A 144,179-nucleotide genomic window follows, 5' to 3' on the forward strand; every position below is an offset into this window, starting at 1 on the left:
CTGTGCTTAATTTCAAAATGAGTGTTGTCATTAGTGCCAAACGATTTGCTCTTTCAGGAAAGTACACTCAAAACAACGGGTTTCAGGTCTCAATCAAACGCCTTGGCTGTTGCCTCCAGCTGTAGAGTTCTGCAGCCGAGCACACACCTGCCCAGTACCTTTCTTCTCCAGCTTTATTTCAGACGTTAAAATCCAGCTGGCCAACGGTAGGCATGCTGGCCCTCTTGGAAATCAGAATATCCCTTTGTCCCTTTATCCTTTTTAGCAAGTTTCCCTCAAAGCGAGCTAAAACCAGAGAGGAGCAGGTGGGCTCCACGGTCGAAAAGTAAATATGCTTCTCTCCTCCGGTTCCTTTGCTGTCCAAAGTTTGGGAAGAGGGGGGGGGGTGACAGATGGCTTCTGCAAACTAATCACCGATAACATCGTCTTTTTGGTGTAGTACATGAATTTCCAGGCAAATAATGAACTGCTTTCATTTAATATTCTCGCAGCGAGAAGCTGGACACTTTAATGGAATGTGGCGGGCTCTAAGGAATTGCGTCGCAGACCCCAAATTACATTAAGACGTGATTAATCACAGGGCTCTGAGGAGTAATGCGGAAAAGACAACAGTCACTTGCTGGTTTGGAATCAGGAGTTGTGAGCTTTGCGAAATGTTTGTGGTGATGTGGGTCACAAAGGCGAGGGGGGGAGACATCATTCTTTCTGAGACACAGTTAGCAGGAAGAGATTTAAGACTCTGACCCTGCAGTTTGTTTGTGCCACATGTCGAGAGTGACTCATGTGCTACTGTGCGCTTCTCAGTAGGAGAAGCCAGTGTTTCGGAACCGGTTTGCTGGTGAAGTGTATAAAGTGTTCCTCAAAAGGGGCGTAGACTTGCCAGGCTCCTGCCAGGGGCAGAGGAATCCCCCGTTCTGCGTCTCCTCCCCCAGAGTTGATCAGCTGGCCTGACTGGCAGCAAATGAGGCTTCTACCATAAGGTTGCCACTTGCCAGGTCCCTCTTCACCACTGGTGGGAGGTTTTGGGGGCAGAGCTACAGGTAGGGTTGCCAGGTCCCTCTTCACCACTGGTGGGAGGTTTTTGGGGTGGAGCCTGAGGAGGACAGGGTTTGGGGAGGGGAGGGACTTAAGTGCCATAGAGTCCAGTTGCCAAAGTGGCCATTTTCTCCAGGTGAACTGATCTCTATCGGCTGGAGATCAGTTGTAATAGCAGGAGATCTGCTAGTACCTGGAGGCTGGCAACCCTAGCCTCAGGAGAGTGGGGTTTGGGGAGAGGAAGGACTTCAATGCCACAGAATCAAATTGCCAAAGCAGCCTTTTTCTCCAGGTGAACTGATCTTTATCGGCTGGAGATCAGTTGTAATAGCAGGAGATCTCCAGCTATTACTTGGAGGTTGGCAGTACCTAGTGTAGACTGACCTTCCTCCACAACATTTCCAAAAGCCTGCACACTAGCTTCAGCTGCCAAAAACATGGGTCTGTTCATTTGAGGACAGAGCTGCCAGCTCTCAACCCAAGTGAAGCCTATATAGTCTGTTCAGGGGTGGAGCTAACCTTACATCTGGTTACTTAGGTCTTTTATGCATTACATCTGGTTACTTAGGTCTTTTATGCATTACGTCTGGTTACTTAGGTCTTTTACGCATTACGTCTGGTTACTTAGGTCTTTTATGCATCACCCCTCCGATGACTTCAGGTCTTTGTGTTGATGATGCATTCTGTTTCCGACCATCAGAGGTTGCCTGGCTCTCCCCCCATCTTTCCCTGCATTTTGCCCGCGTTTTCAGAGACCTGTTTTATCTCGAATTTGAAACCGCAGACACAACATGGGGAAAGGCAGGCAGGCGACCTCTAACAGTCGGAAACGTAATCCACACAAAGACCCGAAGTTGTCAGAGGTGTGACTGCAAGTGAAACAGCCATGCATAAAACACCTTTGTGTTCCCAAAGCTATCATCAGTGATCGTCACACAATTTCACCCCAATGTACCCCCCAAGAGAATCAGCAACAGGTGACTTCTCCACAGTGGCCCTGTAGCCACGTGGCTCTGCCCATCGACCTTGCTTTTGGGTGCTATTATTGGATTTTCTTAATGTGTTATCTAGAACAAGTCAATTAAGAATTACCAGTTTCCACATAAACTGTTCATCTCTCTTATTTTTTATTTATAAACACAGGTTCAGCAACATGCCGCCAAATCATCTTTAATACCGAGTGGGATAAACACTGCAAAGAATGGCAGAGAATGAAGAAGTGCTGTCAGTATGGATATGGTGATGCCGAGGCAGTAAACGAGATTTGTAAACCATAAACAGGAAACAGAACTTCTTAAGTTAGGTAAGTTGTTTTGAAAGGTTTTTGGGGATATCTAATTCGTCCAGCAACAAGGCAACATACTTCAGGTGTCACCAAAATCGTATTTTATACGTATTAACATGCGCAATAAGATGAACATTTAGTCATTATATATGCATCTATATTCTGTGCATAGTTTTTTGAGTATTTTAAACACCTCACTGGGGATTTTTTGATGTGTTGTTTACCTCTTGACAAATTGTCCTGGTCTCCTAAAGCTGGTGTGGAGCAATGCTGCTGCTTCCTAGAATTGAACTGAAGTCAGGTTAATATTTATCCACCAAGGTATGGCAGATGCTTCAGGAATCAGCAGTGCAGAGAGGGAGAGAAGGGCCCCAAAGTCTCAGGGCCCCCCAATTTACTGATTCACATTGCCTAAGGCTACCGGACAAACAAGCTTGCACCTGTCCAGCTTTTGACCTTCAGGGTAGTGGCTCGTCGAGTGAAATAGACTCTGTTTGCCTAACAGATGTATCTGCATTTGTGGTTATTAATTTAGGGTTGCCAGGCTGTGGCCAGCAACCACCAGGAGAAATGGGAGTGGGGCCTTGAATGCTAGCATCATGCTGGAAGTAATGTCATTAGACAGTCTAGAATTTACAAAAACTCGATGGTTTAAATTCTAGAGCATTCACCATGTCCACCCCATTCCCCCCCTCCATTTCCTCCTGCTAGCACCTGAGGCACTGAGATACCAGAAAGTCACCTGCTATACCAGGAGACCTGGCACTCTATTATTAACAAACTGTTTACTAAATGCTACATGCCAAACTCTAGAAGACATCTGTCAGTTTTCCACATACTTAAATATGCACTATTGTCTATTGATAGCATTGGAGGGGGAGTTGTGAGAAGAGGATCCCAATCCTGTTTTCTTTCCTTGGGTCAAAAATCACTTCTCTGCAACTCTGCCAGGATTGTGTGTATGAAGGAATCAGAGCCAGCAGGAGAAAGGGTGACATTTGGGTGCAGAGAAGTACTTCATACTCGTGTTTCGGAATGATTTGGAATCACGCCACGAGGAAGTGGTTTTCACTTTGCTGCAGGTAATTGTGAATATCCCTAAGATCTGGTCACAGCTACTAACCACTCTTCAGGATTCTGAGAAGGGTTGTTTCTTCACGAGTCAATGCAAAATGTAGCTTTTCAGACTCGCCTTCTGGTGGTTTTCTTTTGACTGCCTTCTCATGTGGGTTATTTCCAGTAGGGGGTGGGAAATCTTCTGAAATTAATTCCTTGGCTGTGCCAGAAAGAGCCAGTGCATTGTAGTGGGCAGTGCAGCCCTAAGCAGAATTACACATTTGTTAGAAGTTTGTATTTCTGCTTAGAATTGTGCTGTACATCAACTGCTCTTTCAAGTACTGGACCCAGGAAGCTCATGTTGTCGCTCATGGACCTGGTTCTGAACTGTAGAGTAGCCTTTTGGCATCTTATCAACTTTAGCACAGTCTTGGAGATTTATTTTCTTTCATCAGGAACACGCCCATGGTGCAGGTAAAAAGGGATTAGTCTGCAAAGGTGCAGTTAATTATCCGTAGGCAATGTTTCAGCTGGGATCAAGGGTTATGAAATTAAGACAAAGTCATCATGGGAATGGAAGAAGAAGAGGAGGAGGAGGAGGAGGGGAGGGTTTTTATATGCTGACTTTCTCTGCCATTTAAGGAAAATCAAACCGGCTTACAATCGCCTTCCCTTCCCCTGCCCACGACAGACACCCTGTGAGGTAGGTGGAACTGAGAGAGCTCTAAGAGAGCTGTGACTAGCCCAAGGTCACCCAGCTGGCTCCATGTGGAGGAGTGGGGAAACCAACCCGGTTCACCAGATTAGCGTCCGCCACTCCTGTGGAGGAGTGGGGAATCAAACCCGGTTCTCCTATTAGAGTCCACCACTCCTAACCACTGCTCTTAACCACTACACCACACTAGTAGGATAGGAGAAGGGATCTGAAGGAGAAGGAAGAGGTAGTTCCGTGTAAGTGTTGTGGGGTGCACTTTAGATAATGAAGATGATGAGTGGAGTTGTAGAGTGTGCTGGGTAATGCAGCTGGAGGAGCAAACATTGTAGATAGGGGTATAATGTGAATTAAAGGCAGAAAGACATGCTCAGTTGTGCTCTAGTGATTTCAGAACTGCCATCCTTCTGCGCACTTGCCTCCTACTCAGAATTCAGAAGCAGGCTTCTACGAGGATGCCTGTAGAGTATGAAAAAGAGAAGCCATCGCTCGGTTAGGCAAGTCAGTAATCATCAGCTACAAACTGCACGGAACTGTGGTTGATCCCATTTACCATCTGGCATGATATTACTTATTATTTCCTCTGGGAATGCACTAAGGATGAAAAGAGAAGTGAACATTTCAAGGTGTACAGAATGATAATCCAAAGTTGCATCATTGTTGATAATATCAATGAGATGTATAATTGAGATATGAACGGGGTAGGGAGTAAACCGCTAAACATTGCAGAACGCTGGTGTGCTACTTTCAAGACGCAGCACTGAACAGACAATGTAATCCTATTAGGGACATCAGAACAGGAAGAAATCTCCCACTATTTTATTTAAAAGCCCCTCAGACAAATCAAAAGTAATCAAAGCTGAGAAATCCCAGGCTTTTCAACAATTGCAACACAACTGTGCATCAGATTTTCGAGGGTAATCTCCCAAAAATGTTAATCCAATAATCTCCAAAGGAGATTCTCCATATGCAAAGCTATAGTAAATACATCTACAGGCTGCATGGAATTAACTTTGACCAAAAAAAATTCATTTACTAAAAGGGATTAAAGAAAATGATTCTTAAATTATTTCAAAACCAGGACAAGTGAGAAGGATTTAGTGAGGGAGGAGACAGGACAGGTTCTTTCCCTCTCTATACCTATCTCTATCTCTATCTCTATCTCTATCTATCTATCTGTCTGTCTGTCTGTCTGTCTGTCTGTCTGTCTGTCTGTCTGTCTGTCTATCTATCTATCATCTGAAAATATTGCAGATCTAATTAAAATTTGCATATAGCTTTTAAATGAAACAGTCGCATTAAAGTTAACTACCAGTGAGTGATGTGAGTGTATACTTGTTATAGTTTTGCCTGTGCATTTCTCCTGGTGTACCAAAACACCAGGTCACATGAACACATGAAGCTGCCTTATACTGAATCAGACCCTTGGTCCATCAAAGTCAGTACTGTCTACTCAGACCGGCAGTGGCTCTCCAGGGACCCAGGCAGGGATCTTTCACATCACCTACCTGCCTAGTCCCTTGAACTGGAGATGCCAGGGATTGAACCTGGGACCTTCTGCGTGCCAAGCAGATGCTCTACCACTGAGCCACGGCCCCTCCCCTGGTCATGGCTGCTTAGAAATTGTGCCTTTAAAAAAGTGTTTTCCCACCAACATAGGGTTGCCAACCTCCAGGTACTAGCTGGAGATCTCCCGCTAGTACAACTGATCTCCAGCCTATAGAGACCGGTTCATCTGGAGAAAACGGCTTCTTTGGCATTTGGACTCTATGGTATTGTAGTCCCTCCTCTCCCCAAACCCCACCCTCTCCAGGCTCCACCCCGAAAATCTCCAGGTATTTCCCATCCTGGAGCTGGCAACCCTACACCAACAACGTTATCCCATTTTATTATTATTTCCAGTTCTGTCCTTATCAACTTTGCTGCCTTCCACAGCCATGTTAAGGATGCTAAGTTGGCACACCTGCCAGAACCTGAACTCTGAGCATGCCAACATGCTGTTGGTCCAGAGAGCTGTGATATACACAAGCAGGCTTCTCTGTATAGTTCAACTCAGGGGAAATCTGTCTGTCCCAGGCCCAGTTCCATAAAGAGTTCTAGCCTAGTAAGTGTAGATGGATTGAGACCCCAGCTATTCCCATCTAGGCAGTGTGATGTAGAGGTTAGAGTGTCAGACCAAGATCTAGGAAACCCAGGTTCCAATCTCCACACGGCCATGGATGCTTGCAGGGTGACACTGGCTCAGTCACACACTCACAGCCTAACTTACCTCACAGTGTTTTTCTGAGAATAAAATGGAGGAGAGAGGAATGAAGTAATAAATAAGTTTTAAGAGTAGAGATGTGAAGGCTGGGCAAGAAAAAATGGAAATTTTTATTATATTATATTTTAAACATTTATTAGCTACCTTTCTACCTTACAAGCATGCAAGGTGGCTTATAATGTAAACAACAATAAAACATAATAAAAATAACTAAACCCACTAATTTAACATCAATAATTTTAAACTGCCAGTAGGCAGAAGAACTAAAATTAATCAAATGCCATCCTTAATTAAATTGTCTTCAGCCTCCTCCTGAATTTGTAGAGGAGGAGGGTTCCCCCCCGTTTCCCCCCCTGAGGATACCTCCCCACACATAGGCCTTTTATGCAGGGACCTTTCCCCATGGTCACCCTGTCAACTGCTTCGGGGCTTCCTTTTCATTATGCATGCTTTATCTGCCCCTCAGAGGTTGCCTCACTCTCCCCGCCTGTTTTTCCCATGTTTTCCAAATGCTGCTTTAGCCAGAATCTGGAATTTTCCCATTTTTTCCAACTGAATAATTGCGAAACTTGGAGGAGCACTCAAACCAAACTTTGGAATGGACGAAGAAATATTTTCAAGGTAACATTTTACTCAGTCAGTATGTGTAGCATGATTATTTTTATATAAGATTATATAAGATGCCCCGTGGCGCAGAATGGTAAGCTGCAGTACTGCAGTCCAAGCTCTGCTCACGACCTGAGTTCAATCCCGACAGAAGTCGGTTTCAGGTAGCCGGCTCAAGGTTGACTCAGCCCTCCATCCTTCCGAGGTCGGTCAAATGAGTACCCAGCTTGCTGGGGGTAAAGGGAAGATGACTGGGGAAGGCACTGGCAAACCACCCCATAAACAAAGTCTGCCTAGGAAACGTCGGGATGTGACGTCACCCCATGGGTCAGGAATGACCCCGTGCTTGCACATGGGACCTTTACCTTTACAACATTAAACAATAATTCCTATTTGCACCATAGATATACACAACATACTTTCAAGCATATGGTTATGAAAGGAAATAACTTAGCAATAATATATTTGATTATACATTGTTGAGGAGTTTGGTGTTTTCAGTGCCTATAAAGTTTACCTCGACATCCAAGGATGCTGCTTGTGACCTGACCGTATGAGACTGTTTCTGTCCAAATAATACAGTTTCTTTTGTTTACTACTGAATTTATTTTCAACTTTTATTTTTCCTGAGTCTCAGATGGCAAAAATTATTATCAATGTCCTAAGGTTACAAACAATCAAAGAAGGGGATCTATGCTGAATGAAACCAACATAACATAAGCAACAGCATAGGTGGATAGAAAAACTGTGAACAATTTTACTAGTAGCTAATATTGTATATTAGTACCTACTTCTGAGTATTTTGACTTGCTGTTGTTACCTTGCAAAGTAAGGTTTTTGTTGGTCTGAGCATACAAATATTAGCTACTGGTAAAATTGTTCACAATGTCCTAAGGTAGCACAGGGTGCAGCAGTTTGCAGCTGCCTCTCACATGTGGAGTATATTTCTAATTTTGCTCCACCACCAAAGCATTTATATTTTTAAATTCCATAAATATCCCAAGTAGTATAATTTAATATACAAAGTTATAAATGGTATGGTTAGTGTTGATAAAGCAGTTAAATAATTTAGGTTTTATAGGAAAATAACAGCCCATTCCTGAGAATAGGGCTGAAAGTCTATAGGAGGCAGCGTGAGCTGGCCGCTGGCATAAATGCGTGTAATCACGCAATCACGCATTTAAATGCGTGTAATCACGTAATCACGCATTTACACGCATTCACGCCGGTGGTGAGGCCAGGAGAGGCGAAGCCAGGAGAGGCCATGCCGGTGCAGGGGGGCGTTCCGGGAGCGGGGTGGGAGGAGGAGCCGCCGCTTCGGCAGCTTCCTACCCACTTTCGGCCACTTGTGCCAGCGGCCAGAACAGCACTGCTGTGCCTGCTAATTAGCAGGTGCAGCCTCGCTGTTTTCAATGGGGTGAAAAGCCCCAGTTAAATTTTAAAAAGCCGCAAAACAGCTTTTTTTTGCTTAAAGGCATCGGGAAAACTGCTTAGGAAGAGGCTCCGCTGCCCCTCTTCCCCACCGTCCCCGTACGCCTCAGCTCAGGATGGGCTGTTAGTGTTGTATATGCTTATCCCACCCCTCAATTTCCTTTTTTTCTGGGAAAAATAGGCTCCGTCCCCATCATGGCTTCAAATTTTCCAGAATGTTTATATCTCTAGTCCAGAAACAGCTCCATGTTCCTCTAACAGCTGAAGGCCCAAGAAAAGCAGAGCCTGTTTCCAGCCTGGGGCTTCCAGCCAATGGCTGTTGCCCAGCGGGAGATGAGGAGGAGACATGGGGAGCGCCAGAGTTGAATGCAGCATGATGTCACTTCCCAGGAAAAACAGAAGTGATGTCATGTTGTTCAAAGAATCGCCAGAAATACAATTCCTAGAGCAACATGACATCACTTCTAGGTTCTCCCCAGAAGTGACAATCATGTTGCACACAACATAAGTGTTTTTAAAAAATAATTGTCCCACTACCAAATGAGTGGCTGCAGGAAGATAGGGTTGTTGGTGGAAAGTCTTCTGCCATAGTGGGAGACCTAGCAATCCTGTTTCATCCATCCGTGAAAATGAAACTTTTTCTTAGTGAATTTTTGCAATACTGGTATAACACTGTTCCCTCCCAGGATAGATTTAAGTAAATGAAACAGAAGTGGGATGGTTTCACATTCACCAGAGAAGAACTGGAATGGCATCCCACCCCACCTATCCCACTTCAAGCACAGGGATATACAGATGTCCATCCGAGTTCAGATGGTGATCATCCCCACTTCACCACGGAGCTCAGTGGGTGACCTTGGGCCAGTCAGCTCTCACAGCCTGACCTACCCCTTAGTGCTATTATGAGAATATGATGGGGAGGAGCGAACAACATACACTGCGCTGAGCTCCTTGAAGAAAGGGTGGGATAAAAAAGTTTGAGAGAGAACTATCTTCTACAGAACCAAAGTCAGAACGCACCTGTCTAGCCAGAATATGTCAAACTGTTTTGACATTCAGCAAATGTCAACAATTACATTGAAAGGGTCTTATTGTAAGAAATGAAATTCCTGTGATTAACATCCTCTAATTCCATAATTGGAGGATGTTTTACTGCTAGGCAAAGGGGAAGGAATAACCAAGCTATGGGGAAGAAATTCTATTGGCAGCAGTTGTTGCGTGGGAAAGTCTTACAGGCCCAAGGTCAGGGCTCAAGAGCATCAGAGTGAGGGTCATAAGGTCAAGCAGGACAATATCTCAAGGATCTGGTGCACAGGGGAAAATGGCAGTGCTATTTTCATTCTTTAATGCAAAACCCAGGGTGCTGAATGGCTGGCCCATGGTTTAGGAATGATTTTTGCTTCGGATGTCAGACAAGCTTTTCATAACTAGGTAGAGAGATTTTACTTTTTGTGGAAGGCAGTGGCTGGGGAGGGCACTTATTTTTGCATGCAGAAGGTCCCAGATTTAATTGTCAGTGTCTCTAGGTAAAATATTTGAGGTGGTAGAGCACACAACCATGATAATAATGTCATAGTTCACAGGCATCAGCCCATCAAACCCTTCCATTCCCTGTACTACAAGCAGCAGAATCCATGGAAAATCCATTTGCCTAGGTGAATTTTGCCTGGTCCTGTTTACAAGGCCGTCCCTTCAATACTGTCTGTTGATTGCATCAAGGGTACATGTGTGTTGTGCCTGTAGCAGGTACCAAGAAAGAAGAAGGAGAAACAAGGGGTGAGATGGTACTGGGTCAAACAATGTATATAAAGCTCCCAAAAGTTTGGGGAACCCCAGGCAAGGGTACCTGCTGGCTGCCCATCTTGTGGACAACCTAAAAACTAATCTGCCTGTGCAGGATTTGTGGGCGGAAGAGGGACTTGAGACAATTGAGGTGGACCTTTGGGGCCATCTGTCACAACCAACCCTGGGTTGCATAGGGGTTGCCAACTCTGGCTTGGGCAATACCTGGAGTTTCTTGGGCAGTGCCTGGGAGGGCTGAATTTGGGGAGGGGAGGCAGCGTGTTGTAGTGCTTAAGAGCTGTGGACTCTAATCTGGAGAACTGGGTTGGTTTCCCCACTTCTCCACATGAAGCCAGCTGGGTGACCTTGGGCTAGTCACAGTTCTCCTAGAGCTCTCTCAGCCCCACCTACCTCATAAGGTGTCTCTTGTGGGGAGAGGAAGGGAAGGAGATTGTAAACCGGTTTGATTCTCCTTAAAAGGTAGAGGAAGTCAGCATATAAAAACCAACTCTTCTTCTCCTTCTCCTTCTCCTTCTTCTTCTTCTTCTTCTTCTTCTTCTTCTTCTTCTTCTTCTTCTTCTTCGCAAGGACATGATGCCATAGAATCTGCCCTCTGAAGCTGCCATTTTCTCCAAGGAAGAGAACTAGAACTATTCTCTGTAGTCTGGATATTAGTTCTGGGAGAACTCCAGGTCCCACCTGAAGGTTGGCAGCCCAGTGCATGGCCCACATCCCATTCCTAATCAAGCATGCATGTGCCACGACTTTTGTAGTCTTCAGGTAGTATTATTTGGATTTATAAAGGTAACCACAGAGAGTCTGATTTGTCCCCATTCAATCAGTCAGATTGTATACATTTCATTTGGGTATACCTTCACCATGGATTTTGTAGTCTTAAAGCTGCATTTTACCTTAAGATCTGCAAAAGTTACTTCAGAGCTTGATTTGTCCTCATTCAATCAATTGAAGTTAGGTTGAAGGATTATAAAATATTTAGAAATAATGTACTGGAACAAATTTATTGGATTTGTTCCACAGATGCTATATTGCTTCATTCTCAGAGATTGAATTATTCAGTCTAGTTTTTTATGCTTTGAATTCATATCATACTGTTGCACAATAACAGAGCTGGTGGGCTATAGCAGAGGCAGCTATCTTCTCCACGATTGGACTGAATTCTTCACATTCTACGTGAAGACTATTTGGATCTGAAACACTCCAGTGCATTGCGAGGGCAGCTCGCTGCATACATTATTTAAATGTTCACTCACAGAAATGAGAGGCTGTGTTTTCTATAGAAGGGTTTGACAATGAGCCATTAGATGGGATGCGGGAAAGTCTGGCCCATTAGGGTAAACTGTCCCACTTCCCCACCTGGCTTAGGTGCCTACGTAATGTGGCCAGCGTGGTGTAGTGCTTAAGAGCAGTGAGAAGGGATACAAGAGAAGGAATAGAAGGGATGGATAGAAAGATAGTTTAAGATGTACATAATAAAATGGATTAAAACACTGGACCAGGAATACAGGCTACATATAAAACCACCAGAATAAACTGTTACAAAAATAATCGACACCGTTAGAGTTGCCAGGTCCCTCTTTGCCGCCGGTGGGAGGTTTTTGGGGCGGAGCCTGAGGAGGGCGGGGTTTGGGGAGGGGAGGGACTTCAATGCCATAGAGGCCAATTGCCAAAGCGGCCATTTTCTCCAGGGGAACTGATCTCTATCCACTGGAGATCAATTGTAATAGCAGGAGAACGCCAGCTAGTACCTGGAGGTTGGCCCCCTTCCTTGCTCCACAAGCCCTGGCATTGTGGCCGACCCGGCCGCAAGCCCTGCACTCGGCGTCATGGAACTGGCACGTGCAGCGGTCGTGCAAGTCTCCGCAGCTAGCGCACGGCCTGCCCACCGGACCCCGCTGCTTGAACCCTCTGGCGGACATCTTGTGGGCTTCCTCTTCCTCGTCCCCATCGCAGGCGTCCTCGTAATGGTCGGGGACTGCAGCATGAGATGGTAGAGCGGTCCCCCGGTCCCCGATGCGGTCCGCCCTTGCCGACGCCTCAGCTGCCGTGGCCTCCTCAACAGCCGCCGCAAGCGAGATATCCTTATTTGCCACGAGGCGGCTGCACACCTTCTCGTTCCGCAGGCCGAAAATGAGCCGGTTCCGGAGGGTGCCGTCGAGGTCCGGAAAGTTGCAAAACCTCGCGGCCTGTTGGAGAGCTGCGACATAAGCGGAGATGGACTCCCCGGGCTCCTGGTCCCTCAAGTGGAAGTCCAGACGCCAGGCGAGTTGCGTGGGCTGAGGGGAGCGCACAGCGCTGCCATGATTTTGGCGAACAGAGTCTCACCTAACTTCGCGGGGGCAATCAGGTTTTGCGTCAGCTGGAAGGTCCGAGGGCCACAAACGCTGAAGAAAAGCAAGCATTTCTTGCTGGCGTCGGTGACGTCATTTGCATCCAAGAAGAAGCTGAGGCGGTCGGCATAGCTCTCCCACTCGCTTGGGTGAGCCGGATCAAACGCCTCCATGGAGCCCTTGGTGGCCATTGTGCGACGTGTTGCGTCTCCCTCGTGTGTCGCAGTGATTCAGCAAGGCAAACCGGGCTGCCTACCGGTCACAGAGATTTCAGCAGTAGTCCTGAGTGATTTCAGCAGGGCAGCCGGACTGCCTACCAGCCTTCGTAGTCTGCTTGGGGGAAACACACGAGGTCAGAGATGGAGTTCCAACAGCAACCGCTTTATTAGGTGAACAGGAACAGAACTAACTACAATGTCCAGATCCCTGCTTATGTGCCCGCTTGGCCGCCTGCGGCCACTCCCCTCACAACCTTGATTGGGGGGGGGGGAAACCCAATAGCCAATTGGAACACACCGGTCAGGAGCCTCGGGAACTCCAAGCTGCCCAGGGTTTCCCCTGATGCAATTACACGGAGTTCCTTCCCTTGATTCAATGACCCACACCCATATGCATACATAACATCCAGTATTAGAAATGCCCAAGTGTTGGGCAGGGGGAGGGAGTGACTTACCTTGATATCAAAACTAAAATAAAAGAAGAAGAAATACTAAAGGTGAATACTCAGCAGAGATGCTCCAAGTTGTATATTGGAATAATGTATGAAATAGTGGTAATTATAGAAAAAATAAAGATTAAGATAGAGATGATGAAGAAAGCCCATACACCAGTGAAATGGAAATGGAAATGACTGTAGCCCAATTACCTTTCCCCTTTTTCCCATTTTTCTGTACCCTGTAATAATTTTTTTTTAAAAAAAGTTAAAAAAGAAAATTCATATTTAAATAGTTCTTATAGATCCAGAATGGAGTTCAGTATGTAATAAAGGTGCCCAGAGTATGAAGTATAGTTCAGAACGGATTCAAAGGTACCCGCTCCTTTGATTATAGGCCGTTTGCTATCTTTTATCATTGAACTCATTCCTAAAAATCCCAGATCATACCCAAATCCCTCTCCCCCCCCCCCACAAAAAACCCAAGGACCTTTAACTCTTGGGCTTTTCTCCATATTTCCCCTCCTAAATGCTTTGAAGCTGAGGTCACACTGGCAAGTCGGCTTAACGTAATCACAGCCGAACCATTGCCATTACTGATTACATATCAGTTGTGTAATAGGCTTTTCTTTTTTTAAAGGTCTTTCATTTTGGTCCAAAATCAGTGTTAAGAGATCAGAAAGGGGCCCTGAATCACAGCCAAAAATTCGAGTGTATTTAGCTGAGGGTGGGATGGGAGGGTATCACAATACAGTATGATTTTGTCTAATACTAGAAGCAATTAAATAACCCGGAGCTACAGGCATGATTATAATGTCCTGATAATGGAATTTTAAGCAGCATCGGATCCAAAGAGCTGACCCATTTACATATCATGTTCCGTATTCAAAGGACCCCGGCCGGCATAACTGTTGAGAGGGAGGACTAGACACGGCCGTAGACTGCAATCCCATGAACTACTCGATGGCACTTACTTCTGAGTAAGCATGCATAGGAGCCTACGCTCAAGCTTCCTCCCAGGCAGGTAAGGATCTGAAAGAGCTGGAACAAAACCAGGATTAAGCAATCAGATAAGCCTACCGGGTATCATATTAACAGAGAGAGCAGGGCCGTAACCAGCCTAGGTGGGACTTCCATGTTCCCAGGTGGGGTTTCAAAGAAATGAATGGGAAAACAGTATTGCATTATGACCCACAGAACATTGTATTAATATCTGATAGTATGTAAGCTACTTGGGGGGTATATATGGGACCCACGGCAGGATACAAGTGTTCTAAATTAATCAACAAATTTGTATCCCTGTCACCAAGCCCAAGTTATGTGTGCGTTCTTTCTATATGTGAATGGCTAGTGTGTAAATAAGAAGTAAATTTTGAAGATCAGAGATGTTCCCCTCTTTATAATGAGCACCTTCCTTAAAGAAATAACCCTTAACCCTAAACACCCTGACATGCTCACCACCATGGTGGATAAAGGGGAATTATTTTGGGGGGGTCCCCTAAGTATAGTTACAGTGATACTGTAATACTCTGGAAAAATCTGCTCAAAGTCTAGAGGAGTCTTGAGTGGTTGCATCAGGTGGTTGGAGTGTGAACGCTAATAATTTGTGGGGTACCAGTTGCTGCTGATTGGGGGGAGGCAATAATTTTCCTCAATCTTTCCTAAAAACAAGTTTAAAATCTTTACGTAGAAGCTGTTGTGTCACAAAATGTACATGTTTGTTTTTTTGAATCTTTGATGGGATGAATCAGTGATGCAGGCAGAACTCTACACCCAATGGCCTAAGGAAAGGCATATAAGAACTGAGAGATAATCGCAATTAACTTGATAACCAAACAACAGAAAGTGTTTTAGAAATATTTCAAAATTGGGGGTGGGGGTAAAGGAACAGTAAAAAAACAAAAAAAAACCCTGTTATATAATTTCCCCCCTGTAGTGGGATTGTAAAAAAAAAAAAAAAACATTCTGGAAAAGATATAAATTCATTTTTCTTGATTTGGAGCACAGAATAGTTTTGACTCCCCATACAGTGGTGTGAAATGTGCTGCTTAACTTTTACCGCTGTACTGGAGATTATTGTTTTGCCTACTGTATTGATTCGCTGGGAAACTCTGTTGCCGATACAGAAAGCTATAACATATTCCATGAATCTCTGAATAGTTAAGAAAAAACTGAGATCTTGTTGAAGAGAAGGAATTAACTGAAATCATCTGGAGATGAAATGAAGGACGTTTATTGCTGGAAGTGGCAAGCAAATATGGTTATTTATTTTTTTTAATTACTGGAACGTATGTTGTAAAGAGATTCCAACGGAGCAACATTTTATTGCTATTTCTTAAGCGCACAAATGTTTTATTTCGGAGGCTGTCTTGGACTTTACAGAGCAATAAAACCAGCTTGGCTTTTGGTCACTTGGCCTACGAAAGCCTAACTATCTGTGCATGGAAAGTAGTGTTGGGGGAGGTGTCAGTGAACGGGGGGGGGGGGGACACTTCCCAGAAAACTTTACGAGTTTCATTGAAGGTTTTTGACTTGCAAGGTGTTTTGCATTCTTGATTACCGTTGTTCTCCCACAATACCTGTGAGGTAAATCCCTATTATCCTGATAATATAACTGGAGGAGAACTCAGAGAGAAATCCTAAGTGGGTCTACTCAGAATGCTACTCGGGTCTATTCAGTGGGGTTTCCTCCCAGGAAAGCTTTCTTAGGATTGCACCGTAAGGTTGGAAATCTGTCTGAACATAAACTCATCAGATGCCACGCAGAGACTTTGTGGCAGAGGAAAAACCCCAGCCCTCATCTTGAACACACATGAAGCTGCCTTATACTGAATCAGATCCTTGGTCCATCAAAGTCAGTATTGTCTACTCTGAGTGGCAGCGACTCTCCAGGGTCTCAGGCAGGGGTCTTTCACATCACCTACCTGCCTAGTCCCTTTAACTGGAGATGTTGGGGATTGAACCTGGGACCTTCTGCATGCCAAGCAGATGCTCTACCACTGAGCCACAGCCCCTCCCCCTAGGTTCAAATCCACTTATTCCTGTATGTCAGTGAGGATTAAATCTATCTTCCTTTCTTCCAGACTCCTTGTTTGCTAACAGCAGTTTGCAAATATTTATCTCCATGCTCTGGGCATAAATCAGCATAAATCTGCCGATTTATGCCCAGCTATTTCAAAGCAGAAGAGCAAGATAAGCTTCTTCTGGTCGCTTGGCAACCTTATTGAATGGGGAGGTGTATCAAAGCATGGGACATTGTCAAAGCCAGGCAAGTTGGCATACAAAAATGGGGTGGATTCTATTATTTTATCACCTCTTTTCAGCTATTTTGGCAACTACCCGAGGCTTGCAATCCTTTATCTAATCCCAAGATTCTTAAATGCTAGATCAGATGTGCCAAGACTGCCAAAAGTGGGTGATGTTAAGCACTGTGCAGAGATGAACAGTGCAGTCCTAAAGAGTCCTAAATAGCCGACTTTGAAGGTTGTAGCTCTGCACTATAACAGCACCATCTTATGCAGGTCTAAGAAATAAGTCCCACCATGTTCAGTGGTGCTTGCTTCCAGGTTAGTGTGATTAGGATTGCACCCTTAGTTTCTGCATCAATAGTTGGAGCAAATTGGGTGGATCCTAAACAAACCCATTGGCAATTATTTTTATGAAATATTTGTGAATCACATAATTTAGCATAACTTTATACTATATTGGTGTTTTCGACTCGCTGGTATTATAAATCTTCAAGGGGTGAAAACGCATGGTCGCTTTATCCTCCTTTAATCCCTGTTTCAGCCAGGATTCAGCCAGGATCGAACGCATGCGTTTCGCCTAATGTGCGTTCGATCCTGGCTAAAACAGGGATTAAAGGAAGAAAAAGCGACCATGCGTTTTCGCCCAAGAAGAGGTTTGTTGGATACCTTCACCAGATGTTGCATCTGTAAAACAACAGTTCACCAACTCATGTTAAGAGTGTATTGCTTGAATGGAATCGAGAACAAATACAACAGTGATTGATCAATAATAAGAAAATGTCAGTACTTATTACCTTATTTATTTATTTATTTATTTATTATTTATTTATTTTAAAAATTGTGCGGCTTCACCACCCAAATGGGGTCCCCAAGGTGGGAAACTTCAAACCATTAAAACATTTCGACATTAAAACATTTAAGACATTATTTAGCATGTACGCTGGATCACAGTCCTGCATACTTAGAAGTAAAATTAATAATTCTTACTTCTAGATGCATATGCATTGACCTGGCATATTCTGTAAATGTTTGATAAATATTCTTTTGAAACGGTGTCACTTCGGTATGTATACTTAACATTAAATTTGGTTTAATTTTGGGTCCATCATCTCTGCGCCCATATCCTTTAGAACTCTCAGCCCTTCCAAAGATTATTCTCAACAGTGACTGGGTTGAAGTAAGTTTTGTGTTCAGTCCCACTGTCCTTGTTGAAGCAATTTATAGTCGACCAGACTTGCATGCATTGCACACACATATATAAGACTAAATAAACATGTTTAATTATTCTGGCTAGTAAAAAAGGAAGCCAGAGGCACCTAATTTTCTAATTTTCAGGAGGCTGATCTGCCAGATGATCTCCACCATTAAAATATGCAACTCAGTGGTTGGATCCTGCCAGCTTTTCTGCTCTGTCTCCTCCAATTCCCCTCCTCATTGTATCCTCCATCCCATATAGCTTTTGTCCACCTGGGTCCCCGCATCCCCAACATATCTTTTTGGTTGTCAAAAGGGGCCCCTCCTCCCTCCTTCGCCAATAGGAAAAGTACTTAGGATACAGCCTATAATTCCTGTCTGCAAAGTGTTGAGTCTTGCTCCAGAAAAAAGAGTTTTGCTCTCAAAAAAGGAAGTTTCCACCATCAGAGAAAGGTTTCTGCCATGCCTCCTACTATGACTCCAAGTGGCAGTGGGAGATTTATTTATTTTTAATGGTGGCTGCATCGTCAATTCTGTGGAAAACCATAGAGCTTCTGGTGATTCACATGAAGCTGCCTGCTACTGAATCAGACCCTTGGTCCATCAAAGTCAGTATTGTCTACTCAGACCAGCAGCGGCTCTCCAGGGTCTCAGGCAGAGGTCTTTCACATCACCTACTTGCCTAGTCCCTTTAACTGGATTGAACCTGGGACCTTCTGCATGCCAAGCAGATGCTCTACCACTGAGCCACAGCCCCTCCCTAAGTGGGAACACAGGCAGGGCAATGCTGCTGTAGTCGTCTTGTTTGTGGGATTTGTAGAGGCCCCTGGTTGGCCACTGTGTGAACAGACTGCTGGACTTGATGTGCCTTGGTCTGATCCAGCATGGCTTTTCTTATGTTCTTATGTTCTAATGTTCTTATGGTCTTTACAGCCCATTCCTGAGCTGGCGGCGCGCAAGGACGACGGGGAGGAAGTGCTGCCGCGGTGCCTCCTAAGCAGTTCTTTGAACGCCGAAAATATTTTAAAAACCTTTTTGCGGTTTTTTAAATTTTAAATGGGGCATTTCGCCCCATAGAGAATAGTGAGGCTGCGTGGCAGCTCCTGCCCCTGGAATGCCCCAGGAACACCTCCCGGGATGCCGGAACGCCCCCCGGAACGCCAGTGCGGGCCTTTACTCCGGTGGGACACTGGCAGAAGGCCCCACTGGCGTCCCTGGGTGGCGCTGCAGTGGCAGTGGCTGGAGACTGGTGTCTGGGCCTCCCCGCTGGTATTGGGGCCATTAACGCTGGCGTACGTAGCCCAGACACTGGTGCAGGGGGCCCCAACGCTGGCGCAGCCCGTTCCTGGCCTCCTGAGGGCTTTCATCCTCAGAAGGCAGGAATGCGCTGTAAGTCTTTTTCTTGTGTCATAGAAAGTAGCTTCTTCAATGGCCCATTATGTTAATTCACTGCACCCCCTTGCAACTCTTGGCAACCTATCTCTAGGGCCAGTGTGATATATAGCAGTTAGAGGGTTGGTCTGGGGCAGCCCAGATGCAAATTTATTGTGAAATTCACTGTATGATCTTGGGCTGTCATTCTTTTTCAGCCTGACCTACTTCACTGGTTGTTGCGAGGATAAAAAAAGTGGGGAGAATCATGCACGCAGCCTTGAACTCCTTGGAGGAAAGGTGGAATGAAAATGTACTAAATAATTTTTTTTAAGATCCCCACAACATTGGTAAAGAGAAGGCAACATTACTCCAGAAATATTGCAGAAGTATTTAGAATCAGAAAGGATCATAGTCCTGTTCGTTAGAAAAGATTTCTACTCATGACATCAATAGAAATTCAGCGTTAAAATCTTAAACAGGGAGATTAAGGTCCTGTAGACTTATTTTTATTATCTGTATATATGTCTGTATATATCTGTCATTAAACAAAGCTTGCCTTTGATTATACCATGACAGTATGAAAGTAAATCCTTAATCAGTCTAAGGCAGATGAAAATATAAACACATGGGATACAACAAAAAGTGAAACTTCCTATTAATGTGGGAAATAACATGTTTTTTAAATGACATGATTTCACCAACAAAAGACCCTCTGATTTGTATGAATCGCATTCAGCCACAAGAGGTATAAATTTCTTTTTTTCTTTAGTGTTTAGAACTTTATTGAATTTTGTTTGACACCACAGATGACAGTAAAAGTGATTAATTGCTGCTCATAATTGGAGTTTCATTCCAGTGGTTATTGCTTGTCAGTATCAATTAATAGCTCCACGAAAACCTCATTCATTTCACAATATTAAAGAATGATGGCTTGTGGGAATTATGCTAAACTAGCATTTTCAATTAGGTTTTGGATTTTATAGTGTAATGAATAATAGTTTACTGTTTTATAATAGTTAGCAGTGATGGGTTATTGTCGTATTGTAATCACCCTAATCACATATATATGTTTCTTGGCAAAAATGCCATTATTGAGGGATCATATGAAAAAAAAGAGGATATTGTATGTAATGTGTTGCTTTTAAAATAAAGTTTCTTTTGGGTACATATGAGAGAGATTTTGGCTTTCTCAATTATAGAGCTTTGTTTCAGTAATTAGGAAATAAGTATTGTTTTGAGGTAATGATCCAGACCTTGTCTAATGAGAAAAATTGTTTTGTAACATCTTCGAAATGTAGGTTGCAGCTCACTGTGTTAAAAATGGCATTCTTATCATGGACCATGGACCATGAAGCCTCTTACGGTGCAATTGTAAGCGAAGTTACACGCTTCTAAGCCCGTTGACTTCATTGGATTCAGAAGCATGTAACTGTTTAGGATGGCACTGCCAGACTGCTATAGGTAGAAGAGTTGGTTTTCATATGCTGACTTTCTCTACCACTTAAGGGAAACTCAAACCGGCTTACAATCACCTTCCCTTCCCCTCCCCACAACGGACACCCTGTGAGGTACGTGGGGCTGAGAGAGTGTGACTAGCCCAAGGTCACCCAGCTGGCTTCATGTGTAGGAGTGGGGAAACCAATTCAGTTCACCAGATTAGCCTCCGCCACTCATGTGGAGGAGTGGAGAATCAAACTTTGTTCTCCAGATCAGAATCCACCGCTCTAAACCACTGCTCTTAACCACTACACCACGCTGGCTCTCTCTCTCTCATGAGGCTTCTCCCATGCCTGGAGCAGGCTGATAGGCTAGAGATGGCCAGCAAAAGGTAATCAGTTCACCTGACTGCTTGATAGTAATTAGATTTTGTACTCATGAAGACTTGCATTTGCAGATGCAATTACCTTGATAGACCACTTTGGCTTCCATAATATTCATTATTTATTATTATTATTATTTATTACATTGATAGCCCGCCCTCATTCCCAGCAAGGCCAGGCTCAGAGCAGGTAACAACATTTAAAGCCATAAAACATAAGCTAAAATCACAACATCCTAATATAGTAAAAGCAGAAATAAAATAGAATAACAGGATGGCATTCCTCTATTAAGGGGATAACAACCACTGAAGACCCGGTCAGGCAGTGTTACCCCCCACAAAATCACAGAATGGGGGGAGGATGGGAAGGGCAGCAATGATGTAAACCTAACTACTAAAACTACTAAGGAGTAGTTAGAGAACTGCTGTAGGATTAATAAGGGCAGATTAGTTTATTGTAAGTTTTTGCTGGATGATGTCTTCCCAGAGACTCATTTATGTGTTGCTGTACCAGTCTTCTTCCCCACCTCCTTGTGTTCCAAGGGACCCTCCTTGAGGCTGGCTTCAGCTGTCTTGTGGCTATTTATTTTTCGCTACATTCATGCCCATTTTCTTCTGCAGCATTTCTTTGCCCAAGCTCATAAAACATGAGAATGTGTTGCTGATAAAAGCCAACTCTTTGAAAAGCTGAGTCCAGGAGGAGTACTCTGATACAGCATGAATGCGAGTGGGACAGCTTACAGTTTCGAGCTCGAATTAGATAAAAATGGGCTACAGCCTTACGAACTGAGGTCGAATTCTAATGCTAGAGTTGCATCTACTAGTCCACGCAGATCAGTCCCAGTATAGGACTGACCACAACACATCTAGAAATCTGCCGGGAGCCTATGTTTGCATCCTGCAGTTCTGTATGTAGGATGGGACTTGTGTTCTGGTCCAGCAGAGTTTTTCACATATCCTTATGTTCATATATTAAAGTATCCTGTTTTTTTCAACATGGCCACCGCTACCATAAGAGCCCCGTGACGCAGAGTGGTAAGCTGCAAAACTGCAGTCCAAGCTCTGCTCAGGACCTGAGTTCGATCCCGATGGAAGTTGGTTTCAGGTAGCCGGCTCAAGGTTGACTCAGCCTTCCATCCTTCTGAGGTTGGTAAAATGAGTACCCAGCTTGCTGGGGGTAAAGGGAAGATGACTGGGGAAGGCACTGGAAAACCACCCGGTAACCAAAGTCTGCCTAGTAAACGTCGGGATGTGACGTCACCCCATGGGTCAGGAATGACCTGGTGATTGCACAGGGGACCTTTACCTTTTTTACCACTACCATAACATCTTAAGTAAAAAGCCCTAGGTAATAATAACTCTGATAAGAGTTCATTGGACACCTTGAAAACTTTTGCCTGCCTTGATATGAGAACGTTTTAGATATCCCCTTCAAGCAATCAACTGAGTCAGAGCATTTGTGCCATTGTTTTGATGAGATGGTAGATTCCATTCATATCTTAGGAGTAGTTACTATGAAACACTGAGATAGATCTAGATGAAATTGGCAATTTACATCAATTCCTCCCTTCCTGCTGCAGAACCCCCTCACATTGTTCCTCAGGAGTCCCCTGTCCCTCAGGAGCAGCATTTTGTAGAGATGAATGGGGTGCTCTGAGAAGGGGAGGCAGAAAAGTCCCATTCCGCCACTGGAAAGTTTAATTATTGTTAATGATATTGCAGTGTATTTCAGTTATTATGTTGCATTCATTTCAACAATTTTTGATACGATTGCCCATGCTACCTGTATATGAGCACAAGTTACCATTTCTCATTATTTATTGTCTCAATTCCTGTCAACAGCTCCGGGGAAACATTTCTTAAGGTGGAGGGGTCAACAGGTCAGCTATATTTTGTTCTGCTAGATGATGCGAAACTATCCATGCCTCACTGACTTTTTGAGTGACAGTTGTTCGTTAGGAGGCACTGAGGTTGTTTTTTTAAAAAAAATCAGTATCAACTGAATTGTTTTTTCTGTATCTTACAGTTCTCTGCTTTGAAAACAAGCATGGAGGCAGCCATTTGTAATTCCGCAGGATTAGTGAGTAAGTTAGGTTTTGAAGACGCTCTGGCTGATTGCTTTAGCATGTTGCTAAACCTTCATACCATCTGGCCTGTGATCCGAAGGGGCGTGTACGTGCAAGTCCATATGTGCACCTGAATTTTTTTCTTTCTTTTTTTCCTTTTTTTTTTTTTTTTGCAATTTCCTAGTGAAAATCTGTCTCTGCAGAATTCACAAACTGGCTTAAAAAAAAACTCTTCAAGGGAAAAGGGGCAGTGTTAGGACTGTGTATGAGAACTTTGCGGAGGGGAAGTAATAGGGCCGTGCATAGGAACTTCACATTCCACTTGTTTTGATCACTCAACATTTCCTTCAGACGCTTCCATTTTTGTGATGGCATATGTTTGGAGACATTGCATTCAGATGATGTTTATGCTGGTTTCAACAGAAATCAGTTACCATGAGTAACTTTCTAATCTGCCATCCGAATTGCCCCCCATTTCTCCATGCAGTTTTACCCCATTGCCCAGTTGAGGGATGGCAGGTAGGCCTGGCAGGGGCAGGAGGTATACCACTGGAGCAGGATGCCTGACCTCCCTGGTGGTAGGGGACGTTGGGAACATCATACCTTCCACATTATTATTTATGTTTGTATCCTACTAGGGTGGAATTCAGTGCAGGTCAGGCCTACCAAGTCATTTTAAAGGGTGGGCCCAGCCTACCTAGTGGTTACCTTGGGGTATTATTGAACATTTTACTTGACTTTGGTACTTGGTACCTTTTTCTTAACTTGAACTTGCCTTATCTCCTAATGTAGCAGTATTGTTATCTCTTGTCAATCTCTCTCTCTCTCTCCCCACCCCTCAACTTGTCCAACATAATGTTCAAATGCTGAGAAAATATAAGCATGTTTCCTTCAATGACAACTCTGAGAAGTCCCTAACTATAGGAAGTTGATCACTATGCCAATTAAATCATAGGTTGACCATCTGGACACAGACACTTTGTGACATCGTACCAAGTGCCAGCACATGGGCTCATGACTAAGTATGCTTTCTGTTGGAAACCTTGGGTTATCCTATAGTGTTCACGAGAACAAGAATACTCAAAGGGCAATCCTAAACATAATTACACCCATCTAAGCCCATTGACTTTAATAGACTTAGAAGGGTATAATTCCGCTTAGGAATGCACTGTCAGTCCTCTGTCTGCGTTTTTAGATCTTTAAAAATAATAGCACAAAAAGAGTCTCATGGGTGACTCAGAAATTCCATTTCTTCCAGCTTTTTGGCTGTTGCTTCCTAGGCACATCAGAATTTCAGTACCATCTAGCAGAGGAAACAAGAAACTTTCAGAAACATCTGTGATTCTTACTAGCAGAAGCAACTTTTTCCCTTTAAAAATACCGTGGTTTCCCCTTGAGAGCCTTCATTCTGCATGATCCAAGTAGTGATGTATTCTAGCTATCTTGAAAAGAGCAAACTGACAATCAGAACACCACCTTACTAGCCTTCAGTAAAAAGGAGATCTCAGCAGTGTGGGAAATGACTAATTGTTCACCAGTGAATATCTGTTCTCGTGGGATGGCTATTGCTGTCAAGCACATCGGTTGTGGTGAACAGAAGGATACAATAACAACACAAAAATGTATTGTTAAAAGCCTAATTACTATACATTGCTACTAACAGAAAACAAACTATTATACACAAGACTTTCCCTTTAGATCTATTGATTGATCGGTTGATACAACACAGAAAATGGTCCCCTAGTTCCACTACCTCCCAAAATTGCAGGACTCTTGGGATGATTTATTATTTATATGCTTAGAAAATGTATATGACCCCTCTCAAGAGACCTGCTCAAGGCCACTCACAAAATAAAATAATACAATATCATTAAAATGCATACAGAATAATAGTAAGGCATAAAACCTAGTCCAAGCATAAAAAGAGCATAAAACAACAATTAGCAGCCTAAATTATTTTGGACTTGGTTGAAAGGCCAAAAAGTATGTAAGGCGCAGCAGCCTTATACATGTAGAAAGAAAGCAAAGGCGTAAGACCAGGAATCAGAGACGAGCCAAAGCGAGCCACTTACAAACACCTTTGTTTTAAATTGCATTAAGTAACCATGCCTTTGTTGGTGCTTGCAAGCAAGCAGTCTCTAAAATCTCCAAAGGCTGCCTTTTCTAACTTTTTCTTCCTTCCATCTGTAACTTATATCTAAAATGCAGCAGAATGCTCCTGGCAGCTTTATAAGCAGAAAATAATTGTTCCCTGCTCTTTGCAGTACCTTCTCCAGCATCATAGCACACATCAGTGGTAATGGTTAATTACTTGATGCTCTTTTCTTTCAGTATCCTGAGAAGTAAATTAAATTTCCTTTATTTTTCCTGGGAGATTTTCATGAATACGTTAAGTTTATTCTGAGTGCCAGAAGCAATGGTATCTTACAGCGGGGTGATTGTGTGTGTGTACTGTGTGTGTGTGTACTGTGTGTGTACTATGTGTGTGTATGTGTACTATGGCATGCACCTGGATTCGAGTAAAGTATACCCTGAAGTCAGCTATTGGTGTCTGTTTTCAACACAGCCTTTTATGTACAGTACCATTTCCACCCAATTTCACACGGCTGAATGTGGTGGCAGAAAATGCCATCCAGTCACAGCTGGCTTATGATGACCCCATAGGATTTTCAAGCCAAGAGATGAACAGAATTCGTTTGCCATTGCATATCGACCCTGAACTTCCTTGGTGGCCTTCCATCCAAGCAGTAACCAGGGCCGACCCTGCTTAGCTTCTGAGATCTGATGAGATCAGGTTAGCCTGGGCCATCCAGGTCAGGGAGGGCTAAATATAGCTGTTGAGAGTTCCTGTTCATGCCCTATGTACACATGGCAACTATGCAGAACATTCCAAGTAGGTTATCAGTCAGGTTTGTGGTGGGAAGAATCTGCTTTGGCATTGCAAAATGAAAAAAGGAAAGTGGGTGAAGTGTGGTACTGGTATTGAGGGTAACTATTAAGACTGAACCAGCCATGATACCTGTGCATTGGAACCCACTATACCGGACAGCATGGCGCAGTGGTTAGAGTGTCAGACTAGGACCCGGGAGAGAGATGGGTTCAAATCCCAACTCTGCTATGGAAGCTAGCTGGGTGACCTTGGACCTCAGCACAACACCAATGTTGGCATCAGCAGCTTGGTCAAACTGTATGTCTCCAATTGTGAGTTATTACCAAAGAGGAGAAACATGAGAAAGGGTCCTTTTTTTTAACACTTCTATATATATTTTTTATTTATGAGGCTAATAAAAACCGCAATTTCTACACATCTGAAGAAATACTCAGCTGTTACAAGAAGATTGTAGCTATTTCCTTCCCTGCTCCCTCAGAAACCAATGGAATCTGTTCTTCCGCAGGGGTTATTGCATGATTATATCAATAAGATAGTCTTTCTGATTTATCTCTTCCTGCTATTGTCCAAGAGTTTCATGATGGCTCCTTGGATTTTATGCAGTGGGGTTTTTGCTCCTTTTTATTGCTTGGCTACACTCCAGTGTTCAGGACAATAAATGTCCTGTGGTGATATTCCATAGACAGTATGACAAGAGTTACATTGACAGGTTTAATTATTTTGCCACTAAAAAGAACTGCCGGGTCACGAAGGCATCTTTTCCTTCCTGAATCCCGTGTCTTATTCCCTTTTTTGCAACACCTAAATATGACAAAACTGGAGTTACAAAATGGTGAAACCTTTTACTAGTAGGGAAGCTGGGATACTGAACAGGCTGCTACTGCAGTTTTTTTCTCTGTCTTTTAAGGGTGCTTGGTTAGAATGTGTGTTTGTGCAACTGAATTGGCTGGTCCATCAATTTAAGATGACCATCTCAATTTAGTGCATTTTATCTTACTTTTACTCCAAGGAACTCAGGGCAACACATATCGCTCTCCCCCACTGAATCCTTCCAACAATTATGTGAGGTAAGTTAGGTTGAAAGAGAGCGACTGACCCAAAGCCACCCAATGAGCTTAAAGGCAGAGTGAGCAGGGAGTTGAACGTAATTCTCCCAGTTCCTAGTCTAACACCATTACTACTAGACTATACCACACATAAGGAGCAATCACAAGCAGGTGTGCTAAAGGTAAGTCCAATTTCATTCAGTGGAGCTTACTCCCAGGAAGGCATTCTTAGGATTGTGGCCTACATAGTTTCAGAGGATAGCTATATTGGTCACTAGTAAAAGTCCAGTAGCTCCTTAGAGACCAACAAGATTTTTGAGGTATAAATGTTTGACAAAGGGAGCTTTGACTCTTGAAAGCTTATACTCTGAAAATCTTGATGGTCTCTAAGGTGCTATTGGACCTAATCTAGTTACCTACATATAGCACAACAGGGGAGACTAAAAACACTCATTAGTGGGAAAAGTAGTAATGTGAATTGAATGTGAAATCTCTCTACCTAGTGTGTTTTCACATTTAATCTCTGGCTTTGTTGTTATGTTGTCTAGTTATTCACCATCTTGCTTTTAAGTTTCATTTAAAGAAAGCATCTCTGGGGTTTTAGACATTATGTGATTACTTCTCACCTGTACATCTACCAGCTTTCTGGTTTTACATTCTGAGTAGCTATGGTTATAGTGAATTGAATGGTCCAGCAGGTTCTGTACACATGTCAAAAGCACAGATCCACTTGCCAAAGGGTGGGTGGACAGCTGCTTAACCTGTTGTATTAGCATTTCCATACGTACTATGAAATCTAAAAGGTTAGCTGCAATAAATGATCTTAAGCTATGCTTTGGGGGGTAGGGGAGGTGCTTAGGTTTTATTTATTTATCTTGCAATTTAATCTTAAATATATGCAGAGGCAGTAGGGTTGCCAACTCTGGATTGGGAAAATTCCTGGAAATTTGGGGTAGGGTGTATAAATTTTTACAAAGTATATACTGCCTTTCTGCACTGAGAGCCAGAATGGTATGGTGGTTAAGAGTGGTGGATTCTAATCTGGAGAACCAGGTTTGATTCCCCACTCTTCCACATGAAGCCAGCTGGGAAGAGAAGGTGATTGTATATAATTTTGTTTTGCTGAACATAATTTTTTTCTGAATATGTCTCAACTTAAGATCCATAAAGAAAGCAGATAAACTTTAATGCCGTATCCTGTTGCTCTGGCAAAACAGAGCAGTCTAGTTCCTTATTCCATTCATTCCTGAGGCTCTGCGTGTCATATTTATTATTTGACCTCAGATATTTATAAACAAATATTGCGGGTTCTGTTTCCTGCCTCTATTCAGTTAGAGTTTCCAGGAGCAAAGGGGACTCTGAGACACTTTGAGCCCATTCCTGAGGAGGGGGCTACCACTGCGGCTGGGATGGTGCAGCTGAGAAGCCTCCTCAAAGGCTTCCCGGCGGCCGTGGAGGAAGAAACCAGGAAAAAATGCTACTCCCCCCATAGGGGAAAGTGGGCCTGCACCAACTAAAAAGGTGGTGCAGGATCACTGGCATTCCGGGAAGTGTGCCCGGGGTGAAAGGGGCCCCCCAGAATGCCCCGGGAACGCCTCCTGGGACACCAGCCCAGGGATTTATGCCAGGAGAACATGGCAGAAGGCCCCGCTGGTGCCTGAGCCCCGTGCTGCGGCGTGGCATCCCAGGGCCAGTGGGGAGGCTCTCCGCAACAGCGTAAGTGCCTGTTATCCCGGGATAACTGCGGGGTCACGTTGGCTCCTCAGATGACTTGCCCTCTCCTTCAGGATTGCTTTGTAAATGCTGCAGAGCCATATTTAGATAGCAACAAATGTTCCATCTTTAAGTATTGTCATTCTACATAAGGTGGCAAGTCATGTCTAGACTTCAGCTCAGAAAATGACAAAAACTCATCATCGTAACCTATTAATTGGTCCATTGTAAAAAAAAATCCCCCTATATCAGTCCAAGCTTTCCATAAAAAAAGATTTCTTCTCAATTTTTAGATATGGATTGGCCCATAATAGGGTTGCCAGGTCTCCCCTGGCCACCAGCAGAAGATGAGACAGCTGGGTTGCCACATTCAGGTTGGGAAACTCCTGGAGATTTGGGGGTGGAGCCTGGGTAGTACAGGGATCTCAGTGGGGTAGAATTCCATACAGTCCAACCTCCAAAGTATCCAGTTTCTCCAGGAGAACTGATCTCTGTAGTCTGGAGATGATTGTCAGGATCAGGCGTTTACCCCTAGCCTCCCTTCAAAGCAAATTCATCCAGGCAAGTGGTCCTGAAGCAATAATACTTTATTAAGAGCAAAAAGGTAAATAAAATAACTGACTGTCTACAAACAGAAGAAGGCTGCTAATGGCATGACATGGGTAGAATACATGGTTAAAAGCACTCCAGCCAGAGAAAGTGAAACAAAGTGAAACGATTCCGAGATAACAGTTTCCAGGGCAAGGTAGACAACACAACAGCTGTGGATAGCAGGCTGAGCGAATAACAGGCTAACAGGATGAGAAACTATACACAGAGTTTGTGGCATGTGAACCAAGAACTTGAACTGAAGCCAGAGCCTGCCCTGTTCCTGCGAAGAGCCCTTCTTCAGGTGACTTTAGTCAGGACCTGACAATGAGCTCTAATTCTTGGGGATCCCCAGGCCCCACCTGGAGGCTGGCATCCCTAACCCATAATGAGAATTTAGCATGTGAAAATGGATCAAATTGATATTGTCATGCCATTATACACCATTGTTCTCTAGTTGCAGAGGAATGGGGATCCACTCTAGAATAAGTAGACCCTAATGCATTCCACTTAGAGAAGGGCACCAGACAAGAGGCCTCCAAATGACCCCAAGATGGATACTTCAAATGCAAGGAGTGATCTCAATAGTACAAGTTAACATGTATGCCTGATGGCATAAACTAAGATCAGGGAAACTGAATCCTCCTTCACTTAATAAAAGTTACATCCTCTTTAAAGAAATCCACGGCGGTGAGGAACCCCACTTAAATTTCTGAAACAAAGTATTAATTTCATGAATATATCTGAAAGGTATATAGAACAGAATTGCACGTAAAATATAAATAACCCTAGGTATAATATTCATTTTGAGTGTATTTACTTTGTCCCATAAACACAAGTTTAAAGTTTCCCATCTCCCTAAATCCAAAGATACATCAGCAATTAGCTTGTTACAATTTAGCATAATCATGTGCGTAGTATCTCTAGGAATCCATATTCCAAGATAAGTAATAACATCTGGGCACCGCAGAAAATGTCCATCGGCAAATGCAGTCTGTGATATATTGTCTCCCAGTGGCATCGACACAGATTCTGCCCAATTAATTGAATATCCCGACAAGTCTCCAAAGTTATTAATCGTATTCATTAATGCAAGAATGGAAGATCGAGGTTCCAAAATAAATAATAAAAGATCATCTGCATAAAGAATAATTCTAAATACCAAATAGTTATGTACAAAGCCATTAATGTTATTTTGTCTAATGGCACGAGCCAGAGGTGCCAGACATAAATTAAAAATAAGAGGAGAAAGAGGGCAACCCTGTATAGTACCCGTCTCAAGAGGGAATGGCATGGAAAATTGCCTGAGATGAAGAAATGAAGCAATTGCTGCACTTACAGGCCAATCATCCTCAAATGGAACAAATTATAGCTGATTATACGGTGGTTGCCTACATGCATTCCTTTCTAGATATTTCTCCTGGCGGTTTCTACCTAGTATCCGTGTCTTGTGTTCACCCTGATTCCACACAGAAGAGGAGAAGAATTGTAATGTTTGACTATTTAAAAAAGGATAAAATCCTTATATTGAAAAGAGGACATTTTTAAAAAGATACCTTTCAAAAGATGTTGTTTCAGAACCTTTGGTAATCCAGTAGGGTTGCCAACCTCCAGGTACTAGCTAGAGATCTCCTGCTATTACAACTAATCTCCAGCTGATAGAGATCAGTTCATCTGGAGAAAATGGCCGCTTCGGCAATTGGACTCTTTGACATTGAAGTCCTTCCCCTCCCCAAACCCTGCCCTCCTCAGGCTCCACCCCCAAACCCTCCTGCCTGTGGTGAAGAGGGACCCCGCAACCCTATAATCCAGCTATGGGTAAACATGTAGCAACCTGAAGCATATGCTACATGGGCTGGATGGGAAGCCATATTCACAAGCAGATCATCACATTCCCTCCCCTATCCAACACCCTGCACTGTTGCACTGGTTTGAACCTCTTTGTTGGTTGTTCAGGACAGGAGGCAAAGGGAGTTTCTTCCATTTTCCAGCCCATGGTGAGGATTTTCCTTTAAAAACAACAACAGGGCTTTATGCTTTTTGTTTATTTGTTTTATTGAAAACATTTATTATCTGCCTTTCTCCTTTGCACAACTCAAGCTTACAATATGTGTATGTTAAGTGCCATCAAGTCGCTTCCGACTCATGGCGACCCTATGAATCCATGTATTCCAAAACTTCACAATTATAAAAAACACACCATGAGAACAATATAAATAAAACAACAATCACAAAAACACACAAAATATCACAATTTAAATTTAAAAACTCCAGTTAGGAATGCCAGTAAATAAAAACGGTATCAGTCAAATAAAGTCCTCAATAAAACTGTCTTCAACTTTGCTTCCTCCACTATTCTGTATCTGGTATCTTGGTTTAGATCCTAGAAGTGTAAAAGACTTTGTATATTTTCATTTTATGTATGTGTTCTGTTTATATATTATCCCTTCCTCCATGGAATGTAGGGTGGGGTACATGGGCTGTATCTCCTCTTTTATTTTTACAACAATCCTATAAGGCTGGTTAGGCAGACTGACAGTGACCACCTGTGTCCTTCATGACAGAGTTTGGGCTTGAACAAAAATCCACATCCTAGCCCTTCACCACACTGACTTCAACTGAACAGCTTGCAAACTCATCCTAGTAGCAAGTGTGATACAGGCCGTAGTCCATGTATTATTGCTTTGCAGTTAATATAAAGGAGACAGAGATGAAGTACCTGTTCTACTCTTGGTCAGTGTACCAGGTTGGGCTCCCAGCCCCCTAGTAGGGGAGGGGATCCCCCACCCCACCCCCATTCTGAGCAGCAACAGGAGAAATATTAACCTGTGACATTGGCTGCAGCACCACATCACTTCTGGTTAAAAAAAAACAGCAGAAGTGGCATAGGGCAGCTCTAGGAATTGTCAGGAACTGTGTGACTTATGGTGACCCCTTAAGGTTTTCAAGGCAAGAGATGTTCGGAGGTGATGCTGCAGTCAGTATCCTCCCCCTGCCCATATTCCTGCCCACAGCCCTTCTATTAGTGGTCCCCTAGGACTAGACCATTCTGCAGAAGAGCTAGTTACCTTGCTGGGGGAAATGTGCATGTGACTGAAAGAGTGGCTTTTAAAAATGTAGCCATTGAGACTAGACCTTGAACTCAGAAAGACCTTTGTTAACCAGAGCTGTACAAGTAGTCTGTTGACTATATAATAAAGATTCTTCTGCCCATTTAGTACTGGGTGGGGGGGAAAGGGATGAGGTCTATCAAAACAAACAAGAATATTCTGGCTGTAGTCCAAGTAACAGCTGCTGAGTGTGTTTATTCATAAGTGTGTCCCACTAAATTCAGTGGAACTAATTCCCTGGTAAGCATGCATACAATTGTAGACTTAGTCAGGGATATATAAGCTTAACTTGACTTTTGGCCAGGTTATCTAATTTGGGGCCAACTAAAGGTGCTATTTACAGCCAGAGGAGTCTATTACCCACAAGAGTTAGAAGATTCTGCAGACATTTGCACAATATCCTAAGTATCAAAAGTTGCAGCAATTGTCCAGATCAGCGTTTCTCAACCAGGGTTCCCTGGAACCCTAGGGTTCCATGAGAAATTGCTACGGGTTCCATGAGAAATAGTGATTAATAGGCCAATCATATGTAAATCATGAATATTATTTCAAGAGTTCCGCAAGGATAAAAAGGTTGAGAAACACTGCTCTAGATAAAAATGTGTACTCCCGGCTCACAGCTTACGTTGTGTGTGCAAATGGAGAGTTTGCATGAATGAAGAAAGCCGCAGAAAAAAAAAGAAGGGTTGCATTGGTTCTGTGAGATTTAGGAGGAGAAGACTATTTAGCTTGAAACACAGGTGAGGTGTCATGCATTAAAGCACTCTTATGAAAGCTCACAATGGGTAGCCGTGTTAGTCTGTCAATAGCAGTAGAAAAGAGCAAGAATCCAGTAGCACCTTAAAGACTAACAAAATTTCGGGTAGGGTATGAGCTTTCGTGAGCCACAGTTCACTTCTTCAGATGTTATGAAAGCTGTCATTCTCAAGGGGAAAACGCCATTGTCTCATGCAATGGGAATGAAGAAGCTAGTCCATCAGCAAATCCACAGCAAAACCCTAGCTGAAGCAAAAATGCCATCCAAGCTTTTTCCTTTCCCAAACTCTCAAGGAAAGGATGGAGGTTCCATGAAATATGCTCAGATTGTACTTAATGAATTTTTCATGGAAAGCACTCGAACACTTTGGTGACGGCTGGCTATAAGAACCCTGAGAGAAAGATGAATGGGTACATTTAATTGCAAACAGTATAGAGGGTAATGTGTGTGTGTAAAGTGCCTTCAAGTCGCTGCCGACTTATGGCGACCCCTTTTGGGGTTTTCATGGCAAGAGACTAACAGAGGTGGTTCGCCAGAGCCTTCCTCTGCACAGCAACCCTGGTATTCCTTGGTGGTCTCCCATCCAAATACTAACCAGGGCTGACCCTGCTTAGCTTCTGAGATCTGACGAGATCAGGCTAGCCTGGGCCATCCAGGTCAGGGCATAGAGGGTAATACATTATGTCAGTTTGGTTCTGTAAAGTTCAGGGTGGGAATTCCTCCTCCCCCCCTTTGGTCTCTTGTACACAAAGGTAGATTGGAAGGACAAGCAGGGGGTAAAAAGCTTTGTTTGAAACCGTTTCTCGAGCTTACTTTGCAGTGACTGACTTGACACTATGGTATTACAGATCAAGCATCTGGGCATTTTGTATTCTGCAAATCATATGCTTTTTGAATAAATGCCTAATTCTGTCACAGGCCCCCTTCTGTTTGACGTTCCACTCGCAAATCAAATTTCTCTGCATATTCTTCATGTCTGTGCTCCGGAGTGAAATGGTATAATTTCTTTCTTAGCAGCTGCCAACCATTTCTGAGAGAGCCGGGCCTTTCCGTAACATATTTCAATACTCCTACCGATTAATAACACAGCAGCAGGGAAAGACGTGTTGAGCTGAGTTCAATTATCCTTCCATCCCAATTATACTATGACATTAAATCTTGTGACATTTAATAAGAAAGGGCATTTCACCCATGGCTACCTTGAATACTGACAATTTATGCAACAATGTTCCCTCAGAAGAGTTTTTTTTAGAAGGCATTTTTTTTAAAAAAAAGAAGGCATTCTGACATGCTGCTATATCTACCGCTCTGTGTTAATTAAATAAGATGTAGTGAAGTTGTTAATATTACAGTTACTTGATACCTTAGACAAAGGGAAACAAATGAATTAACTATACTGGGCTTTGTAAGCATCTAAGAAAAATGAAAAAAACAAACCAGTGAATCAAACAGAGACTGAGGAGAGATATACCATTATCTTTCTTTGGCTTATTCTCACACTTCTTCCAAGAAATTCAGGCTGGCAGAGGTGGTTCTTTCCCCCATCTTATCTTCCTAACAATACTGTGAGGTGGGTTAGGCTGAGAGAGAGCATGTGACTGGCCCAAAGTAACCAGAAAGCTCATGGATAAGCATGGAGTGTCCTGAGTCTGACACACTTGTTACTATACCATAGTTGTTTCTAAGACTTTAGGAACACAGGACCATTTTATGTTTATCTGCTGCTTCCCCATTAAATTAGCAGTCTTTGCACTAACAACCGGCAGCACTATCTTTTTTTGTTCAAAACTCTGGAGAATATTCAAAATATCTGGGGGTGGGGGGAACAGATATTTTCACACGTTGTGTGTTTTAGATCTACATAAGGATATTTTACATGTACCTCAAAAAAGATAAAGACATGTATTGTCTACATACATTTGTTAGAGAACAAAGATTGGCTATTGCATGATTGTAATGAGTGAAATGGCCATTAGATAAATAGAATGTTACTTACCTGGCGCCCTAACGTTATTACCCAAAGATATTGAACACTAGCGGCAACTCATCTCAGTTGGAGAGTCTCCCCCCCACTTTTTTACTTGTGAAAATCTGGAAGCTCATTCTGCCTCGGTTGCCCAGAAGATTAGGCTTACCAGGTCCTGTCGGTCAATCGGCGGGAGGTTTTCAGGGGGCGTGCGGTGTGGACGCGCACCTAGCTCAATGCCCCCACGTGCCAACGCGCCTACATCATTTCAGGTTTACTCGGAAGTGATGGGGACGCTCTCTCAATCTCGGCCGAAGCTCTATGGAAACCATAGAGTTTCAGCTGAATTTACTAGAGTGTCCACGTCGCTTCAGGGTAAACCCTAAATTGATGTAGGTGCGTCACACGTGCGCGCATGCACGGTGTGGCCGCCAGCCCTCAGCTGGTCGGCGGGCAGCCCGGTGGATTGGCGGTAGTTTACCAACCACCACCTGGCACTTGGCAACCCTACAGAAGATGCTTATTCTATGCATTCAGGGCTTGGGGGAAAAGCAAATTGCTGGATGCTTTCTTCTTTAGATACTTATACTCTTTTCTCCATGATGGGGACCAACATGGTCTGTGATATCTTTTTTCCCACCTCCACTGCATCTTCACAACAACTCTGTGTGGTATATTATAGTCTGAGAGAGAATGACTAGTCCAATGTTATCGAGTGAGGTTCCATGGCAGTGTGGGGATATCATAGAATCACAGAGTTGGAAGGGACCATTGCCTACTGTGTGATTCTATGGAACAATTTCTGTTCCCTGACCAAGTGACAAGACAAGTAATGTATTGTCTGCTCCAAATGTAGACAAAATAACCTTTCCTTCATAAGAAAAAAAGGCATTATGCAGCCTTCACTGATTTGGATAAAGATTTGACTGGAATTTACGTATAACATGATGAATAAAGACTGCATCATGGGGCCCAGATAAAAACTAGACAGAACAGTTCATGAAACTGACAGTTTGATCAAAATCTTCAGCCTACATGAGGAATTACATTTGCCCTGGAAACTCTTACTTTTTTTGATATGACTTCCTTTTACTTCTAAGCAACAACTTCATTTTCAGTAGCAAATGGAAGTAGAATTGTGTTTCCTTTAAAAAATCTATAGGGGAAAGTTTATGTTGTCAAAGTTTACATTGCAAGGGCTAACACAGAAGTGGAAAGGCATTCCAAAATGTTTACCTGCCATTCCAGGATATTTTTCATCCTCTCCCAATCAGTCATGGGACGGATTCATCAAGTGTGATTTGTGCCACATGGTCATGTCTTGTGTGGGTTAGATGCATATCTCACTTTCCTAGGATTGTTGACTAATACCTGACTCCTATTACAATCTGTTGGAAGCTGTGTGGCGAATTCAGTGTACATTTTTGGAGGGAGACTTGGATTTTTCCTAGTCTTTGTAATATGATAAATAACCCAAATATCTAAGAATATGTGTGAGATGGAAAATTAACAACATGTGAGGTGGTGAGTAAGGGTGACACCACCAGCAATGACACCGCCATTGGGTTTTATAGCTCAGTACAAATTTGAGCATTCAGTGCACAACCAGCATTTTACTATCCAATACAAGTGAGAAAGTGAAACAACCACTCAAAATGGATGCAACTGAATTTGTTTGGACCTATTGAAACAGCTCCCTGAACAATCAGCTCTCTGCTCCCAACTGATGAGCAGGAGCCAGCGTGGTGTAGGGGTTAAGAGCAGCGGTTTGGAGCGGTGGACTCTAATCTGGAGAACCTAATCTAGTCAAACCTTGGTTTGATTTCTTTTAAGTGGAACAAGGACTTGGGGTGAATTGTTTGGGTTAGAAATCTTGACCTTGTCTCATTTTGCAGCATCATTTGACTAGAAGTGTTTCAAGGCAGAATAGCTAAAATAGAAATGAGTGCACTTGGTTGTTTTCTTTCTGGGAACTAGATGTTCCAGCGCTTACGTGACTGCTGCCAAGAAAGGATCCCTGTGTCTTCTCTCCCTCATAATGTGGTAGTAATAAAAAGCACATGGAATGCTGTAATTATAAGTACTGACTGCCTTTGTATCCTGCTTTTTCTCCATCATGGGCCAAGGCCATCGCAAAGTTTCTTAGGCCTTCTCCCATCTAGACTCTGACCAGGCAGAGGCCTGCCTAGGTTCAGTGCTGCTGTGTCATAACATATATCCTCTAGCTATAACTGGGGATCCATCTGCTGCTGCACTTCATTGGTTGCCACTAGCAGGAATGGGAAAACTAAAATCCCCTGAAGTCACATTACACATAAGGCTGCCATCTCTAGGTTGGGAAATTCCTGGAGATTTGGGGGTGGAGACTGGGGAGGGCAGAATTTGGGAAGGGAAGGGGAGGGGAGGGACTTCAGTGAGGTATAATACCATAGAGCCCGCCTTCTGAAACTGCTATTTTCTCCAAGCAAAACATCCTCTTGCTATCAGGGCACCCATTTTCCAAATGGGCATTCCCTGTAGATCAAAGGATAATGTCTCCTGAAGTGCGTCCTGCTCCAGTGAGGTGAAGGAAAACCAAGACTGGCTCTTTGCTTTAGGAAAGAGGTACTTTAAGGAAGAAGTGAGTGTGTACCATCAATAGGCATCTTGGTACCCTTTAGGCCCTACACAGAGGGTCACAGATCTTGCCTTTACATCAGGAAAATATTTGGTTTGCTCTTTCCCCTGCTTATGTCATCCTGAATGCTGCAGCTTGGGAGATTCAGAAATCATTTGCGATCTTCGTACATACTACAATTTATCCTGCTTTGCATGGAAAGGGCTGTTTAACAGATTGCTTAATGTGCATGTAGAATGCTGATGGATTGCCTTAACTTGCAACATTACTTGGAGACAGCTGATAAAAATGTCTTCATATATAATCATTACCAGTGTAACTTTCCAAAAAGCTGAGGGGGGCAGCTTCTGAAGAAGTGAGGAGGGGAAAAAATTAAACCATCGTAATTTATCAATATGCACATACATCATTTGCATTCATTGACTTATTTAGGATTGTAAAAATGGCCAGTGTCACGAATGAAAAATCAGGACCGCTCTCTAGAAGAATGCCATAAAAGCTCATTCTAAGAGCAAAGAGTACATTTCATACAATCATAGAATCACAGAGCTGGAAAGGGTTGTGCAGGCCATCTAGTCCAACCCCCTACTCAATGCGAGATCAACCCTGACAAGTGTTCCTCCAGCCGCTGCTTGAAGACTGCCAGAGAGGGGGAGCTCACCACCTCCCTGGGCATCTGGTTCCACTGCTTAACTACACTTACTGTAAAAAAAAACCTTAATATCCAGCCAGTACCTTTCCACTCGTAATTTATACCCATGATCGTGAGTCCTATCCTCTGTTGCCAACAGGAACAGCACCCTGCTGTCCTCTAAGTGACAGCCTTTCCAATAAGTAAAGAGAGCAATCATGTCTCCCTCAACCTCCTCTTCTGCAGACTGAACATTTCATGTTGTTGTTGAGCTCCTTAGTATAAATCCAATGGCCAGGGCATCTGTATCTGGCAGTAGTGTATCTATAGGGCATGCCTCTCATGAAATACGTGGACAGCACACAGGCACCAGTGCTGTAGAGTTCCCTTACCTTTCACGTTAATGTGTGCTTTTTTCCAGAATAATACTTGCACAATGGTTCAGACTAAAGTTACTTTACCAAACACATACAACCCTCTATACCGGTAAAATTATGGCCCACCGCCTTGAATTTTGCCTATATCTATCCATTCTATCCATCACTTCATTCCTATATTCTATAGCAGTTAGTGACAGAAACAAGAAAATGGGCGTATACTAGGCAACTTTAATCAACAGCCAGTGTTGAGTAGTTGTTTTAGTGTTGTACATTTCACTATTACATTACTATAGTTACAGTGAGGAGACCTGGGGCTGCAATCTCTACTTGCCATGAAAAACTCATTAGGTAATCTTGAGCTAGTTACTCTCATTCAGCTTTACTTACCTATCACAGCTAATGTGAAGATAAAATGGCATCTGGGAGAGCCATATAGGCTGCCTCAAGTTCCATTTGAAGAACAGTGGGACAAATATGTAACAAATAGGTCCAGTTTGAAGAGATAGTGGCCTTTTATTCATGGCTGTTCCCCTCACCGTCACCCCTCCAACAATTTGGGGTCTTTGTTTTGATTATGCATGCCGTTTCTGATCGATCGCCTTGTTCTCCCCCTATGTTTTCCCGCATTTTGAGGGACGCTTTTATCTCGAATTAGAAAACACGGGCAAAACATGGGGAAATGCAGGGGGAGAGCGAGGTGACCTCTGACAGTCAGAAACAGCACCCATAGTTATAACAAAGACCCAAAGTCATTGGAGGGGTGACTGCGAGGGAAACAGCCATGCATAAAAGGCCATTGTATATATTAAAACATGGATCCTCCCACATTATCTTACAAGCATAGTTTTTTTTTTTAATGCTTCTGAAACTTACCAGTATTCTGGCCTTAATATTTGTCTACACCAGGGGTACCCAGTCTTTTTGACCCATGGGCATCTTTGAAACTTTGAGAAGGGAAGGCGAGCACCATCCCACAATGGCTATTGGCGGGAGGCAGAACCAAACCCAATACCTCTCTCTCCTCACTTGGCAAAAAGAATCACAAAAGGGGAATAAAAAGAAATGAAGAAAATCCTATGGGGAGGATGGAGGGAGAAAAGGAAATAAAAAGAAAGGAAGGAAAGCCTGATGGTAGGAGGGGGAGGGAGAAAGAGATTGGGGAAGAAAAAGAAATAAAGGAAAGAGCCAGCATGGTGTAGTGGACTCTGATCTGGTGAACTGGGTTTGTTTTCCCACTCCTACACACGAAGCCAGCTGGGTGACCTTGGGCAAGTTACAGCTCTGTTAGAGCTCTCTAAGCCCCACCTACCTCACAGGGTATCTATTGTGGGGAAGGGATTGTAAGCCGGTTTGATTCTCCCTTAAGTGGTAGAGAAAATTGGCATATAAAAACCAACTCTTCTTCTGGGCACAGGGAGGAAAGGTGAAACAGCAAATGGCACAAAAAGAAGGAAAACCTAAAGGGGAATGGAACCACAGACTGACAAAAGCATAGGCCAGGCGCTTACCAATCCTCCTGATCTTCGAGTGGCTTGGCAAACCCTGTAATTTGAATGAGGGCAGCCAGCAACAAGCCCCGCCTTGCAGTGGTTCCACCCACTTTCTGAACAGTTCAGCAGGCACCAGGAGAAGTCCTGGCAGGCACCGTAGCAACCGGGTGCTGCTTTGGGGGACCCTTTTCTACACACACTGCTACCCCAGATCACTTGCATTCCTCCTGTGAAAATAAAAAGTTTGGAAGGGGGCATAGCTCAGTGACAGAGCTCTTGCTTCGCATGCTGGTTCAGTCCCTGACATCTCTAGATAAAAAGATGGCAGATAGTAGCACAGGGGGAGATATCTGCCTGAGACCTTGGAAAGCAGCTGACCATTAAGAGAGAATCGGCTGAATGGACCAGTGGTCTGTTGATCTAACATAAAGCAACAAAAAACCAATCTTCCATCTTTAGGCAGGAACAAGTAGTGGATAGAAATAACAATTTTCCAAGCAGTAACTTAGCTATCATAGACATACATCCCCAGGGGAATCCATTTCATCAGTAACTTCCAGCTACATGCTGAGGGGAATTTATCACTCTCCGGCTTTCCCAGATACCTGATCACAAGTATGGAAACATTCTCCTCGCACATGGACAAGTGATACAGAGAACTGTTTCCCTGCGTGGTTCCATGGTTCAATAAATTTCCCCTTGATAGCAGTCATTTGTATTCACGGAGCACCCTGTGCCAGTATTGCTGATTCCGATAGAGCAGACCGCATTGGCACCGTGAGTGTGATGCCAATGGAAGCCAGAATAAGTCGGGGTGTCGGGCAGGCTGCCAGGGTCAGATATACTGCAGGCTGCATCAGGATGAAAAGAGACAGCCAGTCTCTTCCTTTTTGGCAGAAAGAAATCCACAGTGCTTCTCCTTCTGACACTTCCTGAGGTGGGTGATCATAGAGTGTAGGACTCCCTGCTGCGAATTGCCTTAAAGGATTGATGGTTGTTTGTTGCAGAACACCGTGGTGCTGCAGAACAAGCACCGCGCTTCTGCTGGCAGCTTCACTTCTTTGAAACGTTACCGAGGGGTAGTGCAAGCAGGCTGGAGAAAAAAGGATTGCTGCGTCAAGGGACCCAAGCGAAAGCAATAAAAAGACCTTTGAGAGCTGGCGTTCTAGCATATGTACATTTCATCCTCAAATCTTAGGATCCCATGTGTTGGCTTTTTGTCTTTAAAAATTCCAGCCACCAGGTAGACTTCTAACATGCATTCAGACGTCACTCAGGAACGATGACCTCCAGGGCTGATTTATGCAACACTGCTGATACGGGAAGGGGCATGACTCAGTGGCAGGGCATCTAATTTGCATGCAGAAGGTCCCAGGTTCAATCCCCAGCACTTCCAGTTAAAAGGATCAGGTAGAAGGTGGTGTGAAAGAACTCTGCCTGAGGCCCTGGAGAGCCCATGCAAGCCCGAAAAGGCAGTACTGGGGTCTCATTCAGGATAAGGCAGCTTCATAAGGCAGCCTGGAGAGGAGACGACTGAGAGGTGATATGATAACCATCTTCAACTAGAAGGGCTGTCAAAGAGAGGCTGGTGCAGAGTTGTTTTCTGTTGCCCCAGAAGGTCGGACCAGAACCAATGGGTTGAAAGCAGATCAAAAGAGTTTTCTGCTAAACATTAGGAAGAACTTTCTCACAGTTAGAGCAGTTCCTCAATGGAACAGGATTCCTTGGGAGGTGGTGGGATCTCCTTCTTTGGAGGTTTTTAAGCAGAGGCTAGATGAACTTAGGTAGCTCATGAGAGGGAGGGCAGGAAGGGTTGGCTCTCATGGCCCTTTCTTACATGCCCAGGGTAATGCTGGTCACCACTTTGGGGTCAGGAAGCAATTTTCCTCCAGGCCAGATAGGCCTGGGATCCTGGAGGGTTTTTTCCCATCTTCTGGGCATGAGTAGGGGTCACTGGGGGTGTGGGGGGAGGTAGTTGTGAACTCCCTGCATTGTACAGGGGGTTGGACTAGATGACCGTTGTGGTTCCTTCCAACTCTGTGATTCTATGTCATTGGATGTGTCCTTTACAAGAGAGGTAATTCACATTGTTCAGATGTAAACAATCAAATTGATGGTGCCTTGTGAGATGCATCTCTATGTGGGCATCAGCTCTATACCTTCTTGTTATTCCTTTAATGGCATGAAGTACATTTGTACATTGAATAACATTACTAGTTCCTTTGATACAGCCTGGGATTACCTCTTATCAGGAAGGAAGCTTGAAAAATATATACATTTCACATGCCTTCTGAGGGCTTGCAGCTTCTTGAGCGTATTCGTACGAAATCGTTTCAGCTGTTACACAGGCCTGAGCTGCCTGCCAATTGTGGTTGTGGTTTAGTAATTACAAAACTTCTCTTCCACATCACTGTGTGAAGCCAACACCTACATGCAAGGAAATGAGGGACTGGCAGTAACACCAGGGAATCAGTGCTGACTAACTAGGTGGAGAGTAAACAAAATCAGAAGGAATGACATTTGACTCTGTAGCGCAATATTTCTTACTCCCAGTGGCATGCACAAAAGACCAAAATAAGGGCAGGGAAGCAATATATTTCTTACCCAAAGATATGCCATTTCAACATTCGTTCTTAGTGGTAAAGATCATTATTTGGTAAGGGGAAAAGACATCTCATACTGTGAAAGAGAAGTCCTAAGCAGGTCTACTCAGAATCCTAATCGGATCTATTCAGTGGGGCTTACTCCCAGGAAATTGTTCTTATGATTGCACTGTGAACCTTTGAATCTAAATATACATATTAGAAGATGTAGGAATCAACTAAGGTCCTAATTATGCTCAAAACCCCTATGGAGGCATTCAAGTCCTATTCACTAGTTATGAGCAGGAAGCCAGGTGTTCAGCAGGCTGTTTGGATGCATCCCAATTAGGGTTGCCAGCTCCCTGTTGGGAAATACCTGGAGATTTGTGGGGTTTGGGGACGGACTTGAATGCCATAGAGTCCAATTGTTGAAGCTGCCATTTTCTCCAGGTGAACTGATCTCTATTGGATGGAGATCAGATGTAATAACAGCAGATCTCCAGCCACTGCCTGGAGGTTGGAAACCCTAATCCCAATGAATATGTGGTGGAAAGTACCATCACTTATGGTAACCCCTGGTGTGGTTTTCAAGGCAAGAGACGTTCAGAGGTGGTTTGCCTACCTCTGTATAGAGACTCTGGTACTATTATTTTATCATTATTTGTTATATTTCTAGCCCGCCCTCCCCAGCCGAAACCAGGCTCAGGGCGGGGAACAACAATAAAATCACAAGCATACGTATAAATACCAGTTAAAATACCAATTAAAACATCTAATAATAAATACAACTCACAGATGATTAACCAATTATTAAAATAGATGGTGCACAACTTACTGTAGTACCCCCTGGAGCAAAAGATGTCATAGCCAAGCAGGCAGGCCACCTCCCTATAAAAAGGCCAATTATATATAACTTAAAAAAGGGGGAGAAGGATAGGGAGACCAGCATTGATAAACAGGGTTGCCAGGCCCCTCTTCGCCACCAGCGGGAGGTTTTTGGGGCAGAGCCTGAGGAGGACGGGGTTTGGGGAGGAACTTCAGTGCCATACAGTCCAATTGCCATAGCGTCCATTTTCTACAGGGGAATGGATCTCTGTCGGCTGGAGATCTGTTGTAATAGCCGGAGATCTCCAGCTAGTACTTGGAGGTTGGCAACCCTATTGATAAACCTGCTGCGGCAACCCTCAGTTATAGGCCTACTGGAAAAGTTCTGTCTTACAGGCCCTACGGATCTCTTTCAGGTCCTACAGGGCCCTGATGTTACCAGGCAGACCATTCCACCAGGCTAGAGCCAGGGCCAAAAGCCTTGCTCCTCTGGCTACACCTCAGCTTTTATACCTGCAAACAGGAAGGGAGAGAAGTTCACCTTAGCTGTTCCTATCCCTTGCTATGTTTTTTTTCATTCCTTCCCCCCTCCCTATAATGTTGTCATTGTGAGATGTGTTCTTTTCTCAGGTTCACCTGTTTCTAATTTATTTGTTTTCCGCCATTTTATACCAATTATATGCAAAAAGGGACTATTAAAAATGGCTTAATTTGATGAGAAAATTTTGGGAGGAGGAATCAGAAAATGGCACAAAAATTAAGTTAACTAGGTTTGATTCTCACAAGGCAGATATGAGATCAGACCAAACATTTTCAAGTCACAATGGTGGGAATGGGGGTCAAAATTTGGTAGTATTGTAGAATGAGGGTGTCACTAGGGCTGTTGATTCAGTAAAAACTGAAACAGAAAAATACTGAATAAATGCAAATTCAGTAAAATTCAGCTTCGGGTTTACTGAGTCCTCAAAATCCAGGAGGTTGGCAAGGTCAAATTTGCCATTCCTCAAAAAGCCAGATAAAAATCCGGCTTTTTGGGGAATGTCTTTCCGCAGCTCCTGGGGGGGGGGGGCATTTTTGCAGGTAGAGGTCCCAAATTTTCAGGGTAGCTATAAAGGACTCTCCTTGCAAGAACCCCCACGTTTGGTAAAGATTGGGTCAGGGGGTCCGGAGTTATGGGGTCTGGAAGGGGTCACCCCATCCTCCTCCATTGAAATGCATTGGCAAAGTGGCTGTGTTCAAATGCTTTAGCGTGATCTTTGCAATGTATCTCAATGGAGAAGCCAGGGTTTAAACGGTGGGAAAATTCACCCCGTGCCTCCATAGAGATACAATGTATCCAGCAGTAAAAGGAGTGAGAGATTATCATCTATAACTTCCCCCATACACACACACACACACAAACCATTCAAGAGAAATTTCATAAAGCTGTTTCTCAAACTCTTCCATTCGTTTTTAATCTTTCAAAAGGTTGTGAACTATAACGCTTCTTCCAAAAAAAACCTCCCAGCTTTAAGAAATAATGTAATGTTCCAAAAAAGAAATGTACTATTAATATTTTGATAACGTATTACGTCTGTCTTAAGGGGAATGAGAATTTGGGAATAAGAAATGCCAAGAAAACGGTGAGTTATTAAAATATAAAAAACCCCATAAAAATGCTATCCTCGGCCACAGCTCTATAATGTTTAATATTGCATGATAATGCTGAATATTGCATTCTACTTCTTGTATTCTACTTGTTAAGGAAAAGATCTATGTACTGCTAATGCTTACGCCTGACAGTAAAACTAAGTGATTCTCTATTACTCAATTTGTCAGTTTCCTAAATGATGAAATTACTTACAGTCACATTACAGTGGATAGGTTACCTGGCCATGATATAGAAATGGCTTTTGGAGAGAGCTTTCTGAAGGAACATAACTACCCTGATCCACCCGTTAGTACCTGGCTTAGATCATAGAATCCCCCAAATCCACAAGAACTTCCTTATTCGCTGTAAGCAAGGGCACCTGATCTTCATGTAAGGCAGTGATCCCAAATATGTTGCCTGCCAGCGTGTTTTCTGGTGAACATTTGCTTCTTGCCCAAAGCAAAGAGCCAATCCCAGCTTTTCTTCACTTTACTGAAGCAGGAGGTTCTTCAGAGAAGTACCCTTAAGACTGAGGCCTGTGGGAGGCTATGCGGCACTCCCTGCTGATGAGGGCCCACCCAGCTCAGGTAGAATTTGTACAGTTATCTGTATTTGGAAATTTTGGCCATGACACAGCCACTCCAGAAAGATAAGGTAAAATACGAGAGGTTTCCCTAGCCATAATAAAACCCTTCTCTCTCCCTCCCCTGTGCATGTTGCATTTCCATGGCATGTAGCAATGGTCCTTCCTGTTTAACATAGGTAATCCTGTGAAATGAAACTGTTGGATTTGCTAAGCGAAAGACAAGTTCCTGCCTCAAGGAGCTTCCAATTGATGGGTTGGATCCTGTGGAAGAATTCAAGAAAAGAAGTTGATGGGGCAGGTCTTTCCCTGAATGACCTAAGTAACCCGAACTTTCTCTCTGAGGATTAGGAGACAAACAAAATGCACAGCAAGATTAGCTTCTACAGTGATGAACGGGCATTGGGCAATGTTGCTTCTTTCTCTTCCACTTTAGGCTTGCAAAGGAAGGAAAAAGGCGATTTTACCGTATTCCTCCTCATGGTTGCTGCATCCTGTTCTGCAGTAGCGTTTGCTTGTGAGGCTCTCCCAATCCTCAGAGGAGCTTTGGTATCATTGACAGGATGCTTGGGGAAGGTTGGGACAGATCCACTCTGCCATACTGTTCTGCTGGATCCAACCCTATATTTTGACAGAGTAGGGCAGAAGGACCCTGACCTGTATGGCCCAGGCGAGCCCAATCTCCTTAGATATTGGAAGCTACACAGGGTTTGGCTCTGGTTAGTACTTGGATGGGAGAACACCAACGAAGTCCAGGGTCATGATGCAGAGGCAGACAATGGTCATTTATGCATGGTAGCTTTAACCTCCTTTATTCCCTGTTTCAGCCAGGATCAAATTTTTCAGTATGCACACTATCTCGTTCCTTGGAAGCTCGACGCTGTTTCGACACAAAATGAATTCGGCTTTTCCTGTTCCTCTTCTGGCCCAAATTAAACTGTTGATTCTGGCTCATTCGAGTCACAGAGCATGCATACTGCATTAGGGGGAAACACAGAAGATTGGCTTCTCTCACAGCCCATCACGAAGCAGTGTGTAAAGAGGCGGGGATTCAAGTGCTTCCTGCTACCTCAGAGCTCTTTCTGAGCAAAATAAAGGCTTTTTAAAAACGAGGCTTGGATCCCCCCGCCTTTCAGATTACTCTGTTTTTTGTTTTTTTGTTCTTAAAATGCTTTTTTATGTGGCAGCTAGGTTTGGGGGGAAGGAAATCTGCTCTCACGATAAGCCAATTACAGAGCAGCATTAAAAGGGTGGGACTTGATTTCAGCTTGGGAGACTGTTTTCCTGTATTCATGGTTCGATTAGCACACAGTTTCGTCCCTGATCATTCAAGCCAATGCACACAGTTTCCCCCAACCCGGGTTACTTTAATGTGCGATGAACCCAGGTCCAAGCAGGGAGTTCCAACCCCTGCATAAAAGACTTATGGCAAACCCCCTCTAAATGTTCCTTGCCTTGAAAACCCTACAGGGTTGCCATAAGTCGACTGACTTGACAGCACTTTCCACCACCGGGGGAGAGGGAAAGGAAAGCAGAGAAACCAGAACCTGAGAAGTATTGAGGCAATCAGAATTTGTTGTGCCTTAAAGGTCATGTTGGTAGTGAAATGCACTCTGTAGATGTATGTTTGATATAAACAGATGCATTTATATATTACACATCCACACAGTCAGCATAGTAACAGCATATGTATGTGTTGTTTTGTTGAAATTCTACTTCTGAAATAAGACTTTTTATACTTCCTGGCATTGGGAATTCTCTCCCCCCCCCCCATACGCTATTAAATATATAACTTGCAGATCTTCACTTGGGAACTCTAAAGGCAAAACGTCAAACTGGCTTAAGCGAATTTCAAAGTCTACGATGATATATATTAATCTGATGCATGTGAGAGAATCACATGGTATGAACTCATATTCCTCAGACATTATGAAAGGTAAATGGGCTATTAGATCATACACTCTTCTTCCTGGCAATATTACATTTTCGAGGATCTGTCAATAGGACAAATATACTTACTAAATTATATTGCTTAAACAGCCAAAAGGCCACAAGCAGCATCACACTAATATAATCCCCCAAATTAACCCTTTTTACATTTAATTACCGCCCGCAAAAATTTAGCCGCTAATAACGAAATTCCTTTATCTGTGCCAAATAGCAACCATCGAATTAAGCTTTGCGGGGAAAGATAAAATTTATAAAATAAAAGTTGCCCTAAATATTTCCACCTCGAATCATCCCAACGAAAGCAGTACAGCTAAATATGTCCCAGGGTCTCTATGGGGACCCACATAAGCAGCTTCTATCTGAACAGGGAATGCCTGCAAAGCATCCTTTGGTAACCATAGATGGGAACACATCCAGCCTAGCCAACAGAAATGCTTTTCTATATTGATATACTGTTAAATTAAAGACATATTGTGGAATGGACTTAGAGGGGATTAAACCATGAGTGGCCACAGAGCAGACTCACCGAGCTCTCTCCTGCATACTACTAAGATCAAGAGATGTCACCCTAGATTTATTTTCCTTCATCTAGTTCGCCTCATTAGGGTTAAGACCCAGCCGCTGAAACCTATTGGCAGTAACCTTTTTCCAAGAGGACACAAATCTTTTCCAATAAGGCTTATAAACCCCTGCTTAGACACAAGCGTCTTATGATCTAATAGAAAGGCTCTTTGCCACGCAAGGGTCTCCAGGGATTTCTGGCCCAATTCAGCTCTAAGAGCTACCCCGGAAACACAGTTTGGCATCCCCGCAGTGGAACGGAGAAATTGCGTTAGTGATTGATCGATGCCTTCATCAACCACATCAATCAAGACTCCAATACCGTACAATAATTGGGGAGTCACCTTGGCATTAAAAGCTTTAATTGCTCCAGGTATATAGTTCCCACCTCTAGAACAGAAAAAAAAACTGAATCAAGGCATTGCTCGAAACTTTCGCCTTGAATTTGATAGTTTTAAGATGTAGTTTCCAATTTAAATTATCTTGGAATGTAATACCAAAATACATAAATGGTCTGACCTGGTCGACTTTACTTCCATTAACATACCAGCTATAAACAGGGACTGAGAAATATATTTTATATGGAAGAAGCTGCATCAGGATATTGGTGCTGTAATAACATGTAATAATGGCTGGCTACTGACAATAAAATGTTGGTTTATTTAAAGCCTACCAGAAGGATTGAGTGGACATGGTAGGAGTGGGGGACATTGTATATTTTCTGATGTCAGACAGATAGTAGCATGACAAGGGATGCAGCCAGTATTTTATGGAGAGCTTTGAAGGTGGCATCAAAGAGGAACTGCGTAAGATCCTAACAGTGCAATCCTAAACAGAGTTACAGCATTCTAAATCCATTCAAGTCAATGGGATTAGAAGAATGTAACTGAGTTTAAGATTGCAGCATAGAGACTTTCTGACTTGCCTACTCCAGCTGCGCTTGCCAAAACTTCCAAAATCCTTTGCTCATGGATTGGTGGTCTTCTGGGATGGCATTCAGTAGAGTGGGGGTCTGCAGCAAGAAAGGGGGTGCCAAAATCACTCATCCTCAGCAGTCAGAAGTGCTTTCTGTGACCAGAAAAGGGAGGTAAGGATCTAAAGCAATGTCTATACCACTACTGCCTCTAAACAGGTTTTGCAGGTTTTCCTGTTGTTTGCAGTGAGGGAACAAAAGAAATATGTCAACACACTACGGGAAGTCATGGTTTTCTCAGACTGCTTTCAACTCTCCTCACTATAATCCATCTCCAGAGGTGAGGGTGGAAATGGAGCTAGCACTCCAGAATAGGCAGATTGCTCGGGAGGATTGCTTTAATGGAGGAGGCTGCAGAAGAAAATGATTCGCCAGGCCGCAAGCGAGATGCTTCTATCCAGAGACCATCATTAAGCAATGATGTCAGTGTGATACCATATAGCAAATGAAGAGAGTGTGAGGACAAAAAGCTTCAATAGCCTTGAAACAGCTTTAAGCCTGCCCATAAAATTAAGCCCACTAGGAAAGAATTGGTCCTTTCCCCTATGTGTGAAAAGCAGAAAGTTATGGAAGGCACTGAGGACTTTCTCTGACCATGGTTTTGAGACAGACCTACTGAGAACTTGTTTACACAGGAATGCCCATTCCTTGATTTCTCAACTTGATTGCTGGCGTGGGCTGGTGTGACATAGGTCCCCCACCAGGGAGAAAAGCGGGGTATAAATAAAAAAATAAGCATAAGTAAAAATAAAATAAACTTCTTGACTTGCAGCTGCGCTTGTAAACTGATTTAATAGAAATGCGTAAATTTTGAATTGATATGAAGGGATTTGAGAATTCCCATGAACTTTTCTCTCACTGTCTTTCTGTCTAGCTGCCTCATTGCATTCATGAACTTTTCTACTTTGAAATAAAACAAATCTTGCTCACATTTTCTCAGTTGTCAACCACTTTCCCCTTTCCCTTCCTTCTCAGCCATTCCGATTTTTTTTGCTGTCAAGTCACAGCTGACTCATGGCGACCTGTTACAGTGCCATCCTAAGAAGAGTTACAGCTTTCTAAGTCAGTAGACTAAGGTATGACTTGGCTACAGTCCACAGCAGTATTTACAAGATCATATGGGGAAAAGCGGTATATTCAAGCCTTTATGCCAAACTGGAAATCATTGTTTTATGTTATGAAAGAGATTCTCTTTGACCTCTTCCACAATTTATCCGCTGACACACAATTTAAGAATGTTGTTTTCAATGCTCATTGTGTCCATAGAACGATATTGATATTCAATAGAAAGATACAAATGACAAACCGTGGCCTAGAGGGATATTACTGAAAATGGCCCATAATTGCTCCTTTTTTTATATATATATAAAAAAAATCTGACTGAATCATTGTCCTAAGGATTGGACAATCCCAGATGATCAGCCAAGCAATGATTTTCCATCATATTAAAGGATTTACTGTCCTTCAAGCCAAATTATTTTCTGTAAAGAAAAAAGGTCTAAGCAAAGAGGAAATCCCATAAATGAATTGTGAAAGCAATGCAGTTTACCTACCCTTCAGTTCTTACAAATGCCTTGTGAAGAAGATCTTAATTTCAGAAGCTTTTCAATTAGATGGTGAATAAGGACATGTAAATGGCTCTGTCGTTCCATTTCAGGTTAGGCCTTTTTGTCTGCTGTGATGGTACAGACCCTTTGTTGCTTACAAAAGGCCACAAAATGCCATTGATATAAAAAATTAGATATGTTAACCTTTCCGGTGGTATTAACTGCTCTGCCATTATTGTGACATTTGTGCTCTTTCTATGGGTCCGTTCATTCATTTAGCATAACTTATTTCCCATTATTTCCCATTATTAGTTTAACAGAGAAGGAATCATTGCTTTCATCAATACATCAAGTACGAGTTGCCTTTAGAAAGGTAGTTTGTGCAGAATAGCTTCACTAATTTGCCAGACTGGAATAGAATCCTGTGTGATGGAGAAAGTATATGAACATCTTTGGGGGAAAAGGTTTGCTTCTATTAGTAAGATAGATATGCATCTCATATGACAACATATGTTCTGTGGCTTTGGAATTCAACCCATCCATTCTAAAGTTCTCGTAGGTTATCCGGGCTGTGTAACCGTGGTCTTGGTATTTTCTTTCCTGACGTTTCACCAGCAGCTGTGAGAGACACTGTCCTTCTGTGTTATTCCTCTGAAGATGCCGGCCACAGCTGCTGGCGAAACGTCAGGAAAGAAAATACCAAGACCACGGTTACACAGCCCGGATAACCTACGAGAACCAATGAACTCTGACCATGAAAGCCTTCGACAATATTTTCATCCATTCTAAAGTTCCCTACAATCAAAAGAACAGTATTTAGCTCCCCTTCATTTTAAGCTAACCTCTGTGTCTTGGTGTATTTCACCATACTTTCAGTGTTCTGTATACTTTGTGCCTTAGGCTGTCCATCTTCCCTAAATGGTAAATCTGAATTTGTGCAGACACAGAAGTTCTGTACTTTTAACACTTACAGAAATTCAGGAGAAGCAGCTTCCCCTTGGCCCAAGTTACAGCAACAGGGGCTCTACACATTGAATTTCTCACAGTCCCCCTATTTTTTGGGTGCTGTCAAGTCACAGCTGACTTATGGTGACCCTGTGGGCTTTTCAAGGCAAGAGATGTTCAGAGGTGGTTTGCCATTGCCTGCCTCTGCGTAGCAACCCTGGACTTCCTTGGAGGTCTCCCATCCAAATACTAGCCAGGGCTGACCCTGCTTAGCTTCTGAGATCTGACAAGATCAGCTAGCCTGGGGCTATCCAGGTGGGGGCAACAGTCCCCTAGCGATGAAATAATTAAATACAAAATGATTGACATTGGGTTAGATGCGATGAACACTCAGTGGGTTTCTCATATATACTCCTTTTCCCATCAGCCTCTTGTGATTCCTCCAAAGCCAACGCTTTAGGGCAGCCTTGAGGACAAAATGGCATTTGGGAACTTTAGTGATGATGTGGAGTTAGGGCAAAATCAGTTTGCACAACTAGAAAGGTGGTTCTGCCGAGTGTGGGAGGAAGTGAGGGCAATGTAGCCTGAAGGTGAGAAAGATCCACCATGAAGTCTGCCCCTTTTAATTTGTAGAATTCAACCCTTAGTTGAAGAAGAAGAAGAAGAAGAAGAAGAAGAAGAAGAAGAAGAAGAAGAGTTGGTTTTTATATGCCGACTTTTTCTACCACTTAAGGAAGAATCAAGCCGACTTACAATCACCTTCCCTTTTCCTCCCAATGACAAGACACCCTGTGAGGTATGTAGAGCCGAGAGAGCTCTAAGAGAGCTGTGACTAGCCCAAGGTCACCCAGCTGGCTGTATGTGGAGGAGTGGGGAAAGCAAGTTCTATGAGAAAAGATTGAAGGAGCTGGGTATGTTTAGCCTGAAGAGGAGAAGACTGAGAGGGGATATGATAACTATCTTCAAGTACTTGAAGGGGTGTCATATAGAGGATGGTGCCAAGTTGTTTTCTGTTGCCCCAGAAGGTTGGGCAAGAACCAACAGGTTGAAATGAAATCAAAAGAGTTTCCGTCTAGACATTAGGAACAATTTTCTAACAGAGTGGTTCCTCAGTGGAACAGGCTTCCTCGGGAGGTGGTAAGCTCTCCTTCCCTGAAGGTTTTTAAGCAGAGGCTAGATGGCCATCTGTCAGCAATACTGATTCTATGAGCTTAGGCAGATCATGAGAGGGAGGGCATCTAGGCCATCTTCTGGGCATGGAGTAGGGGTCACTGGGGTGTGGGGGGGAGGTAGTTGTGAATTTCCTGCATTGTGCAGGGGGTTGGACTAAATGACCCTGGTGGTCCCTTCCAACTCTATGATTCTATGATTCCCTACTTTCACCTTATCAACCAGTTCAACCCTGTTGGTGAGAATCAAGCCCTTGAGCTCTCACCCTTCAGCTTGCACCTCCTGTGAGGAGGAGACTTAAAATTCAAAGGCTCTCAGCCCCAACCTCTCAGTAGCCACAGCCACAGCAGAAGGTGGGGCCAGCAGTCAACCCAAGGCAAACAGGCCCTCCTCACTCAACAACAAACTCACCAGCAGCTCTGTCCTCAGCTCTGTCTCACAGCCCAGCTGACTCAGTTCAGGTGGTGGGCTCTTCTTCTTTGGCCATCTGACAGCAATGCTGATTCTGTGAACTTAGCCAGGTCATGAGAGGAAGGGCAGGAAGGGTTGAGTCAGTGCTTGGCTCTCATAGCCCTTTCTTACATGCCCAAGGAAATGCCAATCACCACTTTGGGGTCAGGAAGCAATTTTCCTCCAAGCCATATTGGCCAGGGGTCTTGGAGGAGGTTTTTTTTGCCAGCGTCTGGCCATGGAGTAGGGGCCACTGGGGCTGTGGGTGGGGGAGTTAGTTGTGTATTTCCTGTATTGCATAGCGGGTTGGACTAGATGACTCTGGTGGACCTGTCCAACTCTATGATTCAGCATCCTGTTTCACACAGTGGCCAAAGAAGCAAAAGTCTCCCCATGAGGTTTCCTTCTAGCACTTGATGTTAGAGGCTTACTATTTCTGAATGTGGGGATTCCCTTTATTCACCATAGCTAGTAGCTATTGATGGACTCATCTTCCATGAATCTGTCTAATCCCCTTTTAAATCTGTCGATGCTGGCAGTCATACCCCGGTGTAATGCTTACAGACCATTCCTATGTGGGTAGATCTCATTTTGGGGGGGATATTCATATTGTCAGATATTTATACCCCTGCTTTGCTTCCCGATGGGAATCCAAAGCAGCTTACAACATCATTCTCTCCTATTCTACTGTCCCTTTACAACAAGCAGTGGATTTTAGAGGCTTACTGTCTCTTAATGTAGAGGTTCCCTTTCTTACTGCGAGAGCCAGTGCAATGTAGTGGTTCAGAGTGTCAGACTAGTATCTAGGAGACCCAGGTTTGAATCCCCACTTGTGCCATGGAAGCTCACTGCTAAATATGCTACATCTCAGCAAGTCTGGAATGCTGCAAAGTTCCCAGGATGGGAGCTCAGAAGAACCTTATTTCCAGTTGATTGCATGAGAGTTGGTTCTTGATCAGATAAAAGACATTTGCTTAGTACAGAACAAAATTCCTCTAGGAAGAGATCAGAAATATGATGTTTCTGCATATAGACTCAAATAGGTTGCAAACAGCTCTACATTGATTAATTGGCTGCCTGATCACCACTGGTGAACAGGAAGTAAGCCACACTGGCCAGTGTTGGAACATCCATGCCTTCAACAACCCTGAATTCACAAATGGTTTTACAAGTGCAAAAGTTCTTGTGCATGTATAAAACTACCATATCCACAACAGTGGACAACTGGCATAGGTTTCAGTACCATGGACAGCTCACCGGGTCCAGGTAGCTGATTCATTTCCAGACCAATCAGCCTGAAAATAAGGGCTTGTTCCAAGTTACACCTCCTTCTCAAGCAGTGACCTGGTTCTGTGAGACTTCTAAGGCCATACTTTTAGTCAGTGGTTCCCAAAGTGGTTCACAACTGCACCTTTCTGCGGCTCCGGGGGGGGGCATTTTTGGGGGTAGAGGTCCCAAACTTTCAGCGTAGCTTCAAAGGACCCTTCTTGCCATAACCCCCAAGTTTTGTAAAGATTGGATCAGCGGGGGCTGAGATATGGGCCCTGAAAGAGGTTCCCCCTCCTTAATGGGCATTTGCAATTAGCAACTGCCCGTTTTCCTGCCTTTTTTGAGTTCAGTTCCATCCGAACTAAAAACCACCGAATCAGGGGAAATTCGGCTGTTTTTTGATTTGGGACGAACCGAATCGACAGCCCTAATCCCACCAAAAGTAAAGTACCTGTAGAATGTGGGATGTATTGTTACTGGGAGTCCCTATGCTTATAGTACTCCATATGCACATCACGTTATTATACATGACATCATTGATATTGTGCACATAGTACCTGGATGATTACCAAGCAATATGGAAAATTACCAGGGTGAAATGGCTGTCATGTCACTACCTGTAATATAAATATAAATACTTCCTGTAATATAAGAATTAGCCCACCATGCCACAATTTGCGGTTTATACCTTTTGCCTGAAGGGGAATATGCTATGTTTGGTAATGCTCCAGTCTGATACATACCTTAAAGCTCCCAAAATCCCATTTAAAGATAAATGCATGTTTGAAAACTACCAGCTTGCTTCTTGCAAACCCAGGGAGCCAATCATGGAAAGATAAGTACATGTATTGATAGCATAAATCACTCAAAGCCCATGGTCCTCAAGCCATCCTAAAGAACACATCCATCAAACCTTGCTCTCTGGCCCTACTTTCAGGTAACTATGTTTAGGGTGAGTAGGCAGTGGGATTACTCTAATGACTATAACAGCATGTCAAAAATGCCGAAACTACTTATTTTATAGCATTCATCAGACTTCAAAAAGACAAGAGCTGGATCTTTAGTTTCAGGTTGGCAGCCTGAGACTGACAGTCTTGCATATTCTTGTCAAGAGTTCATCTTCAGTACTTTCCATTAGAAGTTCCTTGGACTTGTTATATGCTCAAATATGGGTTAAGGTATGTCGGTTCAGGAAACATGCTTCTAGAGTGGGCTTTTGTCAACATTTCTTTGGAAATATTTGGAATCTTTGGAAACATTTCTTTTGGTAATCTTTCCTGCTCATGTCATAAGCCCTTTTCAGGTACTAGAAGAAGAAGAGTTGGTTTTTATATGCCGACTTTCTCTACCACTTAAGGGAGACTCAAACCGGCTTACAATTACCTTCCCCTCCCCACAACAGACACCCTGTGAGGTAGGTGGGGCAGAGAGAGCTCTATGAGAGCTGTAACTTGCCCAAGGTCACCGAACTGGCTTCGTGTACAGGAGCTGGGAAACAAATCCAGTTCACCAGATTAACCTCCGCTGCAAATTAGCCATTTGCATTTGTTTAAATTGTAGTTTTATGCAGGGTCGTTTCCCCGCGGTCCCCTGCGCCAACTGCTTCGGGAATTCTGTTTGATTATGCATGCCTTTTGCACCCATCAAAGGTCACCTCACACTCCCTGCATGGTTTGCCTGCATTTTCCAGATTCTGGCTAAAACAGCATCTGGAAAACATGGGTAAAATGTGTGGGGAGAATGAGGCAAGCTCTGATGGGCAGAAAAGGCATGCATAATCAAAAGAAAGCCCCGAAGCAGTCAGCCGGGGTGACTGTGGGGAAACGTCCCTGCATAAAAGACCATGATGACAAGCATCTATGTTGTTGGATCTATTCACAAGTTTGGATTTCAGCCATGAGGGCTATCATAAAATTGCTGAATGGAAGCAGATGGTGGTTGTATAAATCAAGCTAAGATTATATATATAATCTTTGCTTTAAAAGACCCCCCCAACATTTAGACCTTTTAGTCTTTGCAAAATGTGCTCAACAGCAAATTTTACAGATGAATAACTTTGTAAATAATCCATTTCACGAATGTGCTGTTTCTCTTTTAATGAACTGTGCCTAAGCAAATAATGATTTCCCCCTTCCATATTTATTGTTTTATTTGACAAATGAATCTTGGCTCATAGCTCCCTAAGCAGTTTGCTGTGACTTTTTCAAAACGTGATGTCCATTTGTTTCCCTGTACCTTTTGGGGTAAATTGCATGTTTACTTCATGTTCCTCAACAACAGCATAGGTGCTAAAACGATGCTGTACCAAAAGACAGCATCCAATGAATGGTTAACTATGAGCAATTTACTGAAGACTACAAATTGCATGCTCAAACACACACACAAAACACTCTAAAGAGTAGAAATACAGACAAGATACTCAAAAACAATTATTGTTCAATAGAAACTATAGTCAAATACATTTCCATCTCAACTGGTTCAATAAACAAACCATCAATGTCCATATAGTAAACAGACGAAAGCAACATCAATAGAATTACATGAAGAGATATGTAGTTGCAAGGCAGGGACAGGGTGTCTAGATCATTCTGCCGTTTCATGTGAAGATTTCATCAGCCTTTTCTTTAAATAATATTACTACAAATGCAAAATGAGAGTATACATAGAGAAAAGCTAACATATAAATGCAAAAATACAATCATAGTACCAAAGCGAATGGATCTTACCAGTAGTAGGGAGATGTATGTCTACAATCTTCCCAACAGAAATCCCGTAGGTAATGGTGCGAATGGTACCTATAGAATTTCTGTTGGGAAGATTGTAGACACATATCTCACTCCTACTGGTAAGATCCATTCTCTTTGGTACTATGATGGTATTTTTGCTTTTATATATTAGCTTTTCTCTATGTATGCTCTCATTTTGCAATCTTAGCAACATTGTTTAAAGAAAAGGCTAATGAAATCTTCACATGAAACAGCACAATGATCTAGACATCCTGCCTTGCAACTACATATCTCTTCATGTGATTCTATTGATGTTGCTTTCATCTGTTTACTATATGGACATTGATGGTTTGTTTATTGAACTAGTTGAGATGGAAATGTATTTGACTACAGTTTCTACTGAACAATAATTGTTTTTGAGTATCTTGCCTGTATTTCTACTCTTTTTGTGTGTGTGTTTGAGCATGCAATTAGCTTTCATCTGTTTACTATATGGACATTGCAGGTTTGTTTATTGAACCAGTTGAGATGGAAATGTATTTGACTACAGTATCTACTAAACAATACTTGTTTTTGAGTATCTTGTCTGTATTTCTACTCTTTGGAGTGTGTTTGTTTGTTTTTTTGTATGTTTGAGCATACAATTAGTAGTTTTCAGTAAATTGCTCATAGCTAACCATTCATTGGATGTTGCCTTTTGGTACAGCATCTTTTTAGCCACCTATGCTGTTGTTTATGTTACACTGGCTTTATTCAGCATAGATCCTCCTTTTTTTGATAGTTTACTTCATGTTCCTGGCATGTGCAGAATTGTGCTGTGCAATGTGCCATCACAGAAAATATTGGCAAGTATTTGGCGTAATTTCATTAATGACACATATGCCTGCTACTAGCCTCACATAATTGCTAAAAAGACATTTTTGAACAGGTACACTGAATGAATGGGTGATGTCAGTACTGGGCAATGTAGTTTTCTCATAAGGTATATATATTCTGCCTACAAGCATTTTTCATATGCAGAATTTGTCCATGGATAAATGCTTTTAATCATGTATGCACACAATCTATTGGCATAAGTAGTGTAATATCTGAAAGAGGAGGTTGTGCAGTGGCACAGATAGTCTTTCCTGAGCAGGGTATGCTCAAAAGGTAGACTTCCCTGCTCATAAAAATCTATTGGAATTACTGCATGGGTTTCCTCTTCATACAATACATTGCTCTTGTTGGAGGATCACTCACATGAGCTGTTAATTCTGTCCTTCACTGGCTGAGTACGACATCAGAATCAGCCCTTAGAATCACACTTTAACAGGAATGTGGCATTCCAAACAGCATGCTCCACCACCCACAAAATGTCTGTCATTTTCGTCTGTTCAGTTTTTTAAAATTTCGGTCAATCTGATCCTATCCCTTCCAAAATTTCTGCTTCCAGAATGCTTAGGAGCAACATTGCTTTTCAGGTTTAAGGTGCTGCTGTAGCTGCAATCACACAAAGATACTACTGGATGGTTGCTAGATATTTAGAACATTGGTATGCTGCCTCTTCAGAACCTGTACTAAAACAATAAAAACATGCCAAGCCAATAAAAACAAGTCAATAAAAACCCACCAAGCCAATATAGAGTGGGTCAATAAAACTATGCCAAGCCAATAAAAATACATCAATAAAAGCATGCCAATCCAGTTTTTAAAAGGTCAGTAAAAACATGCCAGGGCATATAAGCAGCATAAAACCAACAGATCCATCTAAAATGATTTCAGCCCATTAAAAAGCTGAAAAGGTGGATCCCCTTATGTAAAAGCCTGGGTAAAGAGAAGTGTTTTGGCCTGGTTGATGCCTAAAGGTTTGTAAGGTACACATAGGGTTGCCAGGTCTCTCTTCGCCATCTGCGGGAGGTTTCTGGGGCAGAGCCTGAGGAGGGTGGGGTTTGGGGAGGGGAGGGACTTCTATGTCATAGAGTCCAATTGCCAAAGCGGCCATTTTCTCCAGATGAACTAATCTCTATTGGCTGGAGATCAGTTGTAATAGTAGGAGATCTCCTGCTAGTTGTTGGCAACCCTAGGTAGACACCAGGTGAGATTCAAGGGGGAGGGCATGCCACTGGTAAGGCTGTTACACCAAGCACAGAGGGGGTCTCCTTTTATTTGGGGAAATTAGCTGGAGAAAAAATAGAGCTTTGCAAGAGGCTGGCGTGGGATCTTTCTAAACCAATTCTGCCCATAGGTGGGCAGACAGATGGAGAGCAACCCAATAATGAGGAGGCTTTTATGAATTTTAAGAGTTTTATTAAAAGTAATCAAATAGGGTAAAAACACACACACACAAACAAACAATTCCCAACACACAGAGAGCTAAGAAAGTAAAGGGTTGAGATTCCCAAGCAGTTCATAGTCACCTTTCCTGCAGAACAAGGTTCCAGAATAGCAGCTGCAAGAGGAAGGGGGAAAAGGACTACACGCCAGGTGTAGGACTCACATCTTGTGTTCTGGATCAAAAATGAGAAGCTACTGACATGTGCCAGGTCTCTCTGTTTTATAGTCAAATTCTGCCCCTGGGGCAGACTGATTCACAGGGCATGTAAGCAGTGGGGCACAAAGGTAAGATTGCTTCATGAGTGGTGAAAGATTATGGGTGAAAAGGATTGATGACTGTCAAGTATCAATTGATTGCGATATTGACAGCTGGCCGGGAGTTAGGAGGAGGAGAAGGGGAAGGAGAGAAGGGGAAAATGGGATTAGCATGTAGTCAGACTATCCCCGAGAAAGAACGCAAAGTGAGGAAGGGGAACTGTCATTGTTCAGAGTCCAAGGTCATTAGGCAGATCTTGATATGCTGGCCATTTCTTTGGTTATGCAAAGGTGTCCAGGAAGGCAGCTGTTCCAGGGGCAAGTCACTGGCAGGGAGGCTCAGGAGCAGATTTTGGAGTTCTCTGTTTTGCTCTGCATTCACCTCCAAGATGGAATCCAGGTCACGTCCCTTTCTCTGGGCCCAGGTGCTGTATGCCATTCGCAGGTCCCTGCTGGCTCAGTACAGCCATCTCCGGTGGGGTGTCTGAGGCTCTCCTTTGCCTTGGAGTGTGGTGCTGTCTTTTGCTGGGCCTCCCCTGCCATTGAGCAACAGTTCCAATGTGCAAGCATTAGAGTCCACGAGTCTCCATATTATAGGGGGTATGAAAGGATATCGTTACAAGGCACCACTGTTTTAAAAAAGCTGTGTTGCAGATCAGCACTTACACCTCTATAGGCAAGGGAACAGAAAGCAGGGCTTGAGAAGAGGATCTTAACTGGCAAGAAGGGCAATAATCTCAGCATGTAGGATGAGAATTCCCCTCAGGTTCAATTCCTGTATGTCTTAACAAGAGTATGTATTTATGTTATGTACATATTATTCTTAATATGATCTAGGTGAGAAAGGGTAATAACAGATGAATTATTATAAGACCTTGGGTCAGTCACTCTCACTCATACTAATCTACTTCATGGGGTTGTTGTGGTAAGAATAAAATTGAAGGGGAGAATGAAGCTGTAAGCTGGTTTGGGTCTCTGCCAGGGAGAAAAGTGGTTCATAAATAGCTAATTGATTAAGTAAACATAGACATTTGACTGAAGAAACTTACTTACAAACAGGAATAAAATACTTTTTTTGCCATTAAGTCACAGCTGACTTATGGGGGAGGGGCTGTGGCTCAGTAGTAGACCATCTGCTTGGCATGCAGAAGGTCTCTCAGGTTCAATCCCCGGCATCTCCAGTAAAAGGGACTAGGCAAGTAGGTGATGTGAAAGACCTCTGCCTGAGACCCTGTATAGCCACTGTCAGTCTGAGTAGACAATACTGACTTTGATGGACCAAGGGTCTGGTTCAGTATAAGGCAGCTTCATGTGTTCATGTGACCCTATAGGGTTTTCAAGGCCAGAGACATTTGGAGGTGGTTTGCCATTACCTGCCTCCGCACCATGCCTTTGTATTTCTTGGAGGTGTCCCATCCAAATACTAGCCAGAGTCAGGGCGAGTGGGGATGTGAACCTGGGTTTCCCAGGTCCTAGTCCAACACCTTAACCACTACACCATGCTGGCTCTCATAAAAGACATAAGCACTGCTTTTTGTCAAGCAACATACTCTGCTCATAAATCCCACCACCCGTAGATCATCAGTGCCATAACTACTTGCTAAGATTCATTTGACAAGATTGCTCTGGAGTAAGAGCATTACAACTTACTATACTCTGCTTCTCAGCAGTTCTTCTTGGGAAGTTCTGTGATTTTAATAGGAGATAATTGTAAGAAATTGTACTTATGGCTGAAGCCATAAGAAATGGCTCAGGGGCCATCTGATAAAGGGCTGATGAAGCTGAACCAAAACTTGTGATGATGTCTCAGTATTGATACAAAGACACAATGCATGACTCAAGGAGAGAAATATTTCAGAATTTTTAAAAAGAATCTTATTGAGACCTGGCTGAGACATGCCGAATAATGTTGTGGTAGAATTCCATAGAGGTAGACTAGATTGTTACAATTCAGGATGCAAGTGAGGAATGTTCCCCCAGGTAAAAACTTCCAGCAAATAAAAAAAATATGAGCACATCTAAGAGAAAGTTCTAGCCCAGTCTGCTCCCTGCTGTGCCAATTATCTAGAAGAAAATGGGGTATTTTTTACACAGGGCAACATAAAAAAAATGTCACACATATACACATGTAGGCCGAAGCAATCAGTCCGTTCTGCCACCACAGGGCCCTGCCCTTTCATTACCACTTCATTCGGCTAAAGTCTTCATTTGCTGGGAGATGCTGAGATTTTTCATTTGATTCAAAGATGCAGAGAATTACAAGGTCTGCTTAAGGTCACAGCAAACAACGGAAATGGTTTGACTCGGAACTGCTTGGAGGTTCACAATATTTGTGATTGTGAAGAAAGATGGACACTCGCAAAACAGTTTTAGCAATGTTGTTTCATGCAGCTGGGAGGTGACCAATGTGACATATAAGACTTGCCGTGAATTTGACCAAACATGGTCCAGAGCCCTTTTCAGAAGGCTTATTCCATGGCAATGAAAAAAGTGATGGTAATGAAGGGATGGCAATGAAAGGCTGTCATCCCTGCCATGCAGTTTCATCCAGCAGAGCTTGTTCAAGCAGTGGTGGTCCCATCCACCTGGCACTTCAGGGCACTCAGTAGCACGCTGCCTTAGTGTTGTGGATAAAATTGCTCTGGCCAATTCCAATTTGGACTCCACTTTGGGGACAGAGTCTATAGGAAAGTCTGTCCAAAGCCTTCTCTTGTCCAGTTTCGTTGGATGAGTTTCAGATGTCAACACTCAAGGCTATTGACAAAACATTTGGTGTTGCTGCTTGCCTCTCCAGCTTTGGCTAATGAAGACCTGCTTAAAAAAAGGCTATTAAATTCCATTTTGAATAGTATGAATGCATCATTGCATAAAGGACTAACACCAGCTGCCCTTAAAGTGGTAATTCTAAGGCATCTGTTTAACTCCTTCCCTTGGTATCAGGAAATATCAAATCAGTTCTAATTTGCCATGTCTGGCCAAAAGCATCTGATCAGTTCCAGATGATTCTAGATGAGACTGATAATCAAGGTCTGTTATAATCTGATTTCCAGATGGTGTTCAGGGTGGAAACAGCCTAAGTCACTATAGTATGGAGACACGTTGGAATACGTTAGCCTGTTGTTTGTCCTGGATTGCTCGATAGCTTTTGAGAGTTTTAGAGGCATAGGCACTGCTTTGCAGTGTTACTTTCCTTCATCACAGGGTGGTTTCAGAAGGTTGTACTGGGAGACCATGGATTTCCTCCATGGCAATTTTACAGGGTTTCATCTCATCTCATGCTCTTCAACATCTATGTGAAATCACTGTGGAAGATTTTTCAAGGGACTGGAGGCAGTCAATAGTGCAATCCTATGAAAACTTATACCTTTCTGACTGTTTTCACACTTTGTATTGAGGTCCCATTATCTACCATGGGTGAAAACAGCCAGTCCATTTAAGTCAATGGATTTAGAAGGGTTAGGGTCCTCCATAAATATGAGATCTGTAATGGGTAAGTAAACTATTACCAACAAGATAGATTTGGTGGTGATGGGGATTTGTTCTCAGTGGAGTCACACTTGAGCTCACAGCTTAGTCAGAACACTGCTGGTTTGGACATTACTTTTACCCTCACCCCACCCCCCAGAGATGATTATAGCCAGGAATGTATTCCTTCAGCTTAGGCTGATTCACCAGTGGTATCCCTTTCTGGAGGCTAAGAGCATGGCCATTGTTACTTACATTCTAGTCTCCATCTTGAGATAATATAATACCATCAACAGCAGGTAAGTTGCACACCTCCATGGCTAACAAAGCCTTGGTCGATTTCATTTCAAGTTCCTAGTCTCAGACCTGGGCTGCTCCAAACAAGTAACAATGCAATCCTAAACACCATTCAAAAATCAATGGGCTTAGAAGGGCGTAACGCTACCCTAGAAGAACGCTCAGCCAGTGTATCATAGATGAAATTGATCGAGCCATTCTTAGCAACTGAACCCCTTGTTCAATTTCATGTTCTGTACAGGCCAAGACCCTTAAGTCTGGGGTAACCATGAAGCATGATGAGGTAGTAGAAAGAACTATTCCACTCCAAAAATAAGGCATATAAAGTTGAATTTTAATGCTCTCACATAAAAAAACTCCCTGCAAATAAAAGATTGCCATATCAGGGAGAAGGGGTCTGGCTTAGCCTTTTGCATGCTATTAGTTTGCCTCTTACAGGGAACTTATTCCTATAACAGATCTTTAAAAGCTTATCCCTTGCCTGCAGTCTGAAGTGGTAAAGTCCATTCAATCACCTTTGTGTTTTACCACTTCATTACCACCTCATTTTTCAACTTATATAGTTCAGGCCTTTTTTGTTGGTTTCGTTGGTTGGTTGGTTTTTAGTTTGTAAGAGCACAGCTCCAGAACACAGCTATTGAACTTTTATTAGAAGCAGACCACAAAATGCATATACCACTGATCATTTCAAATCTTTGCTGGTTACCAGGTGGTTTCCAAGCTGAGTTCAAGTGCTCTTCGGACCTTTAAATCACCAACTGAGTTAAAACTGCGTTAGAGCCTTCTTTGCCCCCTGGCTTCAGTGAATTTAGAAGAAAGCAACTATGCTTTGTGTGTGTGTGTGCGCGCGCGCACGTGTGTGTGTGTGTGTGTGTAAAGTGCAGTCAAGTTGCAACCGACTTATGGTGACCCAGCAAGGAGCTTTCAAGGCAAGGTAGAAGCAGAGGTGGTCTGCCATTGTCTTCCTCTGCAGAGTCTTCCTTGGTGGTCTCTCTTCCAAGTATCGACCCTGCTTAGCTTCTGAGATCTGATGAGATCGGGCTATACCATGCCGCCTTCCCTCCCACTCTGCTTCATAGTGTGCTGTAAATTTCCTGGATCTGCAATACCTTAGCAATTGCCTTCTCCCATAAACACTCCCACAAATCCGACAGCCTTCTCCTGACGGAGTGCCATTCCAGTCGAGATAAACAAAATCACCTTTAAAATAATTGTTGTAAGTTGCCTTTGAGGGTAGCTTGTGGAAATAAAGCCTTCATGCTTAAAGGTAGATAGATAGCATCAGTACCAAAAGGCCCACCTTGATGGGCAGCTAGAATTATAGCTAGTGTGGAGGGAGGGGGTCTGTGTATTGTGTCTTGCATGCTCAGTGGAATCAAGTCTAGGAGTTGACTGGGCTTCCTGCCTTAGTAGGAGCCACTGAGAAAAGTGCCAGCCTCATCTGCCTAGCTCCACCCCTCCATCTGCATAACCTAACCCCCCACCCATTCTTGGTTCTTGATCATGGTAACGTCTGATGGGATGCAGAAGCCGGCTTTTATTAGACAGGTGTAGGAACCAGGCGAGAGGGCTTTTCCACTGCTCTTCCATTACGCAGCCTGAAAATTATAGTCATTATAAAAAGAGACAATTTATCCTGCTGGCATGGAATTCGACACAGGGAATCTACCACAGGACAGGCGTAACTGTGCTATGTTTCGGAAAGATCACCTGAAGCAGAAGAGTTCCTGCAATGTAAAAAAAAATAAATAGTGCTTTGATGTGCAGGCTTCTTGTGTTCATGATCATTACAGCTTCAGGTTTCTGCATTCTGATTTACGTTCTTTCAGAAATCCAACACATTTGCAAAGGTCTTGCTCTTCCGTGCATTCATGAAAATCAGTTATGTGTGTCTGTGTTTTCCACTTACCTGGCATGGTGGGCATTTTAATATAAACTTCCCTTGCTTTTTTTACTGCATAAGTGGACAGCGTAAGAGTTATTTTAAAATGAAGGGGGATTTTTAGTCCTAGAATATGGACAAATAGCTTTGCTTCTCAAACTATTTTTTTTCCATTTCTGCCTTTTGTTAAAGTTCTAGAACCATTTTCTTCCTTGGAAGGTTTTGGGGTTTTTAATGAAAAGAAATGGCTTTAAAAATTATCCCTTTCCAATTGTTATATCAATTTTCCCATGCTGTTTTTGTTTTTTGTTTTGTTTTTCAAACTGTAATTTGGAAATGGCTGAGAATCTATATAACAAAAATAGAACTGAAGCACAACAGAGCAGCAGACAAAAAAAAAGAGTCTCCGCTCTATCTGAAAAATATTATGAGCCCAAGAATGAGTCTGGGCGAAATCTCTGCATTTCACATTTCAGTGCTTCTGACATAGCTTATTCTTCCGTACATTAAGAGTTCCAAGTTTAAATGCAAGAGATTCAATACAAAATAAAAAGAAATACTTTCATTTTTTTGACATGGGGCCATTTGGGAGGAGGTGAAGTTGTTGAAATTGTACCAATTAAATCTTGCAAGCTGTTTACAAACAAATAGCTTTTAAAGTGTTTTTCTCTTGGCATTACCTGCCTCTGTGTCCCACACTGCTTACCCGGAGGCATTCAAGCATTGAATCAACTGTTGTTGCTCTTCCCATAGTTCCACAGCTGTCTACGGCAGCCTTCGCACCTGCCACTTCTTCTCCGTATGGGAATCTTCCCTCAGGTTGCCCTTAATGAATTACATTAAAAGTATATTTGTGTTTGCAGGAAGATCTGTATAGGCAGGCGGTTTCATTTGACACCAGGCTTAGAAATGAAGATATTTACCTTGACAGGATCAAGGTTTATGGTCTGTGAGTCCCAGTGACTCTTTCGAATACAGCGCACACAGAGGCCAGTTTGCGAACATGCCATGGCATGTAGCTGACAATGGCCCTATTTAGATTTCCGTCCTAAACCGGATGTCATCCGTCGTTGGCCTGTCTTGGAATAAAGCGATAAAAAGATGGGTGTTTACCCAGCTCATTTCAATCTGTCTATGAGCCGTCTCTAAAGCGCTGTGGCTGGTTCAAACATCACTGCAATTGTTTTCCTGCCTTTTTTGCGGGCGCATTCTTTTCCGACACAAACGGCTTTGTCTGAACAGGTAAAAGAAATCCGTTAGCAGCCAGGAACCAAACCGGTTGTATCTGAACTGACACAAAAAATCCTTTAGCAACCTGCTGCTCAAACAGATTATAAAGGCAGTTTAAATAGACCCAATATCTGGTACCAGTTGTATCACCATGTAAAATCATTAGCAGTGAAGCCTCAAACAGACATGAGATGACTTTCCTCCTCCCACTTAAGACATCTGTAGTGGGTGTCCTCCGAGTCACAAAAGGGTAAAATTTATAGTAGGAAAGTTTCTCAAGATGCTGTCTTGTTCAATGTAATCATCTCTGCCACTGTCCTCTTTAATGATAGCAGGAATGCTGAGCCATGCAATAGAAAGGACATGGCCCATGTTTTTGAAAAGCTGGCAGTCCTTTGCTGTGTGAGCCAAAGAGCCATGAGGTTCCAACAGAGATGAGGTCAAATAAAATTGCATTGAGATGGTTGGACATGCTCTCCTGTAGTACAAGAAAGCATCAGAATAAAGAAGTCTCTTCTTCAAATATCCATGGCAGCCTCCAAACATGGTACTTTGGCCTAGATCCCCCACTGAGGCCAAGTGTGTATATTCTTAGAAAGTAATGGACAACTTTTTGGGGTAAGGGTGTCACCATTCAAGCCTATAGTGTCTCTTTGGTATTTACCATAGATTCCCTTTCAGGGTAGTCCTCTCCAGGTCTACTGGGCTGAGATTCAGCTTTGCCAAGTAGGAGAGAAAAAATAGGAGAGCATACCTACAACAAGGTCAATTGGCCTTCTTGATTTTCCCCAGGTGTTCTACACTGTGGGTCCCTTGCTACAGTTTGGCCATCTGTGCTCTTAGAGATGGTCCCAAGTTCTCTTAAATGAAATTTAGGACCCACTAACCCTCAGCTGCCTCCCCCCACATTAGAGAAGATCAGCCAATCCCTTCCAAGGAGGGGCCACGGCTTCATGGTAGAGCATCTGCTTTGCAGGCAAAAGCTCCTAGGTTCAATCCCTAGCATCTCCAGTTGAAAGGACCAGGTAGCGGGTGATGTGAAAGACCTTTGCCTGAGCCCCTGGAGAGCTGCTGCCAGTCTGAGCAGCCACTGTTGATCTTGATGGACCAATAGTCTGATTCAGTATGGCAGTGTCAGTTTTCATGTGTCTTCAGCACCACAGAATCCTTTAGACCTTTACAATATATATTGCTGCATCCCAGTAAATAAAATTATAGCTTTGCTGCTGAGTTTCATGGCTGTAGTACTCGAACCAACATCCTTCTATTTATTTGATAAACTTATGTATCACTTAAGGCCTTATCATTATCTGTGCAAGTCAGTTTCCCATCCAGTTACAAAGACTCTAGAGAAATGAGGCACACAGTCATGCTTTATATCCTAACACCATTCTGTGTTTCCATTCTCCAACACACTTTAACAAGGGTTAACTAGCCTACACAATATAAGGTATGCCACAGGGGTTATTTAAATGCAAATTTCTTTCCTATTTTCTGATCTGATTGGGAAAAATAACCTATGAAAAGATTTCTGGTCCCAAATAAAGCTTGCATAATTCTTTTTTCCGAGTAAGACATGACATGTCGGAAAAGAACGCAACGAGTCTTAAAATAAGGTATAACTTTGCCCAATAAATACGGCATGCTAATTTACAAACTTCTCGTTGACACCTGTTCATCAGGATGGAAATTCACATCTGAAATGATTTCGTCGAAGACAAGCAGCTACATTAAAAATAAGTTCCCGGCTCAGAAGCAAGTAGCGGCTGATTCACGTGGTTGCTAAGTAACAGGCACTTTGTGGCAGAAATCTGCAGGAGCCCGTTCTTGTAAATGGATTCACACTGCACCTGATTGGGATGTATCCGGCAAGGCATGGGCTGTGTACAAACATAACATTTGCAGAGCGAATCCCTCCCCCCCTTCTACAGCTTAGGATGCCCCGGTGCCACTTCGGGGTTTGGACAACTTTACAGAGGCCATTTATGCAGGGTCAATTTTGATGCTCACTCAAAGCTCTTTTTTTAAACGCAACCTTTAAAATGCCTATTCAGGGTCCCAATGCAAAAGGAGAAATTCCACCCCCACACACACACTCGCCTGCTTCTTCGTTCCATTTTTTGCATAGCCATTAGCAATCGCTGGTTGCATAGCTAACCCACAGCTCTGATTTTGCACGCTTTCTTAAGGGGATTCTTCGAGGCAGAGGCGGAGCAAACACAAAAGGTCCCGTTAAAGGGGCTCTTAAGAAATGCGAAGCAGGTATGTGCCGGCTTCACCGTCACCTCCTAAATGACGGTTCAGCGTGAAAAACGCAAAAATATATCTGGGCCCTTCAGCCTGGAATGCGCTGCTAATTACCAAGCATAAATGGTCAGAGTCATTTGTCCACCAACAGTTTGTGACACATTCACACAGGAAACCTACAATTTCTTAATAGATACAAAATCACATCTGCAAACTGTGCTTTCCGAATACGAGAGCTTTTTTCGTTTAGGATATTGTACAAAACATTCGTCCCTTAGATGGTAGCTTCTAAGTAGCCAGCCATCTGAAGGATGCTGCAACTTGTTGGATAATTTAGGTTTAGATAAAAGAAGGCAATTAGCGTAGTGCTGGCACTAATGAGCCAATTAGCACTGACAACGTTACAAAGAACTCAGTCGTGCAGGTAGCTAATCAGCTTTTAAGAACTGTCCGTGCCCAAGCGTTGATAGCCGGCAAAATAAATTTTGCATACGCTAGCCAGTTTTCAAGATCCGGTCACAGAGTGAGACAGCAACTCTTGCCTGACTCATCTATGTATTGTTGGAAGGCATTCTCAAACTTGGGCAGGAGTAGAGGTGGAGTGAAGGTGCCACAAATGTAAGGCAGCCAGAATTGAGCGTTCATCAGGTATAACCCCTAACTTTAATGCTCAAAGGACACATGATGCCAATCTGAGATCAAACCTGTAAGTTTTTGTTAATGAAATGCAATCCTGGAAAGCTGCAACATTGATTGCAACTGCTATTTTGGAAGTGGAGGGGGATTAATTTTATTTTTCTGAATGAATTTTTGTTTTTGTAAACAAACGTTTTCCCACAAGAAGGAGGGAGATGCATTTATTTCTCAGGGGATGCAAAAACAACAAATAAACCCAAAATCCCCGTTCGTTTTTGTTTGGACAGTGAAAATGAACAGGAGAAACAAAGAGTGAACAAATGACTTCCTCCCCTCCTTCCCCTGTCCCCCTCCTAATAGCTGGGCTGAAGATACCCATGATGGTACTATGCTTGTGGCAGCCATGTATGCAGGTGGCCAACTAACAGATGGAGGAGTAGAAAAAGCCCCCCCCCAAAAAAAACACCCACCTTCGCCTATGTTCTGCTTGCTAAGGGAGGGAAGGAATTCAGAACTATCCCATGTCTGTGACTGAGATGGCAACAGCTGTATTGCAGAAAAAGAACACCTTCCAAAATCTTCTCTGACTCAAGTCCTGGCTTGAGATTTCTTGGTAATACCAATCTATTTGTGGTCTCCGGCCCAAAGAGTGTCCGGCTGGCCTCAACCAGGCCCCTGCCCGGTGGAATAGTTTTTCAAATGAAACTAGGGCCCTGTGGGACTTTATGGTGTTCTGCAGGGCCTGTAAGACAGAACTATTCCACCAGGTCTATGGTTGAGGCCAGCTAGGGTTTCCCTTAGCAATGCTGGCCTCCCTACCCTCCTCCCCCCTGCCTAAGTGCTTCTATCTTTCTTGCAGGCTCTGCACATTGTTTGAACTATCTGCAGATCCTGCCGTGGCCTTTTATCGCAATCAATTGCACCATTGAGATATGCAATTTTATTGTTCGTTAGGCCTGTTTTTAATCTGTTGTTTTATGTAAAGTTTCATTGTGTATTAATTATTATGTGAGCTGCTCTGACCCCGACTTCTGCTGGAGAGAGCAGGGAGGAGGAGGAGGAAGAAGAAGAGTTGGTTTTTATATGACAACTTTACCTCTTAAGGAAGAATCAAACTGGCTCACAATCACCTTCCCTTCCCCTCCCCACAACAGACACCCTGTGAGGTAGGTGGGGCTGAGAGAGCTCTAAGAGAGCTGTGACTAGCCCACTAGGGTAGGAGTGGGGAAACAAATCCAGTTCACCAGATTAGCATCCGCCACTCATGTGGAGGAGTGGGGAATCAAACCCAGTTCTCCAGATCACAGCCCACCGCTCCAAACCACCACTTTTAATCACTACACCATGCTGGCTCTCAGAATGATGAAATAAATAATAAATAATACTCATAAGTGCTCCCATACTAAATTTGAGGAGTGCATGGGCATGCTCTGGTTTGGCTCTCTCTTGCTCCCAGCCAGGCAGCCAGTTGTTCAGCATCCAGTTCAGATTACCCATGAGTAAAATGAGTACCCAGCTTGCTGGGGGTAAAGTGTAGCTGCAAGGGGAAGGCAATAGCTGCAACTGCGCCACCACTCCTTCTGAGCAGCCGTAAAGCTGCTCTGAGTGGTGCCAGACAGTGAAGGCAAGCCAAGCCAAGGTTCAGGTCACAAGTGATCACAGCTGGAAAGAAAGGTGTGTTCTCTGCAAAAATTCTCAACATCCCTGCTGAAGTCTTGTATATTTGCATTCAAGAGTGAAAAGGACCTCATGCCTGATATATAACCCCTGAGTTTTTTCTTATATCTGAATGGGAATTCTTATACATCTAGCTAGAATGCACAAAATGAGATGATAGACAAAGGGATTAGAATTCCTGCAGGTGAAAGGGATTCTCTTCTTGAATGCTCCCCACATTAAAAAAATATATATCTTCCCAGCATGTAGCAAATAAGATCAGAAAGAAAGAAAGAAAGAAAGAAAGAAAGAAAGAAAGAAAGAAAGAAAGAAAGAAAGAAAGAAAGAAAGAAAGAAAGAAAGAAAGAAAGAAAGAAAGAAAGAAAGTTGTGTGGTCCTCTGCCTTTATCAGAGAATCCTTTATAGTCCTGGAGTAATAAAATTCAGATTACTCTTTCGTCACATTTTGCCATGCACTGCCTGAATGATACAATCAAGACTTCTTCTACCCCACAGGCAGGCATGTTTGATCACCTACTGGTGTGACTCATTTCCTGTCTGCTAGACACAGGCGAGGAAATGTTCATTTTCCAAGTTTTTTGGATGTGGCCGAACATATTCAGGTGCGTCCTTTGCTCAATTCGACTGCTTTCTCATAGCTCTCCCCCCCCCCCACCCCTGTTTACCACCATCACCTCTAATTGATACACAGCACTTGTTAAAATAAATCCTTGGGAATTTTGTGTTGCAACTTGCTACTTGGCTGGCTCTCGTGATCCTTTTGCGAATACACACCACAGACATGAAAAGCAGGCAATGCAATGGATCCAGTGCCAGTCATTTAAAGGATGCATCTGACTGCGCAAGTGCAAGGAGAGAATAACTGCAAATGACTGAGAGCCAGCATGGTGTAGTGGTTCAGAGCGGCGGACTCTAATCTGGAGAACTGAGTTTGTTTCCCCACTCCTCCACATGATGCCTGCTGGGGGCCTCTCCTCTGTGTTTATTTAAAGAAGATTTCCAGTGCAGTCCTAAGCAGTTACATCCTAAAATCATTGACTTCAGTGGGCTTTGAAGGACATAACTCTGCTTAGGACTGCATGTTTATCGCCCTTGGTTATGTGTTACTTATTACCTGGCACGACGTGTCCTTGTAGCCCAGGTGGCTACATTGTATAATTGTAGATAGATTTATTAAATGCAGCCATTGACCAGTATAACAATCAAATTTTTAAAAGGAGCAATCAAAGCAGTTCACAGTCGTACAATAGTACAATTAGCGAGCCGTTTTGTATAGCAACAACGATCTCCGTATTCTGGTAGCAGTATAACAAAACTTCGCCACTCTATGTGAGATGCTGGGATTCTTATCTTCAAGTGAAAAATTCACCATGAAGACACTATCATGGCTAGAGCGGCTAGTATATCCAGGGAACCTGGACAGCAGAGGCGAGATTAGGTGATTTCTGACATCCTTATAGAATTCACAGTTTAGTAAAATATGAGCAATTGACTCAATCGCGTTGGCATTGCAGGGGCATAACCGTGCCTCTATGGGCCAGTGTAGGAATCTTTCACTAAGCAGGACTGATGGCAAGGCATTTAACCGAGCTCTAGAGAAAGCCCATCGGTATTTAGAGAAGGTGATCGCTGTTATACGTTGCATAATTCTCCTCTCAATGAGACTCAATAAATAAAACTAACTCTACGGCACAGGTTCAAAGCCGCTTGGTATGGTACTCGAGATAAATTTTAGCAAAGGTCAAGGTGTTCTGATCAGGAGCTGGCCTTACCTGTAGGAAGGAAGCTTGAGCAAGGCACGTCTGCCTGGCAATGGTGTTCACGTACCACTTCTCAGCATATGTGCTTGCACCTCGCCATCTGCAGGGATACAGTGCAGCATCCATTCGTTTCCTCCTACCTCCTCAGTCTGTTTCCTGTGTCACATGGGTCTGAAATGAATGAGCAAAAAGACAACAGACAACGCATAAGCAAATAGCTAAAATAATCAAATCAATTTGACATTCTCAAGAGAGTTAGGGGCAGAATCAATCACTTCTGAATTTCTCCCACTTGTTATTCTCTTGAAAAAACGGTGTTTAAAGCAGACTTATGGGAGATTTATCTGCAAGGTATTAGGCATTCTAATCATGTTTACGGTTTATGCCTCCCTCTGGTATTATCCTTGTTTATAATAAACTAACTATAGTATAAATCCTGCTTCACGAGTCTGGTGTGATTGTTGCAAAGATTAATTATGATCACAGAGATGCAGTGCTTTTTTCTTTTTTTTTAAAGGAAAGCCATTCTGCAGTTCTAACTTCTGGGCTGGATTTTGCTTTAACTGATAGCAATTTACACATTCATAAATTCCCTAACCTCTTAAATATTTATAGTAAGAATAAAATTAAATTGCCAAGATTTTACATTACATTATATCAGTGCCCTAAGGATAAATGTCTTGTTAGTCGCCTTATTTTAAATTACATCATAACAAGTTGACTTTATACAATGAGACTGGTTGTTTATCTCCAAGGAATGTCAATTCTATAGTGGGTGCTTCAAAAAAAGCAGACAGACAGGCATTTAGGGTTACATTCTGTCAAAAATATGAATGCATTGGCTTTTACCTTGTTGCAAAGGCCCCTGTTTAGATATAATCTCTGACTTCATAATCATGGGATGACTTCATAGTCATGGGATGACTTCAAACTATGACTTCATAGTCATGGGATAAGAGGACAAGTCCTCTTATGGATTGAGAGCTGGCTGAAAAATAGGAAGCAGAGAGTAGGAATCAATGGTCAGTTCTCACAATGGCTGGATGTGAGCAGTGGGGTGCCTCAAGGGATCTGTGTTGGGACCGGTACTTTTCAACCTGTTTATCAATGACCTGGAGTTGGGGTTAAACAGTGAAGTAGCCAGGTTTGAAGATGACACCAAATTATTTAGGGTGATTAAAACAAAATCGGAATGTGAAGAGCTCCAGAAGGATCTCTGCGTACTGGAAGAATGGGCATTAAAATGGCAAATGAGATTCAATGTGAGCAAGTGTAAAGTGATGCATATTGGGACAAAAAATCCCAACTTCACATATACACTGATGGGATCTGTGCTGGCAGTGACAGACCAAGAAAGGGATCTTGGGGTGGTAGTGGATAGCTCGATGAAGATGTCAACCCAGTGTGCGGCTGCTGTAAAAAAGGCAAATTCCATGCTGGCCATAATTAGACGAGGAATAGAGAATAAAACTGCTGATATCATACTGCCCTTGTACAAATCTATGGTGAGACCACACTTTGAATACTGTGTACAGTTCTGGTCACTGCACCTAAAAAAGGATATTGCAAAGCTTGAGAAGGTACAGAAAAGAGCAACCAAAATGATTAAGGGACCCGCTGGATCAGACCAAGGCCCCGCTGGATCAGACCAAGGCCCATCAAGTCCAGCAGTCCGTTCACACAATGGCCAACCAGGTGCCTCTAGGAAGCCCCCAAACAAGACGACTGCAGCAGCAGCATCCTGCCTGTGTTCCACAGCACCCAATATAATAGGCATGCTCCTCTGATACTAGAGAGAATACGGAATCAGCTACCTAGGGAGGTGGTGAGCTCCCCCTCTCTGGCAGTCTTTCAGCAGAGGCTGGACAAGGACTTGTCAGGGATGCTCTAGGCTGATCCTGGGTTAAGCAGAGGGTTGGACTGGATGGCCTGGATGGCCCCTTCCAACTTTATGGTTCTAGGGCTCCATGAATTCTTTCTGTCCATGTCTGCAGTGGGTTAGACATTAGCTAAACTTACAGCCCATTCCTGAAATAACAGCATGCGGAGTCAGCGGGGAAGAGGCGCAGCGATGTTTCATGGCTTCTTTGTTTTATTTTACCAGGGCTAAAAGTCCCATTGAAAACAGTGAGGCTGCGCCTGCTCAAAAGCCTGCTCAATAGCCTGCTCAAAAGCAGGTGCAGCACTGCCGTTCCTGGTGTTCCTGTTCTGTTACAATGGATCTCCAAACCACAGAGATTAGTTCCTCTGGTGAAAATGGCAGCCTCATCAGGTAGTACGGTACCACATCCCCACAACCTTCCAACTACCCTTCCCAGTCACCCCCCACCCAAATCTCCAGGAATTTCCCAAGCCAGAGTTAGCAAGCCCAACAGGCTAAATGAAAACTTGTACCAGCTCAAACCAGCACCACTTTATCTATTCACAAGTTCCCCCACAGCCACCGGGTTGCCAGATCCAAGTTGGGAAACTCCTGGAGATTTGGGGATGGAGCCTGGGGAGGACAGGGACCTCAGTGGGGTACACTGCCATAGAGTCCACCCTCCAAAGCATCAATTTCCTCCAGGGGAACTGAGCTCTGCAGTCTGGAGATGAGCTGTAATTCCGGCAGATCCCCAGATCACACCTAAAGGCTGACATCCGTAATTCAGATCTTCTCAGCATTCTACACACTGTATAGACAAGAGCTCTTCAGAACAGGGCTTGAGACATCTTTTTCTCACTCTCTCTCTCTTCACCTTTTTCTTTTAAATGCCCAGTCTGATGAAAAAATCTGGAGAACTCAAAAGTACGTACATTTTTTGTGTTGTTTTGGTTGACCATAATAAAAGTTATTAATTGCTTTTCTTCTGGAGTATTGCTATGGAACAACATGGCTGCTTACTCCCTCTAATACAGAGGGTGAAATACTTACATGGACGGATTGGCTCATCCTTGTCATATGGCAGAGACCACTGTCCTCAGACTTGTTTACTCTTGAGTGATTTCTCTGAATTAATTATATTAATTAAACAAAATGATTTGAAAGCAAATCTCTTGATAGTTCTTAGTATACAACTATGCCTGCCTCTGCATAGTGACCCTGGCTTTCTTTGGTGGTCTCCCATCCAAGTACTAACCAGTACTAACCAGCCCACCCTGCTTAGCTTCTGAGATCTGATGAGATCCGGCTAGCATGGGATATCCAGGTCATGGCAAACAGAGTTATTCCCCTCTAAACCCTTTGACCCCTGTTCCTGAGCACTTGCTTAAATTAAATTAAATTAATTAAATGTAAATCTAGTCAAGCGTGGCTGGATCACACCCTACAAAAAGAAAAGGAAACACTAAAGCCATGGTCCAATAAAATTGCAGAAATTCTAAATTTTAAATACATGCTTAATTCCTGCGAAAAGGGGCGGGGTGAGATACTCAGCTACTTTGTTTCAAATAGACAACATTATAAAATAAGTCAGAAAATGCAGAGGAGGGAAAATGGAAATGCATAATGGTGAAAACAGTAACAAGAAACAAGCATTGAAATATCTGTTTTCCTGTAGTTCACTAGACAAGACACACTATCAGAGATTACCACTGATATCCTGAATAGATTTACACCCTTCTAATCCATTGAAGTCAGTGGGTTTAGAAGGCTATAAATTGGTTTAGGATTGGACTGCAAGTTACATGAAGTATGTCAAGAGATCAGAAATCTGGTAGCCTTGCGCTTATCAGCTGGGGGAAAGTGAGGGGCCAGAATGATTACAGTTCAGTTGGCTAGGAGGTGGAAGGCCCAGAAACTTAATAAAGCTCACGTTGAAGGACCATGTGATTGGTCTGCTAGATGGTCATAAACTGGGGCTTCTGTGATAACTGGGTAGATCTTCCCTTTGATCCTCAATTGTTCAGTAGAGTCACTCTTGACCCCTAATCACAACAGTAGTAAATAAGAGATTCATGGGTATGGTTGTCAAATTCCAGATGGAGACTGGTGATCTCTCTAAATTACAACTGATTTCCAGATAGGGTCGCCAGGTCCCTCTTCTCTATTGGCAAGAGGTTTTTGGGGTGGAGCCTGAGGAGGGCAGGGTTTGGGGAGGGGAGGGACTTTAATGCTATAGAGTCCAAATGCCAAAGCAGCCATTTTCTCCAGATGAACTGATCTCTTTCAGCTGGAGATCAGTTGTAATAGTAGGAGATCTCCTGCCACCATCCTATCTCCAGACTATTTTATCCCCTGGAGAAAATGGCTGTCCTGGAGAGTAGATTATATGACATCATACCCAGATGAGGTCCCTCCTCTCCCCAAACTCCATGGTCCCCAGCCCCCCCCCCAAATCTCCAGGAATGTCCCAACCTGGCGTTGGCATCCCTAATGCAGGGTCATATTGTGCCCCTCTAGATTTGCCTATGGAAGCCCCTTCTACCAATGGACATGTTTTGGTTACACAGACACGCACCCCAAGTCAGTGGAATGGAAAGGTAGCTGGGTCGCAGAAATATGTGTACCACCCAGAAAGCATCAGTATGCCCACCTGATTTTTAAGTGTGTAGACTTGTTAGTTTAAAGATTTGTTTTTCTATTGAATGCATCTCTTATTAAATCATCTCCTTATTGTTCCCCCTCACTTTGTAGCTACAGTAAACCCTTTAGGTGCCTTTTAAGTAGACCACTTGCTCTGCTCGATTAATCTGGAAGCTCCCATAAGGGAGGTCCTTTGTTCTCTGTGATGTTTTAAGAAACAGGGAGCAGGGACTGGGAAGTGCCCATGTCTTCCCTCTGAGGTTTCAGCTTCCCGTTGAGCAAATATGCCAGACTCAGTGACAGAAGGCTAAAAATTCATGGATTCCAGGCCAAAGAAGTTATGATCTGCTGCAGTCTTTACCTCCAGGGCTGTTAATCCTGGCATTCTTTGATGGTGCTTGGAATGATTATAGTGGGATTGAAATGTAAAATTACATGCTTTATGTAAAAGATGTAAATCTAAATATACATCATGTCCCTAGCAAAGGAAATGAATCGTACTGACAGTTTGTAAATGCATGTGTAACGACATGTTGTATGTTTAGGTGGACATTTTCCAGGGAGATTGCTGGGTTAATGATTTAATTACAGGCAGATGATGCTCCTTTTTCAGATAAAAAGGTATTTTCTTATTTATATAAAATTCTGCTTTCTGATATAGTGCATGCAAAACCTGAAACATGCAGTTTTGTGGGCAATTCATTTTCCAGAGCCACATGGACGTCACTCTGGACCATTTATTTTACTTCCCAGGGCAATCCTGAGCATCTACCAATCATGCCCAAATAACATAAAAACATAAAAATAAGGTACTAGGAAAGATTTAGGGCAACTGAAGTAACAACAATAAATAGGATTGTGTTCCTTTGCACATCTAACCATAAGTCATACTATACTCAATGAGTAGCCATATTACTTCTGAGTAGCCACATTCAGAAGTTTGCATGTTTCTTTCCAATCTCTGCAGATTGGATCAGAAGAACCTGACTTCCAGTTGACCAGCTGGGAGTCAGCTCCTGATTCTCGCTTGCGTGTGTTTGTGTGTATAAAGTGTGTCAAGTTGCAACCGACTTATGGCAACCCTGTAGGGTATCCAAGGCAAGAGACATTCAGAAATGGTTTGCCTTCGTGTCACCCTGCTGTTCCTTGGAGGTCTCCCATCCAAATACTTGCCAGGGTAGAGACTGAGAGTGTGTGACTGGCCCAAGGTCACCCAGCAAGTTTCCATGGCAGAGTGGTAGGGTTGCCAGGTCCCTCTTCACCACGGGTTTGGGGAAGGACTTCAATGCCATAGAGTCCAATTGCCAAAGCAGCCATTTTCTCCAGGTGAACTGATCTCTTTTGGCTGGAGATCAGTTGTGATAGCGGGAGATCTCCAGCTAGTACCTGGAGGTTAGCAACCCTACAGAGTGGGGATTTGAATCCGGGTTTCCCAGATCCTAGTCCAACACCTTAACCACTATACCACGCTGGCTCTCTGATTCTCCCTTCCCTCCCCTAAAATACTTTGCATGGCACAAAGCAAAACCCCCCAGCAGGAGTTCAGATCTGATAGCTGCAAGTGGCCTCTTCTTGTGAATAGACACAGACAGTTTGCAAACAACCTGTCGATTTATTGGCTGCCAGATCACCACTGGTGAATGGGAGGTGACCTGAACTGGAAGGCATTCAAGAATGTAGATCTCACAAGTGGGCATCTTAGGAACAATTAATAAGCTGTCAATAACAGAAAAAGAACTGATCCAATGGGTTGTGCCATACTGCCTCAGTCAAAGATGCACCTTGTCATGGTCCAGCCATAATATACAGAGATATTCAGCTGATATGGAACCAACTCATTGGTCCTGCCTGTGTGATTCCTAGACCCAGGAATTTCTGGGACTTCATGGGAAGAAAACATGTTGCTAATAGTAACACATGATGGGTCCTTCAGCTGCAGTACTGTAGTCAGCAGCGTTACTCGCAATTAAGTGGATTTGATTTTTACAATCTGGCTGAATGTAAAGGCACGGCATCTAACTCGAAGTATGATTACCTTTAAACTAGAAAATGCTTTGTCGTGTTACCCTACTGTATGGAAATGTCTTTTGTGGAAATGAAATATGTTCGGTGAAGATAGCGTAATAGAATCGACCTAATTAGTCTCCTGTAAAGTTAATTGTAGCTCCATTACTTGTTTACTTTGGTTTTCCATACAATGAGTGTCTGGTTTGAAAGAGGGTAAAGGATAAATGCATTGTACTGTAAATATGAATTTCATTTGTGGAGTATCTAACTCACTGTAGCGATACTTTGAAATTAATGAACCTTCCCAGTTCATTACAGATAAAAATGTTACTCTCCCGCCTACTCAATACGATAGAAACAGAGTGTCAGTTATGCAAACAACTCCTGGATTCCATTGGTAAACCATTATTTTTGTGGGTGAAAAGCATCAATGGCTTGGCCTTATTTCCCTTTGTGTGTTTCTGAGCGTACTTCTCAGATTTGTGAAAAATATCGAATAACCAGTGAACTCTGACTTCAGCAAAAATCCCCAAATGCATTTTAATTAGGTCTCCGGATTTTCGTTAATGAAGATTTAAGTACTTTCTTTTTCATCCTACCCACTGCAGCTTGTTCTCACTCGTAGCAACTGTGGAATTATAATGATTTATTAATTAAAAACTCGATATCAGGCTAAGTGTTGTTGTTGTATCAGTAAATTAGTTTGGACTTTCAAAGAGCCCTCAGTGCCATTTCAGATAGCAAGAAAATGGTTCTTGGACTGGGCGAACGAGGGAATTAAGATCTGGTATAAAAGGGCCATCTGAAAATGTTTCTGGATAAGAGCTATTTTCTATAAGGATCAAGAGACAAAATGGCCTAGTTAAAGATCATTGGTTATTTCGCATAATCTTTTTTTAAAAGCCTCAACTTGAAGCATGCTGGACCTGAAAAATTGCACTTCAGGTGGGAATCAGAGCTAGCTGCAAAACAAAATGGCACCCACAGTGCAAACCACATGCAGTAACGATAAAACACATGCAAAATGACTAACAGAAGCAAGCATTTTATGAGGTGCTCCTGCCTCTAAATTCAGTTTGTGCAGACAATATCTGGAAAATGGGAATGCATTAAACAGAGATGAAATTGCAGGCTAGACGCTTAAGAAAGGTTTAATGAGACTGTAAAATATTATGATAAGCTCTTGTTCAAAATATACTCTGCACTGGTCACTGCAGTATTAAAGAGATAAAAAGTTACAGAGACAAAGAACAGCATAATTACGAATCCGACAAAGAGGTAGTGTTACCATGATAAAGCGTTGACAATAACCCAGGCGGGCTGGAAAGGAACTATCGTAAAGTTCAGTCCTAACGCAAGTACTTGTGCTAAAGATGTGAATTTGCAACCTCTGTTGGTCTCAAGAAAACTCATTTACAAGTAAGTATAGCCCTATGAAGATGTTGTGTTTGATGGGGAGAACTGATGCATGATATATGAGAGTAATCAATCATTCTCCTGATCATGGTGTTTCTCCTGCATGGCTGTTACTTCTTGGGCATCACTTTGGCATGGCACTCAATATAGCAGTGCCCACAAGCTCAATCACACCATCTGTATGTTACAATTTGAGATGTACAAGCCATATGGGCTTTTATGTACATGTGTAATTCAGACAAAATTGGGTGGCACACCATTGGTTAGGGCATTTACATTGCAAATCTCTTCATAGGGCTTATGTTTATGATCATTTGGATACAGTCTTGTGACAATTTCCCTACAACAGACAGCATGTTGGTTAAAAATCAGATCATTTACTGGAAGCTGATGAATGGTCTGGGGTCAGGCAGCAAGATGACATCAAATTATTTATAGGACAAAAATTGTCAGCCTACATGCAAAATGCTTTCCTTTGAATATGGTGCTTCCACGCTGTTGAATCCTTTCCCTACCTGAAGCCTTAAGCACGTTCCAAAATGAATGTAACTCTGCAATCAGAGAATTATCTTATAAAAATTAAATGCTAGCCAACCATTCGAAATCATCATCATAACAAAGGAATGCTTAGAAGGCAGAGCTGCAAGTTAGGAATAAATGCTACTTTTAATAGTGCTAGAGCCTGAATGACAGGTCTTAATATTGGTCTATTTTTGTTGTTGTTGTTGTTAATCTGCAAGTCAAATATTTTGGCAGCTGTGACTTGACCTGTGGCTTAAAAGAACCTGTATAAACCACCAAAGTTCATGTCAAAGCAGAAAACACCTAAAATACTGCTTCATCCCTAGTGGCTTCTTGGAAAGTCCTGAGACCTGATATTAGAGCTCAAGTTGGCTGAAATCTTGGATCCAGTCCACACACACACACACACACACACACACGCGCACACACACACACACATACTGCTTTTTGGGCAGCACTCAAAGAGATTAGTATCATGGATAATAGTAAATGATAGACGTATCCTCCAATAATTTATATCAACCTTCTGTAAAGATTGTGCTAGTGGCCATCACAATGTCCAGAGGCAAAGGTATTCTTTAGTTACAGTGTAATATTATGCAGAGAGTTATTCCATTCTAAGGCCATTGAACTCTGTGGGCTTACACTGGAGTAACTCTGAACTTGAACTTGAAAAACCTTTAATGGCATAAGTAATATTACAATTGTTACAAAGGTACATAAAATATGCAGTCATTAAGATAAAAACATAGGCCAGTAAATTCCAAAAGTAGAAATTACAAACTTTGGGCTTTTTGAACTTTCATCACCTCCACTAGAAAATTGGCAACATCTAAGGTAACCTCCGGATCGGAATCATTTAATAAAAATTGACGTTTTGCTTGGGTAGATAGGTGATATTTGGAAAGAAGCCAATTTTTTAACCATTTCCCACGGGGTGTTTCATATAAGGGGCAGACCAACAGAATATGATCAATTGAGTCCAGGGAATAGGTATCACAGGGACAAGTCCTATCCTGGATTGGTATTTGTTGATACCTTCCATATAACATCCTTGAAGGAAAGGCATTAACCCTAGCAAGAGAGAAGGCTCTGCGGAGGGGTGGGATGTCCAGCGTATGAAAATAATGGGGAATATTGTTGGTTAAATTCTTGAGGCCCAACATTGCTGGAGAGCAGACCAAGGGTTGAGTGGGGAGTAACGTCTGACGCTCCATATCCAAGAAACGCTGTTTAACAATTTTAAAAATGTGGGCCTCACTAGTTAAAGCCAGGTCTTCCACAGAGATTCCAGATGATCTTATTTTAGACAGAATTAAACAATCCCAGGAGGTATTATGAAGTTCTTTTAGCAGCAGAGACATCAGAGAACCACGCTCTGTTCTAAAAAACAGTTTAAGCCAATAACGAATGGTTAGCAGCCATGCCTTGGTTTCACACAAGCTTTGACCAAGTTCAGAGATAATAGCATAATAAGAGACACAGCGAGGGAGACCAAGCATTTTTCTAAAAAAGTTAGCTTGAATGGATTCTAAGTCCCGATTGAACGCATTTGCCCAGATAGGTACACCGTACAGGATCTGGGGTAAGATTTTGGAGTTGAATACCTTAACTGCGGCGGGGACATACTGGTTACCCTTATAAAGAAAGAAGGACATCAGTTGGTTTGAAGAAATTCTCCCAAGTTTGGTAATCCTGGATCTATGAACAGCCCATTTAAGGTTATAATTAAAAGTAATGCCGAGATATTTAAAACTCTTCACCTGTTGGATTTTGGCCTGACCAATACGCCAGCTGGTGGGCGACCATTTTTTTGAAAAAACCACGACATTGGTCTTAGAGTAATTAATTTTAAGAAGATTTAGATGACAGTATTCCTCAAACGCATTTAAGTAGCGTTTGAGTCCGATTTTAGAGTAGGATAAAATAGCGGTGTCATCGGCATATAAAAGAATAGGAACGGCTTTGCCTCCCAATTTAGGAGGGTGTCCATTAATAGGCTCTAAAGAACAAGGCAGGTCTGACAGAAACAGATTAAAAAGAAGGGGAGCAAGTATACAACCTTGTTTCACACCCTTATTAAATGGGATCTTATCAGTAAGGCCACCATTTGAAGAATATTTTACTTGGCATGTTGTGGATGAGTGAAGTTTTTTTAAAAGGAATAAAAGGCGAGGGTCAATTCCTATACTAGACAGCTTAGACCAGAGTTTATCTCTGATAATGGAGTCGAAGGCAGATTTTAGGTCAATAAAAGCGACAAAGAGTTTCTTGCAACTCTGGAGTAACTCTTCATAGGAGTTCATTGTTACTCAACTAACTTATTCTGGTTTAGTTTAGTGTAAAGTGTGCCTTGCCATATCCCCTAGAAGGAAGTCTTGCTTTTTCATCTTAAATGTGTAGGGAAAGGTTCTGATTACCCATTTGGGAGCACACTGTACATCTATGTACTCTGTATGTAGACGCCTTACTTTATTCTTTCTTCACAAGTGACTGTCTTGATGTTGAAAGGGATTTGCAAGTCATGGACGTAGCATGCACTATCCCAGGAAGGACCAGGCAACAGCTCAATTTCATACATGTGTTGTATGAAAAATAGCTGACATTGGCGTGGTGGGAGCAGACTGATTAGTGTTTCTGGACCTCAGTAAATATCAGTTGATCCATAACAGGAATCCATGTTTGTTCTGTACCTTTAAAACACTGAATAGAGATTGTGACGTGCGAGCCTGGGAGAAAAGGGGCCAGTACAGGTAAACAGTTCATTTTCCAGACTATCAGCACTGAGGAGGTCTGTCACATTTTTTGCCTAAAGCCATCTGACATCCCCTATATGAGATGAAACTCATGCTTATCTCTAAAAGCCTGCCACAGTTCCCTTTGAATGATACATTGTTTATCAGACGTACCACAGAGAACAGCTCCTTCGCAGAAGAGAAATGGCTCTGTAAAAACAGATTTAATTTTTTTCCATCTACTTGCTCTGTTGGGCCTCTTTCATCTGCTAATTTCCTTCAGACCTTTTGCATTTAATAGCTTTTCCTATGCTTTCCTTCCAAATCTTGTTTAACTCTTCTCCCCTTCTTTTCCCACCTGTTTTAATTCTGTGTTTTCTTTGCCTTTTTTTGCTCTGAGTTTGTTATTCACCATCTATTCTATCTTAATTTGTATTCATTTGTCTGGGGGTGGGGTATTATTTGTGCTGCCACCACAGCACGATAGAATCATAGAATCATAGAGTTGGAAGGGACCACCAGGGTCATCTAGTCCAATCCCCTGCACAATGCAGGGAATTCACAACTACCTCTCCCTACCACATCCCCAGTGACCCCAACCCTCCCCCCGCCATGCAGGATCCCACAATCAAAGCACTCCCGACAGATGGCCATCTAGCCTCTGCTTAAAGACCTCCAATCTATATTGTGCTATTGAAGTTAAGCTGTGGCAATCATTTTGTGGCTGGATCCACCTCCTGTAGCAGTAGTTTGTGGCAGCCATTTAGTTGCTGTGCCCACCATGCGTGTCCGAATTCCAAATGTCCCTGCAGGCTCAAAAAGGCTGAAGACCCCTCAGGCCAGATTAGCCTAGCGGCTCCTTCAAGAGACCATATCAGATACTCTGGAGACCCCTGACCTAGCATAAAATAGATATCGGGGTAGATGCAGCCATCCTCTAAGAAGCCTTCCTTCCATCTGAGAAGCCTTTCTCCAACTTGAATGATTCTTTCTTAGGCTGGAGGAAGGCATCAAACTTTGCCCTATGGAGTTGTAGAGGATAGGAGTGGGATTGACCCCAGTATAATTAATTACATAGATAGGTAGATAGATCAATCTCCTGATTATAAACCAAAAATATTAATTTTACATGCAGGGACATCCTGGTGGGTAGAATGAATTTGGGAAATGAAGGACATTTGAGAACCTTCTTCCATAATTCCTATCTAGTCCAATGTGCCTATGCCTTCCCTTGGTGTTTCTCACTGAGCCGCACAGCTGCACTGAAGACAATGATAGTTTAGGCTGGATCCACACATCACTGGATATTGATCTATAGCAATAATTTGCAGCTGGATTTTCCTGTGTGGACAAGATGATCCTGTTTTGAATTCTTGTCATAGCTAAATATGTAGGGTTGCCAACCTCCAGGTACTAGCTGGAGATTTCCCGCTATTACAACTGATTTCCAGCTGATAGAGATCAGTTCACCTGGAGAAAATGGCCACTTTGGCAATTGGACTCTATGGCACTGAAGTCCCTCCCCTCCCCCAAACTCCACCCTCCTCAGGCTCTGCCCCAAAAACCTCCCGCCGGTGGGGAAGAGGGACCTGGCAACCCTATAAATATGGTGTTATATCCAGTAATGTGTGAATACAGCCTAGATTTCAGGACTGAGGTTGATTTCTAAAAGCAGATGGTTCTGGGGCCTCTTCATGTTCTTATGCCCAAGGATTTTAGTGTTTTCAGAAATAATATGCACCACCCAATCTCCACACCCCTTTTGATTTTATAAATATTGGTCATATTTTTCCTGGGTTCTTCCTGTGAAATAACTACACTATATATCTGAATGCCAACTGTTAAATTTTCCATCAGAGTGACTTAAAGGGTGGTTTTGGGCAATTGTAAGAAACAACAGCTAAATATTTATTTAGCTTTTATTCGTAGGCTGTCTTTTTCACTGAGACTCAAGGCATATTACTGAGTACAGGAAAGGGAAGGAAATGTAATCATATAATATAGGACATTGAATGTGTGAACAGTGCAATGGAACTAGGAATGCAAAATTGAATGACAATGTGAACAGCAAACTGCCCCAGACCAGCATAGTGAATAGTCCAGGGGTCAGCAACCTAAGAGCCCCATGGCGCAGAGTGGTAAGCTGCAGTACTGCATTCCAAGCTCTTCTCACGACCTGAGTTCGATCCCAACGGAAGTCGGTTTCAGGTAGCCGGCTCAAGGTTGACTCAGCCTTCCATCCTTCCGAGGTTGGTAAAACGAGTACCCGGCTTGCTGGGGGTAAAGGGAAGATGACTGGGGAAGGCACTGGCAAACCACCCCATAAACAAAGTCTGCCTAGTAAACGTCAGGATGTGACGTCACCCCATGGGTCAGGAATGACCTGGTGCTTGCACAGGGGACCTTTACCTTTACCAGCAACCTATTATAGTTTAAAGAGCCAAACTACATCAAAACTGAGAGCGACAGATCTCTGAGAAAGCCCAACTCAACATGAATGATAATTGGCATGTTGATTAATAATTAGGACTGCCAACCTTTAGGTGGTGGCTGGAGATCTCCTGCTATTACAACTGATCTCCAGGTGACAGAGATCAGTTCCCCTGGAGAAATGGCCACTTTGGCAATTGGACTGTATGGCATTGAAGTCCCTCCCCTCTCTGAACCCCACCCTCCCCAGGCTCCACCACCCCCAAAATCTCCAGGTATTTCCCAGCCCAGAGCTGGCAACCCTATTAATAATGTTTCTGCAGCCCAAACTCTGCTTGCTATTGTTTCATTGAAATGGGGTACAAGCTTTGTGGGAGCTGCTCATAGATAAACAGTTAGTGATGAGTCCTGTATTAGGAAGTGGCACATTCAAGAGTCTCACAATAAGGAATAAATATACACAGGAGCACCTTATATGATTGTTTTAGAGTACTGGCATAACTTGCTGCATGGTTCACTGGCAAGAAGAAGAACAGAGCCAGCGTGGTGTAGTGGTTAAAAGCGGTGGTTTGGAGTGGTGGACTCCGATCGGGAGAACCGGTTTGATTCCCCACTCCTCCACATCAGCGGCGGAGGCTAATCTGGTGAAATGGATTTGTTTCCCCACTCCTACACACGAAGCCAGCTGGGTGACCTTGGGCTAGTTACACGCTCTCAGCCCCACCTACCTGACAGGGTGTCTGTTGTGGGGAGGGGAAGAGAAGGTGATTGTAAGGCGGTTTGAGTCTCGCTTAAGTGGTAGAGAAAGTCGGCATATAAAAACCAACTCTTCTTCTTCTTAGTCCCACAAAAATCTTTTCGTGCCATTCCCTTCACACACTGGTTATTCTAGCAGCCCACCTACCCTTCCACTCCATTTAACTCAAATAGTTCAATTTTCATTTTTAAAGAGGCAGGTTTTTTTTCCCCATTACTTGGCCCCATTTGGCTGTAGTCATAGGTTGCAATACAGTCACTGGATCAATGAGAGGGTTTCTCTTTTATAGTTCTTTGATGTCATAATTGTTCTATTTGCCATAATGTTGGGATGAATTTGTACCTGAAGGTCTGGGAAGTTTTTTTTTTTAATTGCTTCTACTTAAGCGATCAAGGGGGCTTACTAGTTCACCAAGCACTCCCTGATGCCTTAAATGTAGTCCTGGAGACAGCCCTAAAAACATAAGAAAGAGCTATGAGGTAATTTGTACCTTAAAGATGGGAATTAGGGTCTGAAAAGGAGGATGGGGAGGATAGAAGTGGCAGACCAGGTCTTGAAACATGCTCTGAATGAAGAGCAATCCGTGGACCCACTTTAATGGCCCTTTCCTTTGAGAAAAGGCAGAAGAAAACCTAAGTCTAAAAGACTGGTCTTTTGTGAAAGTAACCAAGGGAACAAAAGCACAGCTTAAAGGCACTGCTGTGTTCCTGTACAGTTCATTTGAATACGGCTTGCAGAAGAAGAAGAAGAAGAAGAAGAAGAAGAAGAAGAAGAAGAAGAAGAAGAAGAAGAAGAAGAAGAAGAAGAAGAAGAAGAGTTGGTTTTTATATGCCGATTTTCTCTACCACTTAAGGCAGACTCAAACCGGTTTACAAGCACCTTCCCTTCCCCTCCCCACAACAGACACCCTGTTGAGGTAGGTGAGGCTGAGAGATAATGACTTGCCCAAGGCCACCCAGCTGGCTTCGTGTGTAGGAGTGGGGAAACAAATCTAGTTCACCAGATTAGCCTCCACCGCTCATATGGAGGAGTGGGGAATCAAACCCGGTTCTCCAGATCAGACTCCACCGCTCCCTAATAGAAGAAGAGTTGGTTTTTATATCCCGACTTTCTCGACCACTTAAGGGAGAATCAAACTGGCGTACAATCACCTTCCCTTCCCCTCCCCACACAACAGACACCCTGTGAGGTGGGTGAGGCTGAGAGAGCGTGACTTGCCCAAAGTCACCCAGCTGGCTTCGTGTGTAGGAGAGGGGAAACAAATCCAGGTCACCAGATTAGCCTCCGCCGCTCATGTGGAAAAGTGGGGAATCAAACCGGTTCTCCAGATCAGACTCCAGCTAAATAGCTGGCATAGCGTCCCTTAACCCAATGGGCAATTTTTCTATTTTTGAATTCTTAATTATTTTTTTCGGCTGTGAAGCCTCTGTGGTGGCAGCGTGGCTCCACCACTCCCGACTGCCATCTATCCCTTAGGGATGAGCTGTAAGAGTTTTAATTGATTGTCTTTTATTTACTTAGTTAACGGATTACATTTAAATGTAGTTGCATATTATCATAGCCTCGGTACAAGTGCCTTTCGAATGGATACCTGAAGAAGTATGAAATCACTTCGGTTTTAATAAACAAAAGAAGGAAAGGCCTTTTTTTAATTTTCCATTCCCTCTTACAGAAATATGCCAGGAACATAATGGCCCTTTAAAAATATACCACTGTCCCCTTCAGGCTGAGCTCACATTAAATTTCCCCCCTCTGACTGATCAGCTAAACTTGAAATTTCATATAGGAGTACCATGTGTCCAGCTAGCAAGCTCAGCCTATCTTTGCTGGCTCAGAGAAAGCATCTTTCTGAAATTTTTGACTGAATCGTCATGATGCTAAACTGCTACATATCTCATGATGCTAGAACATTAACTTCTCCATGAATTCTAATTCAATAAACAGATTGTGATAGTTTGTCTAAGTTATTATCCGCAGATAGGCTTGCATGTGTTTCACCTCTAATGGTTAGGGTTGCCAGGTCCCTCTTCGCTACCGACGGGAGGATTTTGGGGCGGAGCCTGAGGAGGGTGGGGTTTGGGGAGGGGAGGGACTTCCCTGCCATAGAGTCCAACTGCCAAAGCAGCCGTTTTCTCCAGGTGAACTGATGTCTATCGGCTGGAGATCTGTTGTAATACAGGAGATCTCCAGCTAGTACCTGGCGGTTGGCAACCCTACTAATGGTAGGGAATCACTTGTGTTTCATCTCTAATGATAGGCCATCATTTTGGCCCAAGTGCAGTAGCAACCCGAGAAGACGGTGATGTGCCAGCAAGCAACATGGAAGAGGGAGATGGGGGTTGTCCTTGGACGGACACACTTGGAGCAAGCGAAGCCCAAGTGATGCTGCCACAATCTCAGGGATGAGCCTTCTGAAAATTTGGGAGGTGATGACCAGCTTAAGCCATGCCTGTTGCCTTCACTTGCATCACTAGCTCCAGCAGTGCTGACAGTGTCATGGTTGCATGAGAAGAAGAATGCTGGTGCTGGCTGATGAGCAAAATGGCCTGGTGTGCCACTGTTGAACACATGAAGCTGCCTTATACTGAATCAGACCCTTGGTCCATCAAAGTCAGTATTGTCTACTCAGACCGGCAGCAGCTCTCCGGAGTCTCAGGCAGGGGTCTTTCACATCACCTACTTGCCTGGTCCCTTTAACTGGAGATGCTGGGGATTGAACCTGAGACCTTCTGCATGCCAAGCAGATGCTCTACCACTGAGCTATGGCCCTTCCCCACATGTGCCAGGGGTCGCCTAGCCCTGCTCTTGAGAGTGGCTGAAACTCCCATAGATCTGATAGGAAACGGTTTGGAAACAGCGAGTGCTGTAGCATTTGCACTGCTGAAGCTGGGCACCTGTCAATTTTGTCAGTGTCCAGGTAGGAGACTGATAGAAGCTCTATGGAAACTGTTTTGAGCTTTCCAAAGAAAGAAGGGGATGTCATGGTCCTAGTACCTTCTGGACATTTTTATTGATTCAGAAAGGAAAAATGCACCAGCCTTTGACCTCATACTCAGTTCCAGAGGGGTAGCTGTGGTAGTTTGTAGCATCTTAAAGACTAACACATTGATCATGGCATAAGCTTTTGCAATTGGGTGCATCTGCTGGCCGCAGGGCTCTTTGCTGCTGTTTTTCACACAGACATGCTTTCGGAACAAAATACTGGCTGTTCCCTAACCTACCTTAGAAGATGCAGGTGAAAATACTGGGCTTTTAAGAACCAACACTATTTGTGAATGTTGATTAGTGTGCAAAGAGATCCACTGCTCTGGTTCCCAAATAGTGTGTGCAGAATAGCTGGACCTAACTGCCTTCATTTTCATTATTCAAAGGCCAGAGGATTGGAGCTGGAGACTCTGAAGCCATTTATCCTCACACCTGCCATGGCTTTGTTTGTTTGTTCGATTCTGCTTGCCAGATCCCTTACGTTCCTTGACAATTAAGAACTTTTAAAGAGAAAGGATTATCTGCTTTACGGCAGGTACTGAGGGATAAGGCAACCTCCCTTTGCCAGTATTTGAGAACTCTCTGATGAGTTTGACGGTAAACACCACTCATGTCTGAAGGCAAATTTTTAGATGCTCCTGCAGTTCTTATAGATTAGCTCATTTAAAGTTAATCAGTCAATACACAATTAAACAAGACAGAAAGAAGGGAAAGGAAGGAAATCAGTGCAGGCTGTCTCAGTGTAGCAATTATCATTTGAAGCTGATATGAAGTTTCAGAATGCGTCCTCGTGAACAGAGATGAAAGTTTTCTCTCACCGAAATGCCTCATCTCATCTAGATGGTGATGTCTGCCAGTCTTTTCTTCTTCTTTTTTGACAGCCAGCAAAAGAATATATCTTATGATTTTTAAAAAAAAATATTTTGGACTTATAGCAGTTACATTTCTGAGATTTCAAAAGCTGAAAATAGCTGAAAGCATCAGAAATGGAAAGAATGAGTGAAAGAAATCGAGTACCTCCTCATGCTCCAACCCAAAAACCTTCCACCAGTGGCGAAGAGGGACTTGGCAACCCTATGTTGTGGTTAGAGTGTCAGAGTAGGATCTCGGAGATCCAGGGTTGAATCCCCAGCCTGCCATGGAAGCTTGAGGGATGACCTTGGGTCAGTCACACACTCTCAGGCTAACCTACCTCAGGGTGAAATGGAGGAAAGGAAAATCATGTAAGCTGATTTGGGTCTCCATTGGGGAGAAAGGTAGGGTAGAAATGAAGCAAGTTAGATAGTACGTAAGTAAGTAAATGTATATGAATACATATAGCTGCCTTATACTGAGTCAGACCATTGGTCTATAAAGGTTAGTATTGTCTACTCTGACTGGCAATGACCTCAAGTGGAAGTCTTCCACATCACCTACCGCTAGATCATGCAAGCAAAGCAGCTACTCTAGCACTGAGCAACCTCAGATGTTTAACAAACATATTGTTTTTCTTCATATTTGAAAAAAATAGCTTCCCTCCCCAACAAAACATTCCATGGAGATGTGTTTTTCTCCCAAAGACCCATATTATAGTCCTGTTTGCTGTATATTTTATGCATAACCATGGACTCCACCCTGTTACACTTTATGGAGCAGCAGCTATAGTGGGGGTAGTCACGACTAAGCGGGAGAAGGGATCCCCACATGAGTATCGTGGGTTCCTACTTGTACTTATATAATTAATGAAAATGCCACAGTGGAGCAAACAGCAAATGGTGCGGGGCTGGGGAGGCTGAAGCTGTTTTTACCTGCCATAGTCATGACTGGACTCAGAACTGGGAGACAAACAACTCCCATGGCACATTTGTCTGATACAAAATCCTTGTGGCAGTCACGACAACTTTATATTGTGTGAATCAGTCCTTTGTCTCTGTGGATAAAATGGGCAACTGAATCTTTATTGGTTCCGAAAGTTGATTTTATTTGTTATACATTTTATTGTGATAATTATTTCATTCGAAGTATGGTTGTAGATTTTGTTAAACTGCTGTAAGCTGTTTTGAGCTGCGAAGAAGCAGGATAAAACTTCATAAATACGTAAATAAAAAGGTCCAAACTCCAATGGTTGCTATATGACAGAGGCTATATTTCTTATAGGCTTATAATGGCTGCTAGCTTTCTAAAAGAGATTTGGCTGGGCAAAGAGAAATCAGACAGGTGCAGTAAGGTTTATCCTTTAAAGCAATCTTATTAAGGGTCATCACCTCTGACAGGAATTTAAGATTTACTTAGCATTGCTAGGGATTTCTTTAAGAAGCAACGGAATCACAAGAGTAATCCATACTATCAATAAGTTACAAATAACTGGGAAGACCTCTTCACAGTTCTGGAGGACCGCATCAGATTTTCAAATTTGGTTAAACTGGGGAGAGGCAAGTGTTTAAAAAGTGCCACCATCCCAAGACAGGGTTGTTTGTTCTCCTTTTAGATATATGTGCTGTTTCATATCTTTCCATTTCAGATGCAGAAATGGAAACAGGCTAAAGATTTGGAGGCGGGGGGCAAGCAGAGTTTTGCAAAGATAAAGACTCATGGGAACATCCCCAGTGGAAGAGATTAATCAGTGTCATGCCGACGGAATAGTAGCATCTTCTGCCACAGCAGCCAAAGAAAAGACAGTTCACTTACCCAAGTTCTTCAAGACCCATTATGAGATTTTTAGCAGAGTTACACTCTTCTAAGTCAATAGAAATCAGTGGACTTACAAGGGTGTAACTCTGTTTAGGATTGCACAAAAGTCTGTATCTAAATCTGACGCTGGAAGGCCAGTCATAAGCGCCTCAAAGTTTGTCTTCATCACAAAATGATAGTCGCCTTTCATTCTTGTTAAAAAAAATTAAGCAAATATTTCAACCTCTCCACATTTGCTTTGGCATTGTTGCATCACAACATCACCACTTAGCACCCCTTACAAAATCGAGTGTGTTAGAAGGGTTAGAACCCCTTACAAAATAAGAGTGTGTTCAATGAAAAGGGCTAGTTATAAAAAAGAAGTGGGGATGTGCCCTTGGGGGGTTGTTGTTTTTTTTAAATTTGGATATCATGGATAGTTTCCACATTGGCATTCTGGATTATTCTGGTCCCCAGCAATGTTTTGGAATTTGGATTTTGGTTGGGGAAGACATTCCAAATTCCCTATGATTCATTATTCCCTGGAGGGATTGGGGGGAGGCTGGAGGGGCTGTTTTTCAAGCAAATGACAAATCCACTAAAGATCCCCCCAGTTTCAAGTGAATTAGATCAAGAGGTCAAATACGATGGGCTCCTAAACAAGGTGCCCCCAGCCATCCTACTTGTCTCCATTGCTTTCTGTGTGTGGGGGGTGGGAATCCATGCACTCTGTACATATATTGTTTCCGGTGGGTAGCCATGCTGGTCTGCAGTAGACAAAAAAGACTTGAGTCCAGTAGCACCTTAGAAACCAACAAGATTTCCAGGGTGTAAGCTTTCATCACAAAGAGAGCTTTGACTCTCGGAAGCTTGTACACTGGAAATCTCATTGGTCTTTAAGGTGCTACTGGAGTCAGGTCTTGTACATATATTGAGTATTCACAGTCTCAATATTCAGAGAATGTTGAGAATTCAGAGAATGTTGCGAATTCTTGGTACAGAGCTATTTATTTTTGTGTAGTGAGAAGTGATGGGGCTTCACACTGCCTGGATATTATGCCCCTCAGCTATTTGGTACTCAACAGCAAAGTACTCCTTTTTCTGTAGTGAAACGTTCTGGGGTTTAATCTTGCCTGAACATTATACTCCTTTATCCCTTTAGCCCTAATCTCAGATTTCAGGGTAGGTGAGGACAGGATCTTGACAGTGGTTATTGCTTGCTGTGAAAAAGACACAGATGCTCATAAATTGCTATACATTCTTTCACACAGGCTAGTTACAGCAATATGGTCTGTAATTAATGACTAAAAACCATATAACTAGAATCAGTGAAACAGGACATCCACTTTTCTGTTCCTACCCCCTACCAATGCTCCACCTTCTCTTGAGGTAAATTCCCTGCTGCAGACAGAGGAGGCAACCCCAAAACAATATAACTCTCAGTATGTGCCTGAATTACTTCCATGTTGGAAACTGCCTCTACCTATCAAGTACACCATCATATATGGAGAGCATACTCTGCTTCATAACATACACGTGGGTGGAGACGGCAGTTGACTGTGAGTTCGCTCTGCATCATGAAAGAGATGCTTGATATAAAATAGATAGCTTTGAAAGCAGGATTGCCAGACTGAGATTGGTCACCAGTGGAAGCCTAACTCAGGGGGCTCACTGGAAATGTCATGACCGCCACTGACACGGTGACATCCCTTTTGGCACGACCTGGTAGTGATGTCATTGCATTGGTGGCAACGCTCTAGTATCTGCCTCACAGTTTTGGGGCAAATGCTAGAGTGTTGTCTGACACAGTAATGTCACTTCCAGGTTGCGCTGGAAGAGATGCCATGGTGCTGCTGATTGCGCCCCCCATTTCTCCCTGCAGCTTTCCCCTGTGGCTTTGTGGCCCAGGTGCCAGGTAGAACTGGGGCGGCTTGCAGGGCATGTATACCACCCTCTGTACAGAAGCCATGAAAGGTGGCTGTTGGGAAAAATCTTAATGAACACAAAGCAAAGAGTTTGTTTCTGTTTTACCTTACTGTACAATAAAAATTGATCTAAGAGTACGTGGGAAAGCCAGTAAGCTTAATTGTCTGTTCAGCTCTTGAGGCTCTTCTTAATGATTGTTTTATTGTATAATAAATGTAGAGCTGGTATTTGTTGCAAAGGTTCCAATCCTCTTTTCCTCAACACATACATCAGTTTCAGGGAAATATTTCCTTAATGTTTAAACAACAATATGAAGTTCATCAGGGAAAAGGAATGTTTCCCTCATTTTCTACTCCCTTTAAATTTAGGATAAGAGGAGGAGCCAGGGGATCCAAGAACCACAAACAGCAACTGGGTTTGTTTTCCACACAGGGGTAGGCATGTGTAGTTTCCCCAGGGCTGCAATGGCTGCCAATACAGTACAGTAGCAATGGGGCTTCCACATTGCAGGTAACTGCATACTTTCCCCACACCCGTCTCCCAACAGCAGCTATTTCTTCCATACCAACAGGACTTCTTTGTTGTTGTTGTTGTTTTGAATTAGCAATTAGATATATTTATATTGCTATAACATTACAACAATATGTATAACAGGTTCTTTGGATTCCCAGTTTTAATTTTTTTCAAAGTCTCTGTCTCCTTGCATTGTGGAGTTATACTTTTCCCTTTACATCTCCACAATGAAAGGGGATGAAGTCTTACTTTTCCATTTAATGTAAAAGGCCACAGAAACAGAATCAGAAGTCTAAGTGCAGCATTCCAGCGACTCACATGTAGAGACAAAGAGAACTATTATAATAACCAATGTTAAGAAATAGAACAGAACCACAAAAAGGAAGAACAAGAGATCTGTTCCACAAGATCCAAGAAATCAAAAGGGAATTTAAAGCATGGTTAAGCATGCTGAAAGATCAACATGGAAATGCATTAACTGAACAGGACAAAATAAAGACAAGGTGGGAACAATAGACTGAAGAACTATACAGAAGAGAAGAAAGGATGAAAGATTCCTTTCAAGAAGGATCTTTTGAAGGGGAACCTACAGTTTTAGAAAGTGAAGTGAAAGCTGCACTGAGAGCAATTAGAAGAAAAAAATCACCAGGAGCAGATAAGATATCAATAGAGCTATTTCAAGGACTGGGGATGATAGCCATGAAGGAGTTAGCAAATATTCTTAAGTGTAAGGGTTGGTCAATGGCAACAAGATCAAGTTAATTGAGGCCATAGTATTCCCTATTACTATATATGGGTGTGAAAGCTGGACAATGAACAAATCTGACAGGAAGAAAATAGATTCCTTTGAAATGTGATGTTGGAGGAGAGTGTTATGGATACCGTGGAGACTGCCCAAAAAAAAACACAAATCAATGGGTTCTAGATCAAATCAAGCCTGAACGGTCCCTAGAAGCTAAAATGACTAAATGACTAAACTAAGACTATCATATTTTGCTCACATTATGAGAAGACAAGTCACTGGAAAAGTCTAGGAAAAGTTGAAGGCAGCAGGGAAAAAGGAAGACCCAACAGGAGATGGATTGACTCTGTGAAGGAAGCCATGATGGCCCTCCATTTGCAAGATCTGAGCAAGGCTGTTAATGATAGAACGTTTTGGAGGGCATTGATTCATAGGGTCACCAATAACCATTTGCTGATTTTCAAAAGCACAAAGATGCTCAGCGGCAGTGGGAGAAAGTAGGGGAATGGGGATGGGGCAGGGGAAATGTTTGCCATGGCGGTGGGGGTGGACAACTACAAACTTTCCTACCTTCACAGCAGCTATCCAGGAAGTAAAACCGGAAGTGCTGTCATTGTGTGCATGTGCCTGCATGCGCACACACCCACCTGGCAACCCTAGTAAATAGCCAGCGTGGAATTGGCCTGGCTAATGCTTGTGACAGTACCACTGACAAAAATACTGCTTTCCCTATGGCTTTAGGCCCCTCCCCATTTTCTAAACAACAGCAAACCCAGAATCTTATCTGGCCAGAATGCCTTGCCATTTTATGGATCTAAAAAAATGTAATTTTTTACATGAACATGTGAAGTTGACTATTCAGACCATTGCTCCATTGATATCAGTCTTGTCCAGCAGCTGCTTTCCATGGTCTCAGGCAGAGGTCTTTCACATCATTTAATACCTTGTCCTTTTAGCTGGAGACATCATGGACTGAATCCGGGACTTTCTGCTTGCAAAGCAGAGCCCCTACCACTAAGCCGTTCCCATTTAAAGTCATTTAAAATGACTTCTTCACGTAGTTAAATCTGACATTATCATTCATTTGGAGAATTATGTTTGGAAGCTATTCACCACGCATTGTAAAAAAAAAAATGGCGGAAAAGCTACTCGTGGTTCATCCACACCACAAGACCCCTCTGTGGCTCCAAGCCTGCATTCTCCATGCGGGCATAGGACCTGGATGACAAGCTGTTGCCTGGAAAGAAGACAAAATGCATCTGTCCAACCTGTACCCAGACATTTCTGTGCTCTAAGCATAGCTTAGTTCTAGGGAGCTGAAAATAAAGGGAGCTGGAAATTTGTAGCCCACGTATGCGCTAGTAGAAAAGAAAGCCAAGAATGGAGTGATTCATCAGACTTTAGAAGGGGGAAAAGACTGCCCCTAAGCTCGTAGTTTTCCATGTAAGCCCTGCAATTAACTATATAATATTGTGAAATACTGTGAGAGAATCTCGGAGAGAGAAATAAGAAGCAGGGTTGCCAATGTGAAGAGGAAGTAAAGCATCAGCTATCTTGTAAAATGACCCATAGCAGTGTGGACTCACTGCTGAGGAGAAAAAAAAGTCTAAACTATTCATCTTCTTGGGAAAGGGGAATGTTCAGTCTTCCCAATGTCTTTTTTTGGTGTTTGAAAAGCACCTGTCAGTCAAGGCAGTTTTGAAAGATCTCATTTGCAGACATTAAAAAGTTGAGTAAATGGATTAAGGAAGAGTTTTAGGAATAAAGCAAGATGAATAAGATTAATGGAACTTGATATGGAAATTGGATTAAATGAGCAATCAGAAAGCGTTAGCAATGTGCAGGAATCCATTAATTGAAAAGAGCTGCAGTTGGAAGCTACTGAAAATGCAGTCATGTGAGGTCAAATATGAGAATGGCCTGGAACGTAGCAACTGCAATGCAATTGTTTATTTGGATTATTGCCAAAATAAATTTAGCATTCTTTGGTGGGGAGGGCGTAGGTGGAAACCTGAGACACTAGAATTTCTCATTTTTTCTACGAGTGTCTGGCTGGCTCAGGCAGAAAGTTGCTCCATGTGCTCTACAGCATGTAGATTTTGTACCTAACAAAACTGGTACCCACCCAGGGACAAAAAGGGAAATAGGAAAATGGTAACCACTGTGAGTCATGTCATCGGAAGATATTTTTCTTGGTGCCTCTTCAGAGAGCTGAAGGGGCTCCGTGTGGCCCTAGAACAGATTTCGGCAAGCCAGAGGTTGGACTTGTTATGTGATAGCTGTATCTTTTTGTGTAAAAGCACCCTCTCCTTATCATTTAGCACGATGAAACTGACAAGCAAGGTAGGCCAGTTTACCCTGAGATAATTTGGTCACATGTTTCAGCTCAGAATTTACAAGTGACATGCAATCTATCAACGTAGATCAGATATTAATAACAACAATGGGGCTTAGTTTCAAAATAAACGGTGAATATAGATGACCACTTTACTATGGAGAAGAATTTTTACTTACCTCACAGGGTTGTTGTAAGGATAAAAAGGAGGCGAGGAGAATGCTGTAAGCCGCTTTGAGTCCCCATTGGGAAGAAAGGCGGGGTATAAATGAAGTAATTTTTCTCCATATTTCTCATGTGTTTGGATAGTCACCTGCATTAGAAATCTGTGGTGGGGAAGGCATTTCCCAAGCTATAAAGTTTCATAGCCAGGGTCTTCAATTAAGGAACAATTTGCCTCCCCTATTTGTGTGTGTGTGTGAGAGAGATGGTTTTCAGATTTGACAACACTAAATGTTGTTCATGTGCTATGAAAGATGTAAATACTTGAGTTTTTGTGAGGTTTTTTTATTGAATGTCCCATCATTCCATTAAATGATATTGTTTTGCCCCCCCTTAGAAATGCCCTTCCCCTTTTCTGTTATCTGGCACATCAATAAATATATTTTTGTGTCAGTCCAACACTGTTATATTTCAGCCACTTTTTAATTGATTGATTGCTCCCTTTAGGTATATTACTTTTTTTGTCTTGTTAAGGTTTGATATAGATGTTCTTGTTTGATGCTGCTGCTGTCCTAGTTGATCTAGTTGATGGTATTTCTTGATTGTTTTAGGTTTTATGGTTATTTCTGGTTCTTTGATTATAGGATTGTTATGTACCTATGAGCTACTCTGTTACACTGCAAATCACCTTGGTCACATCTTTATGAAGAGGCAGCATACACATTTTTCACCTAAATGAATAAATGGAAAGCTAGGAGGAACAAACATCTTTCCCAAAAAAGGCAGTAACTAGGAGGAGGCAGAGCAATAGCAACTAGAGTCTTGCAGAACCCAACATGGTCAGTTGTATTGCATCACTTTAGCACATATTTAAGAAATGAGCAGAACACACATTTCCCACATGGCAAATTGGCCATTGGGTTCAATCATGGTTTCTTTCTAAGCCAAAGAGCCTAAAACTAGGAGTTCCCTGAAATATTGATATTTTTCTTGACATCATACAAAAGTGAAGCTGCTGATAGAACCAAACACAGTTATGATGAGTCACTGTCCAAAAGAAATTCACTGTCCAAAATAAATTCATGGGAAGGGGTTGTGGCTCAGTGGTAGAGCATCTGCTTGGCATGCAGAAGGTTCCAGGTTCAATCACCGGCATATCCAATTAAAGGGATTAGCCGAGTAGGTATGTGAAAGACCTCTACCTGAGACCCTGGTGAGCTGCTACCAGTCTGAGTAGACAATACTGACTTTGATGGACCAATGGTCTGATTCAGTATAAGGCAGCTGCTTCATGTGTTCACTAAATCAGAAAGCATCACAGTTTCTAATTACAGCTACAATGATCATTGTTAGATGTAGGAACAGAACCTGAATAGAATTGCAGTGCAATACTAAGGACACTTTCCTGGGAGTAAACCACCAAAAAAGTAGCAAGCTACTGCAATAAACAAATTGCTAGATAGTCTTTTATTAAAACACAGCAGGGTTTATAATGTGATCCGGTTTCCGCAGCAGAATAACTCTTAACCGAATACCTCCCTACCTTGCTAAATCCATATTGATATTTTGAGAGTAATTTATTCTTCTTTATAGATAAATGCAGTTTAAGTTTTTTTAAAAAAAGGCATTGAGTTAGATGACTTTGAAGTAACTTCCAGTTCAGGTAACTTGCATTTTAATCAGGTAATAGCAAGATTAACTCATCTATCTCCTCTAGCGCAAAAAATGTTTATTTTAAATCATTTAACCATAGATCGATTCATCTCTGTCTTCTGTCAACACACATAACACCTTTATTGCAAATCATTCGTCCAGATCATCTCGTCCATTTCCTTGCTCCAAGCACACATTTTATTTTTACCTTAAATTTAATTTAATATACATCTTTTCATAGGAATGCATGATGTACAGTTGTGTCCTTAGTGCCTGCTGGTTCCCGAAAACAGCATGCAGTTCTTTGCAAGAGAGTACCAGAAAGGCAGCATCAGCAAAGTGAAATATGTGTGACCATGTGTGACATTGTGGGGACATGGCAACTTGATTCTGACCTTAGCAAGGACACCAACCTCCACTTGTGTGAAGTTCTTACACAGGAGGCCGAATCTACAGATGCATTATAATGAGGTGGTTGACTAGGGGGTAGGGATTCAGGTTGAAATTTTATTTGGGTTCAACTTGTATGTTTGTTACAAATAGAAATCCCTTAATACAGCAGATGTTTGAAGTTGTTCTTGATATATTCATTGGTTTCATTAAGAAACACATCTCCAGCTATAACTGTAATTCCAACGTCTAATTATTTGAGATGAAAATGTCAGGAATTGTGCCCCTCACTGAAGAGATCTTCCAACCCAACTTCTAAGTGGGCATTACGCAGTACCCCATACTGGACACACTTAAATTCTCATCTGTGGAGCAGGCTAGGTGGTAAGAAATGCTTCACACAAGTGCTCCGAGCAGGAGGGAGAAAAACGTCCTTTTCACACGTAACAATGAAAACATTATTTGTGTACGTGCACTTCTGTTTGTGAGGAAGAGTCAATGTGCATTCATGTTACATTGAAACCAAGGACTGGTACCTGGACCAATGTGACATTTCAGTCACACATTCAGCTTTACAAGTGCTAGAGTGTTCCCCCCCTCCTCCAGTGCAATGCTGGTGTTTCTGCATCATGCCGGAAGTGACATTAGCGCATGGGGACGTGGATTGCCACCCCCTGTACCCACTTCCCAAAAGCTTCTACCGATTGCTAGGACTCTAGGAGGGACCTGGCAACCCTAGCATTCAAGTTTTCTCTCCCCATGCTGCCTCTTTCCTTACCCCAAGAAAAGCCAACTGAAAGTACCATGCAGTGGGCAGACATTCTGGTGCCACCTGAAGATTTGGTCTTCATTTGGATCAGAAAGTTAGATGAAACTTCATTTGAATTTGTTACTCTTCTGAAGTTAAGAACTATATAGGATTTTTTATCACATTCCAAATGCACCTGCCCCATGGACTGTACCACTTCATTATGTCGGTGGAGTATTCCATCTTAAAGCTGCCCAGGTTTTAGCCCCACCCACTGCCTGCCCTGTCCATTTTATATTTGCAAAGGGTCCCTTCCCCTTTCTCAGTATGAGACAGTGTGGTGCATTGGTTAAGAGCGGTGGTTTGGAGCGGTGGACTCTGATCTGGAGAACCGGGTTTGATTCCCCACTCCTCCACATGAGCGGCGGAGGCTAATCTGGTGAACTGGATTTGTTTCCCCACTCCTACACATGAAGCCAGCTGGGTGACCTTGGGCAAGTCACACTCTCTCAGCCTCACTCATCTCACAGGGTGTCTGTGGTGGGGAGGGGAAGGGAAGGTGATTGTAAGCCGGTTTGAGTCTCCCTTAAGTGGTAGAGAAAGTCGGCATATAAAAACCAACTCTTCTTCTTCTTCTTCAGCATAGGGGAACATTCAAAATTGTGCAATACTCTTTCAAATCTCTACTGCCTAATGTTGTTACATGGATCAATCCAGCCTCACACATTTGCAAACAAAATGTGTGAGTTAGTGGTTCAGGCACTACCTTGCTCAGTCATGAATGTAATCCCTTTAAGTGTGCATGTGTGTGTGTGTGTGTGTGTGTGTGTGTGTGTGTGTGCGCGTGTGTGTGTGTATGTAGTGAGCACTATTTGCTAATCATCTCCTATAAATACATCTGAGGGCTTCTGCCTTGCTGGCATGAATTTTAACGTACCTCGTTTTTGTCAGTTAATTGAAATTGTAGCTGTTTTAGCATGGAATATCCTCTGACTTGTAAGTCATCACTTTCCAGCCCTAGTGGCTTCTTCATTTTCAATTTTCAATAAAGTCAATATATTACTATGGCACACTTAACAGATTATCTGAAAGATACTACACGAGAACAGAATCACGAGAGATGGAGATCCTTTTATGAATTTATGAAAAACACCAGATAAAAGATCCAATCGAATTAAACTACTACTAGGTTAAAAATATGGAAGACATTACAAACAGGGGTAGTGAATGTTAGATATCAACAATAATATTATTTTTCCTTTCCCTATTTTTCCTTTACTCTATAAGGTTGTAGTACTAGATATATTAAAACTGCACAATATCTATGTATTTATTTATTTTTACATTTTCCCCACGCTTATTCCCCCACCCCTCTTTCCTTTTGTATCCCATTTATTATTCAAAATCAATAAAAACATTTATAAAAAAAATAATAATAAAGTCAACACTGATTGTTCCATAACAGCAAAAATGCAAGTAATGAAAAGTCTTGCTTTTTTGGGGGGGCCCCATCTGGCTTTTCCTTGTGCCCATCTGTTTCTTTCACTCAGCGTGCTGGAATCTTGCTTCACAAAACGGAATCTAAACTCCTGCCGGAAGCCCTGTATAGGACACCAAGTTATGCTATGGCACAGACTTCCCAAGACTAATCACTGTCCCAGCCTTCCGACCATCCGTCAGATTTGTTTATGTGTGGTGTGTGTACACTATCATGTATGAACAGCCTTTTTAAAAACGTATTTGGGACGGAGTGGGATTACTTATTAAGAAATGTTCTCTATTTCAGTTGATGATGTGTTTCTGGCATGGGAAAAGGCACCACTGAGCACCGTTCTTCCAGCTCAGCATCTAACTACAAGTGGGAGACCTCTGCACAGACTCCTGCTTGATGCTACTGTTTGAACAGTAAGTACTACCCAAGTATATATGTTAACAAATTCTTTGGAGGGGGGCATCATACACTCTGTAATATCAACAATAAACCACTTGTGTATGTTCTGTAGCAATTTTTCTTTTAGCTACACGACAGTTAATAAATTCAATGTTTGATTGTCCTGTAATAATGCTTTGGTCTAATAGTAATTTCTAATCTTTTCTTTTTCTTTTTTTTCTTTTGCTTTTCTATACGCTGTAACATAAATCCCTTTGTGGCCCACAAAGGCAATTTATCTGTTCCTCCACTTCAATTTATTTAAATAAATGTAGCGAATACGACTTTTAACTGAAAGCTGACCCAGTGCATCTTGGGTATGATCCGGCCACGGTCAAATCCCATTGATTTTGCTAGTAGAAATTTACGCATTCAGTAAACTCAAGTGGACCAAAAAGTGCTTCACTTTTACTTGATTGTGCCCTTTGAGAAGGTAACTGTCATCCATTTGTATTCTTCCAAGTGTGTATGTTTCTACTACATAGGTGCAAGACCTTAGATTAAAATGTGGTGGTTTATAACTGGTGCTGTAACCTCCATCAGGATGCATCTGATAACAGCCTATTAGCAATGCGCTCCCATGCGTGTTTACTCAGAACAAAGTCCCTCTACATTGCTGTCAGATAAACATGCATACAGTCTTGTTTAATAAGTGAAAACCTGAATATAGTATTTCCAGTGCAATCTTAAACAAAGATACACTGTTCGGGCAGCCCATTCCTGAGCTCTGGGGTCAAAAAGGCTCAGGAGGCATGCAAGTGGAGCCACTTGCACTATCGAGAGAGGCAGGGATGCCAGCTTTGGGCCGTGCATACGCTGGCACTCAGCATGGCCCTGGGATGTCGGCTCGGGCTCCCACCTGTGTCCCGCCAGTGCAAATCCCCGTGCTGTCACCCCGAGGGGCATTCCAGGGGGCGGAGCTGCCAGTTGGCAGCTTCCTGACCCCTTTCAGGCCGGGAACACCCCCTCCAACAACAGCAACACTGTTTTTAATGGGGGAAATGCCCCATTCTTACGCTGATGAGCCTTCTGTGGCCATCAGAAAGGTATCATTTTTTAATTCCTGGCTCCACAGAGGTGACGCTACAGCAAACAGGATCGTATTTTAAATTATTCATAATTATTTCCAAGGTAGTATTTGAAATACTTTGGCATTAATTAATTTAGCACACAGCTGGGGTTATCCTCACAGACATTCACTTTGCAAATGATTATTTCTGCCGCAAAAAATTAGACGCAAAATCAAACACTTTAGTAATGCATTCTCGTTCTGTGATTCTTAGCAATTGAAAGTAATGAATTGCTTCCCCTTTTGACACATGCAGAAGCTTTTATGCTGTAAGAAGAGTTAAAAAAATATGCTATCTGAATTTAATTCGGAAGTCAAAGCACTTTCCCGTGATGAAAATGGGACACACACACACACATATGCAAAAGGGGGGGAAAGTCCCTCATGATAATAGCATTAAATGTACCAAAATTTCCATCAGGAGATCAATAATGGTGCTGTGGACTCCTTTATAAAGGTAAGGATAGTGATTTTGAAAGCCTTTATGTGTACATTTCAATAGGCATAAACCATATATCCATTTAATGGCAAAAGCTCAGAGTACTTAAAAATGAAAATAAATGCTGAATGACTTATATTAATCATAACTCCCCACACACACACACACACACAATTTAAAGCTGTAATTAATCTCCATGAAAGCCAGAGTGAGTTTTAACATGGATTTCTCTGACAGGTGAATAGCACTGCTAACTTAAATTTTTTCAGCCAGGCACTAGCAGTCACAGTATGAATCAGATTTTGTGTGTGTGAAAACCAGAGAGCCAGCCTGGTGTAGTGGTTAGTGTCAGACTAGCACCTGGGAGACCCAGGTTCGAATCCATACTCTGCTATGAATGTTTACCGGGTGATCTTGGGCCATTCACTCTCATTCAGCCTAATCTGTTCTCACAGGGTTGTTGTGACGATAAAATGGAGAAGAGGAGAGCAATGCTGTAAGCCACTTTGGTCCCCATTGGAGAGAAAAGTGGGGCCTAAATATCTAAACGAATACAATTAGGTTTTAGGTTATAAATAGTGACACGGAGATAACTAGGGGTTATTAGGTTGAGCCTGGCAACCAGCGGGAGGATTAGGAGTGGGGGAACTGGTTTGTGTGTGAGAGCGACATCAGCTATATTGTGACATCACTTCTGGGGAAAACCCAGAAGTGACATAGGATAGATCTAGGAATCTTCCAGAAGCTCCATGATAAAACCACAGAGTTTCTGGTGATTTCTAGAGCTATCCTATGTCACTTCTGGGTTTTTTCCTGGAAGTGATGTTATGACGTAGTTGATGTTTAGGGTTGCCAGCTCCGGACTGGGAAATACCTGGAGATTTTGTGGGTGGAGCCTGAGGAGGGCAGGGTTTGGGGAGGGACTTCAATGGCATAGAGTCAAATTGCCAAAGGGGCCATTTTCTCCAGGTGAACAGATCTCTATTGGCTGGTTGTAAAAGCAGGAGATCTCCAGCCAGTACCTTGACGTTGGCAACCCCACTGATGTTGCTGGGTTTCCCCCCCTCCCACCCCTGATCCAGGCAGTGGTGGGCAAATGTGGCTACTGGCAGGAGGCCTGGCAGCCCTAGAGATAACTGACCACCAACCTGTGTTATGAGCTCAGAACACAAACTACTTGCCACTTCATAACAGCCAACTACTGTGAGGAGCAATTTATATATAATTTTTGTTCAGTCAAGATTAGGGTTGCCAATCCAGGTAATAGCTGGAGATCTCCTGCTATTACAACTGTTCTCCAGCTGATAGAGATCAGTTCATCTGGAGAAAATGGCTGCTTTGGCAATTGGACACTATGGCATTGAAGTCCCTCCCCGCCCCAAACCTCGCCCTCCTTAGGCTGCACCCCAAAAACCTCCTGCTGGTGGTGGCAAAGAGGGACCTGGCAACCCTAGTCAGGATATTTGTGTTAAGCCACAGCTTACATGAATTAACAAATTACAATATAGATATAAAAACATAACATTACTTTTTGAAAAATCAACAAGAGTGTGTTGTATTTGATAGTAATTTTGAACCCTTGCAAGGGCCTTTCAACCAGTGGAGCAGGGAAACAATATATTTGCCAGTTTCCCTTCCCAGATCCTCATATCATATGCAGTGTGTCTCCTGGGGGTCCTCTGAACCCCAGTTCCAACATTTTGGGGAGCTGTGGGCCTCAGGGAAAGCGAGGAGGAAGGGAAGCTCCATTTGGCAAGCAGAGCTTTGCTCACAGTTCATTGGATTCATACCAGTGAATAAGCATGGAAGACGCAGCATCAGTGCTGGAGTGAAGTTCACCCGGTTCCAAAGGCCCTCTGGAAACAACAGAGTTTATTTCTCTGGTTTCAGAGAAAGGTGGGCTAAAAATGCTCTGAATAATAATAATTAAAAAAAGGTTTTAACAAGATGTCAGGAGGCCAAAACAGAGGGGGACCAAATGGAATTTGGGCAAGCGCACAGCTCCAATGTCTGGGGACCTCAACAAAAAAATACTCTTCTGGAGAATGCCCACAAAGTTGACCTCAAGTCCTGTGCAGGTTCATATGAACAGAGGTGGTCTTTCCGGTACCTTGGACCCAAGCTGTTAAGGGCTTCCGAGTCAAAACCTTCTCTTAGAATTGGGCCTAGAAGCAAAATAGAACTCCAGTGTAGTTGACTAGCATTCCCAGAGGATCTCAGTTAGGATCTTAGCTGCCACATTTTGAAACAAAAACCTTCTGGATTTTCTTCAGAGTCAGTCTAGCCTAGGGTTGCCAACTGCCAGGTAGTACAATTCAAAAATCGTCCCTCGTGCTATAATAACAGAGTTGAAGGAAAATAACAAGCACTGATGGCTACTGGAAACATCAATAAGACTTTTTATAATTCAGTCATAAAAATCAAACCTTATACAGTGAAACAGAAGCAAACAAAGTCCCGTGGTGAAAATAATTTTCGCCAGGTGAGGTCTCCCGGTTGCCAAGTTCCAGGTAAAAGCTGGAGATCCGTTCACTGGGGCGGTACTAGCGGCATGCCAAGCCGCAAATGAAACAGGTACCGCAGGCAAAGGTAGTTGCAGATCGATATTGGCTGTATGTAGCCGAAGAATTTTGAGCCAAAACTTGATTTTAAAGTAAATTGTAACAAAAATTGGGGCTGAATTGCCCTTTACTTTGAGGAGAATTTCCTTAGAATATTTTAAGCCCGAAATAGGATTCCGGTATTTTCCTATTTCGCTGATGCTTTGTCCATCGGGCTTAAGGTGGCTTGAGCTAGTATATTTGACTCTATATAAGAAAAATAATACAAAAATGCGAGACTTGAATATGCTATACAATCTTAAGAATACTAATATTGCTAATATAATTATACAGAGGAGTCTTAACACATACATACCAAATGCCAGTGAATAATATCACATCTGTCATGAGGAAGGCTTGTAGCATTCTTAACAATGAGTACTCATAGCAATGCTTAAATGTGCTATATTGCCAACAGGTGCAACTAGCATTAAAGAAACAGTACATTTTAGAAACAAGAGAAGGCCTTGTGCCAATTACATGTTCAAAGCTACCAGGTCATTTTACAAAAAACAGGAATAATCATAGGCTGTGTTCAATCCATAAGGAGACATTGTGTTAAACATAAAAATAAAGCGATTTTCTTGTTGAGACAGAAGTCTGTCTATATTTTGTTTTGTGTGAGGTTTGGGTGCATATTGCCAGATCACAAAGAACTGAATGTCAGTGTCAGCATGTCTCATTTCATTGTAATGTGAAACTAAAGGGGCCTCTACCACGTTATTGCGAATACGTGACCTGTGTTCACCCACACGTAATTTAATGGGTCTAGTTGTCTTTCCTACATAAAGTAGACCACATGGACATCTCAATAAATAAATAACATTTTTGCTATTACAGTTTGAGAAATGTTTTAATTTAAAACAAAAATTAGTAACAGGGTTGGTAAATTCTTTTACTGGCAAAGAAAATGGGCACATGTTACATTGTCCACATCTATAATGACCCAATGGGATAGTAGAAGATTTTTTAAGTAAGGCATCTGTATGAATTAATTGATCCCTTAAAGAGGAAGTCTTTCTATAGCCAAATCTGGGCTTTATAGTACAGCCAGGAATTTCCTGTACTAGATGCCAATGCTTATATATGATATTTTGAATATCCCTGGTATGGGTAGAAAATTGTAAAGATGAGGTAATCCCTTGAAACACACTTTGCCTTCTTTGGTCACTAATTAATGTAGAACGATCCATGTTATCCACTTTAGCTCTAGCTTGAGAAATCACTTCATGTGGATAACCTCTAGAGAGAAGTACTTTGGTCAAATCATCAGCTGCTTGATTGTAAATAGCTTGTTCTGTAGCATTCCTACGAAGCCTGAGGAATTGACCATAGGGTAGGTTTTGCTTTAAATGTTTTGGGTGAAAAGAGTTGTAATGAAGGAGTGCTCCTTTGTCTGTGATTTTTTTAAATGGTTGCACTGATAAAGTTAAATCCGAGGTAACAGCCACAGTTAAGTCCAAAAAATTAATTTTATTTTTGTGCATCTGTCCTGTCCACTGAATATGTGGATTTTTTGAATTAAGCCAGACTATTAATTCATCATAGTGTTGCTTATTATTTAGGACCATGAAAGCATCATCCAAAAAACGAAAATAAACCAAAATATTAGAAATAAAAGGACAATTACTGTACAAAAAGGATTTTTCATAATCTGCCATATATATATTGGCCAGAGAAGGTGCACACGAGCACCCCATTGCTACTCCCTTGACTTGTAAAAAAATATCATCCTGGAAACGAAAAAAATTATTCTCCAGTACTAAGTCAAGGAGATCCAACAAAAAATGAGAAGGAGGAATTTTTTCCATACGTGCCTCCAGCAAATCAGAGACAATAGCCCTAATATGATCTAAAGGAATATTTGTATAAAGGGCTATAACATCCAAAGTAACCAAAATTGAGTCCTTAGGGATGGAAATGCCTTCAATTTTATTTATAAAATCCTTACTGTCCTGTATGTAAGATGGGGTATTTTTTGAAAAATCCATTAAATAAAACTGCAAAAATTGAGCTAAAGGTTCAGTGATACTTTGATTCCCAGAAACTATAGGTCGGCCTGGTGGCTTGGAAAGATTTTTATGTATTTTAGGCAAGGAATAAAAAATAGCCATACGAGGATGTTGATTTAAAAGAAATTCAGCTTCCTTGCGTGTAATATAATCCATGGCTAAGCCTTCCTGAATTACTGTTCTGATAGATAACATTACTCTTGAGGTGGGATCATGATTTAATTGTTGATAATAATTAAGATTGCTGAGCTGGCTGCGATTTTCCTGAATATAATCCCGAGAGTTGAGTAGGACGATGGCCCCGCCCTTGTCAGCTTCCTTAATGGTTAAATCGGGATTATTGGCCAATTTAATTAAAGCCTCATGTTCATCTTTGGAAAAATTATTTCCTTGGAACCTGCGTCTTTTTTCCAGTTTAGTAAGGTCTTTAAGAACCTGATGGTGGAATGTCGTTATTAAATGACTGCAAGAGGAGGGAGTGTAAGTAGAACGTGGTCGAAATGTCCGAATTGGGGCGGCAGATTCGCCAAAATGTTCCCTTAATTTAATTAGTCGGACCAACTTAAATATGTCAATGCGGGTTTGAAAAGCTGAGTAGGTGGGTTTGGGAACGTACCCCAAACCCAAATTTAAAACCTGTTGTTCTGTAGGAGATAATACATAATCAGATATATTGACTATGAGATTGCTCTGCGCCGGCCGCGCCTGGGAAAATAATTATATCCCCGGCCTCTCCTGGGTCTTAAAGAGTATTCCCTGAATGAGGAGCGGCTGGAAAGGCTAGAGGAATCACTCTCAGTTTGATTTTGACGGGTATATCTTCTGCCTGTATTTTGAGGTTCTGTCCCTCCTTCCTGAATATTAAACCAAGGATAAACAGCATTTTTTGAATAATCCATTGTGTCCCTTTCAAATTTTTTAATTTTATAGGACCTTATGTTGTCAGTATAGGATTTCAAATCAGACTCCAATTTCTTAATTAAGCTAGCCAGTTCAGAAGTATCCAATTCATCTTTTAATTTGTCTTTCATCTCTTCAGTTTCTTTTTTAATTTTTATATTCTCAGCATTTGCCTGTTGTACAATAAGCAACATTAAATCATAAGAACATTTATTGAGGATTGCCATCCAATGTTTTTTGAAATCCTCATCCTGTCGGAATAAAGTTGGTGCCTTGCTTATTCTTAAACCTCTAGGTATCATTTTATTTTTTAAATAGTCAGCTAACGAAGAGGCATGCATATCGTTACGTACTCCTCGTTTAGATAGATTCAGTAATTGCTCATAAGAATCTTTTCTAATAGAAACCTTTTCCTGTAATGGTGGAACAACACTGAGAACCCGTTCATGTTCTTCAGTGGTATAAGCAAAAGAGTCTGACCAATATGCCATGACTGGTTATACAATTCAAAAATCGTCCCTCGTGCTATAATAACAGAGTTGAAGGAAAATAACAAGCACTGATGGCTACTGGAAACATCAATAAGACTTTTTATAATTCAGTCATAAAAATCAAACCTTATACAGTGAAACAGAAGCAAACAAAGTCCCGTGGTGAAAATAATTTTCGCCAGGTGAGGTCTCCCGGTTGCCAAGTTCTGACACTGACATTCAGTTCTTTGTGATCTGGCAATATGCACCCAAACCTCACACAAAACAAAATATAGACAGACTTCTGTCTCAACAAGAAAATCGCTTTATTTTTATGTTTAACACAATGTCTCCTTATGGATTGAACACAGCCTATGATTATTCCTGTTTTTTGTAAAATGACCTGGTAGCTTTGAACATGTAATTGGCACAAGGCCTTCTCTTGTTTCTAAAATGTACTGTTTCTTTAATGCTAGTTGCACCTGTTGGCAATATAGCACATTTAAGCATTGCTATGAGTACTCATTGTTAAGAATGCTACAAGCCTTCCTCATGACAGATGTGATATTATTCACTGGCATTTGGTATGTATGTGTTAAGACTCCTCTGTATAATTATATTAGCAATATTAGTATTCTTAAGATTGTATAGCATATTCAAGTCTCGCATTTTTGTATTATTTTTCTTATATAGAGTCAAATATACTAGCTCAAGCCACCTTAAGCCCGATGGACAAAGCATCAGCGAAATAGGAAAATACCGGAATCCTATTTCGGGCTTAAAATATTCTAAGGAAATTCTCCTCAAAGTAAAGGGCAATTCAGCCCCAATTTTTGTTACAATTTACTTTAAAATCAAGTTTTGGCTCAAAATTCTTCGGCTACATACAGCCAATATCGATCTGCAACTACCTTTGCCTGCGGTACCTGTTTCATTTGCGGCTTGGCATGCCGCTAGTACCGCCCCAGTGAACGGATCTCCAGCTTTTACCTGGAACTTGGCAACCGGGAGACCTCACCTGGCGAAAATTATTTTCACCACGGGACTTTGTTTGCTTCTGTTTCACTGTATAAGGTTTGATTTTTATGACTGAATTATAAAAAGTCTTATTGATGTTTCCAGTAGCCATCAGTGCTTGTTATTTTCCTTCAACTGCCAGGTAGTAGCAGGAGATCGCCTGCTAATTCAACTGATCTCAAGCCGATAGAGACCAGTTCACCTGGAGAAAAATGGCCACTTTGGCAATTGAACTCTATGGCATTGACGTCCGTCCCCTCCCCAAAACCTGCCCTCTTCAGGCTCCGTCCCCAAAATCTCCCCAAAAAGAGGGACCAGGCAACCTAGTCTAGCCCTATATAAAGCATGTTAGAGTATGTGGTGGTTACAACAAATAATCGGGCCTTCACATCATTGGTGGAAAGGATCTTAGGTCCAATTAGTCCAAGTAGAGAAAACCAGAGTGCTACTGCAAAACTCATTTTGTTACCTCAACACACAGTACCTAATGAAACTGGAAGGATAATTCTAAAGTGCTTATTTCTGAGGTGATAAGGTTGTTTCAAAGTGATGTTATCACACCAGTTTTGAAGAGTGGCAAATATTTTGTTTGAATATGCCCTCATGTGGTGAGTGTTGGCATTTACCATCGAAAAGGTCTCACCTTGAGGGAGCAATACTAGCTTGAACCCCATATAGGATGCTATATTTAAATAAAAACGTTGTAACTAAAACTGGCACGATAAATTCACTTCTCAGCTGCTTTACCGAAAAGTGAGACTACCCCTCCCCTTGGAAAGATTTTAAGTTTTCACATTAATGCTTTGTATGCTGTCTTTGGTCCTGATTTCAATAAATTATTCTGTCGTCATATTAAGATGAATATTCCTTTATTGTTGAGATGAGGTAGATATTAGTGTTGTATTGTGGGCCCATTGGCCAAAAAGGTGTGGCATAATATACAAATCATAAGCAGGCTTTCATACACCTAACACATGCGTGATTTCAGTGACTAGCAGCCCATTCCAGAGATTCGTGCCAAATCTCAATAGGCGGCGTGGCCTGCTTGCCAGCTAAGTGCGTGTAATCACGCAATTACACACACTTACGCTGGCGGGGAAGGCGGCTCCACCGGCGCCCAAGAACCACAGAGCCGTGCCTTGCCCCTCCACCAACACAGCCTCTCCGTGGCATAGGCCATGGCGTACAGTGGCCACGCCAGGGTGGGGGGCGTTCCCGGGCGGGATGGGGGAAGGAGCCGCAGGTTAGGTGGATTCCTATCCCGGTTCATCCCAGTACGCTGGTGCCGGGAATGGTGGTGCTGTGCCTGCTTTTTAGCAGGTGCAGCCTCATGGTTCCCTATGGGGCAAAAGGCCACGGTTAAACAAAAAAAAAAGCCGTGAAACAGCTTTTTTGTTTGTTTGTTTAACGGTGTACGCAAAACGGCTTAGGAGGAGGCGCGGCTGCGCCTCTTCCCCGCCGTCTGCGTACGCCGTCAGCTCAGGAATGGGCTGTTTTCCTTTAAAACTTGGACAGACTTTAGCTGCCGTAAGAGAAAGCAAGATGGAACTCTTCCGTGTCTTGTGGGTTTTCACTGGATTTATTATTTCAATTCCTGCCAGGTTTTCCATTCTTAATATGTTGCTGAGTACACAAAGTATGTGAGCAAAACTCATTTTGGGCTCTTTGCTTTCTGTTTGGCACCGAAACACTGAGCACCCTCCATGACCAAATACAATAACTCCCCTGATAGCGCTGTCACATTGCTTGGTTGCTTCTGCTGAGTTCACTGTGATGTGAAACAGGGCTATTTATGTAATCCTGGCAAATCAGCAAATACTCTTCTGAGCACGGAAACAAAATCTATAATGGAAAATAAAGGCAGAGCACCAGATCCAGGAACTTTTCTGAGCATACAGGATGCCAAAATGTGAACACACGATAAAAGGTACACAAGAAGAAAAAAGAGCAAAAATTTGGCTTCAGAATTTGGATTTGAACTCAGAGCCTTTCAAATTTGGAATTCGAAATTTAGAAACTGAATTTGGGAATATCTGGAACTCCATTAAAGTTCATTTAAATAGGATATAAATTGAATATAAAATATCCCTATTAATCTACAATCTACTTAATCTGTTTTATTCTTAATGTACACTAAGAGGTAGAGAAAGAAATCAAATGTAGGTTCAGGGTAGGGTTGCCAACCTCCAGGTAGTATGGAAAAATAATACCAAGCTCGGAAATTTTTCTATAAAAGCTTATATTCTTAATAGTGAATAAGTGCAATAGTGCTAAACAACATGAAAGTGACAAAAATGAAACTTAAAGCTATATACAACATATAAAATACAACAGGACGAGATGACACAAAGTAGCTGTACAAGACACTACAAAATTCTACAAGGCAGCAATGCTTGCAAGGTAAGTATAAATTACAAAACTATCATAAATGTCCGTGACTTTCGTTTTCCTTTTGCTTTCACTTCAGGTTGAACAAGCGTGTAAGAACAAGAAGAAGGACGGAACGTGGTCCGGATGTCCCAAGCGTTTTCACTGCCTACCAGGGCAGCTTCATCAGCTGTTTATTCACGCAAAGAGACAAAGCTCCTAAAAACAATAATAAACATTCTATTTTCCAAAACGTGTGTCTCATTCCAAAGGTAATAATAATAACATTTAGCTATGAAAATAAGACAAGATAACATACCTAAAGGTGGAAAAATCATTATTTAAAGTTCCATCTTACTATGCGCCAGCAAGGCTGTTCTGCTGTCAAATGCTTGGTAGGCAGTGAAAACGCTTGGGACATCCGGACCGCGTTCCGTCCTTCTTCTTGTTCTTACACACTTGTTCAACCTGAAGTGAAAGCAAAAGGAAAACAAAAGTCACGGACATTAGCTATGATAGGTTCTTGTAGGTTATCCGGGCTGTGTAACCGTGGTCTTGGAATTTTCTTTCCTGACGTTTCGCCAGCAACTGTGGCAGGCATCTTCAGAGTAGTAACACTGAAGGACAGTGTCTCTCAGTGTCAAGTGTGTAGGAAGAGTCAGAGAGGGGTTGGGCTTGAGCTGAGTACTGTCCTGCAGACGTAATGTGCTAATCATTGTCCTGTAAGTATCAAGATAATGTACTGATGAGAGTGTGGTATGTTAATATGGAAGCATTGTATCCTGAAATGATCTGGTAATGTGTGAAATCCAAAGCTAATCTGCATGGCTATTGTTGACTGTAGCCTTTGTTAGTCTGGAGGTTTTTCAGGGCTTGGCTTCCTGCCCGGAAATTATAGAGAATTATAGAGAAAAGCCCCCAATTTTTTAAAGGCTGTGTTTTTAAAGGCTGTAATGGGCAGATGGATGGGGGGACCCCTTCTGGGCCCCATAACTCGGGACCCCCTGCCCCAATTGTAACCAAACCTGGGGGTTCTTTCAAGAAGGGTCACCTCAAGCTATGCTGAAAGTTTGGGGCCTCTACCTCCAAAAATGCTCCCCCGGAGCCGTGGAAAGGCATGAATGTGTTTTTAATGCCTTTATTCCTGTGGGCGATTTGGGGGGAACCCCTTCTGGGCCCCATAACTCGGGACCCCCTGCCCAAATCGTCACCAAACGTGGGGGTTCTTGCAAGAAGGGTTACCTAAAGCTACCCTGAAAGTTTGGGACCTCTACCTCCAAACATGCCCCCCCAGAGCCGTGGAAAGGCGCAAATGTGTTTTTAATGCCTTTATGGTTATGCTGCTGATTCGGAGCTCCCGAATTTGCTGAATTTATTCGGCGATCGCCCCGAACTTGCTGAATTCGGCTCATTGTTTTCCTGCCTTTTTAAATTTGATTCCATCTGAAATAGAAACGGCCGAATCGGGGAAAATTCGGCTGTTTTTCGGTTCGGGATGAACTGAATCGACAGCCCTAGTTGCCAGGTCCCCCTTTGCCACTGGCAGGAGGTTTTTGGGGTGGAACCTGAGGAGAGCAGGGTTTGGGGAGGGACTTCAATGCCATAGAGTCTAATGGCCAAAGAAGCCATTTTCTCCAGGTGAACTGATCTCTATAGGCTGGAGATCAGTTGTAATAGCAGGAGATCTCCAGCTAGTACATGGAGGTTGGCAGCCCTAGAGATCAACCAAAAGAGTTGTCATTCATGACTGAATCACATGTGTTGACTGATACGTGTTGACCATGAGTAGCCTGCAAACTCTTTTACAGGAATGAAATTGCTCACTGTTGATGTGATTCTCTCAAAGACTGGGACAGTTCTCAATTTTTTACTTTGCCTCCCTTCAGAATATTTCGCATATTCATTTGCTTTGATCAGACACTACAGAGGGAATTTATTCTCATGTTGCTTGTGCAATCAGCTAGCTTTGAATTCTGACTTGCATACAAAATCAAATATCTTCTTTGAGAACTGCTACAACAAGGCAAATGAATGCAGGTCTTATAAATAAATACTAGTTAGTAGCTCAACAATCTAGTATATTTAGAACAGAATTACACTCTGTTGGTTTAAAAATAAAGCAGAGAGGGGAGGAATTTAGGTCCAGAATGAAGGCCTGCAATTTTGCTATATACTTTCTAAACAAAACACTGCCTACAACAGCAGTATTGTATCAGTCAAATATTATTCACAGAATTCTATTAGTAATCATTAGTAGAACCAATAGTGAATAAGACGCCAGAGAAACAAGTGCATTGGGAGAAGGCAGATTTGCCAATTGCCCAGTATTCTATTAGTCCAAACAATAAACTGTTGTTCTGTCAAGTAGCCAGTGCTGAGGTTTGAGAAACCAATAAACTCCAGATTCATCTGTAACAGGTCAATGCCCCCCCCCACCATAAGGGAAAAATGCCTTTTAAAACAGACACATGGAAATAAAGGGTCTCTTTGCCAAAGCAATACATCAACCACTAAATCACAGGGCTATATTGAGATGGCTGCTCTCTTCAATATCCAATTTATATAGGTTAATAGCCCTTTGACTGGAGAGAAGATAGAAATATGTTTATTCCAGGTGTCAAGTGAGAACCTTGTATCTCAGCCAAAGATCACTCATGTTTATCTTTTAAGATTTTTATTTAAACTCAATCTAATACTTCTTGAAATAAGCAAATATACTTGCATACATAAATGAAATCAGAAATACATATATATTCCTTATCCTATCTAAAGATTAAAAGATAAAATGCAGTTTCTGAGATTCTCACCAAAGCATGTACAGAGAGGTTAGATAGCCTCACACAACCCACATCTGGAAGATTCAGGGGTGTTATGGGTGTGGCTATTTTATATAGGCCCAATTACATGAAACTCACATAACCATACCAAAACTTTCCCATCTGTCACTTTTGATGGCTTGAGCACTTCTCTGAGCTTATAAGAAATTTCCCTTAGAAATATATGTATCATAACTGAACTATTAGATCAATAAGTTCAGAGATTTTTCTGAGCACTTGTCTATGTATTCAAAGCTATCTCTACCCCAAGGATGGGATTGAGAATGTAGCTGAGAAAGTAAAACTTGTACATGTCTTGCAAATCTGAAAACTGAAGCAAATTATCAGGCCTTCTGTTTGTTCAAACAATACCTCTAACAGATAAGAGTCTGCAACACAACCAAGGTCTGCTTATGATCCTCCAAACTGTGCAAGGTTCACTGTCCAACATGAAGAACACAACACCTTGTAAAAGAAGAAGAGTTGGTTTTTATATGCCGACTTTCTCTACCACTTAAGGAAGAATCAAACCAGCTTACAATCACCTTCTCTTCCCTTCCCCTATGTGGAGTAACACCATGGTGTGACCACAGTGTGCCTTAGCATGAATATACTCTAGGGAGCCCTGCAGATGTGGGTTGAAGTCCCCTCCTTCCACCATATTTTCTTTCTCCAAACACACACACAGGAAAGAAAGAACGATCACTGCAGCTACAGTACTTACATGTCTTGTTATGGGTAGGGCTCAGGAGTACCACGTGAGGGGAACACAGACACTGGAAATACCTGTAACCATTCACAAAAGGTATTCCTGACAACTATGCAGTAGTTCACTGGGAAAAGAAACCCATGTGTTAATCAAGAGCCATGAGTTTGGGTCCCACCCAACAATAAGGCAAAACTAACCTTTTCGATGGCAACAGGCTGAAAAGGTATAAAACAGAAGGAAGAACCCACAACTCACAAGCAGTTCTCTAACCACACAGGAACAAACTTTAGGACATTTGGATTCCTCTAACTGCCCTAGTGTCAACAGCAGCCTGGTGTCAATGGCAGCAACCTCCAGGTACTAGCTCGAGATCTCCTGATCTCCAGCCAATAGAGATCAGCTCATCTGGAGAAAATAGCCGCTTTGGCAATTGGACTCTGTGGCATTGAAGTCCCTCCCCTCCCAAACCCCACCCTCCCCAGGCTCTGCCCCAAAAATCTCCAGCTATTTCCCAACCTAGAGCTGGCAACCTTAGCAGCTATACATGATGGTATGGCATTAGAAAATGGCAGAGATAGGATGGTAGGACAACAGAAAAAGGATGGTAGGACAGCAGAGAAAGGCAGAGTGCAGTGGAGATGCACTAGCTGGTGGTTCAACTCCCATGTGTGATTAAGGTAAAGGTAAAGGTCCCCTGTGCAAGCACCAAGTCAGGGAACCCCAAAAGGGAGGCACAAGCACAATTTAGCTCCACTGGACATAATCACTGAGGATGAGCCATGTATTCTGACTTGCTGCCTCACACACCCATCATGTTGGTCAGAAATCCCATACATCCTCTCCTTGCTCAATTCAGGAGGACCATTACTACCAGCAGATCCTATTCATTCCATCAGCCTTTGCAATCCATCTGGGAAGCTAAGGTGAAGGGCAGGGGGTTTCTTGCAGGTCTCCACTTATATATGCATATTCTTAACATTAGAATGCACCTATACTTTCTTGCAAGTTAGTACATAACTGTACTTTCTTGCAAATCAGAATGTGAACACTGCCATACAAGTAGGTGAAACAAGAATATACTTTCTGGCATGCATAGACCTCATTTCCATGGAAAAACTCCCTGTGCAGTCCTAGCAAACTTTCTACTTCATTCAAACTATAGCGTAACCTCTCCAGACCTTCATTTTTATCTTTACTGCACAGACCATTGGCCAAAGAGCTGGCTTTAAATGACTCCTGAAGATGAGCATTGATTTAGTGCTGATGAATTCCCATTTATTTGCTCTCCTGATTTATTAGCACTATTCAAGAGAGCTTTGTTTTCCTCCTTCAGAACTGTTAAAACTGGTGGGGGAGCACTCCGGAGTGCTTCAGGTCTTGATTTTCCTCCAATGATGTTTGTTAACCTTTGTGCCGATGTAGAACAAGCTCTGTAATTGAAAATACAAAGTGAGCAGTAGCTTGTGAAGTTTCATTGTAAGGAGAAAAAAGATAATGGTGTTGCACAGTGTTCATTGTATAGGTATAATATTCCCAAGAGGCATTCAGTTAGTCCAGATACAAAAATCCATTGTTCCTTTTCTGGTCCTAAATTGGAAAAATGCTTTATCAACTTGAGCTCCAGTCCAGCTCTTATTCACAGACAACTTGTTGCACATACCAACGGGAAGGCCCAGATAAGATTTGGCATCTAATCTGTATGAGTAGGGTTGCCAGGTCCCTCTTCACAATCGGCGGGAGGTTTTGGGGGCAGAGCCTGAGGAGGGCGGGGTTTGGGGAGGGGAGGGACTTCAATGCCATAGAGTCCAATTGCCAAAGGCGGCCATTTTCTCCAGGGGAACTGATCTTTATTGGCTGGAGATTAGTTGTAATGGCAGGAGGTCTCCTGCTACTACCTGGAGGTTGGCAACCCTATCAGTGAGAAACAGGTAGCATTGCAATGCAGATGGGGTATGTATCCAAATGTGCATTTGCATCAACTCTGTGTGCAGGTGGCTGTTTCTGCTCAGATATCTCCCTTGCTGGATCAGGACATTTGCTTCCTATATTATACAAATTATACAAATGGAGACTGAAACCAAGAAATCAGGAGGAGACTAAGACTTGGAATGGCCTCCATGAAAGAACTAGAAAAGATTATTAAGTATAAGGATGTATTGCTAGAGACCAAGATCAAGATAAATCATACTATGGGGTTCGCCATTACTATGTATGGATGCGAAAGGTGAACAGCGAAGAAAGTTAACAGGAAGAAAATTTATCCATTTGAAATGTGGTGTGGGAGGAAAGTTTCACAAGTACCGGGGACCACCAAAAGACAAATAAGTGGTTCTAGATCAAATCAAGCCTAAACTTTCCCTAGAAGATGAAGAGTTGGTTTTTATATGCTGATTTTCTCTACCATTTAAGGAGAATCAAACCAACTTACAATCTCCTTGCCTTCCTATCCCCAAAAGAGACACCTTGTGAGGTAGGTGAGGCTGAGAGAGCTTGAAGAGATCTGTGACTAGCCCAAAGTCTGCAATTACAACTGTTCTCCAGCCAATAGAGAGAGAGAGAATTCATTTACTTGTTTAGCCATAGGCCGTTACAAAATATCCTTACATATGTACAAGCCAATCGAGATCAGTTCACCTGGAGAAAATGGCTGCTTTGGCAATTGGACTCTATGGCTTTGAAGTCCCTCCCCAAACCCTGCCCTCCTCAGACTCCGCCACAAAATCCTCCCCCCAGTAGCGAAGAGGGACCTGGCAACCTACTCATAGAACTGAGCTGTCCCTTAACATAAATGTGGTGATCCTTGCCTGTCTTTCATAGTACCAGTCCTAAGGTCAAGTTAATGACCAAGTGAGAAAGAACCACACAAGTAGTCCAATTAGGCTTGCCAACAGCCTACCCTTGGCAGGCATTTGTCCACTACCACGCTTACCTGCCTGCTGCCACTGCTGGTCACAGTGGAAGAAAAAGGCACAGGAATGACATCTGACCCTAGAAGTGATGTTGCCAACAGCCTACCCTTGGCAGGTATTTGTCCACTAACACGCTTACCTGCCTGCTGCCGCTGCTGGTCACAGTGGAAGAAAAAGGTGCAGGGAATGACATCTGACCCCAGAAGAGATTGTGGGGGGGGGTGTTCCTATAATGTCAACAAAAAGCTACATAATTTCTGGCGTTGGATGTAGTCCCACCCCAAAAATCTCACAGGCGTTTCAGGCTCAGACCCCTAACCCCTAACATGGTACCTGTATTTGGGCATTTGTCAAACCATCGTAACACTTAAATGTGGGCTCACCCATACAATCTGTCCTCTAAATATACAGCCGTCCTTATCAGCTCTTCACTTGGGCTGGCAGTGAACAGCTGTTGTGGCTCTGATCAAAATCAATAGGGTATAGAAAACCTCAAGGTCTCTGCCAATGAATGGTACCTGAACTAAAATAAATAATTGTTTAAAGGAAGCCTTGAAGGGGGTCAAGAAAATGTGTTTCCCCAAAGTAATCAGAAAGAGAAGGCAGAATAGTAAAGATTCAGATTTCAACACTGAATTGTTTTAGTGGAAGGCTACTATTAAAAAGTAAGTTTGTTAGAAATAGGAAGAAAGGTAAGTTAAGATAAGATACTACCATTGTTCAATTTACCCAACTGGAGCTTTTCATTCAAAGGGTTAGAACTAGGAAGGATTTTGCTAAATTAAGACAGAAATGGTGATTGAACTGATAAGATCATGGAGGCTAGAAATTCTTTTATTCTTCAGAAATTGATATTTTCCTTTAAAAAGAAGAAGAAGAAGAAGCTTACTTTGCAGTACAAAAAAAGTACTTTCATTTTCAAATCTGTTTCTGTAATTTCTTCCCAGAGGGTGCATAAGCCAGGAGCCTTATCTGGCATACACTCTATTCTTGCCTGATAGTTATGAGACTTTCCCTGAGGATAATACTCCATTTTCACTCTTTAAAAAACAACAACAAAACATTGGGGCTTAAAACTAAATTAAAATGCAGTTTTCAATTGTCCACAGACAAAGGATAACAAATATAGGCTTCCAGGATGTTAGAGGAGATCTGTACTTAGCATCACAAACAAAAATGTGCCTTGGGGGTAGAGACAAAAATAATACAGCCTTATTGTTTGTACCACTGGATTCATTGCTGTCAAAGGACAGATATGGCACCTTGTTACTGAATTTATGAGAACTTTTGAAAAGAGACGTTCGGCTTACTTTCATGCCTGGCAATTTTCCAAAACAACAATTCGCAATCATTTCATTTCAACCAAGTTAAAATATTATCTTTATCCTACATATAGATATGGCAGAATGTAGCTATAGAAAATGAAGACCAGAAACCATCTGGATTGCGATGGCAAAATTTAGGCAACTTGAACGTAAACGTAAGCTGCTTCCAGAGAAATCCTAAGCAGAGACACACTCTTCTAAATCCAGTGATAGTGTGGTCAATGTCCAATTAATTTTACATTTACCTGTTAGGGGACTAGTCCCCCCGCCCATATATGCTTTCAAGAAAAGTCTGCGTGCAAGTTACAGTTATGTACAGCACTTTTTAAAAGAAAAACTTTTGTAAATAACCTTTTTATTTTTGAGGATTGCCTTACATTCAGGGTCATCTTCCTTTTGAGCAAATATGGCAATTGCGTATGCTTCAATCTCTCCCGTGCATAACAATGAGTCTTGCTTATTTTATTTTAATTATTTTATTTACAAAATTTATATTCCACCTTTCTGCCTAAGTGGGGCCACTGAGGCGGCTAGCAGTTAAAAGCAAAACATTGTAAAGCACGTCATAAAATCAGTTAAAACCAAAAATAAAACGTTTATTTTAAAAGCCCTGCAATTAAAACATTGTGCAGTAAGGAGAGGTCATTGAATAAAACAAAAAAGCCTTCTCCCACTGGCAGAAGACGGTGATGGAAGGAGACCAACACATCTCTCTGGGGAGGGAGTTCTACAGTTTTGGCGCCATGACCAAGAAGGCCCTGTCTTGGGTTGTCACCCACCTAAACTCAGAAGGTGGGGGCTCCAGAAGCAGGGCCCCTGAAGATGACCAGAGTGGTTGTGTAGGATCATATGGGAACAGGTATGCTATGCTGGTTCTGAACATTACAAGGCGCTGTCAATGTCACCACCAGCACCTTGAATTAGATTGTCTACATTCACTTTAGCACGGTGTGGTACATACAGTGGTAGGTGCAGAACACTTTACTTGAAGCTCGGCTACAACGTAGTTATTGACATTGGTGAAAGATCTGTAACCTTTGGGGGTGAAGTGGAGAGCCAGTTTTACTTTATATATTGAAGCCATCCACACAAAGCAGAGCTTTGCCTCAGAGCTCCCCCCCCCTCGCCCCATAGTCGCCTCAGTAAGGTGCTGTGTTTGTTGTGGGGGGATGCCACTAAGACTGGCATAAGAGAGCAGTGGTACACCCAGGACCAGGTGTACCAGAGTCTGCCAGGGGGAGAAAGAGGACCAGAGGCACTTTAGAGAGCCAGCATGGTATAGTGGTTAAGAGCTGTAGTTTGGAGCAGTGGGTTCTAATCTGGGGAACTGGGTTTGATTTCCTTCTCCTCCACATTAGCAGCGGACACTAATCTGGTGAACGAGGCTGGTTTTCCCACTCCTACACATGAAGCCAGCTGGGTGACCTTGGGCTAGTCACAGTTCTCTCAGAGCTCTCTCAGTCCCTCCTGCCTCACAGGGTGTCTGATGTGGAGAGGGGAAAGGAAGGTGATTGTAAGCTAGTTTGATTCTTCCTTAAGTGGTAGGGAAAGTTGGCATATAAAAACCAATTCTTCTTTCTTTACCTTCCACAGGTGGTGGTGGTGAGCAGGTCATATCCTGTGCCATTTATACTAGTGTGATAAACTAGTGAATAAATAGCAAGATATTTGCATGCATCTTTTCTGTATCACTTTGGGGAAGTCCTGCATTTACAGCACGTTTTCAGAGGAGGGTTTTTAAACCACCACAGAAATGCCAATCAGGGATAACCTTTCTTTCTCCATGTCTAAACATGTCTCCTAGACAGTTATGTCTTGCCTGGGATTGCAACATCAAGATAACATCAAAGACGACAGTAATTCCAGGGTTGATTTAATCAGTTGCAGGAGGAGTATGCAATTGTTCATGTCCTGCCAACTCTGCTTATTTCATCTGTGTTATTATTTTCGGGGGAGAAAAGCATCTTTCTGTCTCTTGACAAGGTGTCATGCAGTAGAAAAGGTGTGTGCAGCATACTGATGGATTTCTAGGGAAAGGTAATGCTGGATCAGCATTTCTTCCAAAGTACCTGCCATTTCTGGACTTACATAGCTGCCTGGTTTTTTTGAAGCTGGAATATAAATCCAGGGTTTTAGTCTTTGTAAAGCTTACAAAAGGGCTGAACCTTGAAGATGTTTGTCTGCTGAGTATATGAGTGGAAAATTAGGGAACAAGATACTCAACTTTTTAGCATATCTCATTAATCCCCGGTATGAACTCTGCTGACTGTGATTTGTGCATAGCTCATTGTTGAGTGCATGAACTCACTTCATTGTAAGAGGAGTATCTTTGAATGGTTCAATGCCCACCATGTGAGTGATTAGTATGTGTGAATTTCTCTGTAACGTAGAGGTGGAAAATCACTAGCAAGCAGGCCAGTTGTTGGCTTCTGGGTGTCTTTTTCTAGTCTATGTGACCTCCTCCAGGACTGCTGTTGGCATAGCAGTAACATTCAGGGATTATCAACAGATCAGTGTATTGAACTGTGAGCCCCAAGGACTAGTAATCAATCAGAGAGTGATGAACAATTGTCCATGATGTGTGTGTGTGTGTGTGTGTGTGTGTGTGTGTTGAAGTGGGAGAAGGATGAAAAGAAGATTTAATATATTTAATATATATACAGCTTTAGAGCATGTAGGGTGCTTCACATACATTATTTCAGTAATGTTTACCACTACTCTATAAAGTAGGCCAATGTTATTAGCATCATATTGCAAATGGGAGATGAAGTGAAAAGGCTAGTAACTTGCCTAAGGTCCAGTGCATGGCAGAGTGAATTTGAACTAGGGATTGATGGGTTCCCAAGTCAATCTAAGCACCATGAAAGCAATCCTAAGCAGGTCTAGTTAAATCCTATTCAGGTCTATTCAGTGGGGCTTACTACCAGGAAATTGTTCTTAAGACTGCAGTGTATGCTATATTAGGTCTCAAGACACTTCTGCTTGTGGGGAGGAGAGGAATATATTCCTTGGATGCCAGGCAGTATGTGCGATAGCAGCTAAAGAGTTTTGACGATAGCAGCTAAAGAGTTAGAAAGAGAGTACATTCAAGTGAAATGCAGGAGATCAGTGATGATGATTTGAGAGCTCTCTACAGCTTTAATTTTCTTTAAAAAGCATCCAGAAAGGAAAGATTGGGCAGTTAACTCTCTCCTCCCCAGTATTTTCACCATAGAAATCATGCTCAACATCTACTATTGGCCCCAGTATGGAAAAAAGGCAGGCAATCTTTATTTGTTCATTAATCTAAACCAAGTTAACTAAGGGACAAACTAGATATGAGGGAAAGATCTAAGTACCCCAGCTTTGTCCCATTGAAGAATTGATCTTTCTCTATACCTAGAGATTTCCCTTAACATTCATAATACTTTGAGGAGCAAAACGCTTAGGGCTGTTTAGCTTGGAAAGAAGGCGGCTGAGGGGAGACAGGATAGAGGTCTATAAAATTATGCATGGTTTTCTCCCTCTCCCATGATACTAGAACGCAGGGTTATCTGCTGAAGCTCGAGGGTGAGAGATTCAAAACAGATAAAAGGAAGTATTTTTTCACACAACGCATAGTTAAATTGTGGAACTCCCTGCCCCAAAATGTGGTGATGGCTGCCAACCTGGAATTCTTTAAGAGGGGAGTGGGCATGTTCATGGAGGAAAGGGGTATTCATGGCTACTAGTTAAAATGGATACTAGTCATGATGCATACAGTGAGGGAAAAAAATATTTGATCCCCTGCTGAATTTGCCCGTTTGCCCTCTGACGAAGAAATGACGAGTCCATAATTTTAATGGTAGGTTTATTGTAGCTGTGAGAGACAGAATAACAACAGGAAAAACCCCAGAAACCCAGAGGACAAAAGTCAGAGATTGATGTGCATTATAATGAGTGAAATAAGTATTTGATCCCTTTGCAAAAGATGACTTAGTACTTGGTGGCAAAACCCTTGTTGGCAATTACAGAGGTCAGACGTTTCTTGTAGGTGGCCACCAGGTTTGTACACATCTCAGGAGGTATTTTGTCCCACTCCTCTTTGCAGATCCTCTCCAAGTCAGTACGATTTCGAGGCTGATGTGTAGCTACTCGAACCTTCAGCTCCCTCCACAGATTTTCGATGGGATTAAGGTCTGGAGACTGGCTAGGCCACTCCAGGACCTTAATGTGCTTCTTCTTGAGCCACTCCTTTGTTACCTTGGCCGTGTGTTTTGGGTCATTGTCATGCTGGAATACCCATCCTCAACCCATTTTCAATGCCCTGGCTGAGGGAAGGAGGTGCTCACCCAAGATTTGACGATACATGGTCCTGTCCATCGTCCCTTCGATGCGGTGAAGGTGTCCTGTCCCCTTAGCAGAAAAACACCCCCAAAGCATAATATGTCCCCCTCCATGTTTGACGGTGGGGATGGTGTTCTTGGGGTCATAGGCAGCATTCCTCCTCCTCCAAATACGGCGAGTTGAGTTGATGCCAAAGAGCTCGATTTTGGTCTCATCTGACCACAACACTTTCACCCAGTTCTCCTCTGGGTCATTCAGATGTGCACTGGCAAACTGCAGACGGGCCTGTACATGTGCTGTCTTGAGCAAGGGGACCTTGCAGGCTCTGCAAGATCTCAGTCCTTCACGGTGTAGTGTGTTACCAACTGTTTTCATGGTGACTATGGTCCCAGCTGCCCTGAGATCATTGACAAGTTCCCCCCGTGTAGTTCTGGGCTGCTTCATCACCGTTCTCATGATCATTGCAACTCCACGAGATGAGATCTTGAATGGAGCCCCAGACGGAGGGAGGTTGACAGTTAAGGTTAGGGTTAGGGTTAGGGTTGTCACCTTCTCACCAAGGTGCTTGGCAATAGTCTTGTAGCCCAGTCCAGCCTTGTGCAGGTCTACAATCTTGTCCCTGACATCCTTGGACAGCTCTTTGGTCTTGGTCAAGGTGGCTAGTTTGGAATCTGATGGATTGATTGCTTCTGTCGACAGCAGAACCCTAACCCTAACCCTACCCTAATCTGGCTGGTTGATAGGGGATCAAATACTTATTTCACTCATTATAATGCACATCAATCTCTGACTTTTGTCTTCTGGGTTTCTGGGGGTTTTCCTGTTGTTATTCTGTCTCTCACAGCTACAATAAACCTACCATTAAAATTATGGACTGGTCATTTCTTTGTCAGAGGGCAAACGGGCAAATTTAGCAGGGGATCAAATACTTTTTCCCCCTCACCGTACCTATTCTCTCCAGGATCAGAGGAGCATGTCTATTATCTGAGGTGCTGTGGAACTCAGGCAGGATGGTGCTGCTGCAGTCGTCTTGTTTGGGTCTTCCTAGAAGCACCTGGTTGGCCACTGTGTGAACAGACTGCTGGACTTGATGGGCCTTGGTCTGATCCAGCAGGGCTTTTCTTACGTTTTTATGTAAAACTCCAACAGTACAGAGCAGTTCTCTCTTCAGTTCTTTTTATTCATTGTTATCTGTTGTTGTTTTTCAGTGTTCCCATTTAATAGCGCATTAGGGAATGTTGTATCTGTGGCTCTGTAATGTGATATTAAAACTACATCAAATTAGAGCAAATCTTAATATGCATTAGAGAATCCTCCTGAATCCTGAAGTGCATTTTTTTCCAGAGATGCTTGAAGTGCAAAAAAGAGCACTCGGGGAATTTTCCCCCTTGAAATCCTGCACTTGACACACACTTAAGAAAGCCATGGGCACACTTTTCTTTGATCTCGAAGTTGGGGGTCCCAGAAGAACACACCCATTTATTTTCTCCAAGATTGATGGACACCTGCAACAAATGGCCGGACAACCAACAGGAAATGGAGGAAAGCAGTGAGGAGACCTACTTCAGATTGCTCCCAGATATATCTTACAAGTGTTTCCCCTACCCTTTGATTAGAGAGAGAAAATACACTGCACCAGACGCTCAAATAGAAGAAGAGTTGGTTTTTATATGCCAACTTTCTCTACCTTTTTAAGGAGAATCAAACCGGCTTACAAATTCCTTCCCTTCCCCTCCCCACAACAGACACTTTGTGAGGTAGGTGGGGCTGAGAGAATTCAGAGGGAACTGTGACTAGCTCAAGGTCATCCAGCAGGCTGCATGTAGACGAGTGGGGAAACCAACCTGGTTCACCAGATTAGAACTCTTGTGGAGCAGTGAGGAATCAAACCCGGTTCGCCAGATTAGAATCTGCCGCTCTTAACCACTACACCACGCTGGCTCTTCTAAATCAGTGACCTAGGTCTTGCTGGTTCAGACAATTCTCGAGCATATACATGGTGGGAGACACGAGAGAAACTGAGAGCAAGCCTTACCCTCCCTACCCACCTGGTGTGCCAGCCGTACATCCACTGCCACCTGCTGTCCACATGGTGGCATCACATACAGACAGGATCAAAGGTTCAGATCATGTGGTTGATTCTAAGATATTATCTTAGAGGCCAGCTACAAAGTCTAAATCCACACACATAGAATTTGACTCCATTCAGAATAAAACCACTGCATGGATGGCCAAGGGTGCTGGAGTACAATTGGTGGAGTCTGAAGGATGAGAAATTGTTTCTCTCTCTCCTCAGTCTTGACCACCTTTGATCTGAGATACTCTTGGTATATGTGTGTGTGTTAGTTTGTTAAGTGCCGTCAAGTTGCTTCCTACTCATGGCGACCCCATGAATCAATGTCCTCCAAAAATGTCCTGTCTTTGACAGCCTTGCTCAGATCTTGAAAATTGAGGGCTGTGGCTTCCTTTATTGAATCAATCCATCTCTTGTTGGGTCTTCCTCTTTTCCTGCTGCCCTCCACTTTTCCTAGCATGACTGTCTTTTCCTGTGACTCTTGTCTTCTCATAATGTGACCAAAATACGATAGCCTCAGTTTAGTCATTTTAGCTTCTAGGGTCAGTTCAGCTTTATATGTACAGCTGTATATGTATATGTACAGCTTTGGTTATTTATTTACCTTATTTACAAACCACCTTTCTCCCCAGTTGGGACCCAGAGCAGCTTACATCATTCTCCTCTTCTCCATTTTACCCTCACAACAACCCTGTGAGGTAGGTTAGTCTGACAGAGTATCTCCCAGATACTACTCCATGCCTTGATAAGCAAGAGAGGTGCTGAAATCTTTTACGGAATGGATTTCTGGTAAGACTGTGGTAAGACACACAGTAAGGAGGAACTGTGTGTTAGGCTTTGTGCAATGTACTTGACCAAGAAAAGCATGAAAGGATGATCAAAACAGCACACTGGAACATAATTTCTCAGTGGTGCTGAGATAACACCTGCAGTCATTCAGTCACGTCGGTCAGGCGCCTAAGAATGAACTTGCTTAAGGACATTTATTTCTTTTTTAAAAAGCTTGTCTTTTGAAGACTCCCAGGGTGCCTTATTTCGTGACTTGCTTTGCTTTTCCCTATAAAACATGTACAAGTTGCTTGTTTTGCTTTATATTAAAAAAGGGAGATCAAAGTGCCTGCATACAGTTGCTCCCTAATTTGCAGTGGCATTTGTAGTTTAAGTACAAGAGGATATCCTAAAGCTTCTGAAGGCTTGCCTTTTATTTTTATTTTTTACTTCCACCGTCTTTTCTTTGCTTATTTATTCACACCTGTCTCTCAACACATTCATCGAGTTGAAGGTTGAACTTAGGCGTCTTTTATGCCGCTTTCCATCCTGTCCCTAAACGCACTGCGATTCACGAGACGTATGAGCTGCAGTTAAGGAAAGGCGTAGCAGGTGCCAAAGGTACACGTCTTGGGTAAACACGGCTCTATGAAAAGGCTCTTTCCGAGTTGCTTTCCCTATCTGAGGACATCATGACTCTGTCCTCGAGGCGGTTCATTTTCTTGTATCCTTATTAAAGATGCTACTTGGCTGGATAAAACCAAGTTTCCTGCCGGTTCCTTTGCCTCATTCTCCTGTTTATGCTCCTGCACGCTCAATATGAATTCATTGCCAGGGTTTTGATTGTCAAAAGGCCTCTCAATAGCAGTCTGAAGTAAGGAAATCCAGGGTCAAAAGACACATGTAACAATCTCCTGAATCTCTAAAGGCAAAGGTGCCGGCTTCTGTGTAGGGAGGGGTAGCCCTTTTCCCTCCAGATGTTTCTGCTCACAGTTTCCCCTGTGCCAGCTGCTGCCCACCTACAGGGAAACAGGATGGGCCCCTATATCTTTTCTCACCAGAGAGAAAATTAAGGAAGGGGAAGATAATTGGGGGAAACCTACAAGTGAGAAGGTTTAAGCAGCTTCTTTCCGTACCCTCCAGCTGTTCAAACGCCCAGGCCTTTAATAATAATGCCTTTATATAAGTCTGTGGTATGACCATTTATGCCCCACCTTTCTCCCCAGTTGGGGCCCAGAGCAGCTTACAGCATTCTCCTCCATTTTATCCTCACAACAACCCTGTGAGGCAGGTTAGGCTGAGAGTGTGTGGCTGGCCCAAAGACACCCAGCAAGCTTCCATGACAGGGTGGGGATTCTTACCTTGGTCTCCCAGATCTCAATCTGACTCCATAACCGCTGCATCACACCGGCTGTCTTAAATTGATCCAGGAAATATTAAATACCAGTGTCATCATAAAGTTATGCCTCTGCAGGAGAAAGTGAGATTTATACATCGCCACTTCCTCCAAAATGATTGCTCCGTTAATTAATGCATCTGCAGTAAAAACTGCCGAGGCTGTTTCAGCTGCGTGTGGACTTCCCCTCCTGGTTTTTGCATGTGGACATCTAGGATTGTGGCTCACTCTGCTCAGCTCAGTGGGGAGTCTTCTTCTAGTGAAAGGGACCTTATGCCAGAAGAAGGCTCCATCCACCAAAGGAGGACTCCACACTTAGTGGGCAGAATGGTAGGATGCAACGGCCCCGTGAGTTGCATTCCCCAGAAGACTTTGCAAGGAATTGCCGGAAGGAGTATTTCTCCCCCTTCCTTTTTCTCAAGCCACCTGTCACTGGTCCAAAAACTCCTCTCTGAGGATCAGCAGAGCCTCACAAACAAAATGCACCACAGACTGGGGTTGGCAGCAATGAGGGGGAATCAAGTCACGTCACCACTTTGTTCCCCTTTCCATTCATGGCTTGCATCTGCAAAAGGGGGGTTTCCTTTATTGCCTCTCATTGCTGCAACCCCACTGCCTCCATCCTGTGACACAATTTGCTTGTGAGGCTCTACCAATCCTCAGAGAAGAGTTTAAGGGCAGGCAGACAAGGTGCTTGAGGAAGAGGAAGGCGGGGAAAGATCTGATCTGCCAACACCTTCTGGTAGATCCAGTCCCCATGTCTTTATGTCAAAATTACATTTCTGTATTAAAAAGGTTTGCCAGATCATCCTTGTTTTAGATTCCAGGCTGTAGGAGTCATTGTAAAAATAATAGAAAGAGGGGGGGAACAATTGAGCGGAATACAGCTGCGTTGAGATCATAAATCCTTGCTAGTTTTTGAACATGTCCCTGACCATTCGTCTTAGTTTGATTTCACTCCCTTAAATAGCTCAAAATGTTTCAGCTGTACCATTAGATAGCAGCATCTACTTAACTATCTGAACATTTCAACCACAAATACAAAAAAAAATCCTCTCTTTGAATGTCAACATGGGCATTTCCCTGAATAATGGCTGTTTGCTCACATTTGTGCAAGAAGAAACTTGCTTAGATGAATGTCTAAAGAAGGCAATAACATGAAGGGGATCTGTATCAAATAACTATGCAAAAAAAATGGTGGGAAATAATTTCTGTGCTATTTGCCACGTTTTAAAAATAATGGCTAGAACAACCTGAAAGTTTTTAGTCTTTGAATGCATGAGCTATTGATAATTTCTTTCAGTATCTACTAAATATCCCACTTTTTCTTCCCTATGGGGACCCAATGCAGCTTGTAACAGTAGATTAGGGAGAGTAATTAGCCCAAGTGAACTTTCATGGCAGAGCAGGGATTTGAATCTGGGTTTCCAGGATCCTAGCCCCACACTCCAACCAAGCTGGCTCTTTCCTCAGTTGTTTTGGTCAACTTCATTACTAAGCACAAGGGTTGCCAACCTCCAGGTGGTGGCTGGAGATCTCCCGCTATTAAAACTGATCTCCAGGCGACAGAGATTGGTTCACCTGGAGAAAATGGCCGGTTTAGAAGGTGGGCTCTATGGCATTATACCCCATTGAGGTCCCTCACTTCCCCAAACCCTGCCTACTCAGGCTCCACCCCCAAATCTCCAGGTATGTCCAAACCCGGAGCTGGCAACTCTACTAAGAATATGGCCCTCTCTACCTTATCTTATTGGATGCAGCAGGAACTGGTAAATTGTGTGTCCATGGCTACTTCCCTTAAAAAAATAACCTGAGTAGATATAAAGTATCTTTTAATATGCTACACCTACTTTTTTTTTTCAACTGTACAGTATAGAAACCAACAGCATGCCAACATTATTATAACTACTGGGAGGAATAACAATTGTGGGTGGAAGTGTTCCAAAACATGTTTTGTTACACCGTTCGTATCTCTAGAAGGGAGGATTGAGGTCACACTGAGACCCTGACTACTACAGACCCAAGTTACACTCAAGATGATACGTGCAGGTAAGAGAGTCGTATAGGAACAATATCTGAGAAGTGGCACAGAAAACTATAGCACCAGTGTGGTGTAGCAGTTAGAGTGTCCGACTAGGATCTGGGGGACCTCAATGTGCCATGGAAGCTCTCTGGGTGACCTTGTGCAAATCCTATCTCTCAGCCTAACCTACCTCAATGGTAGTTATTGTTAGGATAAAAAGCAGGAGGGGATAACAATACAAGCTGCTTGAGGTTCCCATTGGGACCCAAATATCTAAATAAACAAATGCAAACTATAGGAGATAGGGTATGAAGCGGTGCAGAAAGTGTGGGAGCAAGTATATGGGGGAAACCAGCACAAGGACAGGGTTTGAGTTAGAGGTTGTGGAAGACCTAATAAGCAGGAAAGGAGCATTGTTTCATAAATCTGAGAAACACCGATCTACTGGAACCCATCCGATGTATGTTCAACATTCAGTCATCTGATGTGAACCGAGTCAATACTAAACCCTTGAGGCAGTTGGACATCCTGTTGATACATGATGTGATTCGCAGATGAATATGGTGCCCGCGCTTCTATGGCACCTGAGCTATGGCAGGGGTGATTTATGTTGGTGTGACAAAAGCAAATGGACTGGCACAGAATGCTGGCAAGCTCAATGTGAAAAATGTTTTGGCTGCCTTGAAATCTGTCCATGACCTATTTTCAACAGCACCAGAAAATATTCAAGAAAGGAGAATGTTCCCTTACTGGATCAATTATGTGAGCCACCAGTTATTACCTTGAGCCATTGCCCTTAATAACATCTGGTTGGCAGTATACTCATGGTATAATATCCTACACATGTGCACACATGCTTGTTTGTTTTTTGAAAATGTGAAGTTCCCCCTTATTATCAGCCATTTGTAAGGGTCGATCCGAATATCCATGCGCAGAAACTTGTCTATATAAGAGGATCCCCTTTCAAGAGTAGGCATGTTTAAACTGACAACATTTCCATCAAAATGTCCAGCTGGTTAGCTTTGAAAGAAGGGATGTTTCGTTTGGAAAGAAGGTGGTTAAGGGGAGATATGATAGATATCTATAAAATTATGCATGGTGTGGAGAGATAAAAGGAAGCATTTCTTCACACAACGCATAGTTAAATTGTGGAACTCCCTGCCCCAGGATGTGGTGATGGCTGCCAACCTGGAAGGCTTTAAGAGGGGAGTGGACATATTCATGGAGGAAAGGGGTATTCATGGCTATTAGTTAAAATGGATACTAGTCATGCTGCATACCTATTCTCTCTAGTATCAGAGGAGCATGCCTATTATATTAGGAGCTGTGGAATACAGGCAGGATGCTGCTGCTGCAGTCGTCTTGTTTGTGGGCTTCCTAGAGGCACCTGGTTGGCCACTGTGTGAACAGGCTGCTGGAATTGATGGACCTCGGTCTGATCTAGCATGGCCTTTCTTATGTTCTTATGGTTTGGCCCTTACTGCGAAATTGTCATTGCCACACTTTAATGTCCTTCATACTAGGAATGGCAACCATTCTACTATATGGCAGAAAGTCTGAGAATCACCAACTGAGAACCTCCAATCTGCGTAGCCCCATTCTGGATTCTGTTTCTTGTTCATATTGAGATGGGACAGAATATTGGGCTTTTATGCATAGAGGCATAGATGGCAGTCCAAGATGGGCACAACCGGGCCCGGCATTACAGAGTGGCTGAGTGAATGAACTGTGATCTGTTTTAGTGATTTGTATTGTTGAGTTGGATCTGAATTTATTGTGTAAGAAAACCATTTTATTTGACGGGCAGGAATAGATGTTAAATAAATGATAAATAAATGTTAAATAATGAAAATTAAATATGGGGACAAGCAGCCTACTTTAGGATCAGCGCAGTGTATGTGAAGTACAGTACTTTGAACTCCAAAAAGGTATATTGCTAACATTAGTTGGTATTGGTATTAATAATGATGATAATAATTATGACAACAACTTCACCAACAGCAGTAACCATGTCATATAGTCCTTCCACATGGTCTCCCCATTACATTCATTTCTGATGCATTACGGGAAGTAGCATCACTGAAGCTGCAATTATACTATTTGGATACTGCAAGAAATGAGCTTTAAAGATTGTTGAAAGTTCCAAGGAATACAAGAGTACCAGATTAGGATTTAGCTATTAGTGGCGCAATCTTCTGAAGCCAATGGGAAAATGTGTTGCTGTGAAGAGTCTGTTGGGTAATAACTTTTTTCGTAATGTGCTTGTTTTCTTTATTGTTCCTTCCAATCTTTGTTTCTATTTCTTAATTAAAGCCATGTTCAGAATGGGTAATGTAGTCACTTAAACTGTCTTTACGATGCCATTCTCAAGAGCTCAGCTCTTTAATGTTGTAATTATGCTATCATTATAAATGCAACTCTTTATTATGTGGGGTGTAATATACTTGTGGGAAGAAGGAAAATACGTTTTATATATCTCTATCTCTACGTTCAAAATTTCCCAGCTTACGGAGAAATCGCATCGTACTTTATCCCTCTGAACAAGCTGAGTATTTAATGTGGCTGAAATTCTCTGAAGAGAGAACAAGGTCTACAAAGCAACCGTTTCTCATTTATTCCATACTCTCCTTGGCATCTTACATCAGGAAGAATAATGTTAAGTCAAGCTTCAGCACTTTTTTGTTGGTCAAAAAATATCTGTCCGGGCATTGATTTATACTGAATTTTCTAGGCATTGCTTTGTGCTCGGCAGAAATGCCTACACTGACTGTATTTTAAAAGGTTACAAGATGTTTACGTTAAGTATGACACTCTTAATGGAAATCGGATTAGTTCTGGTTAAGCAGATGCATGGTGATTCCAGGCAATGTCAAACTGTCTGAATATATATTATCAGATAACAATATTTCCACCTTACCAGAGTTGCTATATAATGAAGGGGGGGGGGGGAGATCTGTGTAGAAAGAACTCTCCTGCCTCCTCCTGTCAACACCTATCAACTCTTCTCCTCCTACCATCCCCTATTGACTGACAAGAGTTTGTCCAGCTGCTGCTTGAAGACTGCCAGAGAGGAGGAGGTCACCTCTCTAGGCAGCAGATTCCATTGCTGAACTACTCTTACTGTAAAAAAAGTCTTCCTAATGTCCAGCTGGTACCTTTCCACCCATAATTTATACCCATTATTGCGAGTCCTCTCCTCTCCTGCCCACAGGAACAGCTACCTGCGCTCCTCTAAGTGACAGCCCTTCAAATACTTAAAGAGAGCAATCATGTCCCCGTTCCCCCCCCCACCTCCTCTTTTCCCAAACATTCCCAAATCCCTCAGCCTCTCCTCGTAGGGCTTGGTTTCCAGGCTACTGATCATCTTTGCTGCTTTCCTCTGCACCCGTTCTGTCCACAACCTTTCTGAAGTGAGGCCTCCAGAATTGCACACACTACTCCAGGTGCGGCCTGACTAATGCAGCATACAGCAAGGGTAAGACATCTTGCGATTTGGATGTTATCCCCCTGTTGATATACCCCAATACCGCATTAGCCATTTTTGCCACTTCATCACACTGACTCCTAATATTCAGCTTACTGTCAACCCATACCCCTAAATCTTGTTCACACACAGTGTTACCCAGAAGTGCAGCCCCCATCCAGTACGCATGCTTCTCATTTTTGTTTCCCAGATGTAGAACTCTGCACTTGTCCTTTTTGAATTGCACCTTGTTCACATCTGTCCACTTTTCCATTGTGTTCAGATCTCTTTGAATTCTATCTTTATCTTCTTTCATGGCACCTTTTGCTAATAGTGGGTTGGATTCACACCATAGGATTGGATCCAACAGTGTCCTTCCCCTCACAAAGGGGTACTCTCCCCCTGTGAGCATTTCGAAAATGCCCTAAGGCCCCCCCAGAAGTCTCACATGTTCAGAGCCTACCATGGCCGCTGTCAACTTGAAAGTGGGGGTGGAAGGCAAGGAATTGGAAGGTCCTGCAGGTGAAAGAGTGGAGGTTGCCTCGGTCAGGGTAGGAAGGATATCAGCAAGGCCAAGGAAGGTTACCGGGGGGGGGGGTCTATGTCTCCCAATGCATAGAACTTGACATCTTTGAATATCTCATCGGGAACCTTTCGCTCCCTCTCCTCTTTGCTCACCATAGTCTCGCCCGACTAACAGTAGCAGCTTCTGCCTTACCAAGGGCTGCTACTCCCCTCTGAGGCCTGGGGTTTCCCTCTCCCTCCCCACTACCTCCTAGCAACAGCCTAATTGGGAACGGGGTGTGCTCACTGCAGAATGAGCCATCCCTGCTGGGCAATTCAGCCTCTCCCACCTCGTGGCAGCAGCCTAATTGGGAGAAGGGGGCATGCAAGCTGCCGAACAAGCCATCTTTTCTGTGCAGTTGTGCCTCTTCCACCTTCTAGCAGCAGCCTAATTGGGGGAACGGGAGCACACACTGTAGAACAAGCCATCTCCTCCCTCACCTCTGCCTCTGCCCCCTCTCTGCCCGCTGCCTGGGGCACCTGCCCCCTGCGCGCCCCCCCTAGATTTGGTCCTGGACCTTGGTTAGAAAAATGTTAGAGAACTAAAACAGGCTAGCAGATTTAACCTGTGTGCCAGTCATTAGTTCATGAATCAAACAAGACTCCCTAATCTCAGCTAGGCATAGCCATTGCTCAGACATTGCTGACTGTGTTGTTAACAGACAGCTGAACAAGCAGCTTACCTTAAAAGCATTTTAAATGCAGCCATGAACTCACCTGCGCACAGAGCTTTCGTGAATGTGACAAGGCATCGCTAAATCAGATGTGCCATTCCCCCCACCCCTCCTTTTGTTCAGTGGAGCTGAGACACAGGATTTTTACATCAAAGAAAATAAAACAAAATACGCCTTCTTGCTCCAGAAGGGGAAATTAATCTATGAATGAAATACCACCGATTTATGCAGCGTGGTTAGGGTTGCCAGGTCCCCCTGGCAGGAGGTGGGGTGGGGGTAGGGCTGCCAGATCCAGGTTTGATAACTCCTGGAGATTTGGGATGGAGCCTGGGGAGGACAAGGACCTCGGTGGGATGCAATGCCATAGAGTCCATTCTCCAAAGGAGCCATTTTCTCCAGGGGAACTGATCTCTGTAGTCTGGAGAGGAGCTGTAATTCCAGGGAATCCCCAGGTCCTACCTGGAGGCTGGCATCCCTATGCAAGGTCCAAGATTTGACTTGACATCTGGTGAAGTGAAATGACCAGGCCCTGGCCTTATTAATTCTTTTAAAAGAGCAATGGGGAGAAAATACATGTATTAGGGAGCTGGCCAGCTGTTTTAACCCTTCAGATTTGCTTGTCAAGTTGATGTTTTAATTGGTTTTATTGTTTTATACTTACTGTATTTATATTTATTGTATTTTAAATGTTGTAAGCTTCTTCGAGTCCCCTGTGGGGAGAGGGTGCGGGGTACAATTTAAATAAATAATAAATAACGTACCTTATTCACATGGGTCACAGATGCTAGAAGAAGAAAAATATACATGATAATATTATATTTTTGAAATAAGAATTTTAAATATGATATGCATAACAATTAAGCACAGTTGTAGAGCAAAGCTAGAAGTTAAGATATCAGCATTAGTGCATCTGAATACTTTTGATATTATGCTGTTTTATACGGTGATGGTTTGGGGTGTCACATAATTATAAGATGGGTCTGGGCACGGATACAACATATAACAATACGCTATTTGTTTCCCTTTTTTTCTTTCTGTACCTTTTACTGAAAATTTTAAAAAAATAAAGAAGAGGAAGAGAAAGAAGAAGCCCACTTAAGGAAGAATCAAACCGGCTTACAATCACCTTCCCTTCCCCTCCTCACAACAGACACCCTGTGAGGTTGGTGGGGGTGAGAAAGTGTGACTTGCCCAAGGTCACCCAGCTGGCTTCGTGCGTAGGAGTGGGGAAACGAATCCGGTTCACCAGATTAGCCTCCGCCGCTCACGTGGAGGAGTGGGGAATCAAACCCAGTTCTCCAGATCAGACTCCACTGCTCCAAACCACCGCTCTTAACCACTACACCACGCTGGCTCTCTGTGGCTCAGAGGTAGAGTGCATGGTTTACATACCAAAGGCCTCCGACTCAATCTCCAGTGAAAGAGGAGCAGGTATTCCAAAAGACCTTTCAGGGCCTGGGACACTAGCAAGAACTTTCAGCCAGAGCTGACAATATTGAACTAGATGAGTCAGTGTTCTGTCTTGGTATATGGCAGCTACATATGTTCTTATCTAGGTACTGTCAAAAGTTAGCTGGAAATGTGTAGTTATTTTATGTCTTCGTAAAAATGTGTCAGAAATACATAAAGCCCAGGATTTACTCAGTAGTCTTCTATATCCCAAGACTGTCACTCAAGTTTATAACTGTTATTATTTATCTGAGGATAATCAGGTTGCTAGATCTTCCCATCTGTTGCGCCATATTCTTATTAAAAGATTTACCATATGTACAGTCCTCCCCATTTAATAATGTTGATATAAAAATAATCAACAAAACACATAATCCATTTCAGATGGTACCCTGAGTACTGCAGAAATTAACACGCAATCCTATTTAAGGAAACCTATGGAGCTAAACTTTGTGAAACACTGTGGTAACTTTTTTTTCATCTTGTACAATATTCATTTAAAAACAAATCTATATGGGTGTGAAAGCTGGACAATGAAGAAAGGTGACAGGAAGAAAGTAGATCCCTTTGAAATGTGGTGTTGGAGGAGAGTGTTACAGATACCGTGGACTGCCCCCCCCCCAAAAAAAATCAGAGGGTTATAGATCAAATCAAGCCTGAGCTGACCCTTGAAGCTAAAATGACTAAACTGAGGCTGGCGTACTTTGGTAACATTATGAGAAGACAAGAGTTACTGGAAAAGACAATCATGCTAGGAAAAGTTGAAGGCAGCAGGAAAAGAGGAAGACCCAACAAGAGATGGATTGACTCTATAAAGGAAGGCAAGGCCCTCAATTTGCAAGACCTGAGCAGGCTGTTAATGTTAGGATGTTTTGGAGGACATTGATTCATAGGGTCACCAGGAGTTGGAAGCCACTTCTTGGTACTTCACACAAACACACACGCAATAATAGTAAAGCAAGAATTGGTGTGAAGACTTTGGGACCCATGATATATCACACACACACACACAAGACTTTTTAAAAGAAGATTGTGGGAGCACATAGTTTATGAAAACATGGCCCATATTTAGCAAAATGCATCCATTAGAATAGAATTGGCATTTGTCATAAAGGCTACTTGGCAGAGGCCCAACCAAAAGTGTGAGAGCCTGACAGCCATTGTTGCATAGTGGTTAGAGCATTGGACTAGGATCTGGGAGAGCCAGGTTCAAATCCCCACTCTGCCATAGAAACTTGTTGGGTGATCTTGGACCAGTGACACACTCTTGATGAAAGAAGAACAATGTAAGTCGTTTTGGATTCCTACTGAGGAGAAAGGTAAAGTGCAAATGAAGTAAATAAATTAATAAAAAAATTCCTAACAAAACCTGCCAAAATAGAGGAATTCATTTGTTCTTATCACAATATAGCTTAAACATAAAAAGTTGCACCAATGGTCTATAGGTCACGGGTCTGCAATCTTGGTCAATCTGTGGGTGGTTCTGGAATTTTGGGAATGGCAAGTGGGCACCCCCACAGAATGGCTGCCATGGTGGGTGGGCCCAAACACAAAAAGTTAGGAGGTTGCAAGCCTAGCATCCGGCTACAATTGAGGCAACTGTTTCTGAATAGGTGCTCTCTGCAGACACAAAGCTGATGTCTTCCTGTCTTCTTCTGAAGCCCCTCTTGCTCCAGTGCTGTGAAGGAAAGCTAAGATTGGCTGTTTGGGGGAAAAGATTCATTCACGAAGAAGCAAAATCAGTATTAGGAAACCCAACTGGTGGGCAGCATGGTGCTGACAGGCACCACATTGCAGGTCACGGCTCTAAGCGTTGACCTTTGAGTACAAGCTGAATCCATGATGGAATCAGACGGCTTCCTGTGAGATATTGGTGTACATTCTGTCCAGGAGGAACCCCAACTTTGGCAGAAATTCCAGCAGTTTTTCTTTACAGAAGAAAGAGAAATAGCATCTAAGGTATTTTATGCTGGGACGTTTCCCCTTGGTCACCCCCACCGACTGCTTCGGGGCTTCCTTTTGATTATGCATGCCTTTCCCGACAGTCAGAGGTCGCCTCGCTTTCCCCACATGTTTTGTTTGCATTTTCCAGATTCTGGTTAAAACAGCATCTGGAAAATGCAGGAAAAATGCGTGGAGAGAGCGAGGCAACCTCTGACAGGCAGAAAAGGCAAACATAATCAAAAGGAAGCCCCGAAGCAGTCGGCAGGGGTGACCACAGGGAAACATCCCTGCATAAAAGGCCTAAGTAAAATCCTTTGTTTCTGTGTTTGCAGTTAATATCAAACTGTTGAGCTCTTTACTCATTCACATACTGAAATATGTAAAAGCAACCATCAGTGGGATATCTAAGGCCCACTCAATATTTTGAGACCACCTGTAGATTTAAAATAACCAAAGACAGGTATAATGATTAATACATCAGTATAGTTTCCCACCATATGCTGTTTTTCATCCCTGCTGAGCACACTTTGTCTCTTTTGCTCACCAGTGTAAAATATTTTTTTCTGCTAATTCTGATTTCTCACAGCATTTCAGACTCATAGTGAGTTTGAAAATGGTAGTGAAAATGTTGGGTAGTGAAAATGATGGCACTTTGAGAGAAATAAATTACTACTAAATAGGAAATAGGAGCCCTGTGGCGCAGAGTGTTAAGCTGCAGTACTGCAGTCAAAAGCTATGCTCACGACCTGAGTTCGATCCCGACGGAAGTCGGTTTCAGGTAGCCGGCTCAAGGTTGACTCAGCCTTCCATCCTTCTGAGGTCGGTGAAATGAGTACCCAGCTTGCTGGGGGTAAAGGGAAGATGACTGGGGAAGGCGCTGGCAAACCACCCCGCAAACAAAGACTGCCTTGGAAACTCCGGGATGTGACGTTGCCCCATGGGTCAGGAATGACCTGGTGCTTGCATAGGGGACCTTTAACTTTACCTTTTTAAATATGAAATAAGCATATCATATGTACTCTGTGCCAAAACAAAATACAAATTCTGTAGGAAGATAACAGAAATTCTTTGCCATGGAAACTTAGATTCTCTGATCAGTTCATTTTAGGCAAATTAAGACCTCTCTCGTGAAGCCAAAGCTGATGTTGAGAAGCTCTTTCTCACCTCACTCAGACTCTGGTTGTGATCATTTCAATTCCAAAGGGCAGAAATGGCCATCACATGAAGTTGCATTATACTGAATCAGACCATTGGTCCCTCAAAGTCAGTATTGTCTACTCAGATTGAAAGCAGCTCTCTAGAAACACCAGTAGAGGTATTTTATATCATCTACTAAGTAGATTAACTTGCATAACATGAGTACTTAAACTCTTTCCCCTCCTTGCCGAGGCTGCTGACGGCCAGGGGGGGGCAGTAGAGCTGCCAGATCCCTCTTCGCCACTAGAGGGAGGTTTGGGGGCGGAGTCTGAGGAGGGTGGGGTTTGGGAATGGAAGGGTCTTCAATGCCATAGAGTCCAATTGCCAAAGCAGCCTTCTTCTCCAGGTGAACGGATCTCTATCGGCTGGAGATCAGTTGTAATAGCACATGAACACATGAAGCTGCCTTATACTGAATCAGACCATCAGTCTATCAAAGTCAGTATTGTCTACTCACACTGGCAGCAGCTCTCCAGGGTCTCAGGCAGAGGTCTTTCGCATCACCTACTTGCCTAGTCCCTTCAACCGGAGTTGCCGGGGATTGAACCTGGGACCTTCTACATGCTAAGCAGAGGCTCTTCCACTGAGCCACAGCCCCTCCTCAGGTGTGACTTAGAAGGGTTAACTCAGCATAAGATGGAACCATTAGTGTCTCTCCGTTCCTTTCTCCATGCGCCTAATTAATCTTGAAATGAGTTCTTGTGATCACTTGCATGATCGGTGCGGTTTGAATGATCAGACTATGCAGGTGCAAAAAGAAGGGAAAGCAATTTAATCAGTGCAGGTGATTTAAAGGATATGTTTTCCCCCACACACACCTGCACAGGTGCAAAGAAGAAATAGACTGCTAGCGGTCCCATGCTTTACACAAGTCAGTCTGTTAAATGACCATGGTATATACTGCCCTTGAGCAGGACAAAAGTTGCTGTGTCCAAGCCGATACCATGCAGTTGCAAAGCACAGCATTGCTTCTGTGACAAATTTTACCAGAAAGCATCAAGGTAAACCAATCAGCTGCCCGCTTCACGTTGAACTGAGCAAGCTCTTTTGTCATTCAGCATCCAAGGCCCAGATTTTCTACACAGAGATTTTATTTTTTTCAGGAATAGTTGAAAGTGGTGAGGTTATGTGAGCTGCAAGTGAACCATTCCTCGCAGCTATAAGAAGAAAAACACACCATTAAAAAAAAAATCTTTGGCTGTTGATTTTCACCACAGGCATCCAGTTCCATGCTTGCATAACAATTACGTTCATCCGTGGACTATATTCAGTCCCAAACACTGATTCAGAACATAATGTTATACTCCTGGACTTGCCGCCACCCTTCCTAACACCAGCAGCGCTGTTCAATGTTCCATGGCAGATCAGCTAGTTGTGTGGTCATCTCAACTGAATCGCCAGAATGTGCAGCGTATTGCAGGGGAATATGTGTTGCACAGGGAGAGTACTACCATTCAGTTTCCCTTTTTCCTCAGTCCTCACTGAATTGGACATTGGAGGACATTTCCACAGATGGAGGGTGGGTGGCAGTTTTCACCAGATCCTCTCCTGCAAACCTCCGAATCCAGCCTCATGCTGTTCTTGGAGGTTCCTCCTCCCACAAGAGCAGCATTTTGGAGGAACGCAGTAGGAGGGGACGAAATAGCACCCCAGAAATCACCGGCGGATCCAAGCCTTGGGGCATAAAGGAAGTATGCATATTTTGAAAATAAATAAACATTTTTTTTTCATTATGGATGGGTAGAAATCTAAATGCAAACACTTTAACAATTACCCCATGTTTTAGTAAGTTTCACTGTCAGCTTTTTTTTTACAATTGGTTGTTCATTGTTTTAAATATAACAATTTATATTGAGAGAAAGACATCTAATCCAATATTGAGAGAAACATCTAATCCAAATGTTCAACATTACCCAATGGATTGTGCATTTTCAGGGTATATCTCTCTGATGTAGCAACGTGCCAGTTTCTCAAAAGTTTGCAGTATCTGAATTTAGAAATGTCAATCATTTCCCTTCCCAGAAGCAAAAAAGAGCTTTATACATTATGTAAAAATTCTTGGCCTGGTCTTTCTCAGACACAGACACAGCTTTAACCACAAAGACTGCCAAGGTAAAAGGGCAGTTCTTCTGTGGTGTCTTGCCCCATATTCTTTTCTCTTCACAAAATGACATTACGGATACATTAGTTTAAGCAAATTGTCTGCTGGGGCTTTTACCCGAACATAGAAACTCAACATTTAGGTGCGTTAAT

This window comes from Euleptes europaea, chromosome 15 (genome assembly GCF_029931775.1).
Source record: "Euleptes europaea isolate rEulEur1 chromosome 15, rEulEur1.hap1, whole genome shotgun sequence".
Taxonomy (NCBI): Eukaryota; Metazoa; Chordata; class Lepidosauria; order Squamata; family Sphaerodactylidae; genus Euleptes; species Euleptes europaea.